This window comes from Quercus lobata, chromosome 2, assembly GCF_001633185.2.
Source record: "Quercus lobata isolate SW786 chromosome 2, ValleyOak3.0 Primary Assembly, whole genome shotgun sequence".
Classification (NCBI taxonomy): domain Eukaryota; kingdom Viridiplantae; phylum Streptophyta; class Magnoliopsida; order Fagales; family Fagaceae; genus Quercus; species Quercus lobata.
The window spans coordinates 87,011,814-87,155,992 of NC_044905.1; the positions used below are offsets into that span (position 1 = coordinate 87,011,814).

The 144,179-nt window shown below is 35.3% G+C and overlaps 10 protein-coding genes, 1 long non-coding RNA gene and 1 pseudogene across 14 annotated transcripts; 9 read left to right on the forward strand and 3 right to left on the reverse strand.

Moving 5' to 3' along the window:
• Positions 1–12,741: 12,741 nt before the first annotated feature.
• Positions 12,742–15,218, forward strand: LOC115977010. Its single transcript, XR_004088481.1, has 2 exons — positions 12,742–13,003; positions 13,905–15,218. It is a non-coding gene; the product is annotated as an uncharacterized LOC115977010 (long non-coding RNA).
• An 8,862-nt stretch (positions 15,219–24,080) lies between these two features.
• LOC115977011 lies at positions 24,081–28,671 on the forward strand. The gene is made up of 8 exons (XM_031098629.1): positions 24,081–24,651; positions 25,566–25,703; positions 25,795–25,863; positions 25,962–26,033; positions 26,317–26,399; positions 26,480–26,611; positions 26,815–27,028; positions 28,297–28,671. Exons 1-8 carry the CDS (start codon positions 24,229–24,231, stop codon positions 28,339–28,341), a joined length of 1,176 nt encoding a protein of 391 aa, XP_030954489.1. The 5' UTR covers positions 24,081–24,228; the 3' UTR covers positions 28,342–28,671.
• Positions 28,672–33,705: 5,034 nt separating this feature from the next.
• On the forward strand, positions 33,706–39,840 carry LOC115956748 (heme-binding-like protein At3g10130, chloroplastic). 2 transcript variants are annotated; one of them, XM_031075046.1, is made up of 8 exons: positions 33,706–34,159; positions 36,733–36,870; positions 36,962–37,030; positions 37,129–37,200; positions 37,402–37,484; positions 37,569–37,700; positions 37,905–38,118; positions 39,454–39,840. In XM_031075046.1, the coding sequence occupies exons 1-8, from the start codon at positions 33,761–33,763 to the stop codon at positions 39,496–39,498; spliced, it is 1,152 nt and encodes a 383-aa protein (XP_030930906.1). In that variant the 5' UTR covers positions 33,706–33,760; the 3' UTR covers positions 39,499–39,840. The 2 variants fall into 2 exon arrangements, with proteins under 2 accessions (XP_030930906.1, XP_030930910.1); XM_031075050.1 differs by having other exon boundaries at positions 34,080–34,159; positions 36,737–36,870.
• A 7,140-nt stretch (positions 39,841–46,980) lies between these two features.
• On the forward strand, positions 46,981–49,683 carry LOC115977012 (3-ketoacyl-CoA synthase 11). 2 transcript variants are annotated; one of them, XM_031098631.1, is made up of 2 exons: positions 46,981–47,216; positions 47,832–49,683. In XM_031098631.1, exon 2 carries the CDS (start codon positions 47,841–47,843, stop codon positions 49,374–49,376), a length of 1,536 nt encoding a protein of 511 aa, XP_030954491.1. In that variant the 5' UTR covers positions 46,981–47,216; positions 47,832–47,840; the 3' UTR covers positions 49,377–49,683. The 2 variants fall into 2 exon arrangements, with proteins under 2 accessions (XP_030954491.1, XP_030954490.1); XM_031098630.1 differs by having other exon boundaries at positions 47,835–49,683.
• A 1,787-nt stretch (positions 49,684–51,470) lies between these two features.
• LOC115977014 (probable histone H2A variant 3) lies at positions 51,471–55,599 on the reverse strand. Its single transcript, XM_031098632.1, has 2 exons — positions 55,239–55,599; positions 51,471–52,109 (listed from the first exon to the last, which is right to left on the reverse strand). The coding sequence occupies exons 1-2, from the start codon at positions 55,347–55,349 to the stop codon at positions 51,813–51,815; spliced, it is 408 nt and encodes a 135-aa protein (XP_030954492.1). The 5' UTR covers positions 55,350–55,599; the 3' UTR covers positions 51,471–51,812.
• Positions 55,600–63,848: 8,249 nt separating this feature from the next.
• LOC115977015 (serine-threonine kinase receptor-associated protein-like) lies at positions 63,849–69,038 on the reverse strand. The gene is made up of 8 exons (XM_031098633.1): positions 68,551–69,038; positions 67,661–67,796; positions 66,802–66,883; positions 65,429–65,604; positions 65,188–65,325; positions 64,966–65,105; positions 64,430–64,701; positions 63,849–64,320 (listed from the first exon to the last, which is right to left on the reverse strand). Exons 1-7 carry the CDS (start codon positions 68,666–68,668, stop codon positions 64,439–64,441), a joined length of 1,053 nt encoding a protein of 350 aa, XP_030954493.1. The 5' UTR covers positions 68,669–69,038; the 3' UTR covers positions 63,849–64,320; positions 64,430–64,438.
• A 9,031-nt stretch (positions 69,039–78,069) lies between these two features.
• Positions 78,070–85,568, forward strand: LOC115977017 (26S proteasome regulatory subunit 8 homolog A). Its single transcript, XM_031098637.1, has 9 exons — positions 78,070–78,389; positions 79,716–79,813; positions 80,011–80,235; positions 80,376–80,438; positions 80,539–80,702; positions 81,227–81,383; positions 81,480–81,578; positions 82,331–82,441; positions 85,118–85,568. The coding sequence occupies exons 1-9, from the start codon at positions 78,200–78,202 to the stop codon at positions 85,256–85,258; spliced, it is 1,248 nt and encodes a 415-aa protein (XP_030954497.1). The 5' UTR covers positions 78,070–78,199; the 3' UTR covers positions 85,259–85,568.
• A 5,138-nt stretch (positions 85,569–90,706) lies between these two features.
• Positions 90,707–93,650, forward strand: LOC115977016 (pentatricopeptide repeat-containing protein At1g31430-like). 2 transcript variants are annotated; one of them, XM_031098635.1, is made up of 3 exons: positions 90,707–90,929; positions 91,226–91,256; positions 91,592–93,650. In XM_031098635.1, the coding sequence occupies exon 3, from the start codon at positions 91,608–91,610 to the stop codon at positions 93,606–93,608; it is 2,001 nt and encodes a 666-aa protein (XP_030954495.1). In that variant the 5' UTR covers positions 90,707–90,929; positions 91,226–91,256; positions 91,592–91,607; the 3' UTR covers positions 93,609–93,650. The 2 variants fall into 2 exon arrangements, with proteins under 2 accessions (XP_030954495.1, XP_030954494.1); XM_031098634.1 differs by lacking the exon at positions 91,226–91,256.
• Positions 93,651–93,942: 292 nt separating this feature from the next.
• Positions 93,943–96,373, forward strand: LOC115977018 (annotated as a pseudogene).
• A 10,441-nt stretch (positions 96,374–106,814) lies between these two features.
• Positions 106,815–108,797, forward strand: LOC115977019 (EG45-like domain containing protein). Its single transcript, XM_031098638.1, has 4 exons — positions 106,815–106,994; positions 107,111–107,323; positions 107,460–107,766; positions 108,573–108,797. Exons 2-4 carry the CDS (start codon positions 107,158–107,160, stop codon positions 108,577–108,579), a joined length of 480 nt encoding a protein of 159 aa, XP_030954498.1. The 5' UTR covers positions 106,815–106,994; positions 107,111–107,157; the 3' UTR covers positions 108,580–108,797.
• A 26,000-nt stretch (positions 108,798–134,797) lies between these two features.
• On the reverse strand, positions 134,798–136,228 carry LOC115973353. Its single transcript, XM_031093613.1, has one exon. It carries the CDS (start codon positions 136,226–136,228, stop codon positions 134,798–134,800), a length of 1,431 nt encoding a protein of 476 aa, XP_030949473.1.
• A 2,875-nt stretch (positions 136,229–139,103) lies between these two features.
• LOC115977020 lies at positions 139,104–144,088 on the forward strand. The gene is made up of 6 exons (XM_031098639.1): positions 139,104–139,520; positions 140,405–140,490; positions 140,575–140,721; positions 142,173–142,296; positions 143,106–143,392; positions 143,622–144,088. Exons 1-6 carry the CDS (start codon positions 139,322–139,324, stop codon positions 143,712–143,714), a joined length of 936 nt encoding a protein of 311 aa, XP_030954499.1. The 5' UTR covers positions 139,104–139,321; the 3' UTR covers positions 143,715–144,088.
• Positions 144,089–144,179: the final 91 nt, after the last annotated feature.

A 144,179-nucleotide genomic window follows, 5' to 3' on the forward strand; every position in this document is an offset into this window, starting at 1 on the left:
TGATCCGTCTCGACTTCCCTGCCACCAACAATGAATCAGAGTATGAGGCTCTGATAGCGGGGCTCAACCTCGCCAAAGCGGCAGGAGCCGCAAGGGTAGTCATCTACTGCGATTCACAGGTCGTCGCTAATCAAATCAATGGAGACTATGAGTGCAAGGGCGAAAAGATGAAGAAGTACCTGGGTGAAGTAAAGACGAGAGTGGATGACCTAGAAGCTAAAGTTGTCCAAATCCCTAGAGAAGAAAACGAGCGGGCCGATCGCCTAGCGAAAGCCGCCTCAGCAGAACAAATGGTCATCCCTGGTAATGTACTCTCCTTCATACAGCTTTCTCCGCTAATAGACCTCAGCAACGTGCAGGAAATATGCTCCGACAGAAGCTGGACGACGCCGTTAGTTTCATACTTGAGAGACGGGGTCTTACCAGACGGAAAGGAAGCCGCAAGGAGACTTAAGGTCCAGGCAGCGAGGTTCGTCCTGATAAAAGATGTCCTTTACAAAAGAGGTTTCTCCCGACCATATCTAAGATGCCTGGGTATGGAAAAGGCAGACTACATCATGAGAGAGGTGCATGAAGGAATCTGCGGAAACCACTCAGGGACCAGATCGTTGGTTCACAAGCTTGTGCGAGCAGGGTACTATTGGCCCACTATGCAGAAGGACGCCGAAGCCTATGTCAGGGCCTGCGACAAGTGCCAAAGGTTCAGCAACATTATTAGGCAACCAACCGAAGAGCTGACCCCAATGACGGCCCCATGGCCGTTCGCACAGTGGGGCTTAGATATTATGGGACCCTTCCCTACAGCAGCACGACAGCTAAAGTTCCTGGTGGTAGGCATCGACTATTTCACAAAATGGGTGGAAGCTGAAGCATTGGCCACAATCACGGAGAAAAACGTACGAAGCTTTGTTTGGAGATGTATCATATGCAGGTTTGGCATTCCTAGAGTCTTCGTCTCAGACAACGGACGGCAGTTCGACAACGACCCCTTTCGAGATTTCTGCTCACAACTAGGAATAAAGAACCACTATTCCTCCCCCGCCCACCCTCAAGCTAATGGCCAAGTCGAAGTAACAAACCGATCCTTGCTCAAAATTATCAAGACTCGGCTCGAGGGGGCAAAGGGTATATGGCCCGATGAATTGCCAAGCATATTATGGGCTTACAGGACGACAACAAGGACACCCACAGGAGAAACACCATTCCGACTGACGTATGGAGGCGAAGCGGTCATTCCAGCAGAAGTGGGGCTCACAAGCTACAGGGTGCACAACCACGACGAAAACAAAAATGACGAGGCTATGCGACTACAGCTGGACCTAATAGACGAGATCAGGGCAATAGCAGAACAAAGGCTCGCTCGGTACCAGGACCGTATGGCTAAACATTACAACTCCCGGGTTCGACATAGGGACTTCCAGGTTGGAGACCTTGTTCTTAGAAAGGTCATGGGCGCCGCTAGGGACCCTACACAAGGGAAACTCGGCCCCAATTGGGAAGGACCCTACAGAGTCACGTCGTGGCAGAGGAAAGGCACGTACCATCTAGAGACGTTGGAAGGAAAGAAACTGCCGCACCCGTGGAACACCGAGCACCTACGAAAATACTACCAGTAGGAGCGACAGCACGAAGTTCAATTTTCTCTTATTTTATTTTACATTCCAGCAAGATTTAGTCTCACTCCTCAGAACTATCATTTACTTTAATCTTTTTGCAACAATTCTTCTTTTTAGCCCAAGGGGCAGGATTTGGTTTTAATTACTTTTATTCGAATGCGTGGTAATAAGAGGAGTTTTTCAGAAATTACTGAAGTGTATTTTTTCTACGATCTATTAAGCTCGCAGCCAAAACCGCTAAGTCCATAACATACGGACCAAAAAGATGTCAAAGACATCAAGGCTAAGGCCGACGGTCCAATAGATGAAACGATCATCGTACGGACAGAGTCCTAAAAAACCAAGGACTAATGGTGTTAAATACACCAAGGCTTAAAAAGCTGACGGGCCAAAAAAGATGTCAAAAGACATTTAAGGCTAAGGCCGACGGTCCGGAAAATATAAAAAGCCGACGGTCCAATAGATGAAACGATCATCGTACGGACAGAGTCCTAAAAAACCAAGGACTAATGGTGTTAAATACACCAAGGCTTAAAAAGCTGACGGGCCAAAAAAGATGTCAAAAGACATTTAAGGCTAAGGCCGACGGTCCGGAAAATATAAAAAGCCGACGGTCCAAAAAATGAAACAATCATCATGTGGACGAAGTCCTAAAAAACTAAGGACTAATGAAGGTGTTAAAATACACCAAGGTTTAAAAAGCTAACGGGCAAAAAGATGTCAAGAACATCATAAAAATAACGGTAGGAAAAAGCTAAAGGCTAAAAAAGCTAACGACTATTAGATGAAGCAATCGTCATATGGACGTAGCCCTCAAACCAAGGCATACAATAACGAGTCATCAAAGTGACGGATTTAAGAGATTGACGACCTGAAAACAGAAACCAAAAGCAAAAGCTGTAAACCAACGGTCACCAAGCCGACGGAGCTTGGAGCCTAGGCACGACATCATGCTAACAGGGGCTTCCAACAGTTCAAAATAGCTGACGCGATTGAAGTAGACGGGAATAATTACCAAAGTTTCGTCTAAGGCCACCTTTGACAAAGGAATTTAAAAGCAACGGGAATTAAACACAGCAGAACACAAACAAAAGCCCGAAGGAAACAAAGGGAGCACTTAAAAATTGTTTAAAATTACAATTGTTCTCCAAAACAACTATTTTATACATGACCAAAATACAAAATAAAAGCTAAGGGGCAGGAACGTCAACATCCTTGCCGTTAGTCCGATGGTCTTCAACATCCACAGTCACGGCAGGAGAATCAGAAGCAGCAGGCTGGGCTAAGACCACACTATCGTCGCACCTCGGAGTAGGCTGACGGAAGCTGTTGTCTCCGTCATCCATGGTGATCCCGGATAAATCCAACTCCGGGTAGGCTGACGCAACTTGCTGAAGGCAATCTTCAAACCTGGTGCCATAATATTCACCACACGAGTCAAAGAAGGGCTGCGACACTTTGAAATCTTTAATCGCATCAGCCCCCGCCGTCTGCAGCTTTTCACCTAGAGCCGTCACCTCTTTCTGGAGTTTATCATTCTGACTACTGACTTCCGTCAGCTTCTCCTTAACTTCCTGCAGCTCCTTGTTGAGGATACGGACGGCCTCCTTGTACTGACCTTGCTGGTTCATCAGGTTGGTATTATGATTACGAACTCGAGTGACGACCCCCTCCTTCGCCGCACAACGATCTTGAAGAGCCTTGACACGCACCAAGGCCTAAGAAAACATATCCGTCAGTTGAAAAGTATACCAAAGCAAAGCAAAGTTTCTCCAAACAAAATTTTAGTGAACATACCCTGGTGAGGTCAAAAAGGGTTGACGCCCCTAATTCCTCCGTCCCCACCTGGTCACAAGGTTCAATGTCCGTCGGTTTTATCAGGGACCCAACCTCCCCGACGGCATAATCCTTGTGAGTCAGGAGACGGCAGGGGCCCTCGCTGACGGGACCGGCGGAGGTCATCACCCCCTTGCCCGTACCATGACTGGGCTTGGGAAGGGACTTCTCCTTCAATGGTTCGTCCCTAGGAGTGACGGCAGCTTTCTTTGAGGGACGGCTGTCATCACTGTCAGGCTTCCTCTTCGTCACCTTGGCGACGACCTTTGGAGTTGACGAGGCCTCCCCTGCTGCCTCCTTATTTTTTCTCTCCTCCTTCTGACGAGTTGCGGCAGCCCTTATCCTTTGCTTCGCAGAGTCCATTTCTACAACACAAAGAACACCGTTGGGGCAGATGACGGAGGGATAAAACTGACGGGATAAATAAAAGCTTACTTACGTCGGCGTGCAAACTCTTCCAACCTTCGAGCTTCCGCTGACGGATCTGGACCCCCACAGTATAAGTGAAGGGTGTCAAGGGTGATCAAATCCCTGCACTTACGTTCTTCCAAAGGAATTTTCAGAATCCGTTGGATGAACCCCTCCTGCTCGTCAGTTATGCGCGGACGGGTATAAGCTGAAAGAAATAAAGTATTGTTAGTGTCGCCTCAAAAAACACACAAGCCTCATAGGTGACGGGATTAACCTGAATCCCTGACGAAGGCCCAGGTATTGTCAAAATAACCATGGGGCATCGTCGCCCACTCCTCCTGACGGCAAACCCAATCCGTCCCCTCAACAAAAAAATATCGACTCTTCCAGTTCCTATTGGAGTCTGGCATATCGGACACTAGCCTTAGCCCTTTCTCCCGGGCATTAAAATGATACGTCCCCTTAGACGAGGCGATGTGGTGAGGCCTATAACTATAAAAGAATTCTTCTAATGTGAGCTGACGGTGTCCTCCACTTAGACTGCCCCAAAGGATTTCAGCTCCTATAAAAGTCCTCCAGGCGTTTGGGGCGATCTAGGTGACGGATATTCCAAGGAAGTCAGCGAGTTGACGGTGTAGAGCCGTCAACGGTAACCTCAGACCCGCAGCAAACATGGCATCATACATACCAACGTCAGCTGTCCTCCCGGAGTAACACCTCTCATCCTCTGTAGGGAGACGGAAGGGGATGTGGTCTGGGATTTGGTAACGAACCCGTAATTCCCTAAAAACTTTACCACTCATCCCAGGCGAAAATTTGTTGACGGCCCAATCCTCAGGAAGGATGAAGGGACGGCTATCTCCAGGACCCTCTGAGGTTCCTTCACTGGATCTCTCATCCCCGTCACTATCCTCTCCGTCAACATCCACTCCATCCCCGTCGTTTCCATCCCCTCTTCCCTCATACTCATCTCCCTCGGCAAAACTCCTATCGTCGTCAGGAGATTGGGCTGACGACCCTCTCTCTGACGGAAGGGAGAAGTCTGACTCATCTCCAGAACCAAAGGTTTCGTCGTAGCCCGCTCCTTCGCGGACTGACGACTCCTTACAAGACGCGTTACTTGACATCTGACTACCTACAAGTGACGGGTTTAAGCTAAGTACCTAGGCTGACGACCATACCAATGAGGCAAAATAAAAAAGGGAAAAGAAGAAGGAAGGGAAGAGAAAATGAAAACTTACCGGTATGGAAGCCTTCTGGACGACTCTAAAAGACAGCAACAGATAAGCCGACGGAAGTAAAGCTGACGAAGAAGGGCGACGGTCTTTCTCTCCACAAGATCAGCAAGAATGAAATAGTGAAAAATGAGGGGAGGTGCTGCTTATATATATATAAAAATGGCGCGGAAGACGAGGCGACGTCTCGTCGAAATGCAGAACCAGTAGGAGCAAGCCACCTGTCCAAGGCATTAAATGCACAAGATCCACACGAACGATATCCCTATAAAACGAACTCCATAACCCGTCAGTATAAAGTCTGACGGAGGTATGGAGTAGGGGGCAAGTGATGAGGATAAAATTAGTCAGGCGAGAGTGACGGTCCAAGCTGGACAAGCGTGACGGGATGAAGCTATACCGACGGCATTTCTCCAAGGCTGACGGAGGAATATAGGAAGAACACATAAAACTGGGCATCCTGAAGAGTGACGGAGGTAAAATTGGGCAGACGAGATAGACTTGGGCAGACGGGGTTAACCTAAGCTGACGGCGTCAGTCTACAGATTGTTTGATCTGCGTGTTTACATATATAAATAAAATAACTCGCCCCCCACGTTTCAAGGAACCTAAAGACTCCTATATGGAAAGAATCCCGTAAAATACGCTCAAGAAGACTCCTATAAGGAAAAGACTTCTACTCCAAGGAAGAGAGATCAACCATCTACTACTATAAAAACCCAAGCACCCTCACAAAAGGAGGTACGCATAATTTACCCTCTCTAGCACTCTAGAGTAGTGAGAATAGTACTAACTTGACCTTCGGAGGGTGTTTGGCCGGTACCACACCGGTACTCTCTGCCAGGTTATTCCCTTTTGTTGTGCAGGTGCCGTTGGCGATCGTGCGAGGAACGTGTGACTCACTGGTGGTATTATTTCCGACATAATTAAGTACAATCTCTATTTCAATTTTTTTACAAAAGAATGCCTTGTGATTCTATCTTCTTTGAACTTGACTCAAACAAGGAATCTTTTTTACTTTGGTTGGAGGATGGATTGAACGGTCTTCACAACAAATCTTTAACTTTGAGCTTATTAGAGATTTGTTGTTCTTCAAGTCTTCAAACATGAAGGCTCTTAGGTTGAAGTTCTTTGGGGATTTAGAGGCTTGATCCGTTGAGCTTCAAAGATTTGGGTTTGTTGAGGTTTATGGAGGCTTTTTAGCTTACCCCCAATAGAACTTCAAAGAACTCGAATAAGAGATCTTCTTGATTTTGGTTGGAAGGTGGATTGAACGGTCTTTACAACAAATCTCTAGCCTTGAGCTTGTTAGAGATTTGTTGTCCTTCAAGTTCTTCAAGCCCTTTGAATGTTCTTCAAATTCTTCAAAGATGCTTCAAGTTCTTCAAAGATTCCTGAGACAAAATTTCTCTAGAACTTGGGCCTCTTGAAAACTTGGTCCTGAAAATGAGAGGGGATGTCCTCTATTTATAGTGATTTTAGAGAATAAGCTCTACTTCGAATTGATATACTTGAAAGTATGTAGTAGACTTTTGATTGGCCCAGATTCTTCTTAGAAATTGTAGGGACTAGGGCCCAGGGCCCAAAATAGTGTATTAGGCCCTGAGCCTTATCCGAGGATATAGACAAGTCTGAAAAGGAATGAATAGTTATTAAGGGGTTTCTAGTTAAAGTCTCATAAGCGGGGAATGAATGGAAAGAGATCCAAGGAAGAATATCTTGTCGGATACGACGAATATAGTCCAAATGTGTACTCTAGCAATTAAAGTGACTCTCCAAAAGGCTCTAACGATAAAAATATTCCCCATAAACATACGAAAAGGAAGGAAACTCAAAATATCTAAGGAAAGCTGTTACTACTGCATTAAATGCATTGCAGCTACTTTTCTGGCCGCATTTATGTGGAGAAGGTCTCTGAATAGTGCTGCATTGGCTACCACAACTCACAGAAGGCTGAAAGGAGTGTTTGATGGGATGGACACTCAAGTAGGAACTCAGATGATCAACAAGTATATGATCAAGATGATCCAAAAGAAGCTATATAATGTAAGAGACCCTCCATGAGAAGGGGATCGGAAAAGAGAGAAAAAAAATAGTATAGCAATCTAAACCATTCTGATACTCTAGAGTGATCACTATATACAAATTTAAACTCCTCGGACTGAAAGTTTATTGATATCAGCATCCTTCATTTGTGTTTGATCGCCATACAATTCAATACTAGCCATTGTCCAACTCATTAAGACCTAGTTTTTTGACTCATTCTCTACAAATTCATTGTATTGGGCTCATTGGGCCAAGACTCCATACATTTTGGGCTTGGGTCTCAAATTGTGACCCTACAGAGATAATTATCGCTATTTATCTATTTTGTTAAATATCATATTTTAATAAAGATAATAATCAATAAAGATAAATAATTATCTCTATTTAATTTATTTTAATAAAGATAATTATCTATAAATTTTGAATAGGAAATTTATCTTTATCTTGTAGGCCAAATGACATGTGGCAAATTTTGATATGCCAATGTGATGTCAATTTAGATGACATATGTTATCATTTAATTTAATTAATTTAATGACATTAAAATTTGTCAATAAATTTTGATATGACATTTTATAATTGGCTTAAAATTTTACCTCCTACCAATGCTATGATTGATCACAACTCAAACTGCACCAATTCAGATACTAAGGGAATGGTGAGAAGCCAAGTTCGTCAATAATGCATCGCATAATAAAATTAAACTTGCAGTAATTATTTTGATGTTGCTTTTTTCTTCTTTTCTTTTTTTAGTGGCTACCTCAAATTTTTAGGTGCTATATAATAGCAACAGCACCATTCATGTGTGGATTCGTCATTCGTGGGATGGGTCTTAAAAAGGTCAATTATCATTAAATAACAACCACCATTTTATGGTCTCATTTGGTTCTCAATAAAGTTGCTTGATTTGGCATTTTGCAGCTTTGGGGTTGCAATTATTATGACTAATTTCCTTAAAAATTAAATGAGACCATTTTATATATGGTCTCCTTTAGTTTATTTGGTTCTCAATAAAGTTGCTTGATTTGACATTTAACAGCTTTGGGGTTGCAATTATTATCACTAATTTCCTTAAAAATTAAAAGAGTGCTGAAATTTTTCCCATCTCTGATATGATGTAGCAAAACCTATTCAATTAGATAATTAAGTTTCACAGGGTCATTTTGCTTCATGGTACAGTGAAAAAGAAAAAATTATTTTCCAAAAATATTACTATAACGAAGATGGAATAGCAATGCTAATTATATGTTAACCGTCACTAATTTGCTCATCAATTTTAACTTCTGGGCCCGGGATAATTAGCATGATTGATATTTGAATCTTATAATCTTATTTTACAAGACAATAATGAACGGTATAGTTATCAATAATGATGACATTTGTCTGTGTAGTTATTAGCCAATCTTACTCATCAGCAAAGAGCTCGATTACGCAGCAGATGCAGATGACAGCATAACATCTGTATTGCATTGGATTTGAAATACATTACGGGGACTGGAATGGTTGAGCACAACTCAAAGTTATGCTCAATATATAATGCATTGCATAGCATAATTCAACTTGCAGTAATTAATCATTTTCTTGTTAACAAAAAAAAAAAAAAAAAAAAAAAAGCAAGCAACGTTGCTTTTTTTTTTTTTTTTGTTTTTTGTTTTAAGTGGCTATCTCAAATTTTGGGGCAGTTTGTGTCCAGTGCTTCCAGTGCACTAGACCCATTGGGATGGTGACATGTGTCCAAAAATAGACACGTGTCATAATCCTAACGGGTCCACTGTCACTGGACACTGGACCTAATCCGAACCATCAAATTTTTAGGGTCTATATACAATAGCATTTACATGTGGATTCATGGGATAGGTCATAAAAAGGTCCATTATCATTAAATATCAACCTCTAATCTAAGTGGAGTATAAGGCCTTTATGAGTCACTTTGAAAAGGATAGTGATAATTAGAAAATATATATATTATCAAATGATACCACATGAGCCCTATCAAAATTTAATTATTGAAAAATATGTGTGCAAAATAATTATATTAGCTTTTCACCACTACTCTTTGGATGTTAGTGTGGTAGATATTTTTGCACATGAGTTTCTTATTTATTGTATTTTGATATGGTTAATATGGTATTATTTGATATCAAATACATTTTCATTAATTACACATACCAACTTACAAATACGTCCAAAAATAACTAAAATCATAAGTTAAAAATACAATTTTAAGTTGAAAACTTTATCTTCATTTCACGATTTCAGTTGTGCACACTTGTATGTATGTTCATACATGTGTTCAACATGTTTTACCACTTTCAAAATATCTATTAGCTTGGTATGATGTCTTCAAATTCCAAAACACTTTAGAATTTGGGTTCAAGTGATAATGGTAATGATATTCTTTTGTGATACCTCACGTTTGTTGCTCAATATTCAAACTCCACCTCTCCGTCTTCCACTATATACCTGTAAAAAAAAAATAGAAGAATTTTTCCACTTAGCTGAGACTTCCATCTCCCTCTCAACAAAAATTCCAATTTTATAAAATGGTGAACTCCCTTCCTTGGTTGGTTCAAGCTTGATATTGATAGCTCTTGTTAATTTTTGAAATTCAGGAAAATAGGGTTGTTCGAGCCTAGTTAGAAACCACTTTGGATAAGCTGGGTTCTCAAGATCTTTAGGAATGTGAACTAGTGTTTTAGTAGAATTATGGGCAGTAAGAGATGAAAAAGAAAAGAAAAAAACATTTGAACTCACTCACTTGGTTGTGGAACTTGATGCTAAACTTGAACCCATATTATTTCTACAACAAATTTTATAATTTTGTTAGAGACTGCAGATTTCTCAAGCTAAATCATTCCTATCAAGAAGGTAAGCTTCCAACCGACTACTTAGCAAAACTTGGAAGCACTCATGAGAAATCAGCTTTCACTATGCACTCTTCTCCTTATTTTGCAGCTACAAGTTTGCAATATTGGCTTTGTTAGAGCATTCTCATCAAGAATGCTAAATATTTTAGCATTTACCATTTCAAAATCGTACTTTATCAATTTTAACATACCACTTTACAATCCATCAAACATCAAACAATTTTTTTTTTTTACAACTTCATTTAAATAATATTATTTTTATTTTACCACTGTGTCTCTCTCTTTCCACCACTTTCTTCTCAGTCCAAGCAACCCCAGTCACAACCACACCCACAACTAGCCACTGGCAACCATCACCACCATAAACATTCAACACAATCAACCATCAACATTCAACAGCAAACCCAAACCCATGGCCAACCCACTGCCACCACAATCAGCATCCATCCAAAAATCAACCCCATAGCCACACAAAAAAAAAAAAAAAAAAAAAAAAAAAAAAAAAACAAAACAACAACAACAACAACAACAACAAAAACTAAACTAAACTTGAGAAAGAGAAGCCTCACCGTGAGAGGAAGAAGGGAGGCGGAGGATAGATCGGTGAACAAAACCCACAAACCCAAGACCCATAGCGGCCACGGCAAGCAAAACCCATCAAACCCAAACCGGACCACCAAAAACCCACAAACTAGAACCACCGTGGCAGCCATAAGCCACCGCAAAAAACCCAAAACAACCACCGTCAACCACCATAACAACCACCGTCATCAAAAATCCCCCAAAAAACCCATTAAACTAAACCAACACCACCAGCCAAAACTACCACCATCAAATCACAAGCTACCTCCCAAAAAAAAAAAAAAAAATTCAACACCACCACTACCACCATGGTTTTCAGTTGTGGATGCCGGTGAATGAAGAAAAGAGAAAGAAATAAGAAATGAGAGAAGAAGTGACACCAGTGAGAGAAAAAGAAAGAAGAGTACAGTGAGAGAGATGACAGAAGTAATAAAAAAAAAATTTATAAGATTTGAGCTATAATGCGCTTTCAAAAAGAGATGAGAGAAGTAATAAAAAAAATTTTATAATATTTGAGCTACAGTGCGCTCTCATTTTAGCAAGATTGTAAATTTTTTAGGATATAGCATATTTGATGGAGCAATATTTTGTGGTTTCAGATGCTAAAAAATAGCATTTATAGCATTTACAACCTTTGTTGTGAATGCTCTTAACATATGTAACAATATGAACCTTTAGCTTTTAATAAAATCGTGTGCTTAATTATAAAAAACAATTACTACCATAACATCAATGCACTTCTTTTATTAATATTAAATAAGTACATTATTATATAATTATATATGTAAAGTAATTGCAACTTTGTTAGAATCGTCTAACCAAAGTGACAATTTAATACTATCTCCAAAAACAAAATGACACATTAATAAAGGAACTTTTACTATGAGCAATACAAGAGATTACTGTAAACTAAGAAAGATTTAAGTTACACATGAAAAAGGGATTATATATATAAGGGCCACTGCAAATACTAGGGTTTTAGGGTTCTAATACAAGGGTTTTAACAAGATGCATGGTCGAGTCATGTGGATTATCACATCAAGCAGCTGGGGCATAGTCACCGTCATCATCATCGTCATCGTCATCATCCCCATCACCTTCCATGGATGCAGTAGTGGGAGCATAGTCGTCGTCATTATGGCCATCGAATTCTACTAATACCTCAGGGTAATAATTATAACCACACACGTCATCAACACCATCATGCAAATCAGCATGCACGATGCACTTGGACGTAAGCATCAGGGAAATGTGAAACATTTTCTCTTCTTCTTAATGGGAACTAAGCCAAAATAACTATAAAGAAGGCTAGTGAAGTTAGTGGTTGCTGCAGAGACTCACACAGTCACACTGACACTGCAGAATGGGTATAGTTGAAGTGTTATATATAGTGAGAAGAGAAGATGGGCATGCTTTTTGTACATGGTAGCCTCGTGCAGAGGCGTGCCATGATGCGTATGACACATGCCTATAATCCTACGTGGAAACCTAGTTGGCAGCCCATAAAATCTACACGTGTCAAGTGTCAACATTCAAACCTATTTTCTAGTGTAAAAAAAAAAAAAAAATGAAGAATATATGCAAAATATGCATTGTCGATTTGCTCTTGGAAAGTTACCATGATATTCTTTTATTATTGGCCTCGTTTGATACATCCATTCAAATATATGTTTTCAGATTTTAAACAACATTACACATATTTTCACATATTTTTTCACCTATATATATTTCTACACATATTTTTAAACACATGTTTTCAGTTTTTAAGTGCATGTACCAAACATCCCTTATTCAGTAGTGCAAACAAGTAGTGATAGAAATGCACTTGTACAAAATTAAAGTGGAAAACTTAACTTCGGTTTTAAGAGGGTAGGTGTAACACCCCAATCTAATTGCATAATTAATTTTATGGGTTTATATGCATATCATTATCTTAATTACATTTAAGTGCATGAAGTTTTGATATTGTGATATTATAGAACATATATGCCCTTTTAATGTGATGGATATAACTTTATAAAGGTAAGGATATATATATATATATATATATGTGTGTGTGTGTGTGTGTGTGTGTAAGGTGATATTATTCTTTGTAGAAAAGTGTGAATGCAAAGAATATATATATATATATATATAAGTGTGAATGCAAAGAAAAGAAAAAGTTGAAAAGTGGGTGTGATATTTTCTTCCCTAGCATCCCAGGTACCCCACCCCTAAAGTCAAATTCCCTTATCTTCTTTGCTGCACCAGAAAGCACTCCTTGCTCATCTTCCTTTACTTTTTCTTTTCTTCTTCCTTTGCTCTACCCGGCAGCACCTCTCTTTCACCCTCTCACCAAAAATCATAGACAACTCTCTTTAAGAAGAAATTAAAGTGTTAACACTAAAATTTCAGCTTCAAATTGTTGTGGGTAAGTAATCAAAACTTCCTTTGTTTATTTCTACTTCTTTATCCTCTATCCTGATTTTAGAGGCTGAACTATGATTCTGTTTTAGTAATTTAAAATTTTGATGATATTGTGATCAATTGAATGCTTATTAACATATTTTAATATGTATACTATAGGTATAAAAATACCCAAATTAAATTAAGGCCTATTGCTATTTTTTGATGATTTTGTAAGAACATGTACTGAAGCTATCTCTGTGACAGATTTGAGGTTTACAATAAGAAAAATATGCATTAAATCATATTCTGTGAATTAGGATGCTAGGAGTAGTTTTTATGAATTCTAAGACACACATGGTTGTTATGAAAGTGGTCTCACAGAATTTGAATGAACCTAAAAATAATGGTTTAATTGTTAAGTTGCAAGAAATTCTGTCAGGACAGATTTGAGTATGCTGTCTTGTGTGATTTTTAATAAATCATGGGTTTATTATTTGACTCCGAAATTTTTATGGTTTATACTGGACATACAGGGGAGTAGTTATGTAAAATTTCATGACAATTGGATATGTGTGGACTGCCCATTTGTATTTTACAAATAGAGCATACGATTCTAGAATGAGCAGTGAATAACATATGCTACAACTGACTTTGTGGATTTAATTCTCAAGTTAAGATCAATTCTTTGAGCTATAATTTAATATGCTCATCCTTTGGTATATTTGGAGCATATTTAAATTTTATGAATTGGTTTCTCTATGGTTTGGATGCATAATGTGTTTGATGATTGTACTATATGCTTTGGGGAACTTTATGTGATGGGAATTAAGATTTTCTTGAGTTTGAGAGTTAAGTTGTGATTGAGGTATAAGTTTATATATTAGGAAGAGTTTTTCCGTAATAAATTTTGGTTTTTCGTTTAGGTGGCGAGAACGAGAATACGGACACTTGAGCTCCTCGTGTACAATCTCTCGCCCCTTCTGTTTTCAAGTAAGGGACTTGTGACATGTGCTTTTGATAAGTATAAAGATTATTTCGAAAAGTATTATGCATTAAAGCTTTTGATTAGAGATATTACATATATGCATGATTTAAGTAAAATATGTGTTCGTGAATTATTCAATCTTATATACATAATAATTTTAGCATATTAATGCTATTATTTGTATCACGAACATATTATTTAAGAATAAAGTGGATATGCTACTATTGTAAACATTTATGTAAAAGCAAAGTTATCAGAAAAATATAGTTTTTGGTTACACTATTGTTATGATTTGAACTCAGCCAATAGGTTATAGTACTGGCATTTCCATGGAGATTCTGATTGGCTATTAAAAGTGGGACTGACTTTGTTGTACCCGCCCTTGTTGGTAACAACCAACTTGTGGAGGATGTCAACCTACCCCCATGGTTGAAAGTATGTATTATGATATGATTCCGGAATTACCTGACATTGTGGGGAATGTTGGATGCCTGGCACTCTGTGCTGGAAGTCTCCCAAAAGTTGTGACAGACTTACAATTAGATTAACTAATATGTATTATAAATGAGATATAAATCTATTTGGAAATTATAAGAAAAGTATGATGATAAGAAACGTATATTGAATGTGTTATAAATCTAATGAGAAGTTATGATAAAGTATTTGATAGTCTGTTCAAAGATAAGATTACTGAACTTATATTTAAGTTCCTTATTATGTCATTTTATTTATTATATGAAAAAAAAAAATGAAGTATTCTCATCTAAAAGCTCTTAAGTTATTTTTAAGAACAATATGAACAGTATGAAGGCTATTTTATCAAATCTGGCATATCCATAAACTATTTGATTTACATGCATTCTTATTAAAGATCCATGGAGCTTTAAAACCTTACTGGGCTTCGCAGCGCACCCTATTATATTTCAGTGCACAGGTTATTCCTAGAAGTAGCGAGAGTATTAGAAGTGGCAAGGATTCTGTGTTTTCTCGTTTGTTAGAATGTAGAGTTTTGTTGTATAGTAGTTAGCTCTTTTGTTGTATAGGAGGAATCAAGATGTACTTAATCCTTTGAGCACAGATGTAATTTAGTACCTTAGTTTGTTTTGAACCCTAGTTGTATGCCTTTGGGTTTAGGTTTGTAATAAAAGTTTTGCTAAACATTTAGCCATGTAATATTTACACGAATACCTTAAATTCAGCCAGGTGGTAATTTTCCAAGTTCAAAGGAAATGAAATTTCAAGGTTGCCATCATTTTTGTATATTATGGCTTTTATGCAAGAAAATAAGCAGGAATTCAAGAAACAATTCTTAATAAGTACCTTCAGTTTAAGTTGGTTCGTGTTAGTATTGAGGTAAACTTGATATTAACATGTCAGTCATGCTCTAAACTCTGAAGTACAGGTTTGGGTCGTGACAGTAGGGGGGAAGAATTTGAATGCACAAGATACATGACAAATTCTTATCATCAAAATTAGTGGGAAATGTCCTTTGTTTTTTGTTTTTATTTCTTTTGTGATTGTCGCTTTTGGACAATCCGATTTTTCAATATCGTAATTGTTCTCTCACACTCTTTAATGTACACTCCATATATAGTACACACATAATTTTATGCACAATAATTATATATATATGGTGTTAATATTTAAAACATGAAATAAGACCATATAGGTACAGGTGATCAGAATCTATGTCTCTATAACACTGTTGAGAAAAATAAATAATTAATGACAGAATTAGTTGGCACTTCCATAAGCTTGCCAAGATTGAAGAATGACTGTCTCCTTAGCAAAACAAACAGATGCTGAGACGTCTGGCAATAGGGGAGGTATTAATTGAGGAAAGCAATATATGGAATAAGGTTTTGGCAGATTTGTTATTCTCACTATAAGGTATTGGAAAAGCATATATTCAGGCCGTAAAGATCGAGTTGCTTCCCTAGGGATTTACACCTCTGACAGAGGACATCTTATGGGGTTGTTGAGTGCAAGTTTGTATATTTAGCATCAAGGTTTAAGGTGGCAAATTCCTGAGCGTAATGAGAAGCCTGAGGAAATCACGGTTGCAAGGAAATTATTATTCAACACTCTCTGATCATGTGCACTTCATACACTCTTTCGCATCAAGTATTCACATTTTTCAAAAATGTCCAGTTGTAAGCACTCTGTAATATATCATCGGCTTGTACTGTAATTGGGAATATGCTTTATGAGATGCTGTAATTGGGAATTAGACATGTAAATGTTAAAGTGTAGCCGGCAAATTTTTATGAGATGCCGACAATGAATGTGAGTTTTTGGGTACTGTACTGTATGTGAACTGATGTCAGCTGGTTGAAGATTTAGAATTGTTTGAGAGGCCTAGTCCAATTCGGGATATATTAGTTCCTTAGGCGGCTATGATCATTTGGTATGTATGTATTTTGGATCTGTGCGTAGTTTGCTGTATTGTTTGTGCTGGTGTAATCCTTGTTAGTTGTGATTCTGAAATGCTTGGTTATTTTATTTTATTTTTTTTGTAAAAGAATCATTTTGGTTATGAATAAAATTAATTCTATTCTACCTAGCGTAAGCTGCAAAAATTTTATTTATATCCCGCACTATAAATTAAACAAAGCTGATCTAATGAAGAAAGCAATGATATATTGATATATATAATAAGGACCACCAAACAATCATAAGCATGATTAACATAACAAACTTTGGGGAGACCAATTAGCTAGAACCCCATAATAAAAATTTGGAGCTTTCTTTTTGTTGGGACTTGGGCATATGTATTATGTTGAAGTCATGGCGGAGCCAGAATTTCAGTCGAAGGGGGCAAGATTAAAATAGTATTAAAAGGACATTAAGTATTTTTTTTTTTAATAATTATGTGTTATTTATAGAGATCACTAATTAGATTGCCATGAAAAAAAAATGGAATAAGCAAGATTTTCACAATACTTTCACAACAAATCATAAATGGTAAGTTATTACTGGTTCAAATTTCAATCCACTACTGAAATTATTTTTTTGCTCACCAATAATAACTAGTAACAACCTGTTATTTAAGATTTATTATGAAAGTGTTATTAAAATGTTGTGGACATAGAATTTCTCAAAACTAAATTAAACGACTATAAATTCTATTGTAAAAAACTCACAAATTGATGTGACAAAAATGTATGACACTTAAATAATATAATAAATAAATATTTGAATGAATTTTTTTTATGATAGATAACACGTCAATTTGTAAAATTTGTAGTAATCATTGCATTGTTAAGAAGAAAAGGGCTGTGAATAGTATACTGAAAATAATGATTGAGAAAAAAAGGAACAATGAAATGGGTGAAGATGTACATGGTGAGATAAAACTAATGAGAATAGTAATTAAATTTGGTGAAAAAGTGATATGATTTGGTACATGGTTTTTTTCCTACTTTCTTGGTGTTAAGAGTCTGTACATGTATTAAAGTGGGAGTCCTTTTTTTGCCAAGGTAAAGTACCAAAGAATAATTCATAATATACTTACTTCAAGGATTTTTTTCAAGGAGCCAAGGGGGCAATTGCCCCCCTCGACCCCCCTAGCTCCGTCCCTGGTTGTAGTAACAGTAAATGCTATTCATGCAGCTGGTGCATAGTTGTAACCATCATCATCGTCATCGCCATACATGGATGAAGCTGAAGCATAGGCATAATCTCCATGATGTTCAATGCAGGCTGCAGGGGTATAATCATAACCATCGTAGTCGTCGTCATCATCATCTCCATCTACATGCTTCTATCGAACCATGGGGCAATGGCCTTGGAAATGAATAACATTTTCTTACTTATGTGATGAAGGTAGAGAATTAGAATGATTTTGAGTGTTTTCACAAGCTTAAGAGTTAAGATACAGGGAGATAGAGATAGTAACAAAGGTGTATATTACTTTATGGGGATGAGTCGGTGCTTATTTAGATGGAAAGAAAGCATTCTCATTTGGCACAAACTCAGCCACGTGGCGGGGAGTGTGAAGTAATGCTTGAAAGTGTATGCATTACCCTATGCCAATGACAGGTGGTGCTGTATAGGTAAGACACTTTGGAACCCCGGTTGACAGTTCAGCAAAACTTGTAGGAGCTAGCAACCCTGAGAGATTAGAAGATAGGTAAAAGAGAAATACCGAAACAATTCTTATACATATCATGGGACACGCATTTCAATTAAAAATACGCGTGTGTACAACAGGGACGGAACTGTGCTGGGACAGGGGGGCCATTCCCCCTGGCCCAATGAGAAAAAGGAAAATATATAATATATAAAGCTTGTTTTTTAATTTTTATGCTTTATTTTTGTTCAATATTTTCATACTTTCACAAAAAGAACACTTTCTTTATTCAAATTTTCTTTAAATTTTGATTCTTTTTGTGGTTATTTGTCTGGGTTTTAAATGATTTATGAAATTTATTTTAAAGTATTAGCATAAGATAATTGCAGTTTAAGTGTTTGATGAAGTTCCCCAAAAAAACTTGGGATAAAAAAACACACACACACACACATATATATTCTTTTATAAATTGCTTGGATAAAAAACATGGTTATCTTTGGGTTAATCTAGAGCTAGAACATGAAGGTTTAGGCTATAACAATTTTTTTAAGCATTTGGGTTTGAGTGTATCTCCCCCCCCCCCCCCCCATTCAAAATCTCCGTCCCTGATGTATAATGTGGGTATTAGAACGCTAGTATTAGGTATGTAAAAACCCCCTAGCTATTTTAGCAACCAACAAAGCCAAATAGATCCACATCCAGTCCAAGGATGGGTCTTTATATGTTTTTATTAACTGTTCACAAGGATGTAAAAAAGTATATCATCTTAATAAGGAAAGAGAAAAAAGGGTAGAGAGAGGAAAGAGAGATGGAAGAGAAGAGAGAGAAACTACATTTTTTTTTATTTGTTGGTATAGTTTATATTATTTTAATGAGTTATAGTAAAAATAAAAACTGGAATGTTGGATGGGTTGTAAAATGGAATAGTAAAATAGATAAAGTAAGTTTTGAGAATGTAAAATAGACATTTTTTTGTATTTCCTGATGCTCATGCTCTTAGTATCTATATTAACTATTGCTCTAGGCAAAAACTTGTTCTGCACACCTTTAATACACACGAAAAAATAATTGAAATTAGGGGTAATTACACATAAACTACTTGTGGTTTGGGCGAAAATCACTTTGCCTACCCGTGGTTTGAAAAGTGTCACTTAACCCACCTGAGGTATGTTTCGTTTGTTTTCCGTAACCCACCTCTGTTAAAATCTGGGGTAAATAGGTATTTTTGCTCAAATTTTGTCTCTTTCCTCCCAAAAAAAAAATAGCACAAAAATGCAAGAGAAACAAGATCAAAAAGTAGTCTTTGTTTCTCTCTCCATTCACACAAATTTTGAATATAAAAAACAAACCCAAAAAAATAAAACCCAGATCAACCTACACAAGATCACTGACTTAATGACTCAGATTGTGTGAATGGAGTCATGGATATATACCCACAGACAAACTGACCCAACTCCCCTACCCAAACGTGTTCCTTCACTTGCCGCCGACCCTCACTCTCTCTTCAGTTCCTCACTCTCGCCAACTCAAGCCTTGGGTTTCGCCGTGTTCAATGTGGGTTTCGGGTTTAATGGTTTATGGGTTTGATGGTGGTGGATTTTGGCAGTGGTAATAGGTTTGTGGTAGTGGTTTTGGTTGGTTTTGTGGTGGATTGTGGGTCAATGGTGGTTTGGTTGGATTTTTTCTGGGTTTCGTGGTAGCTGGGTTGTTAGATTTCGCTGCCATGCCTCCCCTCTTTGGGTGGATCGTGGTCGTGGTTTAATGGGTTTTGTTTTTTATTTTGTTTTTGATGCATGGGTGGATCATGGTCGTAGTCTGGGTTGCTCGATTTTGTTTTTGATTTTTTCTTGTTAATGGGTTTGGTAGTGGATCGTGGTTGGGTTCGTGGTGGTCGATCGGTGGTTGATGGTAGCTGAGTTTGTGATGGTGGATCATGGATGGTGGCAGATTGGTGATTGATGGTTACTAGGTTTGTGGTGGTGGATCGTGGCTAGTGGCAAATCGATGGTGGGTTTTGTCGTGGGTTGGTTGTGAGTTGGTGGTTGAGTTGGTTTGACACAGAAGTGAGTGGTGGTGGTGCCATGAGGGGCTGTGGGTCAAAGAAAGGGAAGAGAGGGTGTTATTTTTTTATGTTATTGTATTGAAAGCTAAAATTTGTGTAGATTGTTTTTTTTTTTTGGGTATGTTCTTCATGTTCAAAATTTGTGTGAATGGAAAGACAGACAAATACCACTTTTTGATCTTGTTTTTCTTGCATTTTTGTGCTATTTTTTGTTTTGGGAGGAGAGGGACATAAAATTTGAGCAAAAATACCTATTTACCTCTAGTTTTAACAGAGGTGAGTTACGGAAAACAAACGGAACATACCTCAGGTGGATTAAGTGACATTTTTCAAACCAAGGGTAGGCAAAGTGATTTTCGCCTAAACCACAGATGGGTTATGTGTAATTACCCTTAAAATTATAATGTGTACATTAATCTGTGTGTACTAAACACAACTAAGATGACAACATATGATGGGTGGTGCGAGCATCTTTGGAGTTTGGACTTGTGGTGCATGGTTGAGTAATGAAAAGTGAGATTTCTTCTAGCACGTTCGTGGAACTGAAAATTGTAAAGTAGAAGAGATTTGGCATTTTCTTTATGGATTTGAAAACGGTAGCTAAATCAAAGATTACATCATTATTAAGGGCAAGGATAATAGTGATGGAGCACCTCCAACCACAATCTATATAATATTGTGGGATTTGAGAGCATTTCCAGATCAATTATATTAGCCTCGACAACAAGTTGATTTCCACAGCAACATTGCCGCAGCTCATAGGTTGCATAAATTGTCGTCCAGCCAAAAAAATATGATTAACAAATTGATTTGGTGGACCTGAATGCTCTTACAACTTCTGAAGAGTCACCTCCATCGATCTCCATATGTATTATATAATTAATCTTTTGTCCTTAGCTAATTTCATTTCATTTCCTCGAAGGCAGACGTACAGTACTTTAGTATTACTAATGATACTAAACTATAATACATGGAGCACATAATGGTACTGTATATATTAGTGAAATGCAGTGTACAATAAATCACAACATTCTTGTGTCTTCGGCTAATTAATTAGTGATTATATAACAGTCTCTGTTTTTTGGAACTTGGCCATGGCATTCCAGTTCACTATTGGCTAAACGCAAGACTTAAAGTAATGTTACTTTTAGAGTTGTGTCACTTCTTTAATTTTGGAGTTGGCCATTTGCTTTAGTTCAAGTGTCCATGCAGAGCAGCCACTTCAGTCTTTCAATTTAGTTTACACAATTAATTCATTTAAAAGCAAAGTGCGTCCATGCTCCATAAGCAATAGATACCTATTAGTCTATTACTAGCGTGGATTTTAGAGATCTGATCTGAAATTGTTTGTGAAATTATAGAGAGTTTATTGAGTTGTTATTATATGTAGTAAGATACTAAGATATATTGAGTTTTAAGTAAAATATTGATGTGATAAACTTTTATTGGATGGTGTAAACCATAATTTTTGCCCTACATTCTTATCATATTTTTACATATTAGATTATATTCTCTATATAGGCCTAGTAAATGCAAAATAGCTAATACAGCATCAATATTGGTATCTCTTTGACTCTTAACGATCTCAAAAAAGGTATCCATAATTTGGCAAATTGACACCCTCTTCTCCAAACTTAAGAGTAAAAAAAAGGTAACTCAATTAACACTTCCTAGTATTTCTAGTGAAAACATTCAAAATTCAAATCTTTCTTTTACCTCAATTATTGATATATGTATAAATAAATAAATAAATAAAAATGTATGGAAAATTATAAAATAAAAAGAACAAATCTTGTACTTCATATTATAAAGAAGGGTTTTAGAAAAAAAAAATCTCATGCTATTCTAGAGTGAGTTTTTAACTTGATTCAAGCTCAAATTTCAAAATTTTGTTATATGCTCTAAGTTGCTTACTAGATACTATACTAGGAAAACATTACGTACTCTAGAGGTTACATATACATACAATAAAACAGAAGAAAAGATATAGACACAACTTCTGCACACAATTTTTGCCAACACTTTAATATGACATATTGTGAGTTGAAGCAAAAAAAGTGATGAGTTTAATTGAAAAACTCATAAAATAGTCGCCTATGACGTCTCCTAATCAAAAATAAATATTGTTTAGTTGAGTGCTTTCATACATGATTATTAAGATGTAATTTTTGAAAACATTCAACCAAACAACATTTTTTAATGGTTCCCATAAGATTTTGTTTGGGGTAATTACTAATATTCACACACTATTGTGCACAAAGAACATAAACTTACTTTTTTTACACTGAATTCATAACTTGAAATCATGATTTCTAAAGTAACAATAGTATGTGTGAAATAAACTCATTATTTTGTTTTTAAGTGGTGGAAACACTTACAAAAAGGCAAAGGGCCCATTTGGTACATGCGTTTAAAAACTGAAAATTGATGTTTGAAAACATTTGTGGAAATATATGTGGGTGAAAAAGTGTGTGAAAATATGTGTAATGTTGTTTAAAAACTGAAAATTGTTATTTGAAAACACAAACCAAACAACCCCTAAACATCATCATACTATATAATTTAAAAATAGATAAAATTTATGTATAGTTATGTCCTCTCAGTCTCCACATTGGTCACTCACTCACCTTAGAGTATTAGCATTGGGAAATGCTACTCTATCCCATTTTACCATTTCAAAAGGCTACTTTATCAATTATACTATACCATTTTACAATACACCCAATATCCCAAAATTCTATTTTGCCATACTACACATTAAAATAATATATCTACATAATATAATATATTTTTTTTGTTTTTTTGTTTTTTTCAATTTTTTCCTCCACCTTCCCTCAACCTCTATCACCGCACCTCCACTGTCCAGTCACCACCACCGCACCTCCACCATGCCCACCATGCCACCACTGCCCACCAAAATCCCACCGGAACAAAAACCCATATTAAAAATTTAAAAAAAAAAACAAAAAAACAACCCATCGGAAAGGCAGAACCCAAAAGAACCAGCCAATCATGCGATGACCCACGCCGATCTCTACCAAACCCATCACCATGACCCACGCCGATCTCGCCATGACCTTGCTGGACCCAAACACTGGCGATCTCCGACGACCAACAACCCACTTTAGCCATAACCCACTTCAGCCACAACCCAAACACTGAACCCAACCACGACCAACGACCCAAACACTGGACCCAACCACAACCCACAACCCTTTTAAGCACCGGTCACAGCAAAAAAAAAAAAGAAAAAGAAAAAGAAAACCACAACCACCACAGTGACCCACGCCAAAAACCACAACAACCACAGTGACCCACGCCGTCACCCACGCCAAAAAAAAAAAAAGGCAACCACAGAACCCGCTGGATCGTAACCCACTAGAAAAAATGAAACACTGTGATGTGTGATGTTGATGTTGGGAGGAGAATGGTGTTTGGGTCTGGAGAGAGCAGATGGAAAAACAAAGAAGGAAGAGAGAGAAGAGAACTGAAATAATGAAATAGAGAAGAGAGAAATTTCGAGGGAAAAAGGTGAATAAATTTTTTTTTTTTTTTTTAGAATACTGCTACAGTACAATTCTAACTTTAGAATTGTACTGTATTTTTTTTTTTTTTTTTAGAATACTGCTACAGTACAATTCTAACTTTAGAATTGTACTGTAGCAGTATTGCAAAAAAATTTGTAATAGTTGGGTCTACCATTCTCTGATGCAAAGCATTTTGAGACTTAAAATGCCAAATTGTCCTTAGATTTGGCATTAGCATTCTCTAATGCTGATGCTCTTAGGCTAAACATTAGACTTCTAAATTAAATTCACACATGGTTACATTAACTAATAAAACACAACATTATTATTATCATTTTTTTTTTCCGAATCATTATAATTAAATTAAGAAATTTAATATGCACTAAGTTTTAGACACGCTTGTTCCTCAAAAAAAAAAAAAAAGTTTTAGACACACTTGGCCCTCACAACACTGAACACGGTCACTCCGCCAGTTTCAACCAACACAAACCAATCATTTTCTTTTGGCTAAGATTCACACTCTCGTAGCCAGAAAAGCAAGTAGAGTAGTGAACAAACTAGTGCTAGAGTGCTACACCATTTGAATTTTGAACCCAAACAAATGGCCAACACCCAACTCTCCCACCACAATTTCCGTCCAATCCCCGCCGTGCATGTCACCTCCCACCGACTGAGCCCCACCAAACCCACCACCACCAGGCTTCCCCTCCAATATTTCAAAAACAAAAGCTCGACTCTTAAACTTAAAGCTGACCAAAAACACATCAAGTGGGCCATTGGGCTAAGCCTTGTGGACCAAAGCCCGCCAAAATCAACGGTCGACGTGGAACGGTTAGTGAGTTTTTTGTACGATGATCTTCCACATCTCTTTGATGATCAGGGTATTGATCGGACGGCGTACGATGAGGTTGTGAAATTCAGGGACCCAATCACCAAGCATGACACTATAAGTGGGTACTTGTTTAACATAACTCTCTTGAAAACACTATTCAGGCCTGAGTTCCAGTTGCACTGGGTCAAACAGGTTTGCTTTACTATGATTTCTGTTATAATTTATGATTTAAAATATATATATATAAGTTAGTGGGTGCTTTGACTTAATGGGATTTGCACGTAAAGAAATTATATGAGTACTTTTGTAGTGCAGACAACAATGAAGATGATGTAGCCTGAATTCTGACTACGTTAATTCATAATTTTGAATGTGATTCAATGATTTAATAATGATTTGGTGTGTCTCTCATTATGTAATGCTATAAAGTACTATGATGTTGACTACAAACCCGTAACGTTGGCTACCTAAGTTCGGGAGACTTCTTTAATTTGATGTTATTGGAGTTAGAATTGTTTGTTCATAGCACAATGCTTTGCAATTATAATAATGTGTATAACTGGTTTTATGAATCTTTGTCTGTTTCAATATTAGTTTTAATTCACTCTTTTTTTATGCATTCTTTTTGACAGTTTGTATGATTGCGAGTGAGCCATTACTTCTTGTTTTTTAATGCTAACGATTTCCTCTTGATATTAGAATTGCTTTTTTCTTCAGATTCTTTGACACTATGCATTTGTAAGAAGAAATTACCTTTCTGTTTTTTAATCCCACTCCCCTCCACCCCCCAATCGATTTGCATTTTTTGTTTTTGTGTTTGATCTAGTAATGGTCACCAATTGATTAATTTTACATTGAATTAAGTCCTTATGTTTTCTCACAACAACCAAGTAATCAAATGAAACTTCTTTTTTTCATATAGACTTCAAGAATCATTATAGTTACAGATGCAACATATGACTCGGTCAATTACTCTGCTTAGGCATAACCATTTTGTGCATTTTCAAGGAGTTAGTTTAGTATGATATTGAATGGTGACAGTAACTTCCAGTAGGAGATCACATTACGAAATTACTATAGAGACAGGACTGATTGAGTTGCTACAGACAGGACCTTATGAAATTACTACAAGGTGGACTATGATCATGAAGTTTATCCTTCTGCCATGGAACCCAGAATTGGTCTTTACAGGAACCTCTATCATGGGCATCAACCCAGAGACTGGAAAGTTTTGCAGCCATGTGGTAAGGTTCATTTGTCTTACTAGATGAGAGAAGGACAGAATATACGGCACATAAAAAATGTTAGTAATAATAATATTCTTGTAAACTGTAGGATTTTTGGGATTCCATAAAGAAAAATGACTACTTTTCTCTAGAAGGTTTGTTGGATGTTTTAAAGCAGGTACTGGCACTATCATTACTTGAAATGACATGAGATGATCATCTTTGTGTTTGTGTAATTTAATGCCCCTTCTGATGTGGAGATTGGAACTCTTGCAGCTGCGGATATACAAGACTCCAGACTTGGAATCACCCAAGTATCAGATACTGAAAAGAACTGCTAACTACGAGGTTTCTCCATATTTTCTTAAAGAAATTGTTTCTGCATCTAGTCATTTACTAACTTATGCCTCTGCTGCTACTGTATTGATTTTCACTATGCGGAACATTACACCTGGTTTATTATAGTTCTTTCCTTAAAGATGACTGTTGTAAACTAGTAAATACTGGGAAATGACTCATGATATCAGTGTTTACAATGATATTAATGAGCTCACCATATATGTGGCTTATCATATTTGCAGGAATGTCCAGAAACTATATGAGTTTACTAGATTTTCAAATGATTCTACAGGTGAGAAAGTACACACCATTTATAGTGGTAGAAGCAAATGGAGACAAATTAGCTGGGTCAACTGGCTTTAATGATGTTACTGGGTGAGTGTCTTTAAGAATCCAATTCAGTTTATTGTGTTGTTGCTCTCTTGGATAATACAGATGATAATTCGTCTCTCTAGGTACATATTTGGTAAGAATTCCAGATCAGAGAAGATACCAATGACTACTCCTGTTTTCACACAGGCATTTGATGCTGAACTTTCCAAAGTATCCATCCAAGTTGTTCTTCCATTGGAGAAAGATATAAGCAGGTGAGGCTCATCACTTTTATTGGACTCTAAATACCAAAGAAAAAAATGTATAGATTTAGGTATCTGAATTTGTGTTAAAACAATGCAACTGGATGCATTTGATTAGTTAGACAAGTGCAAAAAGATATGATCATTTCAAAAATATTTCATTAAATCTATTCAATAATGTAAGCAGATCAGCACTAAACATGTATATCTGCCAGTTTACCAGATCCTAATCAAGAAACAACTAGCTTGAGAAAGGTGGAAAGAGGTATTGCTGCAGTTTTGAAGTTCAGTGGAAGAGCTACAGAAGATATTGTTCGAGAGAAAGAAAAAGCACTTCGCTCTTCTCTTATAAATGATGGCCTCAAACCTAAGACAGGTTGTTTGTTTGCACGATACAATGATCCAGGCCGAACACGGAGCTTTGTAATGGTATGATATGGTATCCGTACATTACTTCCTCTATTTTGTCCTGATATATTATTTAAAAATGATTCCAACCATTTAGATAACCTGAAATATGATTATTGAGTTACATTAACATTAGTGTCGCATGGAGAAAAATTAATAAAGAAGCACAATTGAGAAACTAGGTGGGGGGCAAGGGGCTAGAATGGTAGTAGTGAGATTCAAAAAAGAAAAGAAAAAAATCATTTCCCTCATCTATTTGGAAACCAAGCATAGTGTAAGGAAGAAACCTTATAATATATAAAGACCATCATAAGAGCATTAATTCTAATAGAAGAAAATGCCTGTCCATTTGAAGCTCACATTTCTTCCAAGAATGAAGCTTCATAGAAGCCATCCATCCACCCAAGGAACTTAAAATGGATGTGAGCTCCTGTCAGCTACTTGAATGAAATATTAGTTCAAATTAAGAAGTCTGGATATTGGTTATAGCTGTGATATCTACAAATTGAGCATTCCTAACTCTTTTATACTCAATTATTGAGGGACGAAATAGAAGTGTAGAATAAAGACAAATATAGATGAATTCATGTGTTAACTCAACTTCATTATCTTTGTTTCAAGAACAAAAGAAAAACTAGTGCTGATATCCACTTACCATATTGTTTATATTGGAATTCTGAATCTCCTATGCTAGTGATCTTCATAGCTACATTCTTTTGATTCATTTTTCTAAGCGTAGTAGGCTTGATCTTATTCTTTTCTGTATATACCACGGGCCAGTTTTTCTGCTATATGTTTCATTTGATGCAAATTAACATTCAACCAAATTCAAGACTAGTCAATTATTCTTCCATGCAAATATTGTTACCTCTGATGTTTATCATGATGTCAGATAGAGAAGTCAGTTTTGATTTGCTGCTCCTGGGCATGAGCATAAACTGCTTAGCCCATCAGGGGTGAATGCCTTGGATTATCCTACAACTGGTTTTGGCAGATAGGATCAGTTTTCTATAGGTTTTACTGTCTAGAGGCGAGTCCAAATGACTTTTCTTTAGAAAGGTTCCTTGCGTTATTAAAAAAAAAAAAAAAAAAAGCCAGCTTTGCTTTGCCCCCTAGTCTGTTAAACCAGCTATGTTAATGCCACGGCTAGTTTTATAAAATTGTCTTCTTTAACATTTACCAGTTTCTTACAGCTATGAAAAATGATTACTCAGTTTTTGTGTTTTTCCCAATTCCCATACCAATTATTGACTATTTTCTGTAATTTTTGGTGTTCGGTTGCATTGAAGAGAAATGAGGTGCTAATATGGCTTGAGGAGTTCTCTTTGGATTAGTGCGTTAAACGTGGCCACCCCTTTGACCTGCACTTCAGGTTGATCATTCTTGCGCATGAATTTATCTGGGTGAATTGTAATGAACGAAACAATTTAGGCTTAGCTTAACATTATAGTTACCCTTTGGTGAATAGACATTGATCATCCAGGATATAGTAAAGAAATGTAATCAGCAACCACAGTGTTTTGAATCTTATCTTTGGGTACATTATGATCCCAGTTTTCCATTTACTATCTGATGAAATAGTCACTGTTGTAATTCCCTCTAAGATCTGCCAGTTCCCAAACCATGGCAGTGTTCTCTATCGCTAGGTGTTACTTAAAAGGTTCTAATTTTTCTTACATTATGAATTGGATACGCTGTATCATTATTGGACACTAAAAACCAAATATGTCCACAATCACTGTATTATCTCCCCAACTCCAAAGTCCAACCTACCCCTTCTTTTATTGGTAGGATTATAGATCAAAATCACATTTCTTTTCTCTGTGGAGTTGAAAATATGTGTTGCTTTTAATTTTGAGCTTGACTTTGTTGTATCCTTTAGGATGCAGCTAATGCCTACACACCACACCTACAATCATACCCAATTGATTTAGATAGGGGCAACTAAAAATAATGTTTTTATTTTCTACAAAAATGTTCCAACATCTTCCGGTGTCGAATGAATACTCTAATATCTGGCACATTTGGCATATGAATTGTGAAGTTTTGCCAAAATTTTCAAGCTTTCCAGGATTCCACTTTATAAATTGTGGTTCCTCTCCGAACATTCTATCTTTCCTTCAAAGTAAAATACTATATGCAGATGTTTGGATGGATTTTTTTTTTTTTAACCAGAAGGTCTTAGTTAAAAATAAAAAATATAAAAATATAAAAATAAAATTTTAAAAAAAAAAAAAAAAAAAAAAAAAAAAAAACCCAAATGAGTTACCAAACTCTACTTGCACTGACTTATTTGTATTTTAAAAAAATAATAATAGCAAAAATGATGGCTTTAAAAAATTGTATATAAATAAAAATCTTATATTTCAATTGACATTTTCCAAAGTTTCCAATTGATTCTAAAAAATAAAAAATTGTACATGAAAAATTTTTAGGAAAATAATTAAATGCAGAATAGTCTCTCTCTCTCTCTCTCTCTCTCTCTTCTTTTAGCACATGGACTCATTGACTCTCAGAGGAATTTTCTTACAGCCATATGGGAAGAATGAGATTCACACTTCATGAACTCTGAAAATGATAACAAGGATTAGCTTTTTAAAAAGTGGGCCAAATTTACAATAAATAATTCCAAACTTTAGCAATAACACTTTTAATGCAATATTCCAATTTTTAATTGATATAATGAATTAACATAAATTTTTACACTTCTTTTTAAAAATACATCCAATACCTACTTCTTTTCAGAAATAAAAGTTGACAAAAATAATTAAATAAAAATTAGATATTAATTGAATTACATATTCAAAATACGAAATACAACGTGCTTATTATGTCAATTTTGGTTAATTTTACACCTAAAAAATCTTTTTTAGTTTGGTTACCAAACCGGTGTAATAATTTTAAAGTGATTTATCATTATAGTTTGTTATACATTTTCTAAGCACTAAAATGATTTTCCGTTAAAACTATTTAATGCAAATATTCTATAGCTTAAGCTCTACGTAAATTGCATTTCAACAATCTCAAACTAGTTCATTCTCAAAAAAAAAAAAACAATCTCAAACTAGCAAGTCTATCTTTAGGTTTAAGTACTCATTCATTTATTACCTATGCTGTGAAACAAGATATGACTTATTGTTCATTTATTCTTTCATTCATTATCTATGCCAGAGTTTTGACAATATACCTTTTTTTTTTGCTTACACCTTATATTCAATAATAGGAGCAATATCCCTCTTTTTTTTTCTTTCTTTTTTTTTTAATAATTCGATAATTACAATAAAGAAAGATATTTGAATCTTAGATATCTTCGCCATTACTACTAAGAAGTGTCATTTGAACTACAGAGTTCTAGACAAACACAACGTCTTTTGGTTATAGTTGACATAAGAGGTTAAAATGGGTTTGGCTCAATGTTATGAATTTTGTTCCGTTCTGGCCGGAACGGATGGAATTTTTCGTACCAGTATGCAAACCGAAACGGGAATAGCCTCTATTCCACTTCGAATCAAATTTCAGCCAATTCCAACTAGTTTCGGGCATTCTAGTCATTTCCGAGCAATTTTGGCCAAAATGTAATTTTCATCTGGAATGAGTTTTGCCTTTTTTTTTTCTTTTTTTATCCCTTCTTCAACCTAAGGATATTTTTCACCATTACATGCAAAAACATTTTGAGTTCCACAAATTCTATTCTACCTCACAGCATCAAATACAACCCAAAAATCCACAACAATGAAGTGATGAACACAGAGAGAGAGAGGTAAAAACCCAAAGGTGAACTTGGATCATTGTTTGAGTCTGAGGTAGATTACTCATGAAACTTCAACCTTCACATACTTGCAATTTTGCAGCACAAAGAGAGTGGCAGAAAAAGTCTTGCAGCAAAGAAAGTGCTGGGAGTTAAAAGCTAAAAACTCAAACTCAAAGTAAAGGAATTTTTTTTTTCTTTTAACATTATTTTTTAAATATTTTAGCTAGTTGTCAGGTTTGCAAACTATACAGCAAACTAGCATCTCAAGACTCTAAAACTCGAGTTCAGATCTGAACTCGAGTTTCTAAGACTTGAATTGCATGTGATGGCAGGATGAGGTGGAAAAAACTCACGTGGGAATCAAGTATTTGAAACTCGAGTTCCCATTCTTCTTCCACATCTGAGTCTTCCTCTTCCTTAATTCTTTTCTTCTTCCTTCCACATCTGAGTCTTCCTTTCAGATTTGAGTCTTCTTCTTCCTGCCTGATCTGGTCCTTTGTTCTTCCTCTTCTTCTTCTTCTTCTTCTTCTTCTTCTTCTTCGTTCCTAATCTGTTCCTTCATTCTTTGCTTTTGTCCCTCTGTTCTTTGTTCCTGCCCGATCTTATTTGTTTTGGTTTGTTTCACTATAAAAATCGAGTCTTGTAGACTCAAATTTACTTTTTACAGACTCGAGTTTATAAGACTCGAGATCTATGTGGCAAAAAGTACCCAAATCAGCAAGTAGAATTCGAATATTTAAAACTCAATATTTAGATTAAAATCAAGCCTCTAAAACTCGAGATACTAGTTTACAGTATTGTTCCTCACCCATGTCAACTTATTATATTCTTTCCCTCATTAATACTATTCCACAAATTCCCTCCAAAGTAAAGGGTTTAAACGCTAGGACTTGGGTAAAGGAGTTGGGGTTAGGTGGGGTAGGTGGAATCTTTTAAATGGGAAAGCAAGCAAATGATGCCACATTTTTTTTCTTTTCTACCAAATAGTGCCACGTAACCTAAGGCTAAAAGTCTAACATGTGCTGACAATTAAAAATAGTACTACACTACTACTTGTTTAGTAGAAAAAAAAAATACACATTGTTTTTAAAAAAGGCTCCCAATTAATAGTATATAAATAATATTTAAAAAATGAATAATCAACTCATTATTTGCTTATTTGTGGTTACTTTGGTAATTAATTAATTACTTATTATTATCTTTTTAAAAATTTATTGAAAGATATATATATATATATATATTTATAGAAATTTGAAACAACTTGAAACGGTATGTTGAAATAGACCGGTATTAAAATATTCTGTTTCAATGGACAAACTGAAATGGGTTTCGAAATGGTATTCATAACATTGATTTGGCTTACCTCTAGTACTTTTTTAACTGGAATCTCCTTTTATTTTAATGAGAAACTATCACATCATCCACTAACTAAATAAAATGTGAAGATTAAAATCCACTATCACTTGTCGTTATATATTTAAAACAAAATGACATATCCAATTAAAAAAGTACTAGAGATAAGCCAAAACCAGTTAAAATAACTCACATAAGCTAATAGACTTTCTTTTTTTTGAAAAATTAATTCAACAGTTATATATAAAAAATAAAAATAAAAAGATACAACCATCTTTTATTTGACAAAATGATATTCTTATAAAGTTATTTTAAAAGTTAACCAAAATTCAAAAAATATATAAAATAAACATTTTTAAATGCATCTGGCCCAAGCAAGACTCAACAAATCTTGGACGACAACTTGTCCTAGAGAACGCCTTGGAATGCACATTGTCCTCCACAAATTATCATTTTTTTTTTATGTCCCATAAAAGTTTATATACATAAATTGGCAATTTTATTTAAAGTAGTTATCATAGGCTCACCACAATCTCTAATATAAATATTTTGCCATGATAATTTAGGAATGATGTGAAATTTTTGTGTCCTTATCATTACTCAAAAGAAACTGTTTAGAATAATATGCTATGTTTACAATATTTTCACAATAAATTATTAATGATAATTTGTCATTGATAGATAAAAGAAAATGATATCAGTGGTGAACTCAAATTAGAACTAATAATAGATTACTGCCTAAGATTTGTAATGAAATTTTTATGAAAAATATTATTGATGTAACATTATTGAAAGACAAAAAAGGGGAAATAGTAAAATGTAGGTACTGTCTACTCATTTCTTTGTTTTTATTTATTTATTTATTTTTTAATCTTTGTAGCTTTTATATATATATATATATATATATATAAGTTGTTAACAACAATTTAAGTTTTGTAAAAAAATAATTAAATTTCAAAAGGGTTCTCTAAATAATTTTTTAATAGCAATAAACACAACATAATAATAAAAAATGTATATATCTAAAAAAAAAAATTCAACAAAAGTTATATATATATAAAAAAAAAAGATGAACAACTCACGTATGAACAAGAAACTCATTAAAAAAACTTTTTTTTTACATCTAAACAAATTAGAAGAATAAATTTTAAATAAAAAAATATTATTTAATTAAATTTAAATATATAAGCCTCAATTTAAACAACGCATTATGCCCCAAAATTCCTTGGGCTGCGCCTGACCAGCATGAAGCCAGGAGAGAGACAGAGAAAAAAAAAAATTCTAAAATATTAGAATGGAGTAAAATATGTTATTCAAAACACGTCTTTTTCTTTCTTTCTTTTTTTCCGCATTTCACTACCTACGATCTGAGTACTACAGTTTAAAGTATTAGGATTTTCATTTTTATTTTTATTTTTATTTTTATTTTTTAAAATAAAGGATACATCTAAACTGCCAAATTTGAGTTGACAATCGTTCTTGTTGCTGACTCAAATTTTAAATTGAAAGTTAATGATTTGCCACACCAACATTTTTTAATCTAAAAAGTTTCTCCAGTTACATAAGTGATGGTATTAATTTGGCAAAGATTCACACACACTACAGAAAAGCAAGTTACACACACTATTTGAATTTTGAACCCCAAACAAATGGCCAATACCAAACTCTCCCACCAAACTTTCAGTCCAATCCCTGCCGTCCATGTCACCTCCCGCCGACTGAGCCCCACCACCACCAGACTTCACCTCCAATTTTTCAAAAACAAAAGCTTAGCTCTTAAACTTAAAGCAGACCAAAAAAGCTTCATATGGGCCATTGGACTTAGCCTAGTGGACCAAACGGTCAACGCCGAACGGTTAGTGGGTTTTTTATACGATGATCTTCCACATGTCTTTGATGATCAGGGGATTGATCGGACGGCGTACGATGAGCTTTTGAAATTCAGGGACCCAATTACCAAGCTTGACACTCTAAGTGGGTTCCTGTTTAATATTGCTCTCTTGAAGACACTCTTCAGGCCTGAGTTACAGTTGCACTGGGTCAAACAGGTTTGCTTTACTATGATTCTTGTTGTAGTTTATGTTAAAAATAAAGTTAATGGGTGCGTTGACTTAATGGGATTGTTTGTAAAGAAATTTGATTCTGTAGTGCAGACAACAATGAAGATGATGTAGCCTGAATTTTGATTCTGTTAATCCATACTTTCGAATGTGATTCGAAGTTTTAATAATGATTTGGTGTGTCTCAGTGCCTCTCATGATGTTGACTACAAAACTTTAACGTTGGCTACCTAAGTTCAGGAGAGTTCTGTTGATTGATGTTATTTGAGTTAGGATTCTTTGTTTAGTGCACAATGGTTAGCAATTATAGTAATTAACGGTATAGCTACGTGATATGTGGAAATAGATAAATATTAGGCTAAAATATAAAATTCACCTTTTAACTTTCTTTATATTTCATTTCAGTCTTCTAATTTTACTTTTGTTATTTCAGTCATCTAAGTTTCAGATTTATTCAATTAAGGGCTTTCCGTTAATTTTCATTTCAGTCCTCTAAGTTTCAGAAAGTTAGGATTCTTTGTTTAGAGCACAATGGTTAGCAATTATAGTAATTAACGGTATATCTACGTGATGAGTGGGAATAGATAAATATTAGGCTAAAATATAAAATTAACGTTCTAACTTTTTTCATATTTCATTTCAGTCCTCTAACTTTGATTTTGTTCATTTTAGTCCTCTAAGTTTCAGATTTATTCAATTAAGGCCTTTCCGTTAACTTTTGTTAAAATTTTTTGAAAAAAAAAAATCTGGAAAATATTTTTCAATCATTAATTGAATTTTTTTTAATTTAAAAAATTTGATGAAAAATTTATAAAATTGAAAAATTAACCACAACATATAACAAAAGTTGATGGAAAAGCCTTAATTGAATAAACTTGGAAGTTAGAGGATTGAAATGAACAAAAGCAAAGTTAGAGGATTGAAATGAAATATGAAAAAACTTAGAAGGTTAGTTTTGCATTTTACCCTAAATATTATGTAATGGGCCATGTAATATATAAAACATAAAAATTATTTCAAGTATTGTTTATTTAAGAAAAAAAGATTTCTACAAATATTTTTTATTTTTATCTCTACAAATATATCATTCTATTATTTTTTTTGTGTTTGATTAATATTTTTTAAGCTGAATTATATGCTTCTAACTTCTGTTGCAGTGTGTTATATTTGCCTAATATACAACTAAACTTTTTAAGTTTCAAATTTATTATTCAAATTTCTCAACTCTTAAGGAATAAGGAGATTACCATAATAATCAAAACTCATTACAAAATTACTATATTATCTTAACCAAGAGAATAAAATATATACTTTATAATTATTTATTACTCAAACAATAGGTAGGCAAATTCAAATTCATAGCCATGTAGATTTTGTTTTGATATAAACTCAAATTCTTATTTCCAAAAAAAAAAAAATTAAGTATTAACCCAAGCTAAAATTCAACCAAAGATATAAAAAGGAGAGAGAAGACTTTGTGATGGGAAATTTAAAAAAATAAATAATAAATAAAAAAACACAATACCGAAATACATACTAAAAAAAAAACATCAACCTTAATTAGAGTGATAAGAAAGAACCCAAAAAAAAAAAAAAGTTATAAAAATGAATAAAAATACACTAAAAGAAACTATAAAGAGAGAGAGTACTTATAGTTTTGTGTGAAAAAAATATTGATTGAATGGTAGAAATGATATCAAATTTAAACAAAATAAAATGAGAACAAGAAGAGTTAAAATATAAGAAAGAAAAAATGATGAAGGAGGTGTAATATAAAAGTAGAGACTAGTGAGGAGATAAAAAGGTAAAGTGGAAGAAAAAGGTTGAAAGAAGTGTAACAATAGGTGTGGACTGACAGGGAAAAGAAGAGTTTTTTTTTTTTTTTTTTTTTTTTTTTTGAGAATAGAGAGAAGAAAAGTTTAAAAAGAAAAAAGAAAATGTAGAAAATAAGTAGATGATGTGGCCGCTAAACAAAAGTGCAGCAATAATAAATACTAAGCTTTTATTTTAGATATATATATATATATATATATATAGATGTGTATGACTGGTTATAGGAATCTTTTTTCTGTATTAATCTTAGTTTTTAGTTCTCTCTCTTTTTAATACTTTCTTTTTGGAATTTTTTATGACTGCGAGTAAACCACTACTTCTTGTTTTCTGGAATTGCTCTTTTCTTCACCTTCTTTGGCACTATGCATTTGTAAGAAGAAATTAACTCTCTGATTTTTGATCCCACGCCAATGGGTTTGCATTTTTTGTTGTTGTTGTTGTTGTCGTTTGATCTATTAATGGTCATCAATTGATTAATTTCACATTGAATTAAGTCCTTAAATTTTCTCACAAACACCAAGTAATCAAATGTAACTCTATTTTTTCATGTGGACTTCAAGAATCAGTATAATTACGAATGCAACATATGACTTGGTCAATTACTCTGCTTAGGCATAACCTTTTTGTGCATTTTCAAGGAGTTAGTTTAGTATGAACGGTGACTGTAAATTCCAATAGGAGATCACATTATGAAATTACTGTAGACAGGTCTGATTGAGTTGCTATAGACAGGACCTTATGAAATTACTACAAGGTGGACTGCGACCATGAAATTTATCCTTCTGCCATGGAACCCAGAATTGGTCATTACGGGAACCTCTATCATGGGTATCAACCCAGAGACAGGAAAGTTTTGCAGCCATGTGGTAAGGTTCATTCCTCTTACCATATGACAGAAGAACAGAATGTATGGCAAATAAAAAATGTTAGTAATAATAATATTCTTGTAAACTGTAGGATTTTTGGGATTCCATAAAGAAAAATGACTACTTTTCTCTAGAAGCTTTGTGGGATGTGTTAAAGCAGGTACTGGCACTGTCATTACTTGAAATGACATGAGATGATCATCTTTGTGTTTGTGTAATTTAATGCCCCTTCTGATGTGGAGATTGGAACTCTTGCAGCTGCGGATATACAAAACTCCAGACTTGGAATCACCCAAATATCAGATACTGAAAAGAACTGCTAACTATGAGGTTTCTCCATCTTTTCTTAAAGAAATTGTTTCTGCATTTAGTCATTTACCAACTTATGCCTCTGCCGCTACTGTATTGATTTTAATTATCATTACTGAGAAATGACTCATGATATCAGTGTTTACAATGATATTCATGAGCTTACTATATATACAGGAATGTCCAGAAACTATTTCACTAGATTTTCAAATGATTCTACAGGTGAGAAAGTACACGCCATTTATAGTGGTAGAAGCAAATGGAGACAAATTCGCTGGGTCAACTGGCTTTAATGATGTTACTGGGTGAGTGTCTTTAAGAATCCAATTCAGTTGTGCTATTGTGTTGTTGCTCTCTTGGATAACACACATGATAATTCATCTTTCTAGGTACATATTTGGAAAGAATTCCAGATCAGAGAAGATACCAATGACTACCCCTGTCTTCACGCAGGCATTTGATGCTGAACTTTCCAAAGTATCCATCCAAGTTCTTCTTCCATTGGATAAAGATATAAGTAGGTGAGGCTCATCACTTTTATTGGACTCTAAATACCAAAGAAAAAAAAATATAGATTTAGGTATCTGAATTTGTTTTAAAACAATGCAACTGGATGCACTTCATTAGTTAGACAGTAGCAAAAAGATATGATCATTTCAAAATTATTTCATTAAATCTATTCAATAATGTAAGCAGTTCAGCACTAAGCATGTATCTCTGCCCAGTTTACCAGATCCTAATCAAGAAACAATTAGCATGAGAAAGGTAGAAGGAGGTATTGTTGCAGTTTTGAAGTTCAGTGGAAGAGCTACTGAAGATGTTGTTCGAGAGAAAGAAAAAGCACTTCGCTCTTCTCTTATAAATGATGGCCTCAAAACAAAGACAGGTTGTTTGCTTGCACAATACAATGATCCAGGCCGAACATGGAGCTTTGAAATGGTATGATATGGTATCCTAACATTACTTCCTCTATTTTGTCCCGGTATATTATTTAAAAATTATTTCAACCATTTAGATAACCTGAAATATGATTAATTACATTAGTTCCACATGGAACAAAATTAATAAAGAAGTGCAACTGAGAAACTAGGACCCATTTGGTACGTGTGTTTAAACAACAGTTTTCAGCTTTTTTGGAAATATGCATGAGTGAAAAAGTGTGTAGAAATACGTATAATGTTGTTTAAAAACTGAAAACATGTGTTTGAGTTAGCGTACCAAATGAGTCCTAGATGGGAGGCATGGGGCTAGAATGGTGGTATTTAGATTCAAAAAAAAAAAAAAAATCATTTCCTTCATCTGTTTGGCAACCAAGCACAGCGTAAGGAAACCCTTATAATATGTAAAGGCCATCATAAGAGCTTTAATTCTTATAGAAGAAAATGCCTCTGTCCATTTGAAGCTTCATAGAAGCCATCCATCCACCCAAGGAACTTAAAAATGGATTTGAGCTCCTGTCAGCTACTTGAATGAAATATTAACTCAAATTAAGAAGTCTGGATATAGGTTGTAGCTATGATATCTACAAATAGAGCATTCCAAACTCTTTTATTGAGGAAGGAAATAGAAGTGTAGAATGAAGACAAATATAGATGAATTCATGTTTTAACTTAACTTGAGTACCATTTTGTTTCAAGTATAAAGGAAAAACTTGTGTTGATATCCGCTTACCACATTTTTTATATTGGAATTCTGAATCTCCTATGCTAGTGATCTTCGTAGCTACATTCTTATGCTTCATTTTTCTAAGTGTAGTAGGCTTGATCTTATTCCTTTCTGTAAATAGGCCAGTTTTTCTCCTACATGTTTCAATTAATGCAATCTAACATTCAACGAAATTCAAGACTAATCAATTATTCTTCCATGCAAATATCATTACCTCTGATGTTTATTATGATGTCAGATAGAAGTCAGTTTTGTTTTGCTGCTCTTAGGCATGAGCATAAATTGTTAGCCTGTCAAGGGCAAATACTCCTAGATTACCTGGTAATTGGTTTTGGCAAGTGGGTTTAGCTTCGTGTAGGTTTTACTGGCCAAAGGTTAGTCCAAAGGACTCTTCTTTAAAAAGGTTCCCTATGTTAAAAAAAATTTCCCTTAGTTTGTTAAACCAGCTATGTTAATGCAACGGCTAGTTTTATAAAATTGTCTTTCATTAACATTTATTAGTTGCTTACCCCTATGAAAAATGATTACTCAGTTTTTGTGTATTTCCCAATTCCCATACCAATTACCGACACTACTTTATGTAATTTTTGGTGTTTGGTTGCATTGAAGAGAAATGAGGTTCTGATATGGCTTGAGGAGTTCTCTTTGGATTAGTGAATTAAACGTGGCCACCCTTTGACCTGCACTTCAGGTTGATCATTCTTGCCCTTTTTTTTATTTTGGCATGAATTTATCTGGATGAATTGTAATGAAGGAAACAATATAAGCGTAGCTTAACATTATTATAGTTACCCTTCAGCAACCACAGTGTTCTGCATCTTCTCGTTGGGTTCATTATGATCTCAGTTTTCCATTTACTATCTAATGAAATAAACACTATTGTACTTGTAATTCCCTCTAAGATCTGCCAGTTTCCAAACCATGGCAGCGTTCTCCATTGCTATGTGTTATACGCTGTATCATTATTGGACACTAAAAACTAAATACTTCTTTTACTGGTAGGATTTGGAATAATCCAAAGATAAAAATCACATTTCTTTTCTCTGTGGAGTAGGAAATATTTCTTGCTTTTAATTTTGAGCTTGACTTTGTTGTTTCCTTTAGCACTCTAAGAGCATCTTTAATAGTCTATGCAAAAGCAAAATATTCTCTATAATAGAGAATGAGACCAAAAAAAGCCACTCCAATGGATTCTCTATACCCGAAAATAATTTTTGCTCATGAACAGTAGCTCATTAAGTCTGATGGGCTACTGTTCATTCTTCAAATTTTTTTTTAATTATAATAATCAGGTGTTAAATAAAAAAATATTAGAAGATGTGTAGTTGTTTAAAAAAAGAATAAATAATGAATGAAGAAATAATATTTAAATGAGATAGAGAATGGAATAGAGAATCTGTTGGAAAGTGTATTTAAAAAAGTAGGTAGATAAAAGGTAAAAGTCATTGTTCATTCTCCAAACAGTACAAAAATTTGATGAATTTGCTGGAGATGCTCTGCCTAGCTACAGGCCACACCTACACCCATATCCAAGGGGCAACTAAAACTAGCTTTTTTATTTTCTAGACAATGTTCCAAAATCTTCCAATGTGGAATGAATAAAGACTAAAATCTTGTTTCTATTCCGATGAGTCTCCAACTATTAACAACATAGTCTCACCCAACACTTGGGTTTACCTCAAGCACACGTTGCATATCTGGTACAGTCGGTCGGTTTACCAAATAAATCATAAATGCATGTACTAAGAGCATCCACAGCAGCTGTGTTAAAATTTATGTCATTTTGCCATACCAAAGACCTACTTTATTATTTTACCACATCATTTTACAACGTTCCATTTATCAGATGTTTCATCATTCAATTCTATACATTAAAATAATATTTATTACATATTAAAATAATATATTATCTTCTCCCTATCATCACCATCAACAACAACAACCCACACCTGCAGATCAACCGCCACAGCCCACAACCATCGGCCACCCCCATAGATCAACCACCACCACCAATATCAGCCATTGCTACCAAAAAAAAAAAACTCAAGCAAACACTACACAGCCACAAACCACCGACCACCCCCACAGATCAACCACCACCATCAATATCAACCACTACTACCAAAAAAAAAAAAAAATGAAACTCAAACAAACACTACACAGCCACAACCACCGGCCACCCCCACAGATCAACCACCAACCAAGCCACAAATCACATTTCACACAACCCAAACACACGAAATCTAGCAAACAACCCCCATGATGCCCATGCCAATGACCAACAGATCTCCTAGCCGATGACCCATGCCGGTCAGAGACCCATGAACCCACCAAATCACAAAATCAAATCACCCCACTGGAATCAAACCACAAAACCCACCAAAATCATATCACACTTGCCGAACGACCATCACCGAAACCCACAAAATCAACCCAGACTCACACTTGTTGAATAACCGAACCATGAAATCACGAACAAGGACGATCCACCATCACCCACGAAATCAACTTGGCCCACAAAGAAAGATCAACAATCAAAGAAAGAGAGGGAGACACGGACAGAGATGGAGAGGCAGAGAGAAAGAGAAAGAGAGAAGAGAAAAGAATAAAGTAAAGAGAGAGGAGAGAGAAAAGAGAATAAAAAACTAATAAAACTTATACAATTTTCGTCTGTACTGTTGCAAATTTGCAACGGTACTGTTCATATGTGGCATAATTTTTGGCATTTGGAACATATAATAAAGCTCCGTTTTTGTGTTTGGTGTGCCAAATGTGCCAAAAATTTGGCATTTGGCACATTTAGCACATCTAATGCGGGTGCTCTAATACTATAGTGCATGTGAACTGTGAAATTTTTACTACTAAATTTTCAAGCTTTCCAGGATTCCACTTTCTTATAACTGTGGTTCCTCTCCTAGCATTCTATATTTCCTTCTCTAAATATAAAATACTATATGCAGATGTTTGGATGGGTTTTTTCTTCACTTTTTTAACAAGAAGGTCTCAGTTAAAAAATATTGTTGAAAAAAAAAAAAAAGACATTTACAAATTAAGTTACAAAACTCTTGGCTTTAATTGATTAATTCATATTTAAAAAAAGAATAGCAATATGACAGATATTTTATGAAGTTTCTAATCAAATTTAAAAAAGAGGGATGCTACAGCCACAACTATTTTACAATATTTTTACAAAATGTTGATATAGAAAATTTTTTATTAGTTTTCATCTAGGTCTACAATTAATATCATTTTTTTATTTACTAATAATCACCCACCACATTAGTAGTTTGTAAATTTTTTTGTAAAATGGTTCGTATCTCTAGCATTATTCTTTAAAAAATAATAATTAAAAAGTTGTACATAAAAAAAAAATGTATTAATTAAATAACTTTTAGGAAAAAAAATGAAATGCGCAATAATCTTTCTCCCTCTTTCTTTTGAAATTTTATTGGCTTGTTTAAATATTGTTAATCTCACTTAATTATTAATGTTTCTTTGCATTAATTCTTGATCTGCATTGTGGGCCGAAAGAACGGAGATACGGAGTGGATAAACAGCTTAGCACATGGACACATGGAGGAATCTTACAGCCATGTGGGAGAATGAGATTCATCATGTGACCAAGCCGCACCTCATGAACTCTGAAAATGATAACAAGAATTAACATAAATACCACCAGGCCTTCTAGCCCAGGTGGTACCGGTCTCCTAGTGACCTTACAGCTCAGGGGTTCTATCTTCTGCATAAACACTTATCCAGTACCAAAAAAAAAGACTACTTATTCAAATACCAAACTCTAGAGTGTAAAATTTAAATGCTGAAACGTCAAAATGTAAAATCTAAACATTTCTAAATTTTAAAAAGTAAAATTTATATTCTGAAACTTCAAGATGAAAAATCCAAATACTCTCAAACTTTAGGAATGTAATTTGCAATTTTTCCAATTCTTTATTAGTTTGGTTACCAAACCGGTGTAATAATTTGAAAAGTGATTTATCATTATTACAGTTTGTTAAACATACTAAGCACTAAAATGATTTTCCATTAAACTATTTATTGCAAAAAAAATCTATAGCTAAAGCTCTACATAAACTGCATCTCAACAATCTCAAACTAGTAAGTCTATCTTTAGGTTTAAGTACTCATTCATTTATTACCTATGGTGTGAAACAAGATGTGACTTATTGTTCGTTTATTCATTATCTATGCCAAAGTTCTGAAAATACACCATTTTCTTTGCTTGCACCTTGTTGACAATAGAGCAGTATTTTTTTTTTTTTTTTGCTACTTTTTTTTTTTTAATAATTCAATAGTGGATAGTTACAATAGGAGAAGGGATTTAAACTCTGGACATTTTCACTGAAAACACTAAGAAGTGTCAGTTGAGTTACAAAGCTCTTGACAAGAGTAACATCTATTGGTTATAATTGACATAAGAGGTTCAAATAACTCACACAAACTAATTAGACATTTATTTATTTTGAAAAAATAAAGGCAAAATTATATTATAAAATAAAAAAATTAAGACACACAACCATCTTTTATTTGACAAAATGATTTTTGTAGGGGGTCGGTTTGTTTGCACAAAAGCCAACGGACCCTTAGCCCATGGGGATGGGATAAAGAAAGAAAGGTTCAGGCCTAGTCCAAGATACCGAGAAGGGCTAACCAAGCACCATGGAAGAGCAAGGTCCAAGCCATCTTAGGGACCGTGGACTCCATCCCAACGATGGCCTTCACTACAATTTGGTTGCTAGTCGAGGAGACACGACCTCAACACTCGACCGACGATGTAAGCAAGCAAGGAAAGAACCAATGGAGGGCTATAGTCCAACAGAAATATACCTGACAAACCAGAAGGGATAGCGCCTAAATCCAGCAAAAAAGAAATTAACCTATAAATTAATTGTGCCGATCATTTAGCCCATCCTTGATATTTTGATCCACGCAATATTCTTATCAAAAAAAATTTAAGAGTTTACCAAAATTAAAAAATAAACAAAAAATATATTAAACATTTTTAAATGTATCTGGCCCAGTCAAGACTCAACAAATCTTGGAGGACATCTTTGTCCTAGAGAACGCCTGTGCCTTGGACTTGTAGTCCCTGAAATTTGTTTTGTTAGCTCTCTTCTGCAATGGTATCAAAAAAGAAATTGGCATGCACATAATCCTTTACAAATTATCATTTTTTATGTCCCATAAAAGTCTTATATATATATGGACAATTTTATTTAAAGCAGTTCAATGGTCATGCATGAAAAGATGAAATAGAAAAAGTAACCGAAATGAATGAGTGACAAAATATTTATAGACATGATTGCAGCTGTTCAAATGTGTACAAGGTGAATAGGGCGGCTCCACATAGAGTCTTAGGTGTTCACAGGACCTGGCCTAAAAAAAAAAATTATTATGTATAATTTTAAAAATTTATGAATTTTTTATCCTTAAAAAATTTAGTGACCATCCTAAATTTTTTTAGGTCCAACATAACTAAACTTTGACAATAAACTTGGTTGTAGACTAAAACTACAACTTCATTCAATATTTTTTTATTGAGTGTAAATTTTGACAAATCCACCATTTAATTGCATTTTCTTCTTATATCCTCTATACTTGCAAAATTTCAAGAAAATCAAATATCAATAGTCATCAAGCAAATGTTTAAATTTTTAGTTTTTGTAGTTTAAAATTATACATATAAAATAAGTTTATGGATTGAATAGTAAAAAACACCCGATTGGCATGAAATTTGTTCAAATGTGTACAAGGTGAATAGGGTGGCTCCACATAGAGTCTAGGGTGTTCACAGGACCACCCTGATCTGAAAAAAAAAAAAAAAATTATTATATATAAATTTTAAAAACTTATGATTTTTTATCCTTAAAAAATTTAGTGACAACCCTAAATTTTTTTAGGTCCAACGTAATTAAACTTTGACAATAAACTTAGTTGTAGACTAAGGCTACAACTCAACTCAATATTTTTTTATTGGGTGTGAATTTTGACAAATCTACCATTTAATTACATTTTCTTCTTATATCCTCTATACTTGCAAAATTTCAAGAAGATCAAATATCAATAGTCATCAATCAAATGTTTAAATTTTTAGTTTTTGTAGTTTAAAATTATACATGTAAAATAAGTTTATAAATTGAATAGTAAATAATATCCGACAGGCATGAAGTTTGACATGTATTTTAAGAATATAAAGAACATACAATTTAATTGTTAGATTTTCAAAATATGTAGCAATGTTAATTTGTTTAGTAAGAGTTGTAGCATTAGGCTACAACTAAGTTTGTAGCCAAACTTTGTCCTTAAACTTTGATCCTCTTAATAATATATTAGGTCCTTACAAATAAAAAGAAAATTTTCAAGAAAAAATTTATTTAACTAAAATTTTGAAAGATATGTGGCTTGCAATATTGATAATGAGACTATCATGTAACAATTTCAAAATAAGAAAATTTGTGAAAAGAAATTGTAAGACTTTATGTGTTTGCATATAAAGTTCTTTTTTTATTAGATTTTGTTAATTTAAGTTTTTTAATAACTACCCTCAAAAAAATTCCTAAAGCCGCCATTGTGAATAGTTATATTGTTCTAGAAAAAGATACATAATATATAGATATAGACACATTGTTCTGGATGAAAAAATAATTAAATATTGGAATTGAATAGGCACAGCCCACATAAGCGTCGAGGATGCTCTTGCGCCCGAGATCTAATAATGACTGTGATTTTCATATCAACGAGTACATGAGAATACACAAGCATGAAGTGAGAAGAGAATAAATATTTAGGATCTGTTTGAGATCCACTTATTTTACTGAAATTAAAAACTTTTGCGGAAAGTACCGTAAATAAAGGTAAAAGTTGGTTGAAATAGTATAATGTGACTCATGAATAGTACTAAAAAATGCAATGGGACCCATGAATAGTAGCAAAAATAAACTGAATAGTAAAATAAATTGGCTTTTTAAGCTGAAGTCAAACGCACACTAAATGTGTGTTCAATTAACTTTTAATTTTATCTGCAGTATTTTCAGTAAAAAAATTTTAATTTCAACAAAATAAAGAAATTCTAAACAAAACCTTAGAAGAAGAAGGGAAAAGAAAGAAAAGGTTGAGAGTTGAAAGGAATAAGAAAATTAAGAGAGAGAGAGAGATGTTTTATTTTTTATTTTTTTATAGAATGAAGTAAAATACACAATTCTAAACATGCATTTTCTAGAACCTGAAAAAAGTGTTAAACACCTCTTTTGTTTTTTGTTTTTTGTTTTTTTTCCCCGCATTTTACTATCCGCGAACTAAGTAGAGAAATACAATTTGAGTAAAGATGCCAAACACGCTATAGTTAGAGAAATAGGATTTTTATTTTATCTTTTAAAATAAAGGATACTTCTAGTAAAGCTAACTTTTTTTGATAAAAAAAATTTGATAACATTTTTTTTTTCTTTTTTTGCTTTAAGCCAAATTTTTTTACCCCTAAATGTGGACTATGGAGCTAGTAAAGCTAACTTTTAAGTTTTACTTATCACTCTAGCTATATCTCAGCTTAATCTCCAACACCTTTCATCAATTCATGCCAATTTTTTATTAACTAAATTTCACAATAACTTATCATTAAAAAACACTTTACGATGCTGTATAACATTTTCCTTTTTTTTTTTTTTTTTTTTTTGATTGGAACATTTTCCTTTTTTATACTTAGCAAACTTGTTCTTCTAGTTCTTAAACATTTTTTTACCTATTATTAACAATTTGCCACGTCAAATTTGCTGTGTGTTCAATTGTCTATAACTATAAGCTTAGATCTCTAGTTACACATAAGTGAAAGTATTAATATGGCAACTGGCAAAGCAAAGCACAACCGTGGGATTTCCCGAGAGGACCGACGAACCCACACTGTTCTGAGAAAAGTCAAAATCAACATTTCAAAAACAAAAAAAAATCAAAACTGGATAGCGCCGCCTTGAAGGGTAAAAATTTATAAATAAAAGAAAAAATTAAAATTAAAATTAAAATTAAAATCTTAAAAACGCGTAGTCTTCGCGGCTTTCCTCTACGGCTTCTAATAAAGTTTGTTTTGTCTATTCTATCAATGGCTTTTGTTTGTTTTGGCATTATCTTCTCCACCACCTCTATAAATTTATTCCCACCTCACACCTCGGCCTCGCACAACCTCAACATCCAATAATTTTTTAAAAATTAGTTTTATCTTACCATTTTTCCAAACCTTTTTTTTTTATTTTAAATTATTACCATTTAATTTAATCTCTCTCTCTCTCGGAGGTCTCTCTTTTTGTCTTTCCCTTTGGTTGCCCTGGGGAGTTTTCTACGATCTCTGGTGGGATTCGACGTTCAAGGTCTGTTTTTTCGATCTGGGTTTTGTTTCATTTTGCTATTTCTATCTTTGTATGCATGAAATTTTTGTAATTTTTTTTGGAGTTTTCCTCTCTTTTTTATGGTTTTTTTCTTGCTACTAACTTGGTCAGATTGTTGAAAATTCTGGTCTTTGATGTGAATTTTGATCTGGGTTTGTTAAAGTCTTTTTCTGCTCTTGGTTTCGATAGATGTGTGCAAAATCTATTTTTTGAGGTGGGATTCTGATCTGGGATTGATGATTGATAGCTTAGTTTGATGTATGTATTTAAATTTTGAAATGATGGGTTTTGCAATATTAAAAAAGATAAAAACAAGAAATTTTGTATTAATGTTGCAATGTATGTATTTCAATTTTGTAGATTTAGATTTCTCAGAGAGGACCCACTTTTTAGAAACTCCATTTAGAACCCTAAATTCAAAATTTTGACTACCATTTCTGATCAAATTTACTATTGAAAGACTGATCAAGTATCTTGGAACATCTTTGTATAATTCTTATCTTCTTTTGAAATGTTCATAATGTGTGCTTAGAATTGATTGTAAATATGATTTTTTTTTTCCTGGTATTTGATCTCACCCAATCGTTGAATGTCTAGCAGGAAAGAATGACGGAGACAAAATCAAACGTGTCCTTGAAACCGTCATCATCATCGCGAAATCTCCCTGATTTCAAAAAATCAATTAAACTAAAATATGTGAAGCTTGGTTACCATTACCTCATCACCCATGGAATGTACCTCTTCATCACCCCTCTCGTAGTCCTAATTGCCGTGCAGCTCTCAACATTTTCATTCCAAGATCTTTATGATCTTTGGGAGCATCTCCAATACAATCTAATCTCCGTGATCATTTGCTCAACTCTCCTTGTTTTCTTGTCCACCGTGTACTTTGTCACTCGTCCTCGTCCTGTATACCTTGTCAATTTCTCTTGCTACAAGCCTGAAGAGTCTCGGAAATGCACCAAAAGGATCTTCATGGATCAATCTCGGCTGACTGGTACATTTTCAGAGGAGAATCTTGAATTCCAAAAAAAGATCCTTGAGAGATCTGGCCTTGGTGATTCTACTTACCTGCCGGAGGCTGTTTTGAATATTCCTCCAAATCCCTCCATGAAAGAAGCTAGAAGAGAAGCTGAGGCTGTGATGTATGGTGCTATTGATGAGCTTTTTGCCAAGACCTCTGTCAAGCCCAAAGACATTGGCATTTTGGTTGTGAATTGCAGCTTGTTCAATCCGACCCCATCTCTTTCTGCCATGGTTATCAATCACTACAAGCTTCGGGGTAACATAGTTAGCTACAATCTGGGTGGGATGGGTTGCAGTGCAGGTCTTATTTCAATTGCACTTGCTAAAGATCTTCTTCAGGTCCATCCCAACTCCTATGCATTGGTCATCAGCATGGAGAACATCACTTTGAATTGGTATTTTGGAAATGACAGATCAAAGCTCGTTTCGAATTGCTTATTCCGAATGGGAGGAGCAGCGATACTACTTTCTAACAAAAGCTCTGATAGAAGAAGATCCAAATACCAATTGGTACATGCTGTTCGTACCCACAAGGGTGCAGATGACAAGTGCTTTGGCTGCGTCACCCAAGAAGAAGACTCCAATGGGAAGGTTGGTGTTACGTTGTCAAAGGATCTTATGGCAGTCGCTGGTGATGCCCTGAAGACCAACATCACCACTTTGGGGCCTCTTGTTCTGCCAATGTCAGAACAGCTGCTATTCTTTGCTACATTGATTGGGAAAAAACTATTCAAGATGAAGATCAAGCCTTATATTCCAGATTTTAAACTAGCTTTTGAGCATTTCTGCATTCATGCTGGAGGAAGAGCTGTTTTGGATGAACTGGAGAAGAATTTGCAACTATCTGATTGGCATATGGAACCATCAAGGATGACACTCCACCGATTTGGCAACACCTCAAGCAGTTCTCTGTGGTATGAATTGGCTTATACAGAAGCAAAGGGAAGAATGAAGAAGGGAGATAGGACATGGCAAATAGCTTTTGGTTCAGGGTTTAAATGTAACAGTGCTGTTTGGAAGGCTCTAAGGACCATAAACCCAGCAAAGGAGAAGAGCCCTTGGATGGATGAAATTCATAGGTTCCCAGTGGATGTTCCAAAGATATCGGCAATCTAATGAAAAAAAAAATGGTGAATTTTGGCACATGGTGTTGGCTTTCGCGAATGGTGAAATTTTTTTTTTCTTTCTTTTAACTGAGGTGTTGGATTCATTTCTACTTTTCATATCTAGATTTGGGGACTTGATTGTGCTTGTACGGCTGTGGAGTGGTAGTCTTGGGATGAAAGGACATTTGCATATTTTTATTGGATCAATTGATATTCATGGGGCAAATTATGTTTTTGGTATTCTCTTAGGATCTAAGATTGAAATTAGAAGTTGGTACTAATTATTTCTAGTAATAACATCTTTGACTTATGCATTTTGTCCCTACTTGCATCTTCGCTAAGTTTTTGCTTTGTTACATCGCCATATGTAGAACAACTTGAAAATTGGATTTTACCTTTTACTAAAAGACCTACCCAACACTAGTACTTGCAGTTATATTTGATAAAAACCGGCTTTTGTATGTTGTGAGTTGTGTGATATTAAACCCGGGTTCCCACTCCCTGTGTGTGTTCAGTCCGTGTCTTTCTCAAGAAAAAAAAAAAAAAAAAAAAAAAAAAAAAAAAAAAAAAAAAAAAGGCATGCATTGCATCCATTTGCACAGTGCTGTGCGCAGTGGGAAAGCATTCTCATAGGCCACAGACTGGGCATTGGCTACTGGCTAGTGAGCCTCTTCATGCAATGTTTCTCTTCCTCTTGTTACGGCTTTCACATCTCACGCCCTTCATATCCTTTTTTAAATCTAATTGCGGCTAGTCAACTTCAAAATTCTTCTGCATTCACTAGCTATCGATCTCTATTTTTTTTATTTTTTTTAAGTGCTGTGGTGACTCGTTTTTTGCACCAATGAGTCACTGTTCACTATAGCCTCGGTGACCCTCTTCATTATGTTGTTTAATATTTTTTTATTTTTCATTTTTTGATGAATAAATAAGAAAGCTTGCAGGTGCGGTCACTATCCTCAGGCCCCCTTAAACCTTATTCATGAATGGCATAGAACCACCCGCATAATAGTAGGACTTGCCACTATTCGAACACTCAATCTCAGACTCTCAAGATGATGGTCATAAGAGTTTCTTGACCACTAAGCCACTTCTATGGGTGATTGCTTAATACTTTTTATTATCTATGCTCATCTCTCTCTCTCAACCAGTGCCCATGTATCCAAAATCCTTCTAGAGCATCAACTCCCAATTCCTTAATCAGAAATTGGCATGCCATTGAACATGGATGTGGATGACTTTGATGGAGTTTGGTAGCAGTGGTGTGGTTGTTGCGGGTAGGCTTCTCGGTCAAGAGGGAGAAAGCCATCAAGGATTCAGTCGTAGAACATGTGACTTACGGGTGGAGGAAGGTTCGGCGATGAGGGAGACCAAGAAGTAATTCAATAGTGATGGATAGCAGAGTCTGTGTGGATGACTAGGATGTTGCTCATGGGCGACTTTGAACGGCATAGTTTGTATCGGTTTCGTGGAGGTTGACGATGCCAGTGTGTGGTGCCTAGGACGGTTGAAACCAGTTGGATAAATTCTTTTTATACAAGTAAAAAAAAAAATGGTTGGATAATGTAAAATATAAACAGAATAAATAGAGATGAGGAAAGGATAGAGAGATTAATGCAGGCCCATCTAAAAAGTTAGATAGTTAAAATAGAAAGAAAAATAAAAAAGTTATCTCTACTTAATTTGACAAAGTGTGCATACTATTCCTATCAAAAAAAAAAAAGTGTGCATACTATTTTATTACACATTAGCTCCTGATTCGAACGAACTGATGGTGCTTTAAAATGTTAAGACCTTGATGGTGAGGCCTTTACCGCAGTCCGCAGAAGGCAATAGAAAGTGAAATAGTGGAATCTTCTGTGAAACATTTCCATAAAGCGCATGATTTATCAAGGACTACATATGAACTCTCACATCACCAAGGTTAGACATCAACATTAACAAAATGATAATATGAAACCTACACCCACAGCAAATGGTATCGTAAGTTCAACGTGAATCAGGCAATTACACGATTTCAATATATTATCATCATATGAGAGATTAAAGCTTCCATTTAGCGTTAGCCAATTCCTGCTGACTAATCTGTGCAAGATAAATAATCGAGCAAAAACAATACAATGGAACAAACAGATGCAATCCAAATGTCCCAAAGGAATTCGAATTAAAAATAGCAATTGATACTACACAATACCCGAATGTCTAAAAGTCAGCCTAAGATTTAAATAAAATGTCAGACAATGACATTATCCACAACACATATAATCAGAAACATAACTAGTTCAGAAACAAGGAGATCAAGCATGAACAATAATGATTTGAACACACAATTGGAGACCCTGCTTCCAAAGAAAGAAGAGAACAGAAATCCATGACTCAAGTACCACGACGGAGCATCTATTCCTAGAAAGTTGGCAAATGTAAGCAGCCATAATCCATTTGTAATCTAGTCCTTGGATGACTTGTTGATAAGTGATTTGTGGATGTGAGGGATCACACCTCCACCTGCAATGGTTCCTTTGATGAGAGTATCAAGTTCTTCATCACCTCGGATTGCAAGCTGCAAATGCCTGGGAGTGATACGTTTGACCTTGAGATCCTTACTTGCATTGCCAGCCAACTCCAACACCTCTGCAGTCAAATACTCTAAGATTGCTGCAGAGTAAACTGCAGCTGTTGCTCCTACTCTCCCACTAGATGTGGTCCTTGACTTCAATAGACGGTGGATCCTACCCACTGGGAACTGCAATTATTCATTCCAGAACAAATCACAAAAGTCAGAAAACACAGAGTATACTTTCCAATAGCATCCCAATGTCTAACATCAGTACCTAATGATTAATCCATCAAAAACAAGTCCCTGCTTTGGTTTCAAATTCCACCATCTCAGAAGTCAAACTAAGTTTCATAATAAGTAAAAATTGGTTGACAAATTTTTGATATGTTGTCACCACAAATTACAACACTATTCAAGCAAACATTAAAGTGACCACAAAGTGAAGAAAGGAAGAGAACAGGCAAGCAGTCCATGTAAAAAGCAGCTGAAAGGATAGTTGCCTACATTAAATACGAGCAAACCTAACCACTCAATAATGTTAGTTTCAGCTTGTCTACTATCCAGCATTGCATTATTTTCTTGGACAGTTAAAAACACAGCACCAATCCTTTCCCCAATATCCAGAAGAAGCAAAAGGGACTAGAGTAAAAAACCTAAGCCCACCTCCAACAACATACACTGATCTGCCAAGCCTAACTCAATTCAAGTAGGCCCATGAGCTCTAGCTCATATTGCACATCCTCCCCCATTTAAATACAGGGTGGAGAGCAAACTAGTGGGCATGTTTAACTCAAATTTTATAATAATAAGTGTCCTAGGTTTCTCAGGATATTACTTAGTTTATATGCATAAAGTCAATCAAACCTCAGTCCGCGTCAAGGACTACACATTAGCCACAAAACCAGCATGATGCAAATAAAACTTATAACAAAAAATTGTTGCCAAGGTTCTGCGGATATGTATATATAAAATAGGTAAAAATAATTTTATTGCGATGAGACTAATTCATGAAGAAATACACTAAGTAGCCTAAAGAATTACAAACAGAGAAAATATCTGCATACGAATAGACTGAAAGATTGAACAAAGTTAGTACCCGAAGCAAAAGACATGACACATAATCACCATTAATGACATGGCAAAGAAACACATGCAATGATATTGTTATTCTTCATTCTTACAATCCTCAAGTACAAAGATGTAAACCGTTGTACTCATTTCAAACAGTGTATCACATCTGCCTTACTCGTTACAAAATCATCAAGCCATGCAAATCAAATTTTGAAATTAATAACTCAAATATCATACGGAGCCACCAAGTACAGAAGCCACCATCAAACCGCATAAAACTGAGGCACCTACTACCTTATAGAAGTCATCAGTACTTCTCAAAAACCATAAGCATGTATAACAGGTCAATCTCACCAACAATGGGACTGTTTCTTTTAATAAATTCAAATGATACTCTTAGCTCAACCAATCTTCCAACGAGTAATGCTTTGATTATAAAAAAAAAAAAAAAAAAAACATTATTTACATAGGGGCGGGCTCCCCTCCCGTTATAACATCTCCAGTTCTCTCATGTTTTTACACCAATGAAAGACACGTGGCAAGCAACAAATCCTAAGGTTAGAAAAATTACACGTCAAATACCACTTTTTTCTCTCAATTTTTTGTCTTTCTTTCTTCTTTGCATCTTTCTCCATCCCCACCCTAACGGACCTCACCTACCTGAGCATCAGATGCGTCCAAATTGGCAGATCGGAACTTGATGGCAATGGGTTTGGGCTAAAACAGTGGGCTTCACAGCTAAGATTGGCATAGCAAAACAAGAAACCATTGCTGTTTGGATTGACAAGGTGGGTTTCATGGATATGCCGCTATGAGCATCGAGGCTCATTCTGGCAGAGGCGTGTGAAATTGAGGTCCCCCGGCGAGCTCGGGGAGGTGAGACATCGGGTTTGATATGGATATCTGGCCGTGGGAGTTCCGATGGGTTGTGGGTTTGGCATGAGACTTCTGAATATGCTTTGAAAGCTATGAAAGAATCAGCCATGGAAGCTTTGAAAGCTTCCTCTCCTTCTTCAAAGCTTTGAAAGCAGCCATGATATTCTTCTCTAATCTTTTATTCCTTAATTTTTTTTATTCATTTATCCATTCAAATCACAATTCAAATCACAATTAATAAAACCCAAATCAAAGACCCAATTCATTGTTCTGTTCTCCATCAAAAGTTGTTCCCATCAAACTTTGAAGCTCTTGAAAGAGTTCTTGAGCTTCCTAGATATGGGTCTGGAGTGGCTGGTCATTTTGCGATAGTGGAAACCATCAAAATATGATTTTGAAGGATCATTTTTCGTAACAGGTGATTGAAGCAAACCCAGAAAAGTTTTATTGAAAACTGAAAAGGGTTAAAAGGGAGAGAAAATTATGTGTCTTATTTATAAGCTTAGGATTTGTTGCTTGCCACGTGTCTTTCATTGGTGTAAAAACATGAGAGGACTGGAGATATTATAACGGGAGGTGAGCCCGCCCCATTTACAAAAGCCTATATGACAAGATATGCATATTTTGGATTGCAATAGTATAGTTATTCACGCTAATCTTCATCATAACATAGATTTGCCCTACTATTTGGACATCTACTCAGCCAAACATGCCATGACTCGATTGAAAACAATGGTAAAGGAAAACAGCTATTAAAAATATATAAAAAGGCTTTTACACAAAGATTTATTATTATTTTTTCAAAAGTGTAAGCTACACGCGAACCCATTAATGCCTTTTGAAGCCACGACGGCACTCTCCAGCCACAATTGTGAGAGAAGAAAACGGATTAATCAAATATCACAAAGCTATTTGCATACACATCACAAATGATAGACTAATAATAGACTTCCAAAAACAAAAAATAAATAAATAAACCCCTTAAAAAAGAAAAGAAAAACGTTACGAAAAGAATTTTAAGGGAATTTTAAATGTTCCACGTTCCAACAACAAACCCTGTTTGGTTCCTACTAAAAACAAAAGCCAGCAAATTTTCAAATTTTATATATGTTATATTATATCATATAATTATGTTTTGCTGTTTAGTCCCCAAGGAATGAAATATCAGCAAACCCAAGTCATAAAAAATCAGTCATCAAACAATCTCTACAGTATTTTTCAGGAACCAAGCCAAACAGTGCACAAAGCAAAACAAAGCGTCCTAATTAGGGGGGGAAGAGAAAGTATAAAATTGAAAGAGAAAAACAGAGAGAGAGAGAGAGAGAGAGAGAGAGATCTGAAGAGTGAAGAGAAGAGAGGAGAGAGGACCTGAAGGCCAGCACGAGAGGAACGAGAGATGGGTTTCTTCTTGCTGTCTTTGTCCTTGTTGGCCGCTGCCCCCTTCCCCATAATCAAACCCTTTGCGCCCTTTCCCGACATCTTTCTTCTTCCTTCTTATTTTTCCCGCCAACCCCTTAAGGTTTTTAAGAAAAAAGATTTGATTTGTTTAAGGAAAATTGGACGAGGTAAATTGGCTGGGATGGGAGAGCAAACACAGTCGGGGGTACTAGGAGAGAGAGAGAAGAGGGGTTTCAGTTTCGGTTTGGTTTTGTTTTGAGATCGAGAGAACTGAGAAAGGTTGCTTCGTTGCTGCTGACTAATGATATGTCATATATATATATATAACCGGGTACTACTGCCCCAGCTTCCAGAGGGTTTTGTTTTATTTATTCAAGCCACGCCACGGCTTTTACAAAACTAACCCTATTCTTTTCCGCTTATTTACGATACCATACTCTGCTGTTACGCCATCGGCCTATCCAATACTATCTCCTTTTTCTTTTCTTTTTTCTTTTTTCTTTTTCTTTTTTTATTGGAAAAGTAAAATAGTTGACCCAGACCCCTCGAACTTCGTAATCCTACTGTGTCACTGCTTACTTATTTTCCGACGTTTTAGGGTTTGGCTTACATTTTTTTTTTAAGTGAATTTTTTTTTAAATGATAAATTACTATATTATTTATTAATTAAATAAAATGTAAAAATTAAAGTCAACTACAATTTATCATTGTATATTTAAAAATAACAAAAAATATTCAATTAAAAAAGTATTAGAGGTAAACTAAACCCCTTCTTAAAAAACCTTTTTTTTTTGTCTTTTTTTTTTTAAGTTTTTTGAATCAAAAATATTCAAAATTATTTCTTGATTTTTTATTAAAAAACATTTTCTAATTAATGTTGTAGAGGTAAAGGGCCCAAAATCATATATTGGGTTTTGGGCTTCACCCAAGACAATTGACAAGTCCGAGGAGAGGTAAATAGTTGTTAGGGGATCCCCAGTTAATGTCTCATAAGCAAGGAATGAAAGAAAGATAATTGGAGAAGGAATACCTCCTCGGATACAACGAATGTAGCTTAAGTGTGTACTCTATCAATTAGAGGGACCCTCCAAAAGGCTCTAACGATAGGAATGTGCCTCATAAATATACACAAAAGAAGGAAACACAAAATATCTAAGGAAAAGCTACTACCACTGCATTAAATGCATTGCAGCTACTTTTCTGACCACGTTTATATGGAGAAGACCTCTGAATAGTGCTGCCTTGATTACCACAACTCACATAAAGCTGAAAGGGGCGTCTAATGAGACGGGCACTCAAGTAGAAACTCAGATGATCAACAAGTGTAGGATCAAGATGGCTCAAAAAGGGCTATATAATGTGAGAAACCCTCCATGAGAAGGGGATCGGAAAGTAGAGAGAAAAAATAGTATAGCAATCTAAATTATTCTAATATTCTAGAATGATCGTTATATACAGATTTAACCTCCTCAAATTGAAATTTTATTGATATCAACATCATTTATTTGTTTTTGATCGCCATGCGATTCAATACTAGCCGCTGTCTAACTCATTAGGACCTAGTTCTTTGACCCATTATTTACAAATTCATTGTATTGGGCTCATTGGACCAAGACTCCACACATTTTGGGCTTGGGCCTCAAACTGTGACCCTACAAATGTCATATCCATTAATACATTTTTTTTTATTTTCTTTTTTAAGGAATACTTTTTAAATATTTATTTATTGTTGGAGAGAGAAAAAATAGTATTTAAATAGAATAGATAATGTGAATTTTTTTTTAATTTTTTTAAATAGTCCCTGCAAATCTAAAACTCTTTACCTCCAAAACTCTTTATCTTACCTCCTAGCTTAGTTGTCAAATCGTAAATCGTATCGTAGATTGATTTTTGATTTTTGATTTTTTTGTATCGTGTATCGTATCGAATCATGTATCCTAAGATATACAAACACCTAATAAAATTATAAAATAATTATAGATATACATATAAAAAAGGTATATTTATTATAAATTTAAAATATATTCAACTAATGACCAATTTAATCATTACTCATGTAATAAAATTTAACAAAACTAACTAAATAAATCAAATTAACTTATGTTTATAACATGCACATTCAAATTGACTAAACTCAGAAGTAATACATGATATATGAACCAAAATAATAATATCTTTTAATCATCTTGACTAATCAATTCCATCTAAATCAATGTTATCATCTTGTTCAACATCTTGCAAAATCATTTTTTCATAGACATTTTCTTTATTATTATCAACATTTACTCTCTTTTTTTTTTGTTTTTTTATTCTAATAATTTATTCTTTATATTTTCTTTCTTGGCATTATAGCTTTTTAGACTCAAAATAATAATAACAAAATAAAAATAATTATATTTTCATTTAATACATTATTAATAGTATAGAAAATAAATTTGCACATATGAAAGTGAGTGTTATGAGTATAATCTAAATTTTGTAGAAGAAAGAGAAGGGAGGAAAAAAAGCTCATGGACTTGCTATTTTATTAGACTCAATTAAGTTTCCTAATAATTTTGTATTAACAAAGTCTAACAACTTGTTTAAATCAAATAAAATCACAAATTTTAACAAAAAAACTCATTTTAAACTCACATGTTTATGTATCGTACGATATGATTCATATAATACGCACTGTGGGGCCCAATAATTTGTGGCCCTGGCCCATTTGTTCATTGGGGCCCAAGGCCCGAGCCGAGGAAGGTTGTAGCCCAAGCTCAGTAATATAAGTACAGAATAGTTTTGGGACACAGCCGGGGATGATTCAGTCCTCGGCATGTCCGAGGTCTCACTGGAAGGAAGGGCAAAAACGGTATAGGAGCAGTTTGAAAAAATCTAAAAATATCTAGGTCAACAGAGAAGGATACGCTGGAAGGCATAACGACCAGGGAAATCTTCCCTTATTGCTATTCAATGCTCTGCACCTGACAGAGCCATACTCTCTAGCTTTTACAACCACCCCCAACCACTCTGGATATGGGCTGATGGGACAAGTATTAGTCTTGGAAAAGTCGATCCTACACGTGGACGAAGGATAAGGAACACATGCGAGTATAAAAGGAAAAGTAAGCAATCCAGAACGTGGCTGGGAAAAATGGCCAAAAACCAAAGCCTCCCAGCCCACCTCCAGAAGAAAAACTCTTAGGGCGAACGCAATTTAACTATGTATTAACATCACGAAAAACCACCGTCTAGTGACCAAGGCCTAGCCGTTCAAACCCACGCTCTACAAATGATATTGTTTGGGCCTTTTTACGTACGAACCCAACATTGTTACGGGTCATTACAAATCGCGTCCTTACAATTGGCGCCATCTGTGGGCAAGGCTTGTGTGTTGGCATAGGCGGTAGGACGAGACAGTTCCCTTGTCATTTCTAACAGCCGGTTGTAGTGTTCTAGTATAAAGTTCCACTAGGGGCTATGTTTCTTTACTAGTGGCTACGCTTTGTAGCATCAGCTGCACAGATGGTTCTAGGGGCTTGGCCGAAGAGCTAATTCCCCTAAAAACCAAGGTCTCATGCCATAGCCGTGGGGTTAATTCCCCCAAACTACTTAAATATCGAGTTTTGGACAGAATTAAGGTATTGCATGGTCCTCGGACTCAAACCTATGGGGAAACCAACTACTTAGAAGAAAAACTGAGTTTTGGACAGAACCAAGGTATTGCATGGTCCTCGGACTCAAACCTATAGGGAAACCAACTACTTAGAAGAAAAACTGAGTTTTGGACAGAACCAAGGTATTGCATGGTCCTCGGACTCAAACCTATGGGGAAACCAACTACTTAGAAGAAAAACTGAGTTTTGGACAGAACCAAAGTATTGCATGGTCCTCGAACTCAAACCTATGGGGAAACTAACTATTTAGAAGAAAAACTGAGTTTTGGACAGAACCAAGGTATTGCATGGTCCTCGGACTCAAACTTATGGGGAAACCAACTACTTATCAATATCTATAAAGTTTTGGACAGAACCAAGGTATTGCATGGTCCTCAGACTCAAACCTATGGGGAAACCAACTACTTAAATATCAAGTTTTGGACAGAATCAAGGTATTGCATGGTCATCGGACTCAAGCCTATGGAAAGGTCAGCTGCTTAATAAGAATTATAAGTTGCTCAATCCTTGGATCAAGTACCAGAAGAGGTTAAAGCTATGAAGGTTATTAGGAAGATGGTAAAACGCCTTATTACTCGGCAACCTGTAGGGGCTGTTCATTTTTGGGTTATATGTCCTCGGATGATTACCTCCTATACCTCACCGAGCATTCAACTGTCATCTCGGCTATTTTGGGGTAAGTATTGTTTTCTCAGGTCGACATTATTGTGCCAAACAACTCTATTAAGTTCATAATAATATGTTTTTCCTTAGCAAGGGTTTCGACCCTAAGTGCCATTTGTTCAAGTTGGCATTATTGTGCCGAACGGCTCTCATAAGTTCATAATAGTATCTTTTATCTTGGTAAGGGATTTTGGCCATAAGTATCGCTTTCTCAGGTCGGCATAATGGTGCCGAACAATTTTATTAAGTTCATTATAAACAGTATTGTCTCAGTAAAGGTTTCTGCCCTAAGTGCCATTTATTCAAGTCGGCATTATTATGCCAGATAGTTCCAACAAGCACAGAGTAAGATATTTTTATTAATTGGGATTTCGGCCCCGAGCATCGTTCATAGTATAAAAATAAAAAGATAAAAAAAATTACAGGATAGTACGTCTATTCACGGCATAACTATTTCGAAAGAAGAGATAGAATGTACGAAATCAAGAAATGACGACCTTTATTAATGTAAAGAGGTGTTCCAGCGTACAATGAAGGGCTTAAACAAATCCTATATAGAAAATGAGTTACAAGAACAATTAAAAAAAAAAAAAAAAAACAACCACCAACAGAAATCTTGTTAAGCTCGGCTCCTAAGTCTTTCCAAACTCTGCCCCAGTGGCACCCATATTGAGAGGAGGACCTTCCTTGGTGGGAGAGGAGAAGAAGAGGAAGAAGGAAAAGCACCAGGATGGATCTGGTGGTGGAAAGAAGAAGAAAGAGAGTCAAAAGGAGGCACCAGTGAAGGAAGAGAGGAAGAAGCAGGGATACTTTGTCCCTGCGTCAGTCCTAACTCCTAACACGCTGGTGCCATGTTAGTTATGCTCATAAGAAAGCGGCTGGTACTGATAATGGGTGATCCCAGCTCAGCCGCACCAAAAGTTTGACGCGACGAGCCCCTGCTTCGGATTTTGACTGAAAGGAGGGTGAGAAGTATCTTGAGTCTCTCCCATCCCTGCCCTGACCGAGCCATTTTTAGCTTCGCAAGAACGTAGCATTTCTGGGAAGGGCATAGTCTCTTCATTCCCACTCCTATCTTGGACTTATCACGATTTAAGATGTAAGCAAGCGGATAAGGGAAGCTCTGGGGGAGGCTAAGGATTCTCAGACTTCAAAAGGATTAAAAGGGTCTCTATACAAGAGAAATAACCTCTTGCTTTTCTTCTTATATGAAGGGCAAGACGGAAAGTATTTAATCTGTCCAGATTTCCAAGAAAATCGGTAAACGAGAAAATACCCGTTCCACTTCCCCACACCGTCAATAATCGTCGAATTTAAATGGTCTCGTAAGGGGAAATCATTAAAGGCGCGTTTTGGATAATCAAACGGTAGGAACGCATTGTGGATGAATTCAGAGGAATGTCTCGTAGCCCAGTATGTTTCCTGGGTAGATGAAGAGACACTAGCATTAATGAAGGACAGAGTTAAACGAGCCGTAATAAAGGCTTGGCATTACCAAAACCCTCCTCTCCAACCAAGAGGTCAGACAGCAGGATTTTGAGGGGCTATTGTGGGGCCCAATAATTTGTGGCCCTGGCCCATTTGTTCATTGGGGCCCAAGACCCGAGCCGAGGAAGGTTATAGCCCAGGCTCGGTAATACAAGTACAGAATAGTTTTGGGACACAGCCAGGGATGATTCAGTCCTCGGCATGTCCGAGGTCTCACTGGAAGGAAGGGCAAAAACGGTATAGGAGCAGTTTGAAAAAATCTAAAAATATTTAGGTCTACAGAGAAGGATACGCTGGAAGGCATAACGACCAGAGAAATCTGCCCTTACTGCTATTCAATACTCTGCACCTGACAGAGCCATACTCTCCAGCTTTTACAACCACCCCCAACCACTCTGGATATGGGCTGATGAGACAAGTATCAGTCTTGGAAAAGTCGATCCTACACGTGGACGAAGGATAAGGAACACATGCGAGTATAAAAGGAAAAGTAAGCAATCCAAAACGTGGCTGGGAAAAATGGCCAAAAACCAAAGCCTCCCAGCCCGCCTCCAGGAGAAAAACTTCTAGGGCGAACGCAATTTAACTATGTATTAACATCACGAAAAACCACCGTCTGGTGACCAAGGCCTATAGCCTTTCAAACCCACACTCTACAAATGATATTGTTTGGGTCTTTTTACGTACGAACCCAACACTGTTATGGGTCATTACAAATTGCGTCCTTACACGCACCTATATATCGAACAATTCATAAGCACTTATGATACGCCCTTACGATACAAAACTTTTTGTACACAATACGATATATATCATACAATACGTATCGCGTATCATACGATACTGACAACTATGCCTCCAAGCACTTCGTGCATACTGCACAAGACAATGTCAAATAAGCTAAAATGGTGCAGAGGTTAGTGTGAATACCTCTTATATTTCGAATATTAGAATCATATTTTAGATACTAAATTGCTTGAGTTGAAATTTAAGGATCAATTGTAATTTTAACATAAATTTAATTAGTGAAGCCTATTATTATGTAAGAATGCAAGAAGTTGAAATATCACTCTTGGAGCCGCGAGCGTGGCATGTTGCAAACTTTATTGAACAAAATCATGCCTGTGGACTAATATTTTTCATCTTTAGCCCAAGTATAATAACTAGTTAGGGCAGCACGTGCAAGGCACGCGCTTATCGTGGAAAAAAAAATACTGTAATAATTAAAATTAATTATAGATTTTATTTGTATTATAAAACAAAGATATGAATCATTTGATTTTAAAAATATATAGAGATTTACATTAATCAAAGGTAACATTAATTTTAAGAATTTTGATAATTATGTCCTAAAAAGTTAATCTCATTCGTTTAAGAATTTTGATCAACCACAAAGTTAGGGTAGCTATTTAACATATAAATATTTATTTAACTATAATAATTTTTTAGTACCTACTTGCTAAAGACAATATATCTATTTTCTAAAAATTTCTAAAAATGATAATGAATATCATCATCTTTCAACAATAAACAACTGAGTTTTGCTAAGAAATTTAAAATTAAAAAAATTAAATTAAATAAGAAAAGGCTTGTGTCATTAAATGTCATCATTCTAACTTTCTAAGAATTTTTATCATTTAAAACTCAAAATACGTAAAGAAAATTTTTAGGATGTTAAAATTTAGCTAAAGTAATTTAGACATTACACAATAAAATATTTTAAGAATTATAAACTTTCATTAGGGTTTAACTAAGAGTATAACAATATGATATATTTGCTCTTTTCCAAAATATTAATGGAAAAATTGCATGATTTTAAAGTTTAAGGAAGAATTGTAAACTACCCCAAACATAAAGGATGAATAATGTTTTTTTCCTAAATTTTTGTTTTTGTTTTTGTTTTTGTATGCAAAACTATGTTTTTTTTTACTTAAAATAGTGTGTAAACAAAAAAAAATACAAAAAGTCAACCCAAAAAAATTGTATGTAGAATAGTGAATTTTGACTCAACAAAATTGATTAAACCAACTTGGTACTGTACTACTGTTCAAAACTCAAAAAAAAAAAATAGAGAGACAAAGTGGCTTAACAAAATGACACTGTAGATGTACAACACAAAAACACTGGATGTACAATGCAAAAACACTATACGCGCATTTGTGCTTTTATATATAAGAAAAAAGAGCACAAATCTATGATTGAAAAAAAAAAAAAAAAAAAAAAGAGTACATATTAAACAAACCAAAAGTATTGTAGCTTTTATATATTTACCTAACAAGTGGCATAATATTTTCACAAAACATTTATTTTCAGTTGTGGTTACTCACAATTTCATATTTTATTATTTTATTTTAACTTATAGGAAATTGGCGTCTCAATAATTATAAAAATATTGTGAAATTTATTGTATCAGTATAGCAATATATATAAGAGAAAAAAAAAAAAAAAGTTCAAACGGAAAAAAAACCTATAACTACTTTAGCTATAGTGCCGCTGTAACTACTGTTCAAAACTTAAAAAAACAAAAGTGCCTCACCAAATTTCCACTATAGATTGAAAAAAGTGATATGAACAGTATGTAAATACTATTGCGGCATAGCCGCTTTTCATACAGTTAATAGATTAATAGATAATAATAATAATAATAGTGGGTTTTCATTCATTGATTTGACTGGTCCACCATCGTTTAAATTCAGAGAAGGATTCTTTTTTTGGCTGAATCTTCAGCTATTTGATCATATAAAAATATAAATTCAACCCTATGCCTGCCAGCATAAGCATTTACACATTCACAATTAGAACAAAAATGCATGAGACTCACATGTCTGGGTCTAATCATCAAATCTTGCATCAGCTTTTGCAGTAGAATAGAAAATATCCAGAAGCAAGGGATTGGCTGTTAATTTTCAAAACCAATAGCCATATCAAAACCAGTGCTAGCATATGTGCCCAATCAATCTAGAAGACTTGGTGATACATTAACCAGGATCTGGTTAATGAAACAGAGATTGGAAAATTAAAATAAATCACAGGCCACAATCCTCTACTTTTATCACTGTCTGTTTTCTATTGATTTCAAAAGATTTCCAGAATAACGCTGTCCGGATGGAGATAGGGCTCAACACCACCTGATCAGCAGTCTTCCATTATACATACTACCATAACACAAAAAACAAAAGAGTGCAGATCTGGCAAGAAAGCTGTTCATCTGGTCTGATCCATATCTCTATGTAATGCAGCATTAACTGAAAAATTGTAAAAAAAAATCAATTCAGAAACTTCAGTCAATATCCGTAAGATGAGATTCTATCAAGGATAGCATAGCAATATGCCACAAATAGGCAAATAAAGTACTTGGCCATGTCACTCATTCACTGCCTCTTCCTTCTCTATGGACTTTCCCTCATCTGCAATGTGGAATCCTTCAATCTTGCGCGAAACCTCTTCTGCAGTTACCTTCACCTTTCCAGTCGATCCATTTGCTGTGAGTGTCTCAGTGTCATCATGAGTCAGAGGGCCTGTCTGCCATATTCTGATGGTTCCATCCTCAGATCCAGAGGCATATGACTCTCCTCCTGGTGAGAAACGCACACAGTGTACAGGACCATGGTGACCCTTATTGCATGCTGCATCCAAATAAAAATAAATCATTACAGCATACATATAAGAAACTCAGCGAAAGATTAAAAGATCTTTACATCCTCAGACAGGCCATCCAATCTAACCCTACATGCAGTTTAAATCGAAACATATTACAACTCAGACTATCAAATAAATAACCACATGGAAAATCAATAAACCCAAAAAAAAGTATGAAAAAATCTATACAATGAAATCACGTAACATTAGGATTTTTTTTAAGCAGATCCAATGTAAGTTGGAACACATACCAATCTCGTCACCAGTATGAAAATCAAATACACGAATCCACATATCTTCTCCTCCAGCAATAAACTTATTCCCATACTTTGGTTCCAATGAAGCTGATTCTACTGTGCACGGCATGTTGTAGCTTTTCACTAACCCAAAGCTTGAAAACAAATAAAAGATCATAAGCCATGAGAGCTGCAATTATGGCACAAGAAACAGACTAAACCTGGCTTGAAACTCACTAGTTTGCATCCCAGAACTTAACAGTAGAACCATCAGCAGTCGTGATATAGCGACCATCTTGACTCACTTCAGCACTGGTCACAGATGACTTCGTCTCAAGTGTTTGGACTATTTTACCACTTCTTACATCCCATAATCTGTTGTAAATTTACTAGAAACTTAAGTACAATTTAGGCAAAAAACATTAGCTTCAACAAGTAATACTCAAACAAAAGTGGCTTCAACAGTGCATGTTTATACCTTACACCCCCCATATCAGTACAAGAACTTAAAATTGTCTGATCACTATGAAGCCATGCAACAGTTCTGACTGAACCAGGAGACTTATCAACTTCTCTTGGAGGTGCATCTGGACGATTTAAATCATATATACGAAGGATTTTCTCTATTCCCCCAGTGAGTAAAAGGTGTGTGTCCTGTTCTCAGATTGAAAAATAGAGTGAGATACACAGAAACACATAGTTGGGAAGAAATAGGCAAACCCAAATTTTAAGTGTCCACAAACAACTATTCCCCATTTCAACAACAGACAACATAAAAATGAGCAACAATGAATGATTCCACCAGAACGACAATAGCTATAGTGTAAATGGATCCAACCATAAAAATAAAATAGACGCTAGCTAAAACCGAAGGATAACTAGATGAACAATAAGTATAGATAAAAATAAAGGGAAAAAATACTTAACCCCATGTGGTATTGTTTTATTTGTAAACCGTTAAAAACACCTGAAGATAAAGAGTAATTTGCTCACTGATGGGGTTTTGTGTATTTTTCCCTAAATTAAAACTGATGTGTACGGTAAAAAGTCCAAAAGGCAGTGTTGATCACAACAAGTTAGCACATAGAACTTGCACCGTACTTGCAGAAAAGTACTAAAGCAGCTCCCTAATGTCACGTCCACCAACAAAAATAGAAGGAATAACAACCAAAATCCAATTAAAGGTAACTCCCTGGAGAGAGATAACCATTTGGTAACTATTTTCATATGTACAATAATAGGCGTTCGTGACAGAATTAATATTGCCAGAAATTATTTTCTTGAATCCATTAAGGAGTGGTCAATGTAGCTTGAACCCTAAAAAATATGGGAAAGATAAGGCCCCAAGAAATGGAAATTACTCAGTATTTTTAACTGAGTTGCTCTAAACAAATCACTATACACTAATATTAAGTTTCCTCAATCCACCTCCCATATTTTCCTCTGCTCTGTCCATACACTCTGTCCATCTGTGTGCATGGATGCATGTGTGTGTGTGAAATCTGAAATACTGATGGAATCACTCATATACTTATGTACATAAATACAGGTAAAACTTAGATATAGATCCTAAGGCGCAATAAATTAGGTTCCCCGATTGAATTCAAACACATAATTGTATTGAATTTAATTGTCCTTGGAGAAGATAACACTATTTATACTTCATTGGGTCAATGCATCAATGTGTTTGAATTACATGGGGAACCTTATGTATTGCACCTAAGAAATTGTACCTAAATTTTCCCTCACAAGCACTTGGACAGTTGGACCAATTTGAAATAACCCAAAAAAAAGGAGTAATAATGATAATGAACCACAAAAAAAATTAAAAAAAAAAACCCTCAAATCTACCTCAGAAAAAGCACAGGCTCGAACAATGTGCTTGTGTTCAAAAGAGTGCAACTCATCGCCAGATAATGCATCCCACACTTTCCTGCACATGAAATCAAGGCACATAATATAATAACTTTTAATCAACACACAATACTTTTTTTATTTGTAATCAATAAACACAACGTAATGATATGTGGCATTCATTTCAGTCTTTCTTAGATTATGGAACTATAATGCTGAATATAACTACTTAAACTATAACCCCACTCATTTATTATTTTTTGGGGGGATAAATTATTAAAAACGAAACCAAAACACTCAACTAACAGTAACTGTGTTTTCTGCTGATAAGATGTAAAAGAAACCATCAAGTACAACAGCAGACTTGCCAATCTTCCAGCTTTTAGATAAGTAAATAAAGACTAGAAATGCATGGTCAATATGTTTAGAATACAGTGGAAAATAAGGAGAATATCTTTCAAAATGCTGTACAGACAATGCCAAAACCAAAAAGATACCTAAGTCTCAACAAAATCACACAGAAAATGCTAATATTGCACAGAAATAAACAATTTGAAAAAGTCTCCTGGGTAAGTTGAACATAAAAAAAGTTCCAATGGTTTTTTTTTTTTTTTTTGACAATTCAATTATCACAACAAGTGGGGTAGGGGGGATTCGGACCCTAATTCTCCTCATAAGGGAGACCAAACAATGCCAGTGAGCTTCAAAGCTCTTGGCAGTTCCAATGTTTCAAATAAATTTCTCTTCCAAACATAATTTTCAAAATGATTTTACTGCCACACAAAGTTTAAAGCATTCATCAAATGCATTAAAAGATCAATTAAACATAAACAAGGAAAAAAAAATAATCACATACGCAGTAAAGTCTGCAGAACCAGTAGCAGCACGTAAAGCATTAGTATCCAAGCAGCAACTCCACACCGCACCCTTATGTCCTTCAAATGTCCCAATCCAATCTCCAGTCTCTCCATTTCTGAGCATTGGATTAGAATCTGAGAACCACACAAGTAAAACTCAGACCATCACCTCCATTACATTAAACAAGCTTTGCAAGAAAAATTCATGAATTTACATGTGTCCCATTGCCAAACTTTCATGTACCATGATTAAGATCAGTGTTAATCCATTGGATTAACATAACATATTAAAAAAATTCCCTTATGTAACACTTTGTACAATAAAAATGCATATCCAACAACAACAAAGCCTTAGAACCAAAACTATGAAATTGGCTATAGATCCCCAACAGACTAATTAAAGTCATTCACATGTATTCTTCTCCAGCATTCTATTGTATCCAAAATCATACTTTCTATCACCTTCTTAATTAACACTTCCTTTTTTCTACTACCTCCACTAATGTTATTTTAGGTCATTCTCTACCTATGTTCAATCCCTCGACTTGAGTCAAATCGCTCTTCCTCTCAAAACAATAACACATATAAACAACTTTAAAATTGTTCACAAAACCACGGTTGGCACAAATATCCATCTACACAACTGAATTACTTAACAGCTACTAATTCAATAAACCAGTATCTCATTGCCTAACTAGAAAAATTAGGCACAACCCAGTCAATAACACCGCAATTTGCTATCGTAATCGATAACCCATTAATTCATTATCCAATTTAACATGACCAAATAACACTACTAAACAAACATCACAAGTTCCTATCTACCTCATCAAAACTCAACATTAAGATAAGAGAAATCAGAAAATAAATAAATAAATAAAATGCATACCCTTGCTTGCACTGATGAGGAAAAACCCATCTGGAGTAACTGGACTGTAAAACAGATCCACTACCGGCCGAGAATGGCCATGGCAAACCAGCGGAACAGCCACCCTTTTCTTTTCCATCACTTACAATAACAACAATACCAACAAAACCTAATTACTAACAGTTTTTTTTTTTTTAATTTAATTTACGGGTTTTTGTGTGATCTGTAATATAAATTTAAAAATATATATATATATATTGGAAACCCTAACCCTAAAAAATCTACAGGAAATTGGTGCGAGAGAGAAATGGCGGTATTTTGAACACAGGTGGGAATCAATCCACACCTCCTAACCCTCAACAATGGCTCTGATATATGATTACAAGTAAAATAGATATTTGGGATATGAAAAGTTAAGAAAGATAAAACAAAAATTGAAAAATTCTAATATATAAAATAGTATTTGTTAGAGAACAGAGCAAAGTGTAAGAAGGGCTAAGCGCAAAGGCGAAATAGAAGTGGATCTGCTATTATATAGCCTGCTGACTTTTACTATTTTTTTTTTTTTTAATATTTACATATTTCAGGTTTTTCCTTTTTCTTTTTTATTTTTTTCTTGGGAAATTTGATTTGATTTGGTTTTGATTTTGATTTTTTTTTTTTTACTACTTTTCAAGGATTTTGTAATCGTACATGCGGTGCGGTACTAGTACAATAGTACTAGGTTACTATATAAGCTGATCTGAATCTTTGAAAACATATGTATGTTCAAAAAAACGTTAATTTTGAAAAGAATAAAGTGGCATATATCCATAAAATATTAAAATCCGACACCGACATGACTAGTCGAACGCAAAGTAGAATGGGACCGAATAAAAAAAATAGCGCAATCTACTTGCCTTTTAACCTTTTTACTTAGGGTCCGTTTGGATACAGCTGAAAACTGAAACTGAAAACTGAAAAACACTGTAGCGAAATAATTTTTAAATGTGTGAATAGTATCGTGGGACCTATTTTTAATGAAAAAGTTGCTGAAAAGTGAAATTTGTGGATCCGTGAACAGTACACGATGTGCTGTGATTGGTCCAAAAAAAATTTGAAAAGTCAAAGTTTGCGGCTACTGTTCATTGAACAGTGCATGAACAGTAACCGCAAACCCAAAACGCGTGAAAGAAAAAAAAAAAAAAATGAAAAACGCAGACGCAGGATTGGGCGAAAACGCCCAATCCAAACGCACTCTTAGTTGATGTTGTTGGTTATCCAATCCGGCAATACCTGAATATTGTCTTAGATGGCAGACCATATGTTATGCTATGAGAAAGTGTGATCTCGTGTGGCCAAGATGATAGGATAACTCTCCATCCTAACTCTATTCTGCTTGATGATTCACTTATCTCTTGGCACAATAAGAAATAAAAAATAATTTTATAGCTTACTCCTCCTCAGAACCCCTTTTTGCTTGATGATTCACTTATATCCTGGCACAATAAGAAATAAACTTGTAGTGGGTTGATTAATTAACTCATTACAATAAATTTCTTTATTTATGAACCACACCCCTAATCCTCGATACTAGACTTGTACAAGAAATGGTCCGGTACGAGGGCTTTCCGGCTTAGGCAACCAATGGCCAAGCTTAGGAGTTCACAGGATATGGTTCGAGGGGAGAGAATTCTGCTAAAGCTTAGCGAATATGTCGCTTTGAGCATCAATGAGCACTCCAAAACTCAAGTCAACTGCTAATTTTGGAAAGCAAAAGGTTGAAGGGAAGATCTTGAGCTATGGCTTACCTCTATTTAACAAAGACGGGGAAGGGTATGTATACTCTTTACAGCAAGTGTGGCATGGTAGGGGGTACTATTGCTCTACGAGGCTACTTTTGCCTGATGGGATAACCTCTTGCTGAGACAATTTGATGGGACGAGGTAGCTTGACCACAAGTAGTGCAATCGTGACTATCTTGGGTCGGCTTTGTCTTGGATGAATTTCCCCTTATACTCTTACATTTATTTAGTGGCTTCCCACTAAACTATTGTTGCTTAATCTAGCACAAAAGCATGGTATCGTGTCATAATAGACACCACTTTTGACCTCCTTTTATTACGAAAGTTGGAGAAGGATATGAGTGTTTCTTTTTTCTTTTCTTCTAGTACGCTTGTATATTGTAATATTTATATTGCCTACCTATACTTTTGTCTTCCATGAAAATGACTAAAATTCATTGAGATTGATTGTCACTTGATTTGTCACCATCCCCTTTAGGGTTATATACAATTTCATTGTATTGCCTCTCATGATTAACTTGCTAACTTCTTCACCGAATCACTTTCTCCGGTGCATTTTATTGAATTTTTTTATCAAAACTTAAGCTAGTTTTTTTTGTGATACATATTGATCCTTAATGGGACTCTTAGAATATTCAACCCTCCACTTTTATAGGCTCAATGTACTCTATATACTATTCAATTATTCATTTTGTACTATTTTTTTGGCTGAATAATAGTTTTCATGACCAAATGAAACAAAAACTACAAAAAGGCGGAACAATAACCATCTTGCTTTTAGTTTCCCCCATGAAAATTTTAGGGATGGAGGAGACATAGATCAATAGATGTTTCCCCATGGTTAAACAAAAAGGGCCCACTTTGTGATGTTGTGAGTAAGGGTCTACATGGGTTGGATTAGAGGGTTTCTTTAACCCAACCCAACCTTTTTGAGTTGAGAAATTTCTAACCCAATCCTTCAAATGTGTAGAAACCAACTTGACCCATGCCAACCCACATTGGCCATGTTGAGTTGTGATGGATCGATGGGTTGTAAATACATGTTTTCTATCTTGTAAAAAATTGGGGTTTCATAAATTATTTAAACACATTTTTCAATGAATTATTACAATTCATATAACATGCTTAAATTATATTCCAAATTTCCGAATTCATCAAACATAATTCTTAGGAACCAAAATCAATCAAACTATAAAATAAAAATAAGGATAACAAAAAAAAAAACTTATATATATGGTGGATCTAATTAGGTCAAATGAATTAAAAAAACTATCAACCCAAACTTTACCCGACCTGTAACTCAAAACAAAATTCCAACCAACCCAATTTACCAACCAACAAAAATTGTGGGTCAATTTTGTCGGTTGGTGAGTTAGATACATACCTGTAGTTGTGAGAAACCTTCCCTATAGGAATGAATAAGAATCCAATCAATAAAGGAATTTAAAATTAATATACTCCTAGCAATGATGGAATTAATAGCCCAATGACAAGAGGTTGAGGAGTCGAGTGGTGGAATTACATTCAATGCATGTCCTTCACAAATTACAAAAATAAATCCCATAGCTACTGTTCTTTACTCTGAGATAGACTGATTTAGCTTATGCTTTAAGGGGATCTTGGTCTTGAGTAATCTCTGTCAATACAAAGACAACTTCTCCTTTGTAATTCCTTCCCACTGCCACTATGCAAGCTTTTTCCTTATTGATAGCTGCATTGGAGTCAATTTTGACAAAATTTAGAGATAGGAAGATCCCATACATTACTCCCTGTACAATTGTATTGATACTGTACTATCATTGCATTTCATATTATCAACAAGGTTAATTGGTCTCTTATGTGCAGTTAACGCTTTGTTTGTTTCGATGTAAAATATTTTTAAGAAAATATTTTCATATTTTACTTAGGGATGGCAATTTAGATTCGACCCGCGGATACCGGGCCCGGCCCGACCCTAATGGGCCAGATTTTACCCGGTCCGATAAAGAATAGGGTCGGGTATGGGTTTTAAAAAAAAAAAACCCGAAACGGGTCCAAGTCGAGTCCGGGTTTTATCCAAAAAACCCGAAACCCGACCCGGATAAGACCCGGTTATATATATAGATAATTACTAAATTACCCTCACATATTAAAAACCCTAAACTTCTTTACTCCTCTGACCTCTCCTCATTTCAGGCATTCAAGAGTTTCAACTCACAACTTTGCCTCTCCCTCTTCATCTTTCAACTCTCACACCCACGACCACAACACACACAGCCACAAGCAGACTGAGTCCTCTGCCCCTCTCATCTTCTCACGTCGCCGCCGCACAGGCTTTACCCCACGCTGCCGCCGCACAGGCTCTCTACTCTCTCAACTCCGTTTCGTCCTCGCCGTCGTCGATCTCGCACTGTCGCACAGTCCTCTACCCCTTTCATCTTCCTCGCCCATTGGCCACAAGCGTGACACGGCCTCACTCCACCTCATTCTCCATTTTTTTTTTTTTTTTCTGGGTTCAGTTGGCCTCAATCATGTGAGTTTTGTGTTTGTGTTTGTATTTATGATTTCTGAAAGGGAAAAATGAAAATCATAGATTTGAAATTTGTGTTTGGTTTGTGATTTTGAAAGGAAAATCGTAGATCTGAAATATGCGTTTGTGATTTCTGTGTTAATATTTGTGATTGACTGATTGTGTTTGGATTTGTGTTTGTGTTTGTGATTTTGGGCCGAAAAATCATAAATCAAAATTTTTGTTTCTGATTTTCTGATTCTCTCGAAAAAAAAAAAAGTTTCTGATTTTGGGCTGGACTGGTCATGAGGGACGGGGCCCGCGGGGCCCGTGGGGCCCGTTGGGGCGGGTTCGAGTCCCGGAAAAAAATCCGTTTAGTAAACGGACCGGGTTCGAGTCATGGGTCTTGGCCCGCGGGTCGGTTCCGGGTATGAAAAAATCCGACCCGTTGCCATTCCTAATTTTACTGTGTTTGTTTTAAGGTAAAACATTTGGTCAACAATAAAATATTTTCAGTCAATTAAAACAACTAACACAAAAATTTGTAAAATATTTTACATTTGCACTTTCTCAGTCCATCCGACACGTCTGCCTCTGTCTCCCTCTCATGCTGTCTCAGTTTTGTACCCATAACCCAGTCCACCATTGATCCTTCTCTCCCACTGGCTCCACCCTCTTCAACACCACCTATAATCGGCTCTACCTTTCGCCGGCGCCACCCAACATCGACTCAACCCTTTGCCAGTGCCACACATCACCGGCTCCACCTGAGTTCTTGTTATTCTTAAACGTTCATCGGCTCCACTGATTCTTGGCCACCTCCATCGTCATTGACTCATCCATAGGTTTTTTTTTTTTTTTTTTTTTGCCGTTTGGTTTGGAGATCTGGGTTTTTGGATGCTTTATGGGTCATGGGTGGCTGGGTTTCAGGGTGGCGATAGATGGCTGGGATGGAGATGTGGGTCGACTTTGATGGTCGATGGCAGTTTCATTTCGTCTTTGCAGGTTGTTTCTACAGTGAATGGTGGCTGAGCCCTCCGATTTGAGTTTTTGGCTAGGTGGGTTTTTGGGTTTTCAATATGGGTTTGTGAATTTTTTTTTGGCTTTCTTTTGGGTGGTTTTGGAGTGGTTTGGTCAGATTTGTGGTTTAATGCTCATATGTTGTGGATTGTTGGTGGTTTGTGCTCAGATTTGTAGTTTAACAGTCGGATTTTTAGGTGGTGGCTGTCTTTTTTTCTCTTCCAGATTTAGTTTTTGGGGTGGTTGTTGGTGGTTTTTGCTTATTTGGGGTGGCTGGTGGTGGCTTGCATTTTCACGTATTTTCCTATTCGAAACACTTGAAAATATTTTACAGTAAAATTTTTACCATTTAAATATTTTACGGTTTGAAAATATTTTAACAGTTTGAAAATATTTTACATTGAAACACACGGAACGTAAAACGTGTGATTCAGTAATATATCATTGATTTTATTATTTTAACCGTCTTATGTTTTTTTCTTTTTCTATTTTTTGGTTGAGATAAACAGTCTTATGCTATTTACAAGGCATAAGTCTAATTGTCGAACACTTTTTTTTTTTTTTTGGGTTACTTTGCTTTATTATATTTTTAAGGATTTTACTAATGTGTGTCCTTAGGGCACACACTAATTTCCATTTTTGAAAAAAAAAATTTTGAGAATTGAAAAAGTAATGACAGTTTTTTCAATTGTCGAGAAAATATTTCTAAAAATAGAAAGATTAATGTATGCCCTTAAGGCATACATTAACCGGACCCTATTTTTAATGCGGTCCTTTAAAAAAAAAAAAAAAAAAACTTTCATTGCAGTGTGGAATATACCAATTTACTCACTTCCCATTCCTAATTAATAAAAAAGTGAAAACGTATAGCTAGCAGTCAAGCACCGTGTACCCTTAGTGCGGTGGTCACTTCACAAGTATAAGTACTTGTAGGGTGTGAGGGGTAAGGGATAGGGTTCAAGTCTTCAGGAGGGAGCTTCACACACATATATACTTAGATTAAGTTAGAGTATAAATTTTATCTTGTAAATAAATAAATAAATAGAAAAGCAGCCAGGCACATGCACAGCTTCAAATTATGACAATAATTTTGTTTATGGTGATGGTAACATAGTGTGAGAGTGCCTTTTTTGTGACACTCAGGCTTAAGGATCCCGGGCCTAAATAAGAGGTTTGGTGAACCGGGCCTTGACTCACCGCAGCTAACAAGCTGTTTAAGAATCAAGTGATACACAAGGGATGCTTCCTACAATACAAATAAAATGACAAACAAGGATATTCGTATGGAGAGGCATGCCAAAACAACAAGATAAATTTAACAGGATCAATAAAGAGGTACACAATAATGTTAAGGGGATCCTAAGATTAATGAGACATTTCATTAATGCATTCTTTGTTAAGTTACAGAAAGCTCACTAGGACGTGATACAAGGTTCAATCAAGCTCAAAAATTACAGTCTTGAATGGCTATTTCAGCCTTTAAAACTTGCAAAATTTGATTCTCTTTGAATCCGAGTATGTGCAATAGTGGCTTTTACAGGATACCGGGAAGCAATATTCATTTTTCCCTTAGTGTTTTCTTTCTTTTCACCATAACCTTGCTAATAATTCTTTTCTCTAGAAAATCTCTTATTTTTCTCTTTTTTTTCGCTGCCCCTTTCTTCGCAACCCACCCCTTCCTTTTATAATGGAGTTCTGGTCTTCCTGGGGAACCGTTGTTTCCCCTGTTTTGCCTTCTTGTGAACAGAGCCTATTCCGTGCCTATCACTCGGTAAGTCCCATTTCCCGTTTTTCTCATTCTTTCCTTCTTTCAGCTCTGACTCTTTTGAAAGTCCCTGGTTGGCCACCTTCTTTGGGATGTGCTGAGGTATGCCCTTCTCGGTATCACCGTTTGGCAATTCTACTTTTCCCCTTTCTTTCCCATCTGAGCGAAATCTTATTCTGCTAACTTGAAAACCGCTTGTTACCATTTTTTTTTTGTGTTTCTCTATTCTGGTTCCCCGAGGCTCTGTCTGCTTGTGCCATGAGAGGTCGCTGGGTTTCCTTGGCGCTTGTGTTCTTTTTCTTCGTTTCTTATTTATTTATTTTTTTTCTATCCTTTTCTTTCGAGCTGTCCTAGTCTTTCTTTTGACTGTGTGCCTGGAAGGATCCGCGCCTCTTGATGGTTGCTGAGAATCCTGACTACTTATCTTCTTGCCGTGGATTTCTTTTTCTTCTTGATGCTTCTTTGTCTGGGCTTCAAGCCTCCTAGGCTTCTTTATTCCTTCGTGGTCCGCTTGCACCTGCTTCCTTGGACTTAGCTTGTTCTTTTCCTTTTGGGCCTCCCTTATTATGATCCTTTTTAGACCTCAACACATAGTAATAATAAAAAAAAGTGAGATCTTTCATCATTAGAAAGTGAATATCTGTTTCTCAAAAAAAAAAAAAAAAAAAGAAAAGAAAAGAAAGTGAATATCTCGATTTTGAGATGCATAAAAATAAAAATAAAAAGATTGAGATGAAAGGAGTATCAAGTTTACTTAAGCAATGGATTTGGATTACATTTTACTTTTTATATCATGATTAGTTTCTAATTTTTTACTATTAAATGTCAACTTCATCATGTTTCTTTTCAAGACTTTATATGTTTCACTTTATTTTAATCATATTCTTTGCAGTGTACACAAGGAAACATATGTTCTCTCATATTCCCAGCAATGTTCCTGAGCACACTTATGGGTGCATAAAAAAAAATATTGAGAATAACTATTAACAAATTGGGAAAAGTTCACAGATGCACTAAGGGTATTGATTTAAAAAATATTTTTTAGTAACTTTTTATGGAAAAAGAAAAAAGCAGTTAACTTTTTGATGACTTTTTATATTTCTTGTGAAAGTGATATTAAAATTTTCTTAAAATAATTTATTAACTAATGCTCTAAGGATACTCGTTAACATGATCCTAAGAAATTAAAAAAATGCTTGTTTCTTCCCTATGCTTTCTTGTCTTTGTTGACTTGTGTTTTGTTCAAATATGTATATTTATTTAAAATATTTTTTTTAGTTAGATAACTCTTCATAAAGGGAGACCATCTTATTTTACTCTTCATGTATTTCTTTCAATTTAAATGTTTTAATAATTATTCTTTATAATGAGTGAGAGACGAGGATCTGAACTATGTTAGAAAATGTTTTTAGTCTAAAATAGTTTTAGCTATTTTATTTGCAACTCGGAAAACATTTTTCATGTGTTTGACTTTACAAAAAATTCCATAAAGGATGGGCTCAATGTTCATTTAAAGAATTTTGTAGATCTCAACAAACTTTAAGAAACCAAAGGGATCGAGGAACTAAGATGGTCGACAATGTGATGGTCGTAAAATGAAGGTTGATATATGGTGGTGGTAATCGCAAAACACAAATCATTATTTGTGATCGTAGTAGTGAATTGAAGGTCAATTTGGGGATAATGGTGATCTCAAAACATAGATCTATTGGGGATGATCACGAAACATTGATTAGTATTTTCAGTCACACCAAAAACCTTGGAGAAGATGTTTTAGGGTGAAATATATACAATATAGGTTCTATTTAAATCATTTTATTACTATCGCACTTCTTTAGCGTGATAGTCACTTAACAACAAATACAAGTTTTTGTGTTTATTAAAAAAAAAAAAGTACAAGCTCTTGTGGGTGGAGCACTTAGATACAAACAAGATCATTTTCTTTATTAAGACAAAGTTTAGCTATAAAATTGGTTGTAACTTAAGACTACAAACTTACTTAATAAAATAAATATTACTATTTTTAATACACATGTCAAATTTTGTGTCAATCAGATATTATTTACTATATTATCTATAAGTTTATATTTTATGCATAAATTTAAATTACAAAAACTTGTAATTTAAACAAATTTTTAATGACATAATTATTGATCTTTAATTTTCTATAAATTTTGTAAGCATAGAAGATATAAGAAAAAGATGTAATCCAATGATAGATTTATCAAAATTCACTTCCAATAAAAAGATATTGAGTAAATTTGTAGTTTTAAGCTACAACTAATTTTGTAACTAAATTTTGTCAGTTATCTAATTTTAGTGTTATAAAAAAAAAAATAATAAAAAAAAACTAAAAACTTCAACCAAAAAAAACGCAGGACCTAAGGCCCAACAAAAAAAGTGAAGGCCCAAGCCCACACGAACACACCGCTTTCCTCGCCGTCAAGAAAACTATCCGAGTCCTACATATAAAGTATAAATGGATTCCCAGTTTTATTTAAGCTACACAGAGCTACCCACCCAGCTTCTATCAATAGAAACTCAAACAAAGCGAACAGTAACTTCAAATTCAGATCCCAAATCGAAACCCTAACCCTAACTCTCATTCCGACGATGGCGACTGTAGGAATCGAAGCTGTGGCGGCGCCGGCGGAGGAGACGTGCTCGGCGAAGGCTTCGAAGCAAGGCGAGGGGCTTAGGCAGTACTACCTCCAACACATTCACGAGCTTCAGCTCCAGGTTCGCCAAAAGACTCACAATCTCAACCGCCTCGAGGCCCAGCGGAATGAGCTCAATTCTCGAGGTATTTTGTTTTATTTGAATCGAGATTCGTTAACCCTAAGCTAAGTTTTAGTCTTAAGAATTGGTTTTTTGATTGGAATTCTGCTTGTAATTTCGATTGGTTGGAGTTAGGGTTAGGGTTATATTTTGGTAAAAATCTTGGACTGTATGATAGTTTTCATACCAGTGAAAACGATATTAGGGTTTAATCTTTGAATAATATGTAGAAAAAAAAAGGTGGCGACTTTAAGAATGGATTATCAGTGATTTTACATGTGGAGGATGAGACGTGGCATTGGCAGAGCATTGACTTGAAAACGATATATGATATTATTCCTGCAATTTTATTTTTGGGTTGAAGTAACCATCCTAGGCTGAAAGTTGAGATTTGGGACTGATTGTTGTGGATCTTGGGAGCTATTCAGTGATTGTTTGGAAGTGTAAGTTTTGGTTGATTGGAGGGAAAGACTATTGAGTTTCAGGAGAATCTGAATTCTGAAAATTCCTCCAACCCACTGCGTAGAAATTCATAAGACCATCCACATATACTTTTAGTCACATGACTTATGAAATGAGTTGTGTGACTTGTTTAAATAACACAAGTGGATAGTTTTATGAGTTGGGTTGGAGGAGATTCTTTCAAACAGGTTTGGAGGAAAACTTTGCCGGTAAAGGAAAAGAAAAAAAGGATTGAATAAGCTTGGAAGGTGTGACCTTTAGTGTTTGGAAGGATGATAAATCAACTTCTAGTGATGGAGATGACATTTTTTTATTGTTAAGTTACACATGCACCCAGTTGGTTGTGGATGGAGATAACATGAACCCTCAGCCTGGGTGTTTATTGAAGTCTCTAGAAAGATACCTATGCTTTCCCAATTCATGAAGCATCATACGCTGCTTGAGTCACTTTGATTTCCCAATGTAATTTTTTTCTTGGGATAATATTTCCCAATGTAATTATATTACTCGTAAATTTATCACACCCTTTTTTTTATATAGAGTTGAAAAATTCCTATATCTCTGCAACTTCTATTCAATTATCAGGATGTCATTTAATCAATGTTTTGGCTCAAATTTCATGACATTGTAATGGGTGGATATGGTTGTCATGGGATGCTAAACACTAACTTATTTTTCATTTCTTTTTTTATTATTCTCTTCATTTGGGAATTAGGATGGGTGGCTAGTCATTAAGATTGATGGATTTATATAAAGTTGATTGCATAACACACAAATGTAGCATCTAATCAATTGCAGTAATTTTATTTTATGTTTCTAGATATATATTTTTTAGTTTCTTGAGTTTTGGTTAGGATTTGGTCAATGACACTATCTAAAAAATTGGCAGTGAGAATGCTTAGGGAAGAATTACAGCTACTCCAGGAGCCTGGATCATATGTTGGTGAAGTTGTCAAAGTAATGGGGAAGAATAAGGTTTTAGTTAAGGTAAGTAATATTCCTATATGAATGCACTCAATTGTAAATTTGCAGCTGCGCCTTAACTATTTCTTTTTTTGAAAAGTAATGATATTTTAGCAAGGGAGTAGACTACTACATGCACAAGGAGTGCCTTTTTGTTAATAAGAGATGGTTTGATAATAGTTTGAATACATTTTTATCTAATGTTTCATCTTGTTTCCCAGGTTCATCCTGAAGGGAAATATGTTGTTGACATTGATAAAAATATCGATATCACCAAGATAACTCCATCAACAAGAGTTGCTCTCCGTAATGACAGTTACGTGCTTCATTTAATCTTGCCAAGCAAAGTTGATCCATTGGTCAACCTCATGAAAGTTGAAAAGGTTCCAGATTCCACATATGACATGATTGGTGGTCTTGACCAGCAAATTAAAGAGATAAAGGAGGTTTGCCTCGTGTACCCTTTTACTTTCTGCATTTAAACTCCAATACTTATTGTGTCTCCATATTACTTCGTTGATTAGGGAGGCATATTAGGTGGTTGATTGATATAATGGTTATTCATGATTTGTCATTATCTTTTCAGGTCATTGAGCTTCCAATCAAACATCCTGAGTTATTTGAGAGTCTTGGAATAGCTCAACCAAAGGTAACATGATGTTGCCACATTAACTTGTAGGTTTATTTCTTTACTTAATAGACATTGAAGCTTATGGTTTTCACCAACTCTCTCTCTTTCTACATGATAGGGTGTCCTGCTATATGGCCCACCTGGTACAGGGAAAACACTGTTGGCTAGGGCCGTGGCTCATCATACTGATTGTACTTTCATCAGGGTTTCTGGTTCAGAATTAGTTCAGAAGTATATTGGAGAAGGTTCCAGAATGGTTAGGGAACTTTTTGTCATGGCCAGGTTTGTTTTTATCTTCTTAATAAATCACATGCTCAGTTTCTTCATAATGTTATATATGTGTGTGTGTGTGTGTGTGTGTGTGTTTCACGTGTTCCCCTGTTCTTCCTTTTGTTGTATTGCTTTTTATGCTTTCTTTGTAGCTGAATAGGCTTTGCTTTGTTTATGGAAAAATGGATAAGGAAAAAGAAAATTTTTTTCCGTGTTAATGCTCAGCTGAGTAGTATTGAAGTCTTTTCATACTATGAAATAAAATTCTGTGTCTATATATATATCTGGCCTAGATGTCTCACCAAGTGGCACCTTTGAATGTACAAAGGAACCACTTTGCAATTTAATTGGATTTTTGATGTGGTACAAAATATATTCATCTGTATCTGATATGTTTCAGTTGTAGAGTTACCTGTGATCATTCAGCAGTCTGAATACAAAAAAGAAGAGAGATTGTCATGCATTAATGTTTCTGGTTTTACAATTCTATTAAACTAAGCATTTTGGATATCAACTTCTCTCTTTTTCTTTGGCAGGGAACATGCTCCATCAATCATATTTATGGATGAAATAGACAGTATTGGATCTGCTCGAATGGAATCTGGTAGTGGCAATGGTGACAGTGAAGTGCAGCGGACTATGCTGGAGCTTCTCAACCAGCTGGATGGATTTGAAGCATCAAATAAAATAAAGGTATCGTGTGTGTTTTCAGTATGCAGATTGGGTTGTTTAGTTTTTGGTGCTTTTCTTTATTGTGACCTCTACCTACAATATCTTGATCTTTGACAGGTTTTGATGGCTACCAATCGGATTGATATTCTGGATCAAGCTCTCCTTAGGCCAGGGCGAATTGACAGGAAGATTGAATTTCCTAATCCTAATGAGGAGGTACATGTCACTGTAACCAACAGCATAGTGTTTTTGTGTATATTTTTGTACATATTTGCCCTTATTCTCCATAGTAAGTGCTTTTGTTTTTTTTTTTCTTCCTTTAAAAAATGTGTTCTAGTGTTTCTAGTTTCTGAAGGTTAATAGTAATTTCTCAGTTGTGTGAGATATTTTTTACTTATTCTTAGCACGCCTCAGTAATCTTAATCTGTAGTTTGTAACATCTTAGTTTATCTTGTGATTGGAAAGTGGTCGCTATGTGATGTTTGGTGGGTTATTTAAATTTGCTGAAATGTTGTTTTTCTAATCCTGCAATTGGCATTCTATCAGATGCAATTTGCAGCTCGTCTGTTTTCTTGTCTCATGTCATGTACTCATGTAGTTTTGATATTTTAATTCTAAAGCAACATCTTATTTAATTTTGAGTTCTTTTTAGCATGGAGTTTTCTGACCTTCCAGTTGAATATTCCTCTAATTGATGTATGAGTGAATTTTAGTTTCTTGTAGTCTTGTTTTCTCTTTTTAGCATTGCATTTTCTTGTGCGTTTATTCTTCCTGACCTTCTTTCTGAATATACCTAAGAGATATATGTTTAAATTTATATATGTTTAATTGGTTACAATATGTAAGAGTGAATTTATGAATATTTCAATTGGTGCCTATAATGTCTAATCTGAAATGAATTCCTTGTTGCATGGTAATAATGAATGTAATTCTTACAAGGTGCATATACTTATGTGTATAAAATGCAGTCTCGTTTTGATATTTTAAAAATACATTCAAGAAGAATGAACCTGATGCGTGGGATTGATCTGAAGAAAATAGCCGAGAAGATGAATGGTGCATCTGGTGCAGAGCTCAAGGTATGTTTCACACTAGATGAATGGGCTTTAATGTCTGGCTTTGGATGTTATTTACTTCTCCATTGACTGAGCCATGGCAGGTTGTGAGTAATTAGATGCGATTTTGGTGATTTTTTATTATTTTTAATTCATTGGTTGAACTTTAATGTAAGGAAGCATGGACACCGACACAAGACACAGTGACACAACAATTCTCAAATAATTAGGACATGATATCTTGGGGACTGGGGACACCATGTTTAAATAACAAATAAATACATATTTTTAGGTACATTTTATATATTTTAGGGCATAATTTTTTAGTACCAATCTGATATTTGGTAGTCATTTTATCTACAAACAATTCAATTTCAAAAAGAAATAGAACAATACAACTAAATGATAATTTTTAACAATAAATTGACCATAAAGTACTAATAAATAATAGTTTATAACTATAACTAATTAACAATTATAAAAAGAATGATTACAAGTCAAAATTTTACTGGACCTTAATTTAAGAGTGATTAAAAGTCAAAACCAGACCATAATTTATTGGTAAGGAGTTATCTTTAAGAACTTAATTAAAACTTTTATACTTTATAACTTTTTTTTTTAAAAAAGGGTATATTAAAACCCCATGTCTTGATAGATACGAGAGAGTACTCAATAGAACTCACTAGAAACCAAAAAAGAAACAGGGTCAAAAGCATTAGGAAGAATAGAACAGGGGCAGGTGGGTGATGGAGTTTAAACAAACAGTGAATTGGGTTTACTGACGAGAAATCAGTGATGGAGCTTTGAGAAATGAGATGGGTTGCTGATCTGACACTAACGATGGTCGACAAGGTGCAATTGCACTATTGGGCCACCAATCTAACATTGAGAAAGTTGAGGATGGCTGATGGTTTTTTTTTGGTCAGTCATGTCGTGACTGTATTGAGCTTGTGTCCTGATTTAAAAACAATTTTTTTGAATGACACTCCACAGACATGCATATAGCCTTCTGAGGTGTGTTCATGTCCAAAACGGACATGCGGCTATTTTTGCTGTGTTTGTGCTTCCTAGCGTGAAACTGTTTGGATATGTCCCAAAACTTTTGTAACCAGTAGTTTGTGGTGGTGAAGTGCATCGGCACCTATTGCTAGACACTTTTTTCCTTTTCCTTCTCTATTTTTTCATAAGCCATCATCTACTGAGAATCTTAATACCTAGCTCTTAAATATTTGAATTATCTTAACCAAATCTTGTGTTGATACTTGTAATGCTTGAGGGAGTCTATGCAGCAAAAATATGTGAACTTGAGTCAATTAGGTTAAACAGCCTTGGTTAAAAACTTCAAATTTGGAGATGACCTCTAGTTCAAGTGCTTCCTTCCTTGTGAAGGTGAAGTTTAGGTACAAAGTTAAACCCAGGGTAAGGGTCGTCAATGGGCCGGCCCGGCCCATGGGCATAATGGGCTATTAGCTAGTTAACGGGCCAGGTCGGGCTGGGCCGAAAGAGAAAACCTCAGCCCATGACCCTGCCCATGGGCAATGCCCATTTTGTCCTTAGCGAGGTGGGTTATCGGGTTGGGCCTAATGGGCTACCCATGGGGTTGTGTTAGCATATTATTTTATTATTTTTATAAGGAAAGAATCAATTTTTTATAAGGAAATAATCAATCTATTTTTTAAAGGAAAGAATTAAAGAATTTAATACTTAATTACAAATTTTTTTACAGTCAAATCTATTTAATTTTTTGTTTTGTTGATGAAAACCTATTTAATTTTTTTATTAAGGCTTTAAATGGTTTTTTATTTTTATCTTTAATAAAAAAAAATGTCAAATGGTTAATTCAAATTTGCTAGACTACTAGAAAAATATATATTTAGTAAACTAAATTTAGCACAATTACTTTGAGTATCTTAGTGGTTGAGGGAGTTTTCTTAAGAAATTCCTTTATAATATCTCAGGATCAATTCTTCATACACTTCCTATATATTTTTGTTATGAATTATGAGTTATTGGGCTGGGTTAACAGGTTGGGCTACTGGGCTAGCCCATTGGGTACCCATGGGCATAAAAACTAGCCCATGGCTTGACCCACTAAGCTAGTGGGCTACTCATGGGCCTCAATAACAACGGGCCGGGCCGCCCATTGGCCCGGTGGGCCGTCGGGTTTCTAGGTCAGGCTATGGGCCGTGGGCTATTTGATGACCCTTAACCCAGGGTGCATGTAACTTGCCCATAAAAATTTAAAAATTTCAACTATTTAAATAGATTCATCTCTTATTGAAAGTATTTGGCAAGCATGTCAAAATAGGCTTCATTCTTGTACTCAGGGAAGGTTATCACAGCATTAACCACAGGTTGTTTGATCTTACATATCAGGAAAAGAAAAAAAAAAAAGAAAAAAAAGAAGAAGAAGAAGAAAACAGGTTGTTTGATGTAATGCTCCCAGGTTATAGCTGCAGCGGCTGCTGTTGACTTGTTTGATTTTATTCAGTGTTTTCCCCCTTAAAGATTGCCAGTATTTTATTCAATTTAAACAATCTCAAGTCTCTTGGATGGATTTGGACAGAATGATAAGTATAGTCTTGTTAATTCCATAACGAGCTATTGCACTGGGCTATTAAAGTCTTCAGAAGTGAAGGATTGTGTGTTTTCTCTGTGCATAATCATATTGTCACACATTTTTTCCTTTTTTTTCTGCAGGCTGTGTGCACAGAAGCTGGGATGTTTGCTCTGAGGGAGAGGAGGGTTCATGTAACACAAGAAGATTTTGAGATGGCAGTGGCAAAGGTAATGAAGAAGGAGACCGAGAAAAACATGTCATTGCGGAAGCTATGGAAGTAGTGTTCCTATATGTTAATGTTTTGTTTCACTCCACCACCCTTTGAGCCATTGATCTGTGGCTTTGTTCTTTACACACAGCCAACAGTTCTGTTCTTTGTATGGATATAAAAAACAGTGCGGGGGTGCCTACACTTTGTTGAAGTTTTTAAAATACCACTGGCATCTTTGTTTATTTTGTTAAATATTCTTTTGTGATACATTTTTATGTAATATGTGTTTTACTTCAATTATCTGACAACAATGTCCCTTGACAATGACTGTCAATCTTTTATCAATCTATTGGTTAGACGACCAGAATGATAATTAAAAATCTGTGCTTAGTGGACAAGCACGTGGCTTAGTTTTCTGGGCATGTGTAGCTGTAGCATGGGACATAGCACTCAGGGATCAATCATAACATGTAGTGCTAGTTGTGCTCGGTTTTGGGCTTCTGTTCTCCTCCAAAAGAAAAGAGTTTTGGAATTCTATCAGGTTTCATAATGCATTGGATCTTACAATTTGATTCCTCCAAGCATTGGTTTAGTGGTTCTCGAGGTTTTATGAGATCCATGAGGTGTTGGATTTTAGAGATTATTTCTTGGAATTATTAAGTGTGTGGAATGAAGTTAAATATATTAGGGGAATAGTCAAATATTCAAAAAAGTTTGGATATTTTAAAAAATAAAAACCAATAAAGATGAAAGAGATGACCTTGTTAGAGGTTATGATCTCAGTTTTAAGTGGAGGTGCATTCTAGTGTTAGCTTGGTTACCTTGGTAGGGTTGTAAATGAGCTAATTAGAGTAAAAAATTGTTTTTATTTGTTTAGCAAACTATTCAAGTTGAAGTCTAAGTTTAGGCTCAACAATAAAATAAGTTAAATTTAAACATAATAATGTGTTTGTAAAAAAATTCGCGAAATAAAACTAGATTTAACAATTTATATATTTATTTGTGTAAATGTATACTTATATAGACTTGAAACTGTATTGAATAATTTTGTAAATAGATTTATATGATATCAAATTATTATTTATAGTTTTATTTTTTTTATTTTTTTTATAATATCATAAACAATTCATTTATAGTAAAAATTTATAAATTTGTGAAAAGATCAAAAAATTTAGACATGATTTTACCATATAAAAGAAAAGAATAAGTTAATTAACTAGCTTGTCAATAAACTTGAGCTTAATCGACGAGAAAATGAACTAAATTTGAACATATAGTCTTATATAGTAACGAGTTAGAACTCGAATTATATTCAAAATAAAATTAAAAGAACAAGTTTAAACTTTTAATATTCAACTCAATTCTCTTGTTTATAGTTCTCTACCTAAATTTGTCTGGAGGTATGCTCTAGTATTAGCTTGGTCCCCTCATCAATGTGCCAAGGCAAACTCCAAATTCATAAATCTGGCTGCCATTGTTTTTTTTTTTTGGCTGAATAATCTGGCTGCCATTGTTGATCAATGGGGTTTTCGTTGATTTCATATTTGACTTTAAATATGGTTCTTTATTTTCTGGGAAAATTACACTTTACCATCCTAAACTATACATTAGATTACACTTTGCACCCTAAACTATTCAAATGCACACTTTGCACCCTAAACTATGACATTTGTTACACTTTGCACCTTGGCGTTAGTTTTACTGTTAAGTTAGACAGAAATTAATAGCACATAACTTACACATGATTATTGCTTAAGTGACACCTTGTTTAAAGACTAAAACATCCTTTTCACAAACAATTAAAAACAAAAGCAATTTTTTTTTCAGTTCTTTCTCTCTTCGGCATGAGTAATTTTAATAACAAGTCCAGGGAAAACATCATTTGGTTCGTGAATAAAGGGTTGTGCTCAACTATATTCTTTATAAGGGCGCTGCACTATTTAAGAAAAATACACACGTTTTTGAGCTATGAGTTTTATGAACGTTATTAAAAGAATAAAGCAAGAAAACACAAAATGAAACAATGAATAGTTAAAAAGAAAAAAAGAAAAAAATGAAACAATGAATCAAAAGAAGAGCTCTTTTAGGCCGGGAGACCCACCACACCACTTTTGAAGCTGTCAAGACTTAAGAGCAATAATCTTTCAACCACACTATAAGGGAGACCCACCCACCACACTACAATCAGTGATAAGTGCGGCGACCCTTATATAGTTGAGCACAACCCTCGTATTCATGACCCAGATGATGTTTTCCCTAAACGTCTTGTTAAAATTACTCACGCCGGAGAGAGAAAGAGCTGAAAAAAAAAAGTTTTATTCTGATGGGATGAAAAAAAAAACTTTTGTTTTTAATTTTTGTGAAAATGGTATTTTAGTCTTTAAACAGAGTGTCACTTAAGCAAAAATCATGTGCAAATCATGTGCAAGTCATGTGCTATTAATTTCTGTCTAACTTAACAGTAAAACTAACATTGGGGTGCAAAATGTAACAAAGATCATAGTTTAGGGTGCAAAGTGTGCATTTGAATAGTTTAGGGTGCAAAGTGTAATCTAGTGTATAGTTTAGGGTGGTAAAGTGTAATTTCCCCTTATTTCCTCATAGGTTACAACTTCCATAAGGTTTCTACTATAATAAATTTTATTTTAGGGACAAGCCAAAAAGGATTTTATTAACAATCCTCGTATTTGGTTATGTACAGTGATTTGTGAACTACCCCCATAGTTGGGAAGAAAGTGCTAGGAAAAAAAAAAAAAAAAGAATAATAGCATTCCATTTGAAAATAAGTATATTAGTAAGTTCAAAAAAAAAATATGAATGATTGCATTTCATTCGAAAATAAGTGTATATATATATATATATATATATATTTATATAAATAAGTTTATATATATAGGAAGAAGTTCTAAGAGAAGAAAATTCTGAAGTAAAAGTTTGTTTTAAACTTAAGAGACAACCTCCCTTAAATAGGCAAAATTTGGAGTGAACAGGGTCATGAATAGTAACAGGTGAATAGTAACAGATAAACAGTGACAGGTGAATAGTGACAGATGAATAATAAAAGTAAATTTTCCCACTTTTGACTCATTTTTTAGGGAATCATCTGTGAAGTTTAGAGGCCTACAATTTTAGGGTCTAGGCCACATTATTGATGTCCTTTTGTGCCAAAAGAAACCAATAAGCACTATCCTTTAGAAGCATTGGCATTGTTGTCTTCTTGTGCTAAAGGAAATCAAATGAACACTAGTATTAGGAATCTTCAGAAGCATCGTATTGGTGGGAAACAGTCTTTTAGCAGTGGTAAATATTGAAGTGTTTTGGCTGTTGTGCAAGCCAGACAAATAGGAGAATCAAAATCTTCCGCCAAATCTGAGGTATCTTGAAATAATTCAGGATTTTCAGCAACATATTCTTCAAAGACATTGAAGTATTTTGGCATTTGTGCAAGCCAGACAAATAAGGGAAAGTAACAGTAGTCTCAAATAGTAGTAACCTCAGGAGTGGACTCATCAATCAGTGGAAGGAGTATCGGATGGATAACCATCATAAGAATCCCATGGAGGATTATCATCACACGCATGCTCATGATAGATAGCATATTTATTACATAGTCCGCAATATAAAAGTGGCTCAAACTTTGGAGTTTTTCCTGGGATGAAAAGACTTCTTGGATTAGGATGATCTGTTATTTGCAAGTGAATAAGGGCATTAGCATAGGGTTTGGGACCAAAAACAAAGATTCTATCTGTGCTTCCTATGAAATGATAATCTTTCCATAGATTTTGAGCAACCTTAAGAATTTGATTATTAAATTAATTTCTCCAACATTTTGCAAGAGTAAAAGGATTATCAAAGGACAAGTGGGAATTTCCTTCAAGCCATTGTCCTTGGTGGGTGTAACCGTTAGTGAGAATGAGACGCTTTGGGGGTTGGACATTCATCCAGTTATCTCTTTCCCATTTTGGCAAAGTGCTCCAACATTTAATGGAAACAAAAGATCTAATGGAAACTTTGATAGTATGGATCTAAGTGTATGTATATATATATTCCATCCCATTTCATTTCGGGATAAGTAGCTAATACTAATTTAATAAGTAAGGTAGTTGTTGCATGACCAATTAGCTTAGACACTAGACAACATATGCCTACCCATTTTATCTCGCTCTAATGGTCTGTTTGGATTGAGGGAGAGGGAGGAGGAGTAGAGTAGAGTAAAGTAGATTTAGTACAAAATTAGCTTATTTTTAGCAAACTCTACTCTACTCCTCTCAACTCTCCCCTCCATCTAAATAGGCCATAAATGTAATGATTCTCTTAGGTGCGGTTTGGATCCGCGTTTCCTTCAGCATTTCACGTTTGTGTTTTGATGGGCGTGGGAACCATGGCTACACTGCTAGGAAGTAAACGCGCAAAAAATCTCAGCTGAAACGCAAAGAGGGGACAAAATTTACTATTTAGCACTGTTCACGGGTCCCACAACACTATTCATACATTTAAAAATTATTTTGCTACAATGTTTTCAGTTTTCAGTTTTCAGTTTCAGCAAAAATAAGTTGTATCCAAACGGACCCTTAATTATGCTATGCTCATATCTGAGTCCCATGTTTGCTCTTCTCCACCAACAAACCAAGAAGTTGGCTTTCCCAACACAAATATGAGGTCGTCCCCTTTATTCCATGTTGACCCTTGCCAAGAATGGCTTTTTGGGAAGCCTATTCCCACCATGCTCATAGTCCGACAGGCTTGCCAACTGTAGTGGGGAGGATATATATATATATATATAAAATTCATTTGTTGTATGTACACTCTTGAAGTTTGGACTAAAATCATTAGGGTTTAATTAAAAATAAACATTATCTCACACATGTAACACTTATGTAGAATTTTTAAAGATATTCATTTGTTGTAATTATATCCTTAAAGTTCAGATTAAAATGAAAGTATTAAGGTTCGGTTAAAAATAAACATTATCTCACACATATGACACCTATGTGGATGTGATTAGACATAATATCCCCAAAATTTTTGTTTCTACAATTTTCAGCCATTTTGCCTCCATCTCATGCCAACCCCTCACTATTCTCACACAAACAAAATTACCAATAAAAAGATAAACCCCTCATTCCTCTTTCTTTTTGTTAGATGCATCTCAGTTCCTATCCAACAATTTGTCCGTGGTAGTTAGCCGTGGTAGCTTTAGAAATATTTTTAGGATATTCACTAAAAAATTTAAATTATACAAAATTTAACAAGAGAAGACTTTTTTTTTTTTTTTTTGGGTTGAGAAAATGATAAGAGAGAACTTAAATATATGAGGTTCATAAAAAAAAATTCTCGGAATATGAATGTGAATAGTAAGAATAAAAAATATTACATCATTATTAGGGAGAGAATGTGAATGGTAAGAAACCTCTTCCAACTATTCAGAAAAAACCATTCTCAAAAAAAAAAAAAACCTCCTCCACACTTACACATAAATTAATAAAAAGACAAAATTGCCCTTGAAAATCCCCGCCATTAACACCCTTTTTCCCTTTTAGCAAAATCAAAATTCTCTCTCTCAACTCCACAGCCACTACCTAGCATAGCCGCCGGAGCTACGCTGCCGAAAATCACCAGTTCCGACAAGACTGGCCTTTGTCTCATCGGAAAATACCCATAATGGTCTCTCCTTCTCGTTGCTTCCAAACCCCAACGCCGGAAGCTTTCTCGCCTCTTCCAACATCTGACATCGCAAGAAGGTTTTCTTCTCTCTCCTTTTCTGTTTTTTTTTTTTTTTCACATCTTTGGATTTGGCACCATAATAAGACCTTACAAGGGTCTTATTTTTATAACCAAATCTCACTTGAAAGATAAACGTTTTTGGCTTTGCAGTTCTGTAATGGGGAGTGAGATTTGGGTGTTTTTGTTTAGGGAAGAGACGGGTCTGATGGGGTTGGGGTTTATTGTATTAGTTTGTATCCCTATTTTATTATCAATGTCTATAAACTTACATGAGATTGGGCTGCCTAGATTAATATTCATGGTTCCTTTGCAGGTAATGTATGATGCTCAGACTTCATGCTGAAGTAAGATCATATATTGCTATCAGTGTACTTTGTTACTTGCATATTAGCAATAAATAAAGAGTACATTTTTGTTAGACACCTTTTTATTATATCAACATTAGTCACGTTTATCATTGAGTCTATATACCCTGTTTCTTTTGGTTTGCACCATGGCACTATGTTGCGCATGTAAATGCTTCTCTTTTTGAAAGCTAGTTTTTTTTCCCAAAAAAAAAAAAAAAAAAAAGTTTGATATTGCTCCAAACTCCAGAGGGCTTTACCTAGCTGTATAGTGTACTACTACTAGTCCATTGTGTCTTCACAAACTATATGAGCTTAAAATTTTGAAATTGCAGTGAGCTCACATAGTCAATGCTCTTCCAACACAACAACGTTGGGTTATTCCACTTTATTTCCCGCCAATTCCTTTCAAAGCCACACCTTTTCTCAAGCATCTCTAGCAGCCCCAGGCTGAACAAGACATCATGCATTCAATACCTGAAGAACTGCGAATCCATGACCCATCTCAAACAAATCCAGACCCAGATCTTCCGGGTTGGGCTCCACCAAAACCATGACACCCTCAACAAACTCATGGTCTTCTGCACTGACCCATCTCTTGGGAACTTGCACTACGCTGAGAAAATCTTCAATTATATCCAAAACCCGAGCTTGTTCATATACAACGTGTTGATCAAAGCATTTGCAAAGAAGGGTAGCTTTAGAAAATCCATTTCGGTCTTTGGCCAATTGAGAAAACATGGTCTTTGGCCCGACAATTTTACGTACCCATATGTATTCAAAGCGATTGGGTGTTTAGGTGAGTCTTGGAAGGGTGCTAAGGTTCATGGGTTTGTGGTGAAGACTGGGCTTGAGTTTGATACCTACGTTTGTAACTCGCTTATGGACATGTATGCTGAACTGGGCAAGGTTGAGAATTTCAAGAAGCTGTTCGATGAAATGCCTGAGAGAGACAAGGTGTCTTGGAACGTTATGATTTCAGGCTATGTTAGGCGTAGGAGGTTTGAGGATGCTGTGAATGTTTTTTGGCAAATGCGAAGGGAGAGCAATGAGAAGCCTGATGAAGCCACAGTTGTAAGCACTCTGTCAGCTTGTACAACTTTGAAAAATTTGGAGCTTGGTAAGGAAATTCATGGTTATGTTGCAAATGAGCTTGGATTTACTACTGTCATTGGGAATGCTTTGTTAGACATGTATGCTAAGTGTGGCTGTTTAAGTGTAGCCCGGCAAATTTTTGATGAGATGCATACAAAGAATGTGATTTGTTGGACCAGTATGGTGTCTGGGTATGTGAACTGTGGTGAGCTGGATGAAGCTAGAAAGTTGTTTGAGAAGAGTCCCACTCGGGATATAGTTCTTTGGACAGCTATGATTAATGGGTATGTGCAGTTTAACTGTTTTGATGAGGCGGTGGCTCTATTTCGAGAGATGCAAATTAGAAGGGTTAAACCAGATAAATTCACCGTGGTTGCTCTCCTCACAGGTTGTGCTCAGTTGGGAGCTCTAGAGCAAGGAAAATGGATTCATGGATACATAGATGAGAATAGAATTTCGGTGGATACAGTCGTCGGCACTTCTCTTATAGAAATGTATGCAAAATGTGGGTGTGTGGAGAAGTCTTTGGACATTTTCTATGAGTTAAAGGAAAAAGATACAGCCTCTTGGACTTCAATCATTTGTGCGCTTGCCATGAATGGTAAGACAAGCAAAGCACTTGAGTTGTTCTTAGAGATGAAACAAGCTGGGGCTACACCTGATGATATCACCTTTATTGGTGTTTTAAGCGCTTGTGGTCATGGAGGATTGGTCGAGGAAGGCCGCCAGTTCTTTAATTCTATGACAAAGCAGTATGAGATTGAGCCGAAACTAGAACACTATGGGTGTCTGATTGACCTTCTTGGTCGAGCTGGAAAGTTGGACGAGGCAGAGAAATTGATAGAAGAAGTCCCTAAAGAAAATAGTGAGATCTTAGTTCCACTTTATGGTTCTTTGCTTAGTGCTTGCAGAATCCATGGCGATGTTGAGATGGGTGAACGGGTGGCTGAGTGGCTGGTGAAAATTGAGTCAAGTGATTCCAGTATTCATATGCTCCTTGCCAATATTTATGCCTCTGCCGACAGATGGGAAGATGTAACAAAAGTGAGAAGGAAAATGAAAGATCTTGGTGTCAAAAAGGTGCCCGGATGTAGTTCAATTGAGGTTAATGGGATTGTCCATGAGTTTGTTGTTGGAGATCCATCTCATTCAGAAATGAGAGAAATATATTCCATGTTAGATAGACTGGCAAGACCTTTGTTGGATTCAGAAGAGAGTGAGATTGAAAGAGAAATCCTGGTTCCAGTTTGTTGGTGAGGAACAAAGCTGAATTTTCAGAATTTTGCAAGCCACAGTGGAGCTATGAGAAAAAAGTTTATGACAATTTGCAGTTTGCTCAACAATAAACATTATTTATTGTTCAGCCACCAGAGAAGAGTGGGTCCAAGAATTCTCAGGTTAGAGAGGTTTCAAGTGATCATCAAAGACTCATAGCTCTAGAAGAAATGAGTAAACATGCTTGAATTGTCTTGGTGATTGGGTTTCTCAAATGAAAATGGGAAATTCTAAAGGAGTGGTCCGTCAACAAGAGTTGCTCTCTGCAATGACAGTTATGTGCTTCATTTAATCTTACAAAGAAAAGTTGATCCATTGGTCAACCTTATGAAAGTTGAAAAGGTTCTCGATTCCACATATGACATGATTGGTGGTCTTGACTAGCAAATTAAAGAGATAAAGGAGGTTTGTCTCGTGTACCCTTTTACTTTCTGCATTCTAACTCCAATTCTTAGTGTCTCCTTACTACTTCCTTGATTAGGGAGGCATATTAGGTGGTTGATTGATATAACGGTTTATTCATGATTTGTAATTATCTTTCCAGGTCATTGAGCTTCGAATCAAACATCCCGAGTTATTTGAGTCTTAGAATAGCTCAATCGAAGGTAACAAGATGTTGCCACATTAACTTGTAGGTTTATTTCTTTACTTAATAGACATTGGTGCTTATGGTTTTCACCAACTCTCTCTTTCTACATGATAGGGTGTCCTGCTATATGGGCCACCTGGTACAGGCAAAAGGCTGTTGGCTAGGGCAAAAGACTGTTGGCTAGGGCTGTGGCTCATCATACTGATTGTACTTTCGTCAGGGTTTCTGGTTCAGAATTAGTTCAGAAGTATATTGGAGAAGGTTCCAGATTGGTTAGGGAACTTTTTGTCATGGTCAGGTTTGTTTTTATCTTTTTAATAAGCCACATGCTCAATTTCTTCATAGCTGATTAGGCTTTGCTTTGTTTATGGAAAAATAGATTAGGAAAATGATTTTTTTTTCCTGTGTTAATGCTTGGCTGTGTAGTATTGAAGTGTTTTCATACCATGAAATTTAAATGCTGTGTGTGTGTTTGTGGGTGTATATCTGGTTTAGATGTCTCACCTTGTGGAACCTCTGAATATACAAAGGAGCCACTTTGCAATATTATCAGATTTGTGATGTGGCACAAGATATATTCATCTGTTTCTGATATGTTTCAGTTGTAGAGTTATCTGTGATCATTCAGTAGTCTGAATACAAAAAAGAAGAAGAAGAGATTGTGATGCATTAATGTTTCTGGTTTTACAATTCTATTAAACTAAGCATTTTGTATATCAACCTCTTTGTTTTTCTTTGGCAGGGAACACACTCCATCAATCATATTTATGGATAAAATAGACAGTATTGGATATGCTCAAATGGAATCTGGTAGTGGCAATGGTGACAGTGGAATGCAGTGGACTATGCTGGAGCTTCTTAACCTAACATTGTGCTTCCTAGTGTGAAACTGTTTGGATGCCCCAAAGCTCGTGTAATCAGTAGTTTGTGCTGGTGAAGTGCATCGGCACGTATTGCCAGACACTTTTTTTTCTTTTTCTTTTCCTCTATTTTTTCATACGCCATCATGTAATGAGAATCTTAATACTTAGTTCTTAAATATTTGAATCATCTTAGCCAAATCTTGTGTTGATACTTGTAATGCTTGAGGGAGTTTATGCAGTAAAATATGTGAACTTGAGTCAATTAGGTTAAACAACCTTGGTTAAAAATTTCAAATTTGGTGATGACCTCTATGGTTCAAGTGTTTCCTTCCTTGTGAAGGTGAAGTTTTAGTTTCAAAGTTAAACCCAGGGAGCATGTAACATGCCAATAAAAATTTAAAATTTTCAACTATTTAAACAAATTAATCTCTTATGGAAAGTAATTGGCAAGCAATGTCAAAATGGGCTTCATTCTTGTACTCAGGGAAGGTTATTACCCTATTAACCACAGGTTGTTTGATCTTACATATAGGGAAAAGAAAAGAAAAGAAAAGAAAATTTTAAAAAGAAGAAAAAAACAGGTTGTTTGATGTAATGCTCCCAGGTTATAGCTGCAGCAGCTGCTGTTGACTATCTAAGGCTGCTATGCTGCCTTTGTTTTGAACTTATTTTGGGATTTCCCCCTTAAAAGATTGCCAGTATTTTATTCAGTTAGACCAATCTCAACTCTCTTGGATAGATTTGGACAGAATGGTAAGAGTATAATCTTGTTAATTCCATAACGAGCTATTACACTGGGCTAGGCAAGTCTTCGGAAGTGAGGGATTGCGTGTGTTTTCTGTCCATAATCATATTTTTCACACATTTTTCTTTTTTGTTCTGCAGGCTGTGTGCACAGAAGCTGGGATGTTTGCTTTGAGGGAGAGGAGGGTTCATGTAACATAAGAAGATTTTGAGATGGAAGTGGCAAAGGTAATGAAGAAGGAGACCAAGAAAAACATTGTCATTGCGGAAGCTATGGTAGTAGTGTTCCTATATGTTGATGTTTTGTTTCACTCCACCACCCTTTGAACCATTGACCTGTGTGGCTTTGTCCTTCACCCACAGCCAACAGTTCTGTTCTTCTTTGTATGGATATAAAAACCAGGGCGAGGGTGCCCTACACTTTGTTGAAGTTTTTAAAGTCGCATTGGCATTTTTGTTTATTTTATTTTGTTAAATATTCTTTTGTGATACATTTTTATGTAATATCGGTCGTGTTTCACTTCTAGTATCGGACAAGAATGTCCCTAGACAATGACTGTTAATCTTTTATCAATCTATTGGTTAGACGATCAGAACGATCATAATTTCCAGCAAAAGTCTGCTTGGAGAACGACCACATGTGGCTTAGTCTTCTGGGCATGTGCAGCATGGGACATAGCACTCAGGGATCAGACTATCATAACATGTAGTGCTAGTTGTGATCAGTTTTGGACTAATATTCTCCTCCAAAAGAAAAAGGTTTTGGAATTCTACCAGGTTTCATAATGCATTGATCCTACGATTTGATTCCTCCAAGCATTGGTTTTAGTAGTTCTCAAGATTTTATGAGATCTATGAGGTATTGGGTTTTAGGGATTCTTTCTTGAAATTATTTGTTGTGTGGAACGGAGTTTACACCGGAGGGATAGTTAAATATTCAGAGAGTTTTTTGGATACTCTAAAAAAAAAAACAAAAACTAATAATGATGAAAGAGCTGTCCCAGTGACAACCTTATTAGAGATTAGGACCTTGGTTTGTGTGGAGGTGCATTCTAGTGTTACCTTATTTCCCTCATAATGTGCCAAGGAGAGAGAGTTGACCCAAATGACGACCTTACATGTTACCTTAGCAGGGTTGTAAATGAACTAATTAGAGAAAAAAATCGTTTATATTTGTTTAGCAAACAATTTAGGTTGAAGTCTAAGTTTAGGCTCGGCAATAAAATGTGTCATAAACAAACTCATGAACATAAGGCTTGATTTAACAATTTATATGAATACTTGTGTGTACGTATACTTATATAGACTTGAAATTGTATTGTAGAATTTTGTAAATAGATTTTTATGATCTCAAATTATTATATATAGTTTTTTTGATAATATCATAAACAATCCATTTGTAGTAAAAATTCATTAATTTGTTAAAGAGTAAAAAATTTTAGACATGGATTTACTTTATATGAGAAAAGAATAAGTTAATTAAGTAACACGTCAATAAACTTGAGTTTAATTGATAAAAAAATGAACTAAACTTGAACATATAGTATTGTTTGATAATGAGTTAGAGCTCTATTTATGTTCAAAATAAAATTAAAAGAATAAGTCTGAACTTTTAATACTTGACTCGATTAGCTTGTTTATTGTCCTTTACTTAGATCTGTGTGGAAGTTTGCTTTAGTGTAAACTTGGTCCCCTCATCAATCTGCCAAGGCAAAGTCCGAGTTCATAAGTCTGGCTGCCATTATTGACCGATGGGGTTTTCATTGATTTCATATATGACTTTAAATATGGTTCATTATTTCCACATAGTTTACAACTTCCATAAGGTTTCTACTTTAATAAATTTTTTTTTTAAGGAAAAGCCAAAAAGGATATTGTTAATAATTCTCGTATTCGGTTATGTATTGTGATTTGTGAATTATCCTATAGATAAATGGAAGAAATTAGTGTATAAGTAAGTTAAAAAATGAATAAGTTGGCATTTCATTATTTCAATTGTATAATTGGAATTATGACTATTTATTTATTTGCATATAATTTGATTTGATTTTTAATATATATACATACATATATATACATATTACATAAATAAACACACATATATATCTTAAATGAGTGTCTTTTAACCCTTAAATCAGTCGTTCACAAAAACATAAGGTTGACTATTGTGCAACTTTCGTAAAGTTGTTTCAAGAGCATCCGTAGCCGATGTTGCAAAAAAAATATCATTTTGACACACCAAAAGTTTACTTTATTATTTTACCACATCATTTTATAACATCCCATTTATCAGATGTTTTATCATTCAATTCTATACATTAAAAATAATATTTACTACACATTAAAATAATATATTAACTGCTCCCACCATCACCATCATCAAGCACAACAACAACAAAGTAAAAAAGGATGAGAGAGAAATGAATAAAAAACTTTTTTTTTTTAGCATTCTTGTCCGTACCATTCCAAAATGGAACGGTACTATTCACATGTGGCAAAAATTATGAGATTTGGAACATCTCATAAAGGAGGTTTTTTGTGTTTGATGTGCCAAATGTGCCAAATATTTGACATTTGACACATCTGCTATGGATGCCCTAAGAAACTCTTCTTTTTAGGGAAAAGTCAAAAAAAGACAAAGAAAAGTGTATGTATATATATAAGTTTTTAAAAAAATATGAACGAGTTACATTTCATTTGAAAATAAGTATATTAGTAAGTTAAAAAATAACGAATAATTTGGCATTTCATTGTTTTAATTGTATAATTGGAATTAAGACTATTTATTTATTTGTATATAATTTGATTTGATTTTTAATTTACATATAAATATATAATAAATGTTGAATATTTCTTAAATTAGTGTCATTTAACCCTTAGGCCAGTCATTCACAAAAACATAAGGTTGACTATTGTGCAACTTTGGTAAAATTGTTTCTGCTTAAAAAAATTTTCTTTAGGGAAAAGTCAAAAAAAGAAAAAAAAAGTGTATATATATAAGTTAAAAAAAATATGAATGAGTTGCATTTCATTATAAAATAAGCATATTAGTAAGCTAAAAAAAATGAATAAGTTGGCATTTCATTATTTTAATTGTATAATTGGAATTATGACTATTTATTTATTTGTGTATAATTTAATTTGATTTTTAATATATATATATATATATATAATAAAATGTTGAATATTTTTTAAATTAGTGTCTTTTAACCCTTATGTAAGTTGTTTACAAAATATAAGTATGACTATTGTGCAACTTTAGTAAAGTTGTTTCTACTTTAAAAATTTTTCCTTTTAGGGAAAAGTCAAAAAAGAAAAAGAGTGTGTGTGTATATATATATATATATATATATATATAAGTTTTAAAAAAATATGAATGAGTTGCATTTCATTGGAAGATAAGTATATTAGCAAGATAAAAAAAAATGAATAAGTTGGCATTTCATTATTTTAATTGTATAACTGAAATTATGACTATTTATTTATTTGTGTGTAATTTGATTTGATTATATATATATAATAAAATAAATAAAATATTGAAGACTTCTTAAATTAGTGTCTTTTAACCCTTAAGTCAATCGATCACAAAATCATAAGGTTGACTATTGTGTAACTTTGGTAAAGTTGTTTCTACTTTAGAAAACTTTCGGTCAAAAAAAAGGACAAAGCCATAATGTTTCTGACAGGCTCTATAATTAATGCCGCATGTTTCCAACGTATAACATTTATAAAGCGTGGAGATTGGATAATATGAATATCAGAACATTGGTTTGCTGCGACGGAAAAAGGCCACTATCGTAATAAGAGTATTTAGGGAGACTCAAAATCTCCTATCTCACTATTCTTCCTCCGCTATATACTTTACAAAAATAAAAACATGTCACGTGTTTTTTTAATTTATTAAATTCTAAATTTATATATTCTATTATTTTAATTTTTTAAAATAAATAAATAAATAAATAAATAATCCATCATATTTAGGTAATTGAAATAATAGAAGGCATAAATTTAGCATTTAATAAATTAGATAGACACGTGATATGTTTTTATTTGTGGAGTATATAATGGAAGAAGAAGAGTGGGATAGAAGATTTTGACTCCCCCTTGTGTGTGTATTAAAATACTTAGTATTCTTAAAAAAAAAAAAAAAAGAAACTCTTACATTTATTGAAACCAAATTTTTTTATATTCTCAAATCAGGTTGTTCAATACAATTTTATTTTTGCAAGTGGGAGACCATACTCGGTGAGGTGCATTAACGCATGAACTTTACCAAAAAAACCATATTTCTAATTTTCTACACCGAAACAATTATATTTTTGTGAAGCATCACCAACACACCATCCATCAAATGAGTATTATTGCATGTATGAGGATAAACCATATTATATTGCGATCCCATCAAAGTCGTAAACTAACACAATGGAATACACCATCATCTTCTCAAAAAAAAAAAAAAAAATACACCATCCATCAAATAAATATTATTACATCTATGAGGATGAACCATATTATATTGTGATCCCATTACAGTCGTAAACTAACACAATGGAACTCAGACTATGACGCTTAGCCTTCCCAGGTAATGAATTCTCAGTTTCGGTAAGATAGTTGCAACTCATTCGTAACCCCACACAGTTTTTGGCCTTTTGCTTCTATTGTTAGGCAAACAGAACCTTGAGGACAAGTTTGTTGGCCAGATGGGAAAATTGGAATAAGGATTAGGTCAATAGTCAAATATCATTTGGTAGGCAACCACCATCCGATTTTTTGGATTTTGAAAGTTTTTAAATCATACAATCACATAGTCAACTAGATAGGTTGGGTTGCTCTGCGGTTATTAATTCCTATATTAATGTTGTTCTGACTATATAGGTTGGGTTGCTCTGAGGTTATTAACTCCTATATTAATGTTGTTCTGACTAGGAACCACATTGACATGGACCATATCCTCTCCATTTGATAAGCTTATTGAAAATTTGAAATGTATTTTTTGGGTTTAGTTAATTGATTTGCCTAAGGATACAAGTTGAGATGCATCTAATGTTTAAGATCAATGTACACCTTTGTCATTGCTCAAAAAAAAGTACACATTGTCACGTTTGAGATTTTTTTCATTTTGGTTATTTTCGTTTTAAAATTTTTATTTTGACCCTTTGTGTTTGACTTACTTCATGTTGGCTTGTTTCAAAATTTTCATTTTGGTGCTTAATGTTTGATTCAATTTTCTGTTAAGTACTTTTATGAAAATTGTGATGTGTTTTAGTGTTAAAACATTTTTCACTCTTCTTTGTGTGTTAGTGTGTGTTTGTTTCTTAAAAAAAGTGTCAGTGTGTATTTATTTTTCAAAAAAAAAAAAAAAGTCTCCAAACAATTTTTGGGTGCCTACTGGCACAAAAAGTTTATTTTTGTAAATAACTAGTATTCCCTTCGTTTTACTTTTTTTGTCCTGTTTGAAAAGTCAAACTTTTTAAGGGAACATCATTTATTGTCTTATCTACCTTTTAAAAATGTATAAGTTTCCAAAACTACCCTTAAAAAATTTTATCAAAAAATTGAATTAGTAAATTAATAAGGGTATAATAGGAACATTAGTAAATTAATGACTTTTATTTTTAGAAACAGGACAATATTTTAGGACATCTCAAAATGGAATAGAAGACAAAAAAAGTGAGATGGAGGGAGTAGTATTTTAATGCTGAATTAATTAAAATTTTATGTAAAATTAAAAAAAAAAAACATTTTATGAATATTACTGAAAGTCTGAAACTATCTATCTATATGTTATCTATTATAAAAGTTCGAATCCTTACCATCGGTAGATACACAAAATGGTGAAATGTGTCTCTTTGGCAATACATAAAATAATGACACATATAATCTTTTGTAATAAATATCTACTATACATTTCACAATTTATAATAAGAGATTAAATTCGATAAGGATATGGTGTAAAACCCAAGTTTTACTCCTCTAATTCAAACATTATAATCATCATATTACATATTAAAGAATAGACACAATCACACAATCAATTCTAACACCCATTTGAAAATCTAACTTAATTGTGAGTTCATTAAGATGTTATTATGTGTGGTAAGATTTATTGAGTTTTGAGTCTGAATTCGGTAAGGATGGGTGTAAAACCCATGTTAAGTAAAAAAAAAAAAAAAAAAAAAAAAAAAAAAAAAAATGTGACAATTTCTTATTGAATGATGTAAAATATGGATTTTACATCCTATCCTTACTGAATTCAGACTCTTATAATAAAGAGATTAAAATTCAATAAAGATGTGAAGTAAAACCCATGTTTTCAATCCCAACATGTCATATTATCTTATCTCATATTTGAGAATATACATAACTGCACTCAATCAATTTTAATACCCATATATAAATCCAACCAAATTAAGAGTTTATTGAGATACTATTAGGTGTGGTAGGATGTATTGAATTTTAAGTAAAATGTTGATGTGACAATCTCTTATTAGATGTAAAAAATGGGTTTTACACCTCATCCTTACCAAATTCGGACTTTATAATAAATATCCACTATAAGCTTTTTTTAAATACTCCATCAATTTTTTTCCCATAGATTTTTTCCCATGTGCCAACAATAAATAAAAATAAGAAAAAAAGTTCCTTAAATGCACACTATAAATTCCACCATTATAATAAATATCCACTATAAAATCTTTTAAATACTCCATCAATTTGTTTCATTTTTTTCCCTCAAATTTTTTTTCCTTGCACCAACATTTAAATAAAAATCTAAACAAAAAACAAATTTCCTTAAATAGGCACTATAAATTCCACCATTATAATAAGTATCCACTATAAACTCCTTTAAATACTCCTTCAATTTATTTCCTTTTTTTCCCATGTGCCAACAATAAATAAAAATCTAAACAAAAATAAAAGTTCCCTAAATGTACACCATAAATTCCACAATTATAATAAATATCCACTATAAGTTCTTTAATTTACTCCATCATTTTTTCCTCTTTTTCTTTTTCTTTTTTGATAACCTAAAAGGAATGTTTTAAAATGTGTTTTTAATATCTGAGATAGAATTATACTATAGACTAATTTGAGTATATATATATATATATATGTGTGTGTGTGTGTGTGAAACTCTTTCTTGCAAACTTGAATCCCAGTCTTGCCTCCATCCCAAAAGAACTTATGTTTGTGAAAGGACTATCATGCCAAAAGTATGCAGTGACCATGTTTTAAAATGTGTTGAATATGCATAAGTACCATAATAAATTACAAATGCGATTATAGTACTCGATTTAAAGGATTTATTTATTTATTTTTAAGAAAAAAAACCTTCCAAATATATTTCATTGACATCTAATTATATATCTAATTGTATGGGTACACAAAATGGTAACACATGTCCCTTTGGTAATGCATAAAACATTGACACATATCATCTTTTGTAATAAATATCCACTATAAATTTTACCATTATAATAAATATCCACGGATAAACTCCTTTCAATACTCCATGAAAGAAAAATGAGTAACATTAATTACATTCAAATAATAGTTAAGCTCCTTTGTTTTTTATTAATTATTATCAATAAATCACAATAAATATTCAAATAATAGTTACATTCTTTCTCACCTATATATTTCTCAGTTCTCACCTATATATGAGCAAACCATAACATGGAGTCCACACTTTCCCTCTCCCTTGTGTGTGTGTGTGTTTGTTTCTCATAAAAAAAAAAAAAAAGGAGCCCACAAGTATAAGAGTAATATTCAACAACACAAAAATTTACAGGTTTGTCCTCTTTTAATTTTTCTTCTTCTTTATTATTATTATTCTTGTTCGTTGTTTTTGTAAAAGTCATGTTTATAGGTAGGGGTGTTCACCAAACCGCACAAACTACAAAAACCGCACTAAAACCGCCCGCAAAATAGCATAACCGCACCGCAACCTTTATATATATTAATATATTTAATTATTTTTAATATTAAATATATTATTAATAGTTTAATAACCCTAGTTTTAAAATAAAATAAAAAATAGTTTGATAACCTAGCAAGTATTAATTAGGAAAGCCAACCCGAAATAAAGAAAAACTAATTTAATAGTTTAAAACTTGGACCAAAACAAAGGAAAAAATTAGTTTTGGGCTGGGTAGGAAAAACCCAAAAATTTGAAAAATATACCAACTTTAAACCATTTAAATTGCATTTTATACACTGCACCGCACATGTGACTGCAAAAATGAGGTGTGGTGCGCTTATGGTTTTGGCTAAACTTTAAACCGCACCGCATTGTACATGTGACCATAAAAATAAGGTGCGGTGCAATTATGATTTTAGTTAAACCGCATAGCAAAGTGCGGTGCTAAAAATGGCCCAAAACCGCACTGCACTGCACCGCGAACACCTCTATTTATAGGTATGTCATTTGATGGCTAATTTAAATGATTTCTTGGCAATTTTTTTTTTGGAATATTTTGATAAATTATGTTATATATCTTTGGTTATTTTTTAAATTAATGGTAGTTTATTAAATTAAGATTTTTCTTTTTGCCATTAAGAAATTATCCTTAACTACTTATTTTTATAAAATTTTTACTTTCAAAATAAGTTTAACTAAAAATTAGTTTGAATTTTTTTCCCCAAACACCTATTTCTTATGTCTCTTTTATCTCTCTGAAATTTTCAAGATTTCTTTTTTATTAATTTCATCGATCTCTACATAAAAATCCTCAAGTTTATGGCTAAGCAAATAGACATTGAAATTCAAAAATGAATTCTTAAGATAAATGCAAATCTTACTTTACTTATTTTTAAAATTTTATACTTTTATCTTTTTAAATTATGCATAAAATTTAATATCTTCAACACACACATTCAATTTATATATCTTTTATCTGTTATAATAAATATTAATGTTGTGCACTTAATTTTCAACTTAACATTCAATTTATATTTTGCATAATTATATCTATAGTTTTTTTCTCTATGTCAAAATAATTTTTTTGAACTCTTGATTTAATTATGTACAATTTAAATAACTTTAATGAATAAAATTTCATATGTGTATGAGAATATAAATGAAAGTTGTATATATCTAATTATACACGTGTCATCCGAAAAAAATTATACATCTTTCAAAAGATTTAAAAATCCTTTATTAAATTCATTGTCATTTGAATTATTACATATTATATTCCATGAGACGACAATGGTAAAACCAATTAATTTCTTTTGATAAATGCTTTTTGTAGTCCAAATTTAAAAAAAAAAAATAACAATGTCATTAAAATATGAAAAATATAAGATCTAACGCTTTTGGTAGTTCAAGTAAATATATATGTATTTTCTCAACAAACAAAAAAAGTAAATATATGTGTGTATATATTTTTTTCAATCAAGCTAGAAATATGCAATTATTTTTTAAATGGGAAATATGAGGATGTATGCAATGATGTGATGACAGATGGAATTTTCTCAAACCTTTTTGCTTTCCTTTGATTATAATTTAAAAAAAATAATTCTTGATTATAATACATCAACAACAATAATAATAATAATTGAAAAAAAATTATTTAAAAAATTGTGTAACTCACGGGCCAATAACTAGTCATAATAATTAGTAAGCCACTTGAAATTCTAAATTAATTATCTTAAAACACACATACATGCATATATATTGTAGTATAAAATTATGATAGATTATTAAAATAATTTTAATAAAAATTAAATTTTAATCCAATTTGAGTTGGAGTAGAATTTTTAATTTTTTGAAACTTAGTTAATAGAGTTTTAGCTAAATTATATTATCTTAAAAATTAATAAGATAAATTAACTTAATAATTAATTAATGAGAGTATATATGTTGCCGAGAAAATTCTCACTTGGCATAACCACAACTTTTAAACTTCAGTTTTTATTATGTAGTATATATATATATATATATATATATATATATATATATATATATTATTTCCTTAAACATAAGAAACTAGTGATGTTTGAAAGATCGATTCTTCTTGTCTGTTCAGAATTATAATAACTTCTAAATTTCAAATATCTAACCCTTACAATAATTGATGGGATACAAATTTAGGACGATAATTTAAAAAGCTTCATTGATTTTTATTTTTTTGTTATTTATTTATTTATTTTTCGAATTGCTTCATTGATCTTATTAGAACAAAAAACCTATAAAAGAGTATAATCAGGGCGGAACTACCCTTGGACTAGGGGGGGCAATGGCCCCCCTAATTAAAAAAAAAATTATTATATATATATGTGTATTAATTTTAGCAATTTTGTTCTATAAAATTTCATTTTATTTCCCTTTAACAATATCATTGATTCTTTTAAGAGTAATGTTATACTCACAAACTTTTTTATAACATTTTTAGTAGCAAATTTTTATTGGTTTGCATATGGGTACACCACTCACATTATTTACTTACCAGTAACCACTTATTACATAAGTAATTTATAAAAAACTTGCAGCTCTAGCATTTTCCTCATTTTAGTGATCATAAAAAAATTTATAGATCTAAAATCTAAAACAAAATATACAAGCTAAAAAAAAAAAAAAAGCTCAATAACAAAAATTACCAGTAAAACTAAAAACAAAATTAAGCTCAATTAACTAATTTTATCCAAAATAAATAACCCTATTATTTAAAAAATTCTAAACAAAAATAATTTTGTTCTTACCTACCAAAAAAAAATTCTCAATAGCAAAGTAGCAGAATAGAGATTGAAATCATTGCACACAGCTGACAGTAAAACCGCTCCTTACTCAAAATTCTGGCTCCCTCTCTGAGTATAATATAATTATTATGAAAACTACACAAATTTGACTCATCGAGGTGAAGTAGTCAAAGTTATTTTTTGATACTAAAATAAATGCGGAATACTAATTTGGATCTTGCTTAATTTCCAATACTTATCGAATGCAAAAAAAAGCTTAGCTGAAAAAGATAAGAGTAGGAGCTACGAAGTGAGTCTCTCTGTCAAGGAGGTCTCTTCCCCTTTTTCTAGTTTACCTTCTATGGAATGGAAGACCTTAGACCTTGTTTCTCGAAAGCAAGAGACCCACAAAAAAAATAGTTATTAGACCGATTTATAAGGTGTCTCCTTATAATGAATTTATCTTGAGTGAGAGATAGGGCTGAGTGAGAGGTAAGGCTTATAATTCGGGAATATATGAAAATTTGAATATAATTTTGGCAAAATTGAAAATTGAAATTATATATATACATATATATATTTTGGCTGAATATTCATCCTTTGACCAGGAGCATCGATCTCAAGCTGATCAACTCTTAATCTTTTTTGCTTCTTCATGGCATTGTCTAATGATGTCCGCGTTCCTTGCACTGGAAAAATGCACAGGTCGCTGCCACTTCTTCAACGGTTAGCTCTCTTCTCATTGGTTGTACTGTTCTTCCTCCATACCTGCTGCTATGGTGATGTTGGCACTGCAGCCCGATATGCTCCCCCATATTTGCGTAAGTATATCCTCAGAAAACAAAAAGAAAAAAGTATTACACTAATTCGTTATAGCTTAAAACCATATCTAGCTATATATATATATAGCTAAAACCCTTCATCAATCTCACACAACAATTTTCTGATCAATTATAGCCACAACATGTTATGGATCCGATACATCTGAATTTCCATCCAGCAATTTGTTCGCGGTATCTGGTGATGGAATATGGGACAATGGTGCAGCATGTGGGAGGCAGTACTTGGTGAGGTGCATCAGTGCTTCAATACGAGATGCTTGTTCAGCAAACCAGACTATTCAGATCAAGATTGTTGATTATATTAATGGAATACCTTCTCCCCCTTCAGCTCAAAACACCACCATGGTTTTGTCTTCCACAGCTTTTGCGGCCATTGCTAATTTAACCACTAATTCTCCCGCTATCAACATTGAATTTCAACAGTAAGTTTCTTTCATTAATACCCCTTCTCTGTTTTTCTTTCTTATTTTCATATGAATGTATGAGTTTTGTAATACATGGGACCAGAATACAAGAACTCGATCCAATCTCAGCAACTATAATTGACCAAACATAGACACCCAAGTCCTAAAACAAAAGAAACAAGCTCATCCCTACCCAAAAAACAAGGCTCATCATCAGTGCTAAGGAAACAAAATTCTGGGTTTTGTTTTTTAAAGTCAGATCTGGCCAAGGCTAGTGTCAGATTAGATTTAAAATTCTACTGATCCACCAGCATAATTCCACAACCTTCCTTCCTTCAAATTCCTCTAGTAAAGAAGCATTGATAAAAGATATGTTCAATTTTCTAATCTGGGTGTGATTATAGCCAATATAGATATGCCATACCCCTGAAACTTCATCTAAATGATTCCTTTGTTTCTTGCTTTCTCGGTTCTAGTAAGATACGAATCTGAAATCTGCTTTAATTCCTCCTCAACCTTTATTCCTGAGTTGAAGTTAAGGATGAATGAACTTTTAATTGCTCTAATGCAGTTGATTTTTACTTAAAAATGGTGTTACTGACTATCAGCTGCTTGTTTTTAACACTTTTTTTTCCCCTACCTTTCTTCCTGTTCAATAATTGTATCATTAATTTCATATATGTTTCCTCTCTCATATTTGGAGAATAAGAGGCAGAAAACATAAATCCAAGATGAGATTCTTGTTTTTGTTGTCCCTCAATTCCTATAAGAGATTATTTGTTTTTTATTTAATTAATTTTGAAAAATTGCAATATTTTGTTTAGGGTCTGATATGTGGGAAATAGCAAGACTTGGATATCAATTCGTATTGAGCTTTGATTTGTTGGATCGAGTTCTAAATAAAGTCCTTTTTGAGGGTGCTATACGGAAGTTTGAAGAAGAGTGATTTTTTTCTCCTTTTTTTTTTTGATATATTTTTTTTATGGAAAGAAATTTCTCCCTTTGTATTATGTATAGGCCCCAATCTATGTATTTGTAAGCAATAGCTATTTATAATTAAAAAAAGAAAAGAAAAAAGGCAATAGCTATTTAAATATAATAAAGATTTTGAGTTATGTGAAAAGACAAAATTTAAGTACAATACTTAAATGTTGTTCCTTAGATTTCCTCTTAAAAATGTATTTTTAGTTAAGTACAATTATATAACTGAATTTTAAGAGAATAACTTACGGAATAATATATAAATACTGTACTTAAATTTTACTCTATGTAATATTAATATTGTACTATCTTTGTATTCGTATTTTTTAGCATATTACACTCGAGTCCTTCTAGATAAAGATATAGCCAGGCAATCCGGTAGAAAATGCGTGAGTGTGTAATTGCATCATGCTTCATATTCGAAGCTTTTGATTAGCCATTGCTTGGTCAGTTGGTTGTATGGATTTTTTTTTTTTTTTTTTTTTTTTTTGTTTCATACCCAGAGCTATTTGATTAGCCATTAATTATTGATGGCATTGAATTGTCTTCTTCTCAAGGTCTGTCATGATTATAATCTACTTTAACTTTACTAAAATACTAGTCAAAGGGCAGGCATATCTTTCTTTATCTCCGAACTTTCTTGCGTGCTTCTTGGTTTTTGATAGCTTCTGCGTGAGTTCTTGCCCTTTGTTTTGTTTTGCTGCGGACGTTACCAATCCTTTACGCAAAGAAGCCAAAGACAAACGTGTGGCTGCGGCATAGAAAACGCCGTTTGAATGGTATCCATACAGTGCTATTAATTATTATCCTATGATAAGGAATGGATGGTAGAAAGAATATTATTTTTTTAAAATTTTTTTTATAAGGATGGTGTTGACTGCTGCGTATTGTCCGCATCTCATTCCGGCCCGAATTTTTTAACTGTCGATACCCCATACTCAACCCAAACCTTTTTTTTTTTTTTTTTTTTTTTTAACAACACTTAAAAAATGAGAAAATTACACTTCACTACCTTAAATTATACCTTAGATTACACTTTACACTCTAAATTTATCAAATGCACGTTTTGCACTCTAAACTATGACTGCTATTACATTTTGCACTCCCACGATAAGTTTGCCATTAACTTAGATGGGAAAGTATGATATCAAGTAAAAAGACCAAATTACCCATATTCTCAATTTCTTAAAAATAAAGAAGAAATTACGTTTTATCATCTTAAATTATACTCTTGATTACACTTTGCCCCCTAAACTTTAGATTTCCATACAAGTTAACAGCAAACTTGATGTCGAAAAGTGTAACAAGGTTCATAGTTTAGGGTGCAAAATCTTCATTCAAAAAGTTTAGGATACACAATGTAATCTGGGGCATAGTTTAGAATTGTAAAGTGTAATTTCCAAAAAAAAAAATATATATATATATATATATATATACAAACCACTTACCACTTCATCATTCTTTGTTACTCTTTAATTATAAAAGTTTTCAACCCCACATCTTTTCAAATAAAACACTTATGCTCTCCCTCTCTCTTTTATTTTATTTTATATATTTTATGTATTGGTAATTAAAGTGTCAAATACATGTTTCATTTTTTTTTTTTAAATCCTAAGTTATAAACTGTTGTATATATAGGTATATACATGAATAGGTTATAATAATGATATTTGAATTTGGAGAATATTGTTTCATAAAGTGAAAATTCAAGTTCTGAAATTTTTTAAGTGAAATTCGAAATTCAGTATTTTCAATCAGTCAAATCTTTGGTCGATCGATTGAAGCTTTTGCTCGATCGATCGAAATGATGAAGAAAATAATCCTGAAATCACTGGATGGTTCGATCACTATTCGATTCCTGTTCAATCGACCGAAAAGAACATTCGATCGATACTCGATTCCTCTCGACCGATCGAAACTCGTAAAATTGAATTTTTTGCAGAATTTTATGGTAACTGTTCTGAATGTTTGAAAATGTTTCAAGCCTTGTGAACGATTTTATGAAAAATTTTAACTTTCCATACGTGTCTTTTGGTGAAATAAAACCCTATGAGTATAAATAGAGGCTTATGTTTACTTGAAAAATAGTAAGTTAGAGAAATACAAGAAATCTTGTGATCATTCTCCAAAATTACTATCTGTAGAACCCAATAACTTAGTTGTATCCTGAGAACAAGTTTGCAGTAAACCTTTAGCAACAAGAGTGTGGGGGCAAATATTGTCTAAGGATAACAATTTTGTGCCTCCAAGTTATCTATTTTCTATTTGTCTTTTGTGTTAATATTGTTCTACTATTATTACTTTGTGTGTTATCCCCAACATAAACAACAATTCTAATTAAAGTGTCAAAAAAACTAATTTAAACTTTCTAAATATGTATTAATGATCACATAAGTTAAGGAAATAAAAAAGACATGATTGACGTAATCTCGCAAATTACTTCAACATGCATTTTATAGGAAGGTTGACACACAAACAAAATCAATTAGTAGTAATTAATTGGTAGATTGATGTAATACGTTCTTATTTAACGTATCCCCTTATAAATTCTTAAGAAAATTTTGTGAGTAAATTGTGTCAATTTAGCATTTCATGGGAAGTAATGATACTAATGACAATAATACTTTCTACACAAGTGAAAGTCAAAATTATGATATAAGAGATTCGACTTTGCAAACAAGGAATAAGTAACAATAATACTTTCCACACAAGTGAAAGTGAAATTCATGTTATAATCACACACAAAAATTCAATTAAGAAAACACATCTATGCAATTAGTAAGACATAAGTTTTCTGTATTAAAAAAAAAAAAGACATAAGTTTTTAAGGATTTGTTTTCGGTTAATTAATTTATTAAAAGGAGAAGAAGGTCCATTAAATTTTCCCATAACATTTGACTCTGTCTCTTTAATTTCCAAATTATAGTTTTGGAAAGATAATAAATATTGGCTTTATACTCTTTCAATTTTTTTTTCCTTCTTTCAATCACTATGTTTTTGTTGCACATTTATGCATTTAAAGAGGCTAAAAAAAACCATGTAATATAAATATTATTTAATGGTGTTTTAAATGTTATTTTTAATTTCCTTTCTTGTTGATTTGACTATCAAATCAAATGGTTAGTGTGGGGACTATGGCCCAAAGTAACAGGTTGGGTCTTGGACCCGTCTGAGGACACCAGCCCATCCGAGGAGTTTACGTGGCTTAAGCAATCCATGTTAAACATATCACTGGAAACAAAGAAAACAGGTCCAAGGAGGAATTTCTCCTCAGACACTGAAAATCCAGAGCGAAAGGGCATCCAAGCCACTAAAGCCCATCCTCTAAATACGTGAAAAGGAAGGAAACACAAAATATCTAAGCAAAAGCTGTCACCATCACATTGAATGCACTACAACTACTTTCCTGGCTGCATTAATGTGGAGAAGACCCCTGAACAGTGCTACCTTGGCTACCATAACTCACAAAGAACTGAAAGAGGTGTCTGATGGGACAGATGCTCAAGTGGAGGTTTGGATGATCGACAAGTGTAAAGCCCAGATGATAAGAAAAAGCCTATATAATGTGTAGAAGCCCCCATAAGAAAGGGGAGGGGAAAAAACAAGAAAGAGTACTGGAGCATGCAAAGGAACCCCACTGCATTGATCTGTATACGCAAATTAAGTTTTTAACCGTATCAGATCGTGTGATTTTTCAATATAATGGCTTTTGTTCTTGTTTATGTGTTACTTTGTTCCATGCAATACCCCGTTTAACTTATTAAAACCTAGTTCTTTGATCCATACTCTACAAAAAAATTCATTGTGTTGGGCTCTTTGGATTAAGACTTACAAAATAAGGGTTTGGGCTCCAAATTGTGCACCTACAATTGGCGCCGTCTATGGGAAGAACTTGAGTGTTAGTAAGTACAACGGTTAAGCATGGTAGGATCAGGTCCACACCAAGAGAATCCACGCCAACCTGACCCTCAGCAGACAGAACTTATTGGGCCTCAGCGGCAAAATAATCCTCCTGACCCAGGGCTAAATCTAGGCAATGGAAGAAACCGAGAGGGAAGCATACATACTACTCAGATGAGCCAAAGCCACTCTCAAGTAGGTAGTCGCATATCCCAGAGGCGAAACAACTATTAGGCCATGCAGCGAGAGATAGACGACCTAAAAAGGAAGTTACGTCGTGCACAGCGAAGGCAGTCTCGTTCCAGCTCAGATACATCCTTCAACGAGGAGGAGGATGCCAATTACAGGCGGAGGTCAAGAACTCCCCCAAGTGAAACCTTTTCTTACGAGAAGGAGTCGCGCCCTGAACAGAGATGTAAGAGTCCATCTGGTAAGGGTTTGGGTAATGATGCCATGAACAAGGCACTGTATCAGGTCTCCAAATCACCCTTCGCGCACAGGATAGAGGGGGCTAAATTGCCTCGGCATTTCAATCAACCTATGTTTGCCATCTATGACGGCCGAGCAGACCCCGTGGAGCACGTGAGCCAGTTTAACCAGAGAATGACTATCCATTCCCAGAATGAGGCTCTGATGTGCAAAGTTTTTCCGTCCAGCCTAGGACCTCTGGCGATGAGATGATTCAATAGCTTGAAGACGAACTCCATAGATTCTTATAAGCAGCTCACTCAGGCTTTTTGCTCTCGCTTTATTACAAACAGCAGAGTCCCCCGACCCCTAAGTTCGTTATTATCTCTGTCTATGCATGAGGGGGAAACCTTAAAGGCGTATTCGGACAGATATTGGGAGATGTATAACGAGATGGACGAAAACCACGATGACGTCGCCATCAGCACGTTCAAAAGTGGTCTCCCCACCGAGCATGGCTTAAGGAAATCTCTAACTGGTAAACCCGTCACCAGCGTTCGCCAACTGATGGACAGGATTGACAAATACAAAAGGGTGGAAGAGGACCAGCTACAAGGGAGAGGAAAGGAGAAGATCATCCCCCCCAAAGGAAATGATTAAAAGTCGGAACGATATAACAGTAACCAGCCGAGGAGGGATTTTTCGAGACAGGCTGGACAAACCAACATGCAAACGGTTAATGCCATATTCAGAAAGCCGGTGCAACAAGTTCTGGAGAGAGTAAAAAATGAGCCTTTCTTCAAATGGCCGAGTAAAATGGCCGGAGACCCCTCGAAGCGCAACCAGAACCTGTATTGTCATTATCATCAAGACCACGGGCATACCACCGAGGATTGCAGGAATCTATGGAATCACTTGGATCAGTTGGTCCGAGAAGGAAAGTTATGTCACTTTTTACACCCCTTTAGCGGTCGTCTGGGCCAAGCAGTACAAGAGCCTCGGAAAGATGTATCTTTGAGACCTCCCACGGGGACGATACACGTCATCCTCGCCGCCCCAGGAAGAACCGGCTCTTTTCCTTCTGGGGTGCTATCTGTGGCTCGGCTCCTTGCCGAGGATGGTGAGAGGGAGTCTAAAAGATCTAAAAAGGGAAACTCATTAATATTGGGGTTCTCGGACGAGAATAAGGGGGGAACTATCCAACCTCACGACGATACTTTAATGGTTACGTTGAGGATTGGAGGTTTCGACGTGAAGAGGGTACTAGTAGATCCGAGCAGTGTAGTGGAAGTAATGTACCCTGATCTGTACAAGGGGCTGAACTTAAGGCCTGAGGACTTAACGGCTTATGACTCTCCTCTAATAAGTTTCGAAGGGAAGACTGTCGTACCAAAAGGGCAGATCAGATTACCCATACAGACCGGATTAGAGGTGGTGGAGGTGGATTTTATTGTGGTCGATGCCTATTCACCTTACACGGCCATAATAGCCAAACCTTGGCTCCATGCCTTAAGAGCCGTGTCTTCTACGCTTCACCAAAAGTTAAAATACCATTCAGGGGGCCAAGTGGAAGAAATTCGTGGAGATCAAGCCATGGCTAGGCAATGCATAGTGGCCGCCATCTCACGTCGGTCTAATGCCGAGTCCTTAGCTCCTGTGAAGAGGTTATAGCAATCAACCACCTCGGTAGCACAAGTCAGCGAACTAGCCGAGGAGATAAAATGTGAAAGTTTAGAAAGGGTTGCCGTTGACAATAATCCAGAAAGATTCTTCCAAGTCGGCTCAGAATTACCTCTTCAAGAAAAAGAGGAACTGGTAGGGTTTTTGAGGAGGAACGTTGATGTGTTTGCATGGAATGCCTACGATGCCCCGGAGGTTGACCTTAGTCTCATTTGTCACTACCTGAACGTTAACCCATCCTCTATTCCAAAGAAGCAGCCACCTGGCGCCCGTCGAAAGAACATGCCGACGCTGTTAGGGATGAAGTGATGAAGCTGAAAAAGGCAGGGGCTATCAAAGAGGTCTTTTACCCCGAATAGTTGGCAAATACGGTGGTGGAAAAAAGAAGACAGTGAAATGGCGAGTTTGCGTAGATTTCACAGACTTAAACAAGGCATGCCCGAAGGACCCGTTCCCGTTGCCTCGAATAGACCGATTGGTAGATGCGACTGTAGGCCACCCCCGAATGAGCTTCCTGGATGCCTTCCAGGGTTATCATCAAATACCACTAGCTCTAGAAGATCAGGAGAAAACGACATTCATGACACCCGTCGAAAATTACCATTATAAGGTGATGCCTTTCGGTTTAAAGAATGCAAGGTCAACCTACCAAAAGATGATGACCAGAATGTTCGAACCACAGCTAGGCAAGGTTATTGAAGTCTACATAGATGATATGGTAATAAAAAGTAAAGTGGTGTCCTAGCACGTGAAAGACCTTGAAGTCATTTTTGGCATCTTAAGGGAGCACAAACTGCGGCCCTCAATGCTTCTAAGTGTTCATTTGGAGTCGGGTCTGGGAAATTTCTAGGCTATATGGTAGCTCACAGAGGAATAGAGGTAAGCCCGGACCAAATCAAAGTGATTAATAGCCTACAAGCTCCTCGGAATCCAAGAGAAGTACAGAAACTCACTGGAATGATCGCAGCATTGAATCGATTCATCTCCCGATCTGCAGACCAATGTCGACCTTTCAATCTCTTGATGAATAAGTGGAAAGGATTTGAATGGTTTGAGGACTATGTTCTAGCCTTCCAGTAACTTAAAGAATACCTGTAACGGCCACCCATCATGTCTAGCCCTGAGGCCGACGAGATTCTGTTCGCATACATAGCAGTGGCCTCTCACGCTGTAAGCTTGGTATTGATACAGGTTGACAATGGGATACAGCGACCCGTATATTATGTAAGTAAATCGTTGTATGAAGCTGAAGTGCACTACTTCCCACTGGAAAAGGCAATTCTTGCAGTAGTGCATGCCACACGAAAACTTCCCCACTACTTTCAAGCACACACGGTTATTGTCCTGACTTAACTCCCCCTCCGATTGGTGCTACGAAGCGCCGATTACACAGGAAGAATTGCCATGTGGAGTACGCTTCTAGGGGTTTTTGATATTAAATACATGCCAAGGACCTCTGTCAAGGGCCAAGTCCTTGCAGATCTAGTCGCTGAATTTGTTGAGCCAGCTGTGGAAGCAGTAGCCGAGGAGGAAAACATGTATGGAAAATCGGTTGGCATAATCTATGCACAAGGAGCCTCGCGATGGAAAGTCTATGTGGATGGCGTGGCAAACCAAAAAGGATCTGGGGTAGGGCTAGTTCTAATATCGCCCAAAAAGATTATCATTGAAAAGTCATTACGACTTAGGTTTTCGGCCACAAATAATGAAGCCGAGAATGAGACTTTGCTGCAAGGAATGATCATGGTGCAAAAAATGGGCGGAAAAGCAATAGAAGCGTTCTCGGACTCCATATTGGTCGTAGGCCAGGTGAGGGGCAAGTTGGAGGCTAGAAATACGAGAATACAGGAATATCTTGATCAAGTCAAACGCCTACAATCAGACTTTGAATTTTTTAATTTGACGCATGTCTTTAGAAGTGGGAATACACATGCAGATTCGCTGGCCACTCTTGCTACGTCTTTTGCACAGGATCTGCCACGAATGATCCTTGTTGAGGATTTGTGCAAAACAAGTACCATCGAAATGGATAGAGTTCAGATTTTTCAAGTCAGAAGGAATCCGAGTTGGATGGATCCCATAGTAAACTTCCTCAAAGATGATGTATTACCCGAAGAAAAATTGGAGGCCGAGAAGATACGGAGGAATGCTCCTCGGTTTTGGTTGTCAGAGGATCACAAGCTGTACAAGCACTCCTACTCTGGGCCATATTTATTGTGCATACACCTAGAGACATCAAAATCATTGCTTAAAGAACTTCATGAGGGAGTATGTGGAAGCCACACGGGAGGAAGGTCGCTAGCACACAGAGCACTCACCCAAGGGTACTGGTGGCCGAACATGCAGAGAGACGCCCAAGAATATGCAAAAAGTACGATCAATGCCAGAGATTCGCCCCAAATATCCACCAGCCGGGAGGAGTCCTTAACCCCCTCTCTAGTCCTTGGCCGTTCGCTCAGTGGGGTCTGGATATTGTCGGCCCTTTCCCAAAAGCAGCGGGGAACAAGCGATACTTAATAGTCGGCACTGATTATTTCACCAAGTGGGTAGAGGCTGAGCCTTTAGCCAACATCAGGGACAAGGATGCCAAGAAGTTCATTTGGAAAAACATCATTACACGCTTCGGAACTCCTCGTACCCTCATCTCGGACAACGACCTTTAATTTGATGGTAAAACCTTCAGGAAATATTGCTGCGACTTTGGAATCACAAACCGATATTCCACTCCATCCTATCCCCGGGGAAACGGGCAAGCCGAAGCTGTGAATAAGGTCATAGTGAGCGGGTTGAAAAGAAGACTAGATGATGCAAAAGGAAGGTAGGTGGAAGAACTACCACACGTCTTATGGACCTATCGAACCACGCCGCGACGGTCAACAGGAGAAACTCCTTTTTCCATGACTTATGGAGCCGAAACTGTGCTCCCCTTGGAAACTAGCTTCCCAACGTTGAAATCTAGCACTTTCACCCCAAGAAATAATGACGAGTTACTAGGGAGAAGCCTAGATTTAGCCGAGGAGAAAAGAGAAAAGGCAATGATCCAATTGGCCTATTACCATCAAAAGTTAAAGCGATGGTACGATACTAATGTGAAGCTAAAGCCACTAGGGCCAGGCGACCTTGTGATGAGAAAATTTTTGGCAGCGCCAAGAACCCTTCTTGGGGTAAGCTAGGACCCAACTGGGAATGACCATATTGCATCACCTCAGTGGCAGGAATAGGTGCTTATTATCTGGAAAATCTAGACGAGAAAACTGTATCTCGCCCATGGAATGTAAATAATTTGAAAAGATATTATTACTAATGAAAACAGCTATGTCTGTATTGTATCCCGTGATCATCGCGCATTTGACAACTCACTTCTATCTATGCAAGTTTTAAACAGAACCTAAGTCTTGCATGACTCCTCGGATCACAGACTTAGGGGAAATTAACAACTTATGGCATCTATCCAAGTTTTAAATAGAACTTAAGTCCTGCATGACTCCTCGGACCACAGACTTAAGGGAAATTAACAACTTATGGCATCTATGCAAGTTTTAAACAGAACCTAAGTCCTGCATGGCTCCTCGGACCACAAACTTAGGGGAAATTAACAACTTATGGCGTCTATGCAAGTTTTAAACAGAACCTAAGTCCTGCATGGCTCCTCGGACCACAGACTTAGGCAAAATTAATAAATTATGGCATCTATGCAAGTTTTAAACAGAACCTAAGTCCTGCTTGGCTCCTCGGACCACAGACTTAGGGGAAATTAACAACTTATGGCATCTATCCAAGTTTTAAACAGAACCTAAGTCCTATACGGCTTCTCGGACCACAGACTTAGGGGAAATTAACAACTTATTCCAACCATAGACTTGGGAGAAATTGATAACTCAGGGTTCCTATGCAGTTCTAAGGTATGTTCAGCCTGGCATAATAACATTTATTGTTCAAAATTCATTGCACCATTCTATTTCTTCTCATTTGTCTATATTGATATGGCTATTGCAAACATCAATTAAAGAAACAGTTACGTTAACTCGGAACAAAGTAATAAAATTCCATCAGCATCAATCATAAGACAAAAAAAATGAGAAAAAGAGCGTTTGTATTGATAAACCAAAAATAATACAATGAGAGATCTTGGCAAAAAAACAAAATACAATACAACTTCCGTCCAAAGTAAATAAAAAAAATTTCCTTCTGTATAGCAATAATAAAAAGAGCCCTAGGAGCTAAGCCTCAGCAGGAGGATTTTCTTTCTGCTCTGGCTGAAGAGGAGGGACGTCCTTGACTTGGGGACCTGTTCCAGGATCCTCAGCCTCACTGATTGCATCCTTAGCAAGATCCTTGGCCTTGGAGGAGATTTTCTTTCCCTTACCCTTGCCTTTACCCTTCTCTTCCTCCACATTCGCAGCCCGGACGGTGACCTGACCAGAGCCCCCGGTAATCTCAGCAAGGGGGATGGAATTAGGAATAGCCGTGGGCTGCTCGGAAACTTCGGTGGCATCGGCAGGGAACTCTCGGATCTCGGGAGGGAAGAAAACATTCTGAGACAGTCTCAAGGCAGAGTCTGCAGGGATCCCTGCTGCATTAAGGGCCTGAGCCCATGAAATACTGCAGTAATCCCTGCATACCTCCGGCAACTCCTCGGAAAGTCTTGCCTCAGTCTCCTCCGCCCTTAGCTGGTAGGCAGCCTTTTTCTTGGCCTCAGCTGCTTCCTTGGCTAACTAAGCTGCTTCCTTAGCAAGCCGGGCCTCTTATTGAGCTTTCTGCAACGTGGCCTTGAGATCCAATACGGCTTGCTTTTCAGTAGCAAGGTTGGTCTCAGTCACATATAGTTTTTGGCGTTGATCTTCGGCTTGCCTTTCAGCAGTCTTCAAGCCAGCCTTAGCACTCTTACAGCTTGACTCAGCCTTCTTGAGCTTCTCAGACAGCTCACAATGCTCCTACTTGAGGGCTCCCAGATCCTTCTCCACCTCGGCATGAGAGAGGGCTTCGGTTTCAGCTAACTTACGGTTGTCGCGACACCACTCCTCGGCCACAAATACTTGTTGAGTGATCTACCCAAGGAGTGAAAAAATGACAAGTTAGAATAAGACATGACCCAATAATCTTACCGATGAGAAGAGGAATTGTCTTACCATCGCAAGATCTCTCTTCAAGGATAAGAAGAGTTCAGGCTGTGAAAATCGCATGTAAGCCTCCATATCCCTCGGGAGGAGAACAGGCTGCTCCAGGGCTTCTGCAATGTAGCCCGCTCAACCCCGATTATATTCTCGGACGGAGGCATTGTAAGGAATGGATGCTCCATCCACTTCGAGTCGAGGGCTCCAAGTGCGCTGAGTCACTCGCACCTCACCCTGCTCCATTTCTTCTCGGCTCTCCACAGATGGAGCCCTTCTGTCCTTGTGCTCCCGAGTAGTTTTTTGTTGTTTGCCTCCCTATCGAGGACCCACCTCACCTTCCTCAAGGGACTCAACTGGCCTTTTCTTCTTTAGGTCGGGATTAGCTTTCAGGCCGAGGTCGGTAGGGACTTGCGGAGCAACAGGAGCGAGGGAAGAAGTCTGAGACTTGGCTGGCACCTTCGATGATTTCCCCTTGCCTCGAGCAGCCATCGACTCTCGTAAACTTTTTCCTTTGTTGGAGGCCATATTGTCCACCTCCTCGTTTGAAGAGTCGTCCGAGCAGGCGATAATAAAAGGAGCGCCGATCATGGAGTTTCTGTCCTACTCTTCCTCAACGTCCGAGAGCTGGATCAGTGGAGCTTTTGGAATATCCTCTTTGAAATAAAACTCGTCTATCTCTTTCTCAAGAGAAAGACAAGATGATTCAATCTCTTCTTCAACAGGCGCTGCAGCTTCGGGATTGTCTTGTGGAAGTGGTTGTGCAGCTGGCTGAGGATTCTGAATAGCAGGCAAAACAACCGGCCTAAGATCGTTTCGAGCTAAAAACCTTGGCTTTGACACGTCGATCCTAGCCAACCTTGGACTACTGGTTCTTATGGATTGGCCGATGTCTTGGAAAGCGCGGGACAAGGGTTCATAACCCAAAATCAGATGAACCGCTCGTAATTGTCTATCCTCGTTGACGTAGATCTCTGACCTCAAAAGGTAGTTCAAGGCCTGAACGTTTACGTGGCTGAGCCGAGGAGCGACGTGTGATCTATCTGTAAAATAGCCGAGAAGGAAATTTTAGTTAGGTTACAAAAATTTTGAATCTTCGATCAAAAGAAAATAAAACTAAAGGGATGAACCCCCCTTCCCAGGGGATTGATCCTAAAGACACCGCACGGACAATTACGAGCGGCTCACAAAGAACTGAACGAGGTGTCTGATGGGACAGATGCTCAAGTGAAGGTTTGGATGATCGACAAGTGTAAAGCCCAGATGATAAGAAAAAGCCTATATAATGTGTAGAAGCCCCCATAAGAAAGGGGAGGGGAAAAAACAAAAAAGAGTACTGGAGCATGCAAAGGAACCCCACTGCATTGATCTGTATACGCAAATTAAGTTTTTAACCCTATCAGATCGTGTGATTTTTCAATATAATGACTTTTGTTCTTGTTCATGTGTTACTTTGTTCCATGCAATACCCCGTTTAACTTAGTAAAACCTAGTTCTTTGATCCATACTCTACAAAAAAATTCATTGTGTTGGACTCTTTGGACCAAGACTTACAAAATAAGGGTTTGGGCTCCAAATTGTGCACCTACAGTTAGTAAATAGCCTATAACAATAACGTATAGTTTAGTCATGGTAACAAATTGTATATTAGTAATCTGTAAAAGGAATTTAAAAGGAATATTTTTTAGAGGTTAACCTATGTTTTGGAAAGATAATAAATATTAGCTTTATACTCTCAATTTTTTTTCCTTCTTTCAATCATTATGTTTTTGTTGCACATTTATGCATTTATAGAGGCTAAAAAAAACCATGTAATATAAATAATATTTAATGGTGTTTTAAATGTTATTTTTAATTTCCTTTCTTGTTGATTTGACTATCAAATCAAATGGTTAGTAAATAGCCTATAACAATAACATATAGTTTAGTCATGGTAACAAATTGTATATTAGTAATCTATAAAAGGAATTTAAAAGGAATATTTTTAAGAGGGTTTTAACCTATGTTTTGGAAAGATAATAAATATTGGCTTTATACTCTCAATTTTTTTTTTCCTTCTTTCAATCATTATGTTTTTTTTGCACATTTATGCATTTATAGAGGCTAAAAAAAACCATGTAATATAAATAATATTTAATGGTGTTTTAAATGTTATTTTTAATTTCCTTTCTTGTTGATTTGACTATCAAATCAAATGGTTAGTAAATAGCCTATAACAATAACGTATAGTTTAGTCATGGTAACAAATTGTATATTAGTAATCTATAAAAGGAATATTTTTTAGAGGGTTTTAACCTATGGCGTCCACTTCTAGTAATAGTTCTTTATCATTAGACTAAGACATCAATTAGTTTTTGGTATAGGCGGAGATTGAATTCCAGATCTCTTATACAAGAGCCATTAGAGACTTTACCAATGAAGCTAATTGGAATTTTTGATAACATATTTTTAATGTTATTTTATTTTTTTATTAAAAAAAAAAAAAAAAAAACATGGGTCGGTCAAGTAATACCCATACCCATACCTAATCTAGAAAATCAGGTAAACAAGGATACCCATACCTAATACCCGAATACACTGATGGGTCAAGTAATACTCACACCAATCGAGTTGGGCTGGGTTGAGTACCCATTGCCCAGTGGGTTTGGCCATCCCTACTCTTACACACATCAATTAATTATAAGGAATAATCCTTTAGTGATGGCCCTAAGATGTTGGTTTGATGTTTCAAATTCACGACCTTATGGATCTTGTAAGGACCAGATTTGAGTCCCTAGCCCAAAAGATGATGGACTTAGGCCTAAAAAAGCCAAAACAATGAATTTGTAGAGAGTGAGTTGGAAAACTGAGATTTAGTGAATCAGACAACAAATAAAGTAGATCTTGATGATAAGAGAGTGAAGATAGACAAGTTTTAATTAAAGAAAATCGTCCTCGGTACAGTTCGAGGAGATCAATTCTTATATATTAATCCTCAAGTTTGATTACAAGTTTTGTTCTTAGTTGCTTTTCATCTTTACCCTCCACGTGCAGGTCAGATGGTTGGTATTGATACTTGTCCCATTAGCACCTTCCTGAAATGTTTATGTAGTAGCTGTAAGGCTGAAAACCACTGTTCAGGCATCACCTCCATATTAATGTGGCCAGAGGGTTAGCTGTAAAGCATTTAATGTGGTGGTAGCAGTTTTCTCCTTAGATATTTTAGGACTCCTCCTTGTCCTATGTTTCTGTAATGCTTATCCGTACCAACAGAATTTCCTGGAACGTTCTCCTAGATGGTAGACCATCTCTTCGGATCTCGGCTTTGATCAGCCGAGGAGGCATTCATCCTCGGCCCACCATCCTGGTCCCTTATGACCAAAACTAACTTTCTCTTTTACCAACACAGACTCCCTTGACAATGTTTCCTCCTCCTCGGACGACCTTTCGTCCTCGGATTGGACCCTAGGCCCAATATATACATAGACAATGAGCTCCTGAGCCCAATACCCCTATAGATCTCATGAGGCCGTAAGAACCACTAGGTCTAAGAAAATTGTGTGGTTCATACGGTTAGGATCTTTGTAGTGTTGACATATTTTGTGTTATTTTATTTATTTATTTTTTTTGTATTTTTTTTTTTGCAAATCAATTTCATGCATCTGTACTTTATGGAGTTGTATTACATTTGAGATGAGAGGATCAAAATTTGAAGTTGGAGTTGCAATGTCAACAATTGAAGAGTGAGAGAGCTACCTACTCCATTAGAACAAAACCTATAGTAGCCTCCATACTTTCACCCTATCCAAATTGCCTTATCCTTGAGAGGAGATCCAAGCCAAACAACTTGATACCCTTGAATAATCATGGATGGCACTTGAAATTATAGGAGCAATCTCAAGAAATCTTCAAGAGGCCTTGAAGTGTCCAAATGTTTGGACTTGCGATTAGCATCTCACATCACATAATTGGAAGCTAGTAAAGAGAAATGGTTGGTGTAGTTGGTTGTTTGTAGGAGGGGAAGAAGGCTCATAAGTGTACCGTATCACAACTATCTTTACTAGTGGATTGATTTGGTGGTCTAGACCTTGGAGCATTTTTTACCTTCTCTCTGTAAGCACATTGTTTTTTGATGTGTGTGTATTGAGATTTTCAGAATTTTGCGTATATCCTTATGAGTATGTGATTGGCTAATTGATAATCCAGTTCAATTGATTAATTTGTTAAAATTGGTAATTAACCATAGTTGGAATTCAAACTGGCATCTTTACAGTACGTACTAAGGGAATCATATAAAAAGATGATAGAAATCATGTGAAGGTTGTATTTGTATCAAGTAAAAGCAAAGCAAAAAACTTAGATATTATTTTTTTATTTTTTTGATGAATGAAAAGGGGAGGCGGAGGCGGGGGCGGGGGCAACCATTGTGACTCATCCCTTGGGTGTGATCAAAGGGGCACCTCCTATTAGGGAATGTTGGATTAAGTCATAACTACTATGATCCGGAGTGACCACAGACCTCACCCTAGCACTACAAGAAAGCTGGCAGCAAGGGATTAATTGCAAGAGAATTCCCACATTCCTCCCTAGGTACCCAAGGAGGAATTAACTAATTTAACTTAGATATTAAATTAGCTTTGCAGAATTAATATCTTTCATGTCCAATATATTAAGTATGTTGAAATGGGTTAAGATTTGAAAGAAAGACATTAAAAGATATTCTATGTATCCAATATATGCATCATCGGTCTTAAAATGGTAAAGGGACTGAGTTTGGAGCGAAGGAAACCACTATTTGTTAGCGAAATTACTCGTAAGGAAAAATACAAAAGACGTGTTTAATCGAGAAGCCATTAAGCAAACACTAGGAAAATCTGGAAGTCATCGGATGGTGTCTTTAAGGTACGTGACATTGTGGACAACTTGTGCCGTGGTCTTTTGGAAAAACTTTGGAGTTTGGAGGTGCTACAAATCATTGACACGTACGTGAAGGCAAAAAGTAACTCATGGTGTACGTACTCCTGCCTGTACGGGAAAGAAAAAAATAGTAGTGAGATGAGATTGGTCAAGTTATTTTCCAGAGTTCAAATCTGATATATGAGCATTTCAAAAAAAAAAAAAAAATCTGATATATGAGTCAGGCATTCAAATTAAAGACCCAACTAATTATCTCGTAGTCAACACGCTTTAGCACGACCCACAAACAATCAAGGACAGACTAGAGACTACCTGAAGTTCTAAGTCTTCTAGTCTTCTAGAGATAGCTATACCATCAAGTTTTTACTCATTAGTTTTCACTTTTTGTTGCTACACAACTGTCATGAATGTAAGTCTATTTTGTATAATTGTGATATATAACATCGTTCTCACATGATTTAAACACAATTTTCTACGATAATCATGGAGAGCTTGATGTTGTTAATTATTTCTTGGACTAAGAATCTTGTCTATTTCATGCCAAACAAAACAAAGACGTTTAGCAAAAGCTACACTATTGTTTTGGCCTCCTAGAAACTATTCTCTTTTTAAAACGTTTACTCCTTAGTCCTTGCTCAAGTCAAGATTTCATCATTCGAGCTAATAAATAAGAATCTATCATTGAGATAATCAAAATGTCCTTCAATTGCTCCCTTGACTACAAGCTTTTGATTTCGTAAAACATCATATCATTATGTTGATTAATTAATGTGCATCACTTTAAATTTTTCTTTACTAAAATGAGCAAATCATCTTTGTTAGATTTCCATCACTTAAAAAGTTATGCAAAGCCTCTCTCCCCAAAAAAAAAAAAAAAAAAATGTTACTGGTAAAGCCTAATAAATGAGTCACTTTCAGATTTTTGTATTTGGACTTTATAACAGCAGTTTGAGAGAAGAATATGATGTTTGGGTTAAGTTACGAACTCAAACAGCCCAAGGCCCGGAAAAAAAAGAAAAAGAAAAAGAAAAGCCCAACCAACTTTATTCAAATGAAGCAAAAGTCAACCATGAAAGATTACAATTTTTTTTTTTTTTTTTTTTTTTGAGAAAGATGAAAGATGAAAGATTACAAGTTGTTTGTGATTATTTTAATTTTGGAATATGTTAGAAGGGGGAAATATCATTTTGATTCATATATTTTTAGAGTCACAATTAATTTAGTTCATACATTTTGCTAATAATCAATTTGATCTATATTATTTTTAACTTACAATTGATTTAGTCTTTACAATCAATTGACTAACGGAAAATTGTATCTAAATTTTAGTGGTCATATCAATACTTGATGCAAAAAAAACCATATTAGGTTCTTTTTTTTTTAATTTCTTTTCTTTACCAATCATTTTTTTTTTTTTTTTTTTTTGCTGGGTAATTGGTTTATAGGGGGATCGAACCCCTGAGCTTGACAAGGCACTAAGGCCCGAGTACCACTCAGGCACAAGGCCCGGTGGTTTCTTTACCAATCATTTTACTTTCTTTATTTTTTTTCTTTTAATTTTCTTATAATTTCTTTAACCCAAACCCAAATTCTACGATTTAACTTACCGTCAACTCATTCATTGTTCTTGTTTCCAAACCCATATTCTATAGTTTAACCATAGAGAATTGTTACATTAACAATATTTTTACAACAAATTATAGGTGGTTTAGTTGTTATTGGTTCTAATTTGAACTTATCACTAAAACTATTTTTTTTGTCTCATCAATAACAACCTGTCACTTATAATTTGTTGTCAAAATATTGTAAAAATGTTGTGGACATAATATTTCTCTTAATGAAATCTGAACCAAATATTAAAATATTAAACGGCATTGGGGATCAAAGTGAACCCAAAAAGCAAAAATCTTGCTCGTCTAATCACATCCATTCCCAGACCCATTGGTATCTCTATGAAGGGTTACATAGCTAGTATTATGTTTTATTCTGTTAAACAAGGTCTCTGAAATAGCAAAACCCAAATATAATGGCCATCAACAGTGGGCTCAAAGATTTGGAAAAGAAAAAAAAATTAATAGAACAACCACAGAATTGATCCGAATACACTAATTCATCCAAACTGTACAAAAAATTTTCTGCACTATTTTAATCTATATATTCAAAAATTAAAAATATGATTTTTAAATGGCTTAATAAATCAAATAAAAAAATTCAAGATATTATAAAAAAAAAAATGAAAACATTGATGTGTCATATAAATAGTAAATTATGGAACTAGAATGATTTATTTTGCTAATTTTATCTTTGATGAGTCAAAAAATAACACGGGATTGTAATTCCCATTAATGACGATCCAAGCAAGCGTTACATATTTATTGCGCACATTGATGATGAAACGCAACGGACGGAACAACGGTAACAAGTGAGCTATACACTTTAGAGCTCCCATTGATAACGTACTAGCCGTTGCTCATAAATGCTGGGATTCATTATCCATTAAGGCAGAAAACAACTATAAAAGAGAAGAACAACATAATTCAAAGGTACACACATATACTCATCCAAAAATCACTTCAAGTCATTTTCTCTCTAAACAATTTTCTCCCTTTCTGACTTAAGCATCGAAGTGTTTTTGGCAAACACCACACCGGTGTATAACACTTCTTTCCTAGGCTTTCTTGTAGGTTTACACCGAAGACACGACCAATCACAGGATCGTCCATCCGCTAAGACGAAATCCTCAACTTGGTGATTTTTTGCATCATCAATCTTCATATAGAAAAAACAACATTGACACAATAAATAGTCATAATGTTAACTGGCCTCATCACATGTACTTCGTGCGTGCGATGAGGCTTTTTTACTTTTTGGAGTTTAGTATTATAATTTTTTATTCTTTCATCTCTTTTTTGTGCAATGGAAATCTATGGTAAATTTGAGTTTGCTGAATGCCTAGAGATTTTTCTATTCAAAATAAAAGACAACGTAGATGAAGCAATAAATAAATAAATAAACAAAGTGTGTCTGTTTAAATTTAAAAAGAGGATAAGAGATTAAGAGGTTGTAAATGGCTGAAAATGTGGGTTTAGTGGGAGGTTTTCAATTGCGAGCTTTTATTTTATGAATTTGCCCCCTTAATTAAAAACATATAAGTGAGCAAAGAGAAGATATTTTGGGATATCTAAAACTTAGAATCCATGTCTTAAACGACTTAGAAACCCCTTAAATAGTAGTATAAATAAGATATTAAATTTTAGTTAATTTTAATTATTTTTATATAAGTATTATATGAGAGCATTTTATACATGTTTGTACTTTTTATAAGACAGGTTTTATACTTGTTTATACTTTTTTATTTTATTTTATTTTATTTTTTTGAGAAACAAACACACACACACTCAAGGGAGAGGAAGGGGTTCTAACATAAAGGCATATCACAACTCCACTCAAAAGTCATGGTAACTTTTAAGGGATGGTGATGTAAGTTATACTACACACAACACACTCTCTTATACTTTTTAATTTTGATTATAGAAAACACATAATTTTAGTGATTTATTTTTGTTTATATATAGTTGACATAGTACACATGTTTTACTAATTATGCCACATTGGCATCACTTAATAAATTTTAATTAGATTTTTTTTTAAAAAAAGTCTATTAATAAAAGTTACCAATATATTAAATATAGAGATGGAAAACAAGGTCACTATTTCCGCTAAATTATGCATTCTTTTCATGTTTAACAAACACGACGCCAAAGGCCTTGTAGCTGAATTGACACCTCCTCATCCACAAAGTGCTTGGGGATTTAGGGAGGAAAGAGTTCGAACTGTAGGGTTAGTAACATGTTGTAATTATCTTTAAAAAAAAAAAAAATACACGACAACCAAGAGTCTTATAGCTCAATTGTAAAGTCAACAAGTCATATATTTTTATATAATTTTAAAATACTAAAAAATTAAAATATTAATATTAATTATAAGGATGCAATGAAATTCAATTGTGGTCATGTCAAAATAATCATCCAATAGAAATTATTAAGAAGTGCGAGTTAATAAGAGTAAAGTCACATCTAATTAGTGTTAATTTTTTGAATTTAATTAATTGTTACTTTATGCAATAACTTGATCTTATAATTTTTTTTATATAAAAAAAAATGTTTTAATCACTTGATTTAAAATTAATTATTGTTTATAACTCAAACAATCGGTAAAGAACATTAATAAATGCCACCCTAGTACACGAGAATAAGAAAGCGCTCTTAAAATGATTATTCTCTTCATCTTTCTTACTATTATATGTAACAAAAATAATGCTTATTAATCTTGGAATAAATAATTTTATGTTTCATGAAAATGAATAATATTTATATCATTAGGATTTCGGAGTGCATTGTATTTAATCTTGGAATAAATAATTTTATGTTTCTCAATATAAGTATTGTATTTTGAAATAAAATATTTGCAATCCAAAACAAATCATTTCTTAATGGTTTAGCATTATTTTAGCACGTGAAAATGTTATCTTATAACCATATTTTTTGAATAATGTGTTAAATCCGATGTTAGCAAAAATGAAACCTGTCTTAGATAATTATTATTGAATAAATCTAGAGGAGTGACAAGACATATAATTATTATTGAATAAATCTAGAGGAGTGACAAGACAAAGTCAAACAGAACAGACAATTAGATTCTAGTTATTAAAAAAAGGTATTAAGTGTGCGACGTTGAAGGTCATGTCCTAATTGATATACTTTATTAAGAGATTAGCAGAATTTTTTTTCTAAATAACAATAAATATTAAAAAATTTAGTTAATTGTCACGTTTCAAAACGATGTTGAAAACTAGCATCTCGAGTGTCTAAAACTCGAGTTCCAAGATAAAAATCAAGTTTTTAAGTCTCGATTTGTAAGTGGATTACTTTAAAAGCGAAAAAAATTAAGCTGAAAATTGAGTTTTAAAGACTTGATTTCAATAAAAACGCCGCTATAGGTCTATAAAACGTCACTATAGGGCTTAAAAACGCCACTATAGGACTCCATAAATTTGTACTTATGAAAAATTTTTCCAGAAAAACGCCGCTATAGGGCTTTAAAACGTCACTGAAAGGCTTAAAAACGCCACTATAGGTGAAATTTTTTTTGCATGAAACTCGAGTCTTAAAGACTCGAGATCTATGTGGCGTTTTCACACTCACAAAGCGAGTCTTTTGGACTCGAGTTCTAATATGGATCTCGAGTTTCTAAAACTCGAGATGCTACTTTCCTTTATTGTTTCAAACGTTGCCTAACTAACTATATACAATTCTTTTGCATTACTGTTTTGCACATTACCTCGAGATTAGCATCATGTGTGTCAAATGCGAAATTTTTGGCATTTGACACGTCAAACCTCAAAATCTTTGCTTCATGAGGTGTTTCAAGTTGTAAATTTTTTGCAACATGCTAAAGTGCCATTCTATTAATAGAAATAGAACAATATTGTAGCAAAATCTAAAAAGTTTCATTAGTTTTTTTATTCACCCCGGTGGGTCCAGACAGATGTAGTAAAGTTTTTTAATATTATTTTAATATTAATATATATTATTTTAATGTATAAAATTAAAAAATAGAAAATATAGAAAATGTGATGTACGGTAAATTATAAAATAGTGTGTTAAAATAATAAAATAACATTTTTAATGTGTTAAAATGACATTTTTTTTAAATATCTAATGTTGATGCTCGAATAGATACCAACAACACTGCTAAGTCTGCTATTTATGCCAACATCAAATGTTAATTGTGTCGTTGGCTATTAACTTGCACCTAAACAAATTAAACAAAATATTGTAAAACATATGCAAATGTCAACAAGTTCCATATTGGTTTTTCATTTTCTTTTTTAATAGAAACAAATGTCATAATAATCAATATTTTTTTGAGAGTGAAAACACATGCCTTTCATTAATTTAAATGTATAGAGTCACAGTACAGAGCTTCAAAAGCAGGCAGAGGTTCTTCCTCCAGCCAAACCACTTCCTCATCTATTTGCCTAGCATGCTTAGCCAACACATGAGCCACAACATTCGCACTTCGTTTCACAAAGCTCACCTCCAATCTTCGAAAACTAGCAGCCATACATTTTATATCCTCATATACATGACCCAGACGGGACATATTTGGTTGAGGAGACGTTATAGACTTCATGACTGTGCTGTTGTCTCCTTCAAGAACCAGCTCCGTGAACCCTGTTTCAACCGCGAACTCCAATGCTCTCCGACAAGCCAGCACCTCCGCTTCGTCGCTGTTCTGCACCGGTGGCCCCCTAGCTGACAGCGCTGCCATGGCTTCTCCCTTGTCATTCCGCACAATCACCCCAACACCCGATGCATTTATCTCGACGAAAACCGCTGCGTCGACATTGATCTTGTAACTTGAACCAACCGGCGGTGCCCACTTCTGCATCAGTCCAGCACTGCTGTGGATAGCCAAGAGCTCCCTTGTATCACGGTATTCCTGTAACACGTCTAATGCACGCTTGACCAGCCGGGACGGTTCCTGAAGCATCCTGCCGTGTATCACCGAATTCCGTTGACCCCAAATGACCCAGCATTGCACCAAAAACAGTTCGAGCTCCTCCCCCTCCAGTTTGTCCATCATCTCCTCAACCAAATGGATGAAATCCGCCTGGCCTCCCACCCTCTTTTGTATCCTTCCCTGACACCCAGCCCACACATCACGCGCTACTCCACAGTCCCACAAAGCATGCATAACTGTCTCTGTTTCTTGTTTACAGACTTCACATCTCCCATCCTCAATAATTCTTCTACGAGCCAGGTTCCCCTTTGTAGGCAGGATTTCTTGACAAGCCCTCCACCCAAATACCTTTATTTTACTTGGTAATTTAAGCTTCCACAGTCTAGGCCATATACGTCCCCTGTTTCTCACGCCTGAGCTCTCCTCCATACCACCCCTTTCCCTTGCTAGGCCACTGGCAACGTAGTAACCAGACTTAACCGAATACACTCCAGTCTTGTTAGGTAGCCAAAGAAGTGAGTCCGGAATGGTCCTACGACTCAAGGGAATGTGATAAATAGCCTCTGCATCCTCTCTATGGAATGTCCTCCCAATTAATTCTTGGGCCCATTCATGTGTTTCCCAGTCAATCAACTCACACACACTCCAATTCTCCTCTGCTTCTAGTGGTGGATGAAGTATTTGATTAGTTGGATGGTTAGGAATCCATTTATCATGTAAGACCCGAATGGAGCTGCCATCTCCAACCCGCCAGCAACAACCCTTCTTCAATATATGTTGGGCTGCTAATAAGCTCTTCCATACAAAGGAGCTGTTGGGTACGTCTGTTGCTTCCAAAAAAGTGCCCCTGGGAAAATATTTGGCCTTAAAGCACCTAGAGACCAGAGAGTCCTTCTCATGTAGCAACCTCCATCCTTGTTTGGCCAGCATTGCAAGGTTGAAATTTCTTAAATCACGAAAACCCATACCGCCATCCTTTTTAGCTTGAGTTAACACATTCCAACTCCTCCAATGGATTTTCCTCTCATTACTCATTTGTCCCCACCAAAATCTTGCACACAAAGCATTGAGCTCATCACAAAGTTTCACAGGTAGCTGGAACACCCCCATGGTGTATGTAGGTATAGCTTGTGCCACGGCTTTTATCAGAATTTCCTTCCCAGCCCTTGACAATAATTGTCCCTTCCAACCCTGGATTTTTTTCCAAACCCTATCCTTAAGAAAAGAAAAGGTTTGGTATTTGGCGCGACCAACCAATGTAGGTAAACCCAAGTAGGATTCAAACCTCTCCACCTCCTTCACCCCCATTGTCCCCTTAATTCTCTCCCTATCTTCCAATGTAGTATTGCTACTAAAGTAGACCGAGGATTTCTCAAAATTGATACATTGCCCTGATGAAGCAGCATATGTCTGTAGTACTTCTGAAATAAACTGCACCTCCTCTTGGCTCGCCTTACAGAATATAAGTGAGTCATCTGCAAATAATAGATGGGTTATGCAAGGTGCTCTTCTGCAAATCGCCACCCCATTGAGCCTCCCTTCCTCCTGTGCTCTGGCTAGCATAGAAGAAAACCCTTCTGCACACAACAGAAATAGATAAGGTGATAAAGGGTCTCCTTGACGAAGCCCCCTAGATGGACGAATATTACCGTAGGCCTTTCCATTAATACGAACAGAGAAAGAGGTGGATGTCACACAGCTCATCACTCTATCAATCCAACACTCAGGCAAACCTAACTTAGACATAATACCCTTCAGAAAGCTCCATTCAACCCTATCATAGGCTTTGCTAACATCCAATTTTAATGCCATATAGCCCCTTTTACCCGATCTCCTACCATGCATAGCATGTAAGGTTTCATATGCAACTAGGACATTATCAGTGATCAACCGCCCAGGAACAAAAGCACTTTGGGATGGGGAAATCAAGCTAGGGAGAATCGATTTTAATCTGTTGGCCAAGACCTTTGAAATAATTTTATAAATTACATTACAGAGGCTTATAGGCCTAAAATCCGAAATTCTCTCTGGTGACTTAATTTTCGGTATCAGAACAAGATGAGTATAATTTATCTCAGGCAACATTATACCAGAATTCAAAAAATTCAACACTGCAGCTATCACATCATCACCAACAATATGCCAGAATTTTTGATAAAATAAAGCATTCATACCGTCTGGGCCAGGAGCCTTTGTTGGTCCCATCTGAAACACCGCTGCTTTGATCTCTTCTGCACTATAATCACTGGACAAAAATTCTATCATCTCTGTGGTCACTTTACAGTGCACTTTGTCAAGACATTCTTCCATTTGGTTGCTGCCACCTGAGCTATAAATAGTCTCAAAATAATTAGTTGCCACCCCCGCTATTTCTTCAACCTCCTCTACCCAATTATTTTGCTGGTCTCTAATTCTTTGGATAAAGTTTCTCCGTCTTCGTTGTGAGGCCTTGGTATGAAAAAATTTGGTATTTTTATCCCCGTGTTTGATCCAAGAAATCCGAGAGCGTTGATGCCAATAAATTTCCTGCTTACGTAGCAAAGCATCAAGATCCTTGCTAGCCTCTAAAAATTCTGCCCTTGTTTCTTCAGTCGGTTCATATACACTTAGACTTTCTACCCTCCTTTGAAGCCTTTTAATTTTTTCAGTATCCGGATCAGTTTTCAAAGAGCCCCACGTAAGTAATTCTTCCCCACATTTTACTATTTTTTCTTTGACTCTAGCCAAGGCCGAACCCGTTGCCCCTCCCCTCTCATTCCACCCCTCATTCACCTTCCTTTCACATTCCTCATCCAAGAGCCACACCTCCTCAAACTTAAACCCACGTACCCCTTTTGTTCGCACTCCCCTGTCAGTTTTAGTTTGCAGCAAAATAGGGCGGTGATCTGAAGCATGAGAAAACAAATGCCAAACCGTACTTGCTGGGAATTTTGCTCTCCAATCCGTGTTAGCAACAGCCCGGTCTAGCCGCTCCCTTGTATTAGCAATCCCTGGGCGTTTATTATTCCATGTTAATGGATAACCATGAAAGCCCAGATCAGCCAAGTTACAAGAGTCCAAGGCCGAACCAAACTCTTCCATTTGCTTGTACGGTGGTGGATGTATGCTCTGCTTTTCAGAGGAAAATAAAATGGCATTGAAGTCCCCTATACAACACCAAGGACCATCAACAAAGCTAGCTAAATGAGATAATAGAGCCCAAGACTTTTGTTTTTGACTTGCCTCAGCCCAACCATAGAAGCCCGTTAAGTACCAAACATACCCATCTTCCTCCACAACTTTAGCTAGAATATGGTGCTCTGTATAGTTGATCACATCTAACTGCACCTCTGCCTTCCAAAGTAGCGCCAATCCCCCTCCTGTGTTCGGTTTCTTGACTATCAATTTATTCTTAAATGGTATATTTTTACAATGGATTTCAAAACCCTCTTTATCCAAGCGAGTCTCCATTAAAAAACACACCATGGGAGCTTGGTCCCTCACAATCTTGCGAAGGCTTCGAACTGTCCAAGGGTTCCCAAGCCCTTGGCAGTTCCAACTTAGCACCCTCATTGTGCTCGGCAAGGGTGATCCTGCACCCCTGCCGTTCTGCTGGTAATATCATCCTCCTGTAACTTCTCACGTTTGCTCATTTGACCCCCCATCTCTGCTTCACTGTCCCCTTCTCTAAGTTGCACACTCCGTTTGCCTAATATCATGTTGGGCTCAGTAAAGCCTGAGTTTTTACTTCCTTCACTCACACGGGCTATCCTGGTCCATGTGGGCCTTGATTTAGTCCCCTTTGGCCCATTACTTGCCTTCTCTTCCACACGCTGACTTTCCCCTGGCCCCACGTTCTGCTCTACAAGCCTTACTAACCGTTCTTCATGCATCTCTTTTTTTTCTTCATGATTTACGTTCCCTCCTTCATGCACCATGCTCCTTGGATCATGCAGCAATAACTCCTCATTATTCCTATTTGACTCCGGATTCCTCCCCAAAGAATTAATGCTCATATCGCCCGTTGATAGCCAATCCATATTCGTTTCAAAATGCGCTGAAATCTCGCCCCCATTAACTCCAGCTTCTTTATTATTCCCCACCTTACCGTTATTCCCTTTTCCGTTACCGTCTTGCTCGCTAGGGTTTTCCTCATCGTGTCTAGCAGCCGCCGCCCTACCCAGATCGTTGGGTTTCACTCTTCCTTCCTCCTCCGCCGTATTGTTTCTGGACTGCCGCCCTGGGTTTTGCCACATCCGCCCTCCACTTGCTTTCAACCACTCGCCATATTGCATAGGAGCTTCCTTACCATTCTTTGTTAATGCAAAGTACTTCGCACAATGCTTGATATCATGCCCCATCAGCCCACAGTGGTGACAGAACATTGGCAAGCGCTCATACTTAAACGTGGTCCAGACCTTTTCCCCATCCGATCCTGCTAGATAACCTCCCCGCCTCAACGGTTTGGATATTGGAATGGCCACCTTGACTCTCATGAACAGGTTCTGCTGGTCTTGCCTTTGTCTCCGTTCAACCTCTTCCACTACACCCAATCTACTCCCCACCTCTCTCGCAACTCTGGGACATGTCATATCAAATGGAGCATCCCAAATTTGCACCCATAGTGGAACTGCTTCAAACTGAACATTCTTTGCTGTCATCCCTGGTTGCCATTTACGCAACATTAAAACTTGATTATCAAATGTCCACGGCCCGCCTTTCCACACCCGCTCCATCTCAAACTCTGATCTGAATTTAAATTGGAATAGGTTTGCCCCCACTTCAATAATCTGCAGCTCCTCATTCAGCCCCCAAGCTCTTCTCAACGTATTCTGGGCTGCTTTCTTGTTAAAAGGCTTACACGTAAGAATTTTCCCAATTAGACTTAGCACACAACTTTCAATTTCTTCCTGACGACCCTCCTCCGAAATAGCAATAACCTCTTCTTCTTCTGTAGTCAGTTTCATGTTTTCCAAACTATTGATGACTTCCTCCGCCATGGTAACTATGAACTTGAAGTAAGAAAAAACAGCACAAGAAATAAAATCATACCCCCAGATCACCTGAGGGAGGGAGAGATCTCGTAGTCACACGAGAGAAAAAGCTCCTATAGAAGGAGAGATGAAACCCTGTCATAATAATCAATATTGATTCACCAGCAAAACATTTATATCGCTTTACCTATTTTTCTTTATAGGTATATGATAGGAGAGAGAGAGAGAGAGAGAGAGTTGATGATTGAACTACAAACATCAAACACTATGACGGATGTGGTTACTACCAAATAGATGAAACTACAAATGTGATCACTTTATAATTATAAAATGGGTCATTTTAATGGATGCCTTTAGAACAATTGTTAAGAAACCATAATAGAAAATTTTGACACTACTTTCATGAAAAATATAAAAAATTGTCAAAAACATTTATTGTTTTAATATTCTCCGAATAAAATATTTTTAAAAATAGCTCCTAAACAGGCATTAGTTAACATTTCCCTTATAAAATAAAAATCTCTCTCTCTCTCTCTCTCTCTCTCTCTGCATGAAACAACGAGTGAAAATTCTTTTTGAATGATACAGTGGACTCACTATTTACAGACACTTGCACTATTTTCAGAAATGGTGCAACGGAAACATATACACTATTTTTTAATAAAAAAAAATACATAGTAAACAAGGATTTAACCTACCGGACAATAGGGCCCAACCCACACAAACCTTCACCCACGTGTATATAAATTCATAAAATGCCCAATTTATTTCCTATACAGTACTTAAGAATTTCACCGCATTAAACCATGTTGAAATTGGTAATTTAGGATTTAATTTCTCATTAATTCCTTAATGGTTTGGCCAAGTGATCATATGAAGTTAATCTTCTCACATAGAAGAATATGTTCCAACTTGAACCCACCTCAACAAACGTGTGAATCCCACTTTAAATTTGGCTAAAATATAGCCATTCAAACACTCACAAACAATCATTTTTCTAACAGCATCAAATCTATAATGTCATTTGTAGGAGTATTGGGCCCAGAAGCTCATTATCCATGTATATATTGGGCCTGAGGTCTAAGCCAAGGACAAAAGGTCGTCCGAGAAGGAGTAAACGTTGTCAAGAGATTCCGTGTTAGTAAATAAAGGAGTTAGTTTTGGTCATAATGGCCTAAGAGGTTGGGCCGAGGATGAATGCCTCCTTGGCTAACCAAAGCCAAGGTTCATAGAGGTGGTCTGTCGTCTAGGGGAATGTTCCAGGAAGTTCTATTGGTACGGGTAAGCATTGCAGAAACATAGGACAGAGGGGAGTCCTAAAATATCTAAGGAGAAAGCTGCTATTATTGCATTAAATGCTCTGCAGCTAACTTTCTGACCGCATTAATGTGGAGGTGATACCTGAATAGTAGTTTTTAGCCTTACAACTACTACGTAAAGATTTAGGGAATGTGCTAATAGGACAAGTATCAAACACCAACCATCTGATCTACACGTGGAGGGTAAATATGAAAAGGAAAGAGAGTATAAAAGGGGAACGAAGCAATGAGAGAAAGGAAGGAAAATCAAGAGAGAAACACTGTAGCAATCATGAACTAAATTTGTAATCAAACTTGTGAGAAATATATAAGAACTGATTTCCTCGGACTGTGCTAAGGAAGATTTTCTTTAGTTTAAATCAATTTATCTTTCTGTTTTTGTCATTTGAGCCCACTTTATTTGTTGTCCAACTCATTTTAACCCAGTTTTCTAACCCACTCTTTACAAATTCATTGTTTTTGGCTTTTTGGGCTTAAGTTCATCCATTTTTCGGGCTAAAGACTCAAATCTGGTCCTTACATCATTTATTCCTATATAATTTTGTTTTTTCATTCCCAATTCATCTTGATATTTTGAATAGATGAAGAGTATAATTATTGCTAACCTTTCAACTCGAATCCTTTCCCTCTTAAATCCCCAAGCACTTTGTGCACGAGAAAGTGTTAATTAAGCAATAAGACCCCTTGGTGATTATCTTATCATTTGATACTAAGTGTCTCTATACTTCTTCTCAAAAAAGTGTCTTTATACTTTAAATATACTCCAATTTTTACCAAATGTCATTCCAATTATACTTTAATAGTATGTCAATTATGTTTACACGCACAAATTAATGTATCATAATTTAGAAAATATAAAAAGACTTAATTTAAATTTATTATACTTCTATGTAATACTATGAATGTGTATAATCTATTATTTATTATTAAGTAAAAATGCTACATATAAATATACATATAATTTTATGTTTAATAAAAATAAAAAATATTTATATCATTCTCAATGCATTACTTAAATTTATCTATACATATTTTACTTAAATTTATCTATACATATTTGAAATTTTTGTTTATGATTTGATTCTTCCGATGAATCCTCTCTCTAAAAAGTATTGCATCATATAAAAAAAATTTAGAATGCAAAACAAATAATTTCTTAATGGTTGAGCATTGTTTTAGCATGCCACAATCGGACAATGTTATTCTATAATCTTATTTCCTCCAATATGTTTGAAAATGTGATGTTAACAAAAAGGAATGAAACCTGTTACCTGTCTTAGATAATTGAATAAACCTTTTTTTTAAAAATGAATTGAATAAACCTTTTGAAGAATCACATAAAATAAATTTTTATTTATATTATTCTAAAAAACAGCCAAAATTAGTTGTTAACACAAAATAAATAGCCCAACGAGTTTAACAACTTGGGCCCAAGAAAATCATTGATCCAAAACCATTACTTTGTCCAATGCAATTACAAATCCAGAGTATAGATTGATGGGTCCCATACCAAACTCCACGTGTAACATGTAACAGTGTCTGTTTATACAGTGCGTCCAATAGATAAGAACCATTCCTTTTCTTTCTGCGAAGCACTCGCAGACTTTGTTGGTATTTTCGGCGATAACTGTTCAACCTTCTTATACCGGAATTGGATTTTGAATTTGAAATCTGCGCTTGATTTTTAGGGTTTTTAATTTTGATCAATCTTTTTGTGTATTTGGTAATTGGAGGTGTGAATTTTTAGGGTTTTGGGAGGGAAAAAAAAAGGTTTTGATCAATGACAGGGGAAGTACAGCTAGAGGTAACGAGTGCAGAGAACCCTAGTCCTAGTGATGCTGATCCTCTGCTAGACAAACATGCCGATTCATCGTCACCAAGGAGCTCGAGCTCGAGCTCGAATGAGATCAAGAATGAAGATATTGAGACCGGTTCGAATTCGTGTTGTCGCATTTGCCTCGAGAGCGATGCGGAGCCAGGTCAATTTTTCTTTGCTTATCGATTCGATTTCCTTTTCTTTGAATTTGATCATAATTCATGCTTTATTAGAATCATGTACAATCTTTATTTATCTGAGCAAGCAGGATTTTATTAAAGAATAAAAAATTGCAGTACAGAACAACAAACAAAAACAGAGCACTAATACTCTGCAAAGTGCCTTATTCAATAATAATAATAAAAAAAAACAATACCCGGTGCACAAAGCTCAACTTACCTTATTCAGTGCAGATTTTTGGGAGTTTCCATTCCCTGTGATCCGAGCTTTAACTTCCGATTTTATAGGCAGCAAAATAGCGATTCTATCTTCAGTATTTAACTGGCCACTATGAAATGAATACACATATTTCTTTGGGACTATTCATGGTTAGCAGTAGCTCCCCAAGAAATCTTAGACAGAGCAGCCCTTAAATGCTTTCCTGTTTGTTACTTGTAGACCCAATTCAACAATCCCTTCCCAACGTGATTCTGCCCTGGTAGAGGTTGAAGATGTTGGCTGGATAAGAACATATTGGAAGAATTGCGCTCAGCTTTATGGCTTGTGTTGTGAGTAACTAATCAATAAATAGAAAAGGGGGCGGGGGTGAGCCGAATTGGAGTTCACTTTTACTAGAAACAGAATTAGAAAAGACCCACTTCCTTGTAGTTTTCAATCGGTTCGGCATCCCTTATTTTTAATTCTAGATGGAAGTTGAGAATATAAAAGCAGCTTTCTTTTTCTTTTTTTTGCTTGGTATGTCCTAGATTAATATTCTTGGCACACTTTTTATGTTGAAGTTATTCATATGGGTATGAGATATATATAATTGTAGCTTTGGCATACATCTGCTTCCCTTGGTCTAATGGCTATTGTTCAATTTCGCAGAGGATGAATTAATATCTCCATGCATGTGCAAAGGTACCCAGCAGTTTGTGCATCGTTCGTGTCTTGATCATTGGCGTTCAGTTAAGGTAAACACTACTCTTTTATTTATTTATTTCAGTAGTGGTTCTTTTAATAAACGGTCTTATAGTGATTTCCCCCCCTTTTTACAGGAAGGATTTGCTTTCTCACATTGTACCACTTGCAAAGCTCAATATCACTTTTGTGTTGCATTGTTTGAGGACAACTCTTGGCAAAAACTAAAATTCAGGATTTTCGTGGCAAGGGATGTTTTTCTTGTATTCTTGGCTGTACAAACTGTGAGTGATCTTATCTTTCTTACTATTTATTGAATAGACTCTCAGAGATGCCTTTCATTTATCAATTGAGCTTCTCATCTGTAAGTCTCTGTACCATATTATTAGTATTGTTTAGAAAATTCAACTTTTTAAGATGCATTTTCTTTCTAATAAAAAAGTTATAGGTTTTGAAAACCACCATTTTTAATTTGAACTTAAATAAAAAGGTGCATTGTCTTTTCAAGTTAAGTAAAAGGTATGTTGGAAAATTATTGACATTAAGATCATTGATTTTTTAAAGAGTACCATATTTTGGGACATTCCAAAATGGAATAGAAGACCAATAATATGAGACTGAGGAAATAGTATAATCGGGTTTTGATGGGATGTGCGTGAATCCTGGTCTCCTAGTTAGGCCAGGGGTTTGGGGGCTGGAACCTGGAAGGCCTTCAAGCCAAATACAACTATTGGGGGAATTTTTGGTTTTTGGGTATGCTTTAAATTTTCTATGCCCTTTATTCAGCGTGCTATTCACCTTTCAAAGAACCTAGTGTTTCATGATAGAATGAAACATATACAAAGAGATACCACTTTATAGAACTCTTCTGGATTATGGAGTGTTTTCACATGAGAAGATCCATGGGTGTCAATCGAAAAAACATGTTAACCAAGGCAGTCACCATTGAGAAGCTGAGGCTATGCTCAACTTCAATTGACTTTTGAACTTGAGTGCAAAGGAGTGAGTTGCTACAACATTCATTATGTTGAGAAGACATGGAGCTTGATATTTTGATGGGAGATTTATGGGATGTGTATGAAGGTTAATTGACTATGTTGGTTATGCTGGGGGGTTGGAACTAAGGAGCAGGCAGGCTCCTGAGCAAAATTGGTGTTCATACAATTTATATATATGCTTAATATGTCATTGCAGATGTAACATATTAAGCGTATATATATGTGACATCACATATTCACGTTACAGTTAGAATCGATAATACTTTTACATTTTTTATCCTGTAAAAATATAATGAAACTAAGAGCTGTAAGGATTTTCTTTTGCCAATATCGGTGGAAATGGAAATTTGAATGCCTATATCGATTGGTTGTTTATGCGTAATATGGATCATAATGCATATCGGTGACATTTAGGTGATGTTTCCTTACACTGGCTGGTATCTTATATTTTATTGACAGAACAATTCATTTATTTCAAGTTTTTCCTCACTTGTTCAGTTATGTCCACTATTTTAATTTGCTTTGTTTAGTGTGGACATCTAGTCTCAACAAATTTAAGTCCTAAATAGATTCCTTAGCTTTCACCAAGTTCTTCTTGTAAGGTTTTAATTTAAACTTAATACGCTTTTGAGAAATGGAATTGAGCTTCAATTTGCATTTATTGTTAGGCTTAGGCACAAAGCATTCTTACCGAGAACTCTCAAAAATCTCCTCTTATAAGATGTACCTTTCTTCAGGTTATTGCTGCAATGGGTGGATTTGCATACCTAATGGATAAAGATGGGGCCTTCAGGAACTCATTCAGTGATAGTTGGGATCGGATTTTGTCAAAACATCCTATACCTTTCTATTATTGTATAGGTAAATACAATCGCTTCCTGCAGTCTGCAGTTATTTTATATGTTTATTTAATTTACCTTGTGGGATTGAAAATCCTAATTGTAGTTTTCATACAAATGGACATGGTTATATGTAAAGCCAAACATGAATTTAATGTGTCATGTCCGTCTCTAATGGAATTTGTCTTATTTTCTGCAATGGAGTTTCAACCATCAACTTGCTTTGATATTCTCTGTTGCTTTTAATTCATATCCTGGATATCATTGCTAGAAAATGTTGGTGTAAGTTGTGTGCTCAAAGGCATTTATACCCACTGTTGTTTGATCTTTGCACTACCTGTACCATAATGTATTTTGGCTGCCCCCTCTTTTACATGTGAATAAGTATCCCTTCCATATATTATGTTATGAAATTCCCCCCCTCTGTAAAACTATTTATGTCAGCTATTCTATGGGCAGTATCTTCTGTGCCGGTCTTGCTGTAGGCTGTAGCCCATAATTAACTGGAATTGGAATTTTTTCATCTTTCTTTCAAATCTTGAAGATGTCATTATGGAATAGACTTGCTTGCTGTGGTCTAATTTTTTCTCTATACAACAAAACCCACCCCCCCCCCCCCCCCCCCCGGGGCCCTTACTTTTTTTTCTCTCTGCAACACACAAAAAACACATATATTGACTTCTTTATTTATGTTTATTAAGAGGGATAAGGGATTAGTAGGAAAAGGTTTGCTTATTATCTTTCTGTGACACACGTCTTCAATGAAACTCTTGAATGTTTGGATTGGTCAGTGGCTTACAATATTTGTTCTGACTCATTGAATACTTCCAGGGGTACTGGCCTTCTTTGTGCTGCTTGGATTTTTTGGGCTTATACTACATTGCTCCTCCCTCAATGGTAACGACCCTCGGATGGCTGGCTGCCAGAACTGTTGCTACGGATGGGGAATCTTGGATTGTTTTCCTGCTTCAATGGAGGCATGCTTTGCCTTGGTTATTGTTTTTGTTGTCATTTTTGCCATTCTTGGCATAGCTTATGGTTTCCTTGCTGCCACCATGGCCATTCAGAGGATCTGGCAGAGACACTACCACATCCTTACTAAGAGGGAGCTCACTAAGGTAACCTCGTACACGTTGTGCATTATGATCTGTTGTAATGTGGAGTCAATAGTTGGCCAAGAACTGAGCTCACTTGGCATCCTTGCCACCTGTCACTAGTTGACTAAGACTTTACCCAGAATAGACAATGTTTTAGATACTAGATCATTTTTTACTGTCAGCTTTAGATATCATCATATCAATAAATCATTTCTTAAGTCATAAAATGCTTACTATTGACATTTTGCAGGAGTACATAGTGGAGGATCTTCATGGTTGTTATGCCCCACCAAAATTGGATCCAGAACATGAAGCACGTCTGAAAATGCTTAAGCTTTTGTAGTGATGGAGGGGGGAGTGAAATTATGTCTTTTAACTTGCTGTTAAATTAATCACCATTTGGGAGCAACAATATGTATTTGTTCCACAACTTTGTTTAATACAGTGGGGAGGAAAGAGAACGGTCTTATATTCTAAGTGCTCAGAGGTATGTAACCAATCTTGCAAAGCTAAGTGAAAAATATTTGGGAAATGGGCTTATATAACCACCTGTGCTGTTATATATATATATAGAGAGAGAGAGAGAGCTTGCACCATTGATAGGCCTCTGAAATGAGCAGTATGTCACACAATGCCTCCATTTTCAGTTTAAAATAGCTGTTCCGGTTTGTGTAGATCAGAAATAAAGATAAGTCTGGATGGGCCGTTCTTGTACTATGCCATTGTCTCCTCAGGTCCTCGCATTTGCTCGTCAATTGGCTGACCTATTTATGGTACATTCTATGGCCTGTTCCACTTGGCTCTGTTC

What these genes read in the sequence shown, in the direction of transcription:
- LOC115977011 (XM_031098629.1), top strand. Translation starts at nt 24,229, where the DNA reads ATGGCCAACACCCAACTCTCCCACCACAATTTCCGTCCAATCCCCGCC. An exon ending in TGTTGGATGTTTTAAAGCAG is followed by an intron (nt 25,864 to 25,961) that starts GTACTGGCACTA and finishes GAACTCTTGCAG; the next exon opens with CTGCGGATATACAAGACTCC. An exon ending in GGCTTTAATGATGTTACTGG is followed by an intron (nt 26,400 to 26,479) that starts GTGAGTGTCTTT and finishes TCGTCTCTCTAG; the next exon opens with GTACATATTTGGTAAGAATT.
- LOC115956748 (XM_031075046.1), top strand. Translation starts at nt 33,761, where the DNA reads ATGGCCAATACCAAACTCTCCCACCAAACTTTCAGTCCAATCCCTGCC. An exon ending in AGTTGCACTGGGTCAAACAG is followed by an intron (nt 34,160 to 36,732) that starts GTTTGCTTTACT and finishes GAGTTGCTATAG; the next exon opens with ACAGGACCTTATGAAATTAC. An exon ending in TGTGGGATGTGTTAAAGCAG is followed by an intron (nt 37,031 to 37,128) that starts GTACTGGCACTG and finishes GAACTCTTGCAG; the next exon opens with CTGCGGATATACAAAACTCC.
- LOC115977012 (XM_031098631.1), top strand. Translation starts at nt 47,841, where the DNA reads ATGACGGAGACAAAATCAAACGTGTCCTTGAAACCGTCATCATCATCG.
- LOC115977014 (XM_031098632.1), bottom strand. Translation starts at nt 55,349, where the DNA reads ATGTCGGGAAAGGGCGCAAAGGGTTTGATTATGGGGAAGGGGGCAGCG. An exon ending in CCTCTCGTGCTGGCCTTCAG is followed by an intron (nt 52,110 to 55,238) that starts GTCCTCTCTCCT and finishes GAATAATTGCAG; the next exon opens with TTCCCAGTGGGTAGGATCCA.
- LOC115977015 (XM_031098633.1), bottom strand. Translation starts at nt 68,668, where the DNA reads ATGGAAAAGAAAAGGGTGGCTGTTCCGCTGGTTTGCCATGGCCATTCT. An exon ending in CCTCATCAGTGCAAGCAAGG is followed by an intron (nt 67,797 to 68,550) that starts GTATGCATTTTA and finishes TGTGGTTCTCAG; the next exon opens with ATTCTAATCCAATGCTCAGA. An exon ending in AAGTTCTGGGATGCAAACTA is followed by an intron (nt 65,106 to 65,187) that starts GTGAGTTTCAAG and finishes TTTGTTTTCAAG; the next exon opens with CTTTGGGTTAGTGAAAAGCT.
- LOC115977017 (XM_031098637.1), top strand. Translation starts at nt 78,200, where the DNA reads ATGGCGACTGTAGGAATCGAAGCTGTGGCGGCGCCGGCGGAGGAGACG. An exon ending in AGAATAAGGTTTTAGTTAAG is followed by an intron (nt 79,814 to 80,010) that starts GTAAGTAATATT and finishes CTTGTTTCCCAG; the next exon opens with GTTCATCCTGAAGGGAAATA. An exon ending in GAACTTTTTGTCATGGCCAG is followed by an intron (nt 80,703 to 81,226) that starts GTTTGTTTTTAT and finishes TTTCTTTGGCAG; the next exon opens with GGAACATGCTCCATCAATCA.
- LOC115977016 (XM_031098635.1), top strand. Translation starts at nt 91,608, where the DNA reads ATGCTCTTCCAACACAACAACGTTGGGTTATTCCACTTTATTTCCCGC.
- LOC115977019 (XM_031098638.1), top strand. Translation starts at nt 107,158, where the DNA reads ATGGCATTGTCTAATGATGTCCGCGTTCCTTGCACTGGAAAAATGCAC. An exon ending in ATATGCTCCCCCATATTTGC is followed by an intron (nt 107,324 to 107,459) that starts GTAAGTATATCC and finishes GATCAATTATAG; the next exon opens with CCACAACATGTTATGGATCC.
- LOC115973353 (XM_031093613.1), bottom strand. Translation starts at nt 136,228, where the DNA reads ATGGCGGAGGAAGTCATCAATAGTTTGGAAAACATGAAACTGACTACA.
- LOC115977020 (XM_031098639.1), top strand. Translation starts at nt 139,322, where the DNA reads ATGACAGGGGAAGTACAGCTAGAGGTAACGAGTGCAGAGAACCCTAGT. An exon ending in CGAGAGCGATGCGGAGCCAG is followed by an intron (nt 139,521 to 140,404) that starts GTCAATTTTTCT and finishes TCAATTTCGCAG; the next exon opens with AGGATGAATTAATATCTCCA. An exon ending in TATTCTTGGCTGTACAAACT is followed by an intron (nt 140,722 to 142,172) that starts GTGAGTGATCTT and finishes ACCTTTCTTCAG; the next exon opens with GTTATTGCTGCAATGGGTGG.